Below are 144,179 nucleotides of genomic sequence, written 5' to 3' on the forward strand. Positions count from 1 at the left end.
CAATGCCACTGTAGTGGCATACATCAATCATCAGGGAGGAACCAGAAGTCTCCCCGCAGCAAGTGAGCTATAATGGATCTGTCCTGAACAGAATTTAACGCTTCAACCTTGTCCGCGTGGAACAACCCAGGTGTGGACAATTGACAGGCTGACTTCCTTAGTCAGCAACATCTGGACCCAGGGAAGTATTTCTTATACCTGAATATGTTCCAGAACGTGTGTCAAAGATGGGGGATGATGTATGTGCACCTCTTGGCCTCCAGCTTGAACAAACTGGACAGGTCTGTCTGCCAGCACAGGGATCCTCTAACAGAAGCAATTGATGATCTGTTGACTCTGTGGGATCAGTACATCCCAATTTATTCATTTCCTTCCCTGAAAATACTTAATATGCTTTGCCCACTGTAGAGGTGGATGATATATGCTGACCTGGTAAGACTGGTGGTGGATGCTCCGTGAGCTCTGCCACCTTGTCTGGATCACCCCCAACCTTGTTGGTGCAGACGTCAAACCGAAAAAGAAAATCCTGTTAGATCTGCTTTACGGTATTTAGAGGTTTTTAAGGTGTGAAGTACATCATCATCCATCTATCCCATACCACAAAAAAAATACTATAGTCCAATGTGTAGAAAGGTGATCAGCAGTGCTTCTGTGTGGAAAAAGCCTGCAAAAACAATTTTCTGTCTTCCTTCATAACTGCACTGAAACAATATATTTTGATTACGGTTTTGTGTGCAGATCAAATGAGTGTTCATTGATTTCACACTTGCCATCAATTCCAGCAGTCACATTTAGCTGTATTAACCCTATAAGTCGTAATCTACTCCTTCCTCTCCTCCCCTTAGATATTTTTTTTCCTTTTGACTTACCATTCATATTGATATATAAACTTTTTTTTAGTTTTTGTTCATATTGCTTGATTCATTTTGTAGTGTTACATTAAAAAACCCACAAAATTAATAAAAGTCTTTATTTCATTTGCAAATAACTTCGCAATTCTTTGTATCAAGTCATTTTAATGTCATTATAGATGGGACAAATTAAAGAATAAAATTTAATTTTTTTATCTACAGTAATATAACACTAGTTATTTTAAAACTAACACTGGTCAAACTAGAAAAAACATCAATTTCTGTCACTTTTTGGAAATTATAATATATAGAAAATATTTTTTTTCAAGTCGGTAATGTCAAAAGAGCCCTTTTTGTTTTCAACAAATGATATATGTATTACTTCGGTATCAAAAGTTACTGACAAATCAATAAGCCTATAGCGGTTAATTAAAAATTGCTCAGGTCCATAGTGGAGTGGGTATATAGGTGCAGGAACCAAAGCAGTTAAAAAATGTAAGACAAGGGTCTGTCTAACAAGGACAGCAATACAAAATCAAGAAGCCAATAAACGAGGCGGTGCCTGCCAAGTATAGAGGGCTCAGTGTCATTTATTCTTCTAGTTTTGTATTTTATTCACTTAAGACTACATAAAGGACTTCTACCAAGCATTAGAAATTTAAAATATTTTGGGGTTCAACGATTAAATGCAACCTCTCCAATATGCTTTTGGTCACAAACAGTTCTTGTCTAGAGAAAGACAAAATCCCCCATGCTTTTCCGAAATATCTACGCCCTGTGTATGGCTCTCTAGTAGAGGCTACCACACCCAGAAGAAAATTAAAAACATTAAGGGTCAGGTTCAGAAAATACAATTCGTTTAGAAAGGAATAGCTGCTTTTAGGTTATTTGTTTTAAAATTAATTTCTGATATTCATAGATCAGAGAAAATAATTAAGAAAGAAAATCTGATCAGACCCGCTATACAGTACTTAGAAGTTTCTACTGACTGAAGAAACACTTCCCCCCTCTATCCCATACCAAAAGAAAAATATTATAGTTCAGATTGTTAGAAAGGTGATTCGTCTGGTTTAGCATAATCAAAATAAATACTTTTTCCTAGGGGCCGGTGTCTATGGCTTTCGTTTGCCAAGCTTCTGAAATCATGCAGAATTTATCATTCATGGTTACTCTATGGTCTGAACAGAGATAGAGTGGGAGTAATAGGGAGCCCTGATATCAAATGACTTGAGTGCATTTGACCACTCTTTGTTACACCTGATGGGGTATTAATGTTTAAGAGTGACAAAAGTCAAGCCACTATAGCTGTAGAGATCAAGCAAATGGGCACAGATTACAGAGAACTTTGATTTAGTATAATACTGAAGTCTAGTGGAGCTCACAACAGTTTAAAACTCTCTCAGAAAGCTCTTCTAGCAAATATAATAAAGGCATGACTGACAGTCTGATACTTACCCCTCAGAAGACACTGACTTACCTATAGATGTAAACAGGATGTACAAAGTAGTAAACTGACTCTGTGCAGGAGCACCAGTAGTGACCTATCTGTATCCAGTCATCTCACAGTTTTGTATTTAAAGTGTTACTAAAATCTATTTTTTTTAAATTAAAATAACAAACATGATATACTCACCTGCTCTGTGCAATGATATTGCACAAAGCAGCCTCCATCCTCTTCTCGGGTCCCCCGCTGACGATCTTGGCTCCTCCTCTTCTTTATGTGTCCCCATAGCAAGCCGTTTGCTATGGGGCACGCGGTGTCTGCTTGCTCCTGTACTCAGCGTTTATGGAGCTGCACGTCATAGACACACACAACAGGACTTAGCCCCGCCCCCCACTTCCTCCTCACTGCATATGACCGTAGCAGGAGCCACCCGTGGTGGAAGAAAAAAAAGATTGTATATTCTATGGTTTACCTAACTCTAATCCAGGAGAGAGCAGAACTCAGTCAGTTAGGATTTATTGTATTGCGCAACTCTCTGTATCTAACAAGTACAGCCTGCTAACTGGATGACAGCATAGAGATAACTTTATCAGTAACCTGCTCTTTCTTCTCTACCCTATCACAGTCTTGAGCAAGCCACTCTCTAAAGACTCACACAGCAAAGCTTAGCCCCAACTCACACTTCCTCCTCACTGCATTTGATTGACAACAGCAGTAGCGAATGACTCCTGCTGCTGCACGAGTGCTGTGTGAAGAGGAAGAGAGGGAAGAAGAGATGCATCCAGACACAGCACTGGATCTATTCTCCCCTCTCTTCCCTTTCACACAGAGAAGGAGGGAGGCAGAGAAATTGAGAGAATTGAAAACGTTGTTAACCTTAATGCCAGTGCATTAAGGTAAACATTTTTAGCTTTAGTACCACTTTAAAGGGTAAGTTCACCTTTTCAGACAAAAATAATAAAATGCACATTTTTTTGCAGGTACAAAAATGTGCATTTATTATTTTTGTCCAAAGGAGCCTGGAAAGCATTGCACCAGTGATCCATAGATCGCTGATGCCATGCAAGTCTCCTGCAGACCTGTCAGAATATCTGCTTGCCGTGCAGGATGTACTGATAGGAATCTTCAATGAACTACCACGGCGCTCCACAGCACCGTGGTAATTTATTGAAAACTACAAGCCCACGGCCGCTAAGACTGTCGGAACTAGTAGGGACTCATTCACAGAACTCTGTGAATGAGTGATGCGGCCATGTGGGCGGAGCCCCGTACATCTGTCAGCGTAAAGGGGGGTGGGGGCCGGCAGGTGAGGCTGCAGCTATGGGAACGTGTCACATGGTCCACCCTAAACACAGGTGGAATATGTAACATGTTCCAAAGGTGAACTTATCCTTTAAGAAATTTTACAAGTATTTAGCAGTTTGCCTACACTTACAACTTTGAAGTCTTAGGTACAAACTTGCAAAAAAAAACCCCGAACCATTAAATATTCATTGTATATTAATTCAGCCTGGCCCATGCTAACCTTTTTAGTTTAGAGAGAGCCCTTGTATGCATTATACGAAACACATAATAAATGAAAAGCCTTTCTACAAACTGCTTTAACATTTTATCAGCTTTTTGCTTTAAAATAAATATAAAGAACTATAAAGTGTACACACAGTATGGAAGTTTTGCACAAAAGTTAAAATTACAGCTAATGGATTCAAGATATGAGTTAGAATTATCAGTGTGACAATGATATAATTTAGGGTCCATTCACATCTGGCAATTTTGCATCACAGCAATTCTGCATATGATTCCAAATCGTTCTGCTAAAATGATAAAATCGCACAATGCGTTTTCAGGTGCCATTCGTTTTCAATGGCAGCTAAAACGCAGTGTGGTTCTGCCATGATAAATTGCGCAAAGCTTGTTGTCCAAAAACGAGCATGAGCTTATTTTGGGGTTGCAATCTTCAAGCGATGCGGCTTGCGTGACTGCAGTGCGTTTTAACGTGCGATTCCATTTTGCATCGCTGCGATTCTGCCCATGATGCTAAACGACCAGATGTGAAAGGTGATTAAACATTATTCTGAATGGCATTGATTGTTGGCATTCGTTTCAATAGCTGCTTTATATGTAGCATAATTCAGACTTTGACAATAATGTCCTCAAAGTCCACTATAGTTGATAGACAGGCAAAATGAAGTGTACAGCCAAAAACCACCTGTCAGCAATAGTGTAATCCTAATATTAAGTATTCTATGCAACAAATATTTCTGTATATTACTATGAGGCTTGCTTCTCTTCATACCAACTGCAAAATGCATTAATCGCATATAATTGGTTTTGCCTATAATCTGCTCATACAGTTCCTTGCCTTTATATTAATAACTGGCTGTTCATTATGTAGTGCTTTTCTTATCACCCATCATATGAAAAGTGCTTTAGACATTACAAAAATATGTGAAAATTAAACAAATCAGCCTACTGTGCAGTAATACCTCAAGGTCTGGAAACCGTACTGGTAGCATCCTAAGGAATGGAATTGGAAAACATTGGATTAATGGTGCGCAAAGTCTGTGTAATTGGATCCGAATTTATTAATACATATACTGGCGACCCTTTCATTTTACCCATATACAAGACGTAAAAGTGGATTTTTCGGTAACCTAACAAAGCATCAAATTCAAAGCTTTTGCGGCCAAAAGTTCATTGTGCCTCATTTATTCTACTATGTACAGCGCTGTGTGCACTGCCAGTGCTATATAAGATAAGAAAAGTATTGTATGGATTAATCAAGGAGAAGAACAACCAAGAGGCCATCTAAAAGTGTAAAGTCTTCATCCCCCAAGATTGTGAAATATAAAGGACAAGTTCACAGGACTGGAGAAGAATCTCAGAAACTTGGAATCTGTAGGTTGGGAAGTCAACAATGTGTGAAATGCCCCAGAAAATGGGGACGTATTCCTTGAAAGGTGACTTTACAAAAAGTTGATGAGGCAGTCCATTGTATGACCATTTAGTGAGAGATGACCCCCATTCATGGTCAGAACTTTCCCTGCTTCAATTTGTCTATGTGGTGAGACAGCTTTAGAGCAGGACCCAACTTCAGTCCCATGTACTTCATCATGACATCACTTCTCAGAAGGAGCAAGGCTTTTCCATCTATTTCCTGAATAGGGGAGACAAAAAAAAAGCTAGTGAGAGAAGTGATGGATATGAAAAATACATAATCAAGATAGATTTATAAGAAAATGAAGCTAAAGTAGCACCAAAACAATTCCATGTTTGTGAATGTCTGATCCTGGGCTCTTGTTAGACATGCCTCCCTGTATGTCACCACTCTGTCCTGTAATGATGTAGGCACTGGCAGATGAAAGCAAAGAATGCTGAGAGGGATCAGACATCCAACACTTCTGGAAGCATCAGATGCAAACATTGTTCAGCAAGCTTAGATCTTAAACAGTGAAGATCAGTAGCATGGGCAGCAGGAAAGGTAAATAAGTTCTTTCTTTACGGGAACCTTTCTTTTAGGTTGTTACTTTAGTGAAAAACGATGAAAACTCTTGTGAAAAAAAACTGCTGCAGAAATACAGTGCAGGAACGTACTTTCAGCAGCCTTGAATACCCTGTTTTTAACCAGTTGCTGACCGCAAAGAGCCGAATGACGGCTGCACTGCGGCCGGCCAGTTCTGGGAGGGCGTCATATGACGTCCTCCCAGAACGCGCTCTCCTGCGCGCCCCCTGGGGCGCGCACCCGGTGATCTCCGTGATCGCTGTGTCCTACGGACACAGCTGATCACGTGATGTGGTAAAAGGCCAGTCACAGCGGCTTTTTACCAATGATACGCTGATCACAGGGAAATGCAATTGCCGGTTCTCGGCTGCACTTTCCTCACGCTGTCAGAATGTGGGGAAAGTACTGCCGAGAACCGGCAGTTGTCAGAGCAGGGATCGACACTGATCATCAGGGCACTGGTGATCAGTGCCCTGATGATCAGTGCCCAGCAGTGCCACCCACCAGTGCCACCCACCTGTGCCCAGCAGTGCCACCCACCTGTGCCCATCAGTGCCACCCACCTGTGTCACCCAACTCTGCCCATCAGTGCCACCCACCTCTGCCCATCAGTGCCACCCAACTCTGCCCATCAGTGCAGCCCAGCAGTGCTGCCAGTCAATGCCCAGCAGTTGTGCCAGTCAGTGCCTAGCAGTGCCGCCAGTCAGTGCTATCAGTACCTATCATCAGTGCCGCCTATCAGTTTCACCTATCACTGCCGCCTATCCGTGCCCATCAGTGCTGCCTATCAGTGCAGCCTCATCAACGCACATCAGTAAAGGAGAGAAATTACCTGTTTGCAAAATTTTATAATAGAAACAAAGAACCCTTTTTTTTCAAATTTTTTGCTTTTTTTGTTTATAGCGCAAAAAATAAAACCCCCAGTGGCAAGTAAATATCACCAAAAGAAAGCTCTATTTGTGAGAAAAAAATGATAAAAATGTAATATGGGTACAATGTTGCATGCCCACGCAATTGTCATTCAAAGTGCGACAGCACTGAAAGCTGAAAATTGCCCTGGTAAGGAAGGGGGTATAAGTGCCCTGTAGGCAAGTGGTTAATTCCTTGTAAATTTATCAGATTTTTCTTCCATGTCATCAATCTCTTAACGCTTTCAAATGAATTTACAAAGTATTATAGTTAGATAAATATGTGTGAGAAACTTGCAAGAAAACAAACTAAATTACTATAAACAAGGCTCTGACTATTTGTGCAATTTATTACTGGATTTTGATATACAATTGTGTAATATATGTTATATGTATCTTTTATGAGATGTTCTACTTTGATTGTTATGAGTACTTCTTGACTTTTTCTCCTGAAGAAGCGGATTAATTCCGCGAAACATGTAGAGGAGTCAACATTACCCGCCACAGTACATTGTTTCTAGGGGGTGGAGTTGTAATAATTATCACCTTTGTGATTTATGAGATCATGCTGTTAAATTTATATGGTTTTAGAACAAATTTATGTACATGTTCGATCAAAATATTTTCTGTGTACCAATAAAAACATGCTATTTTTACGATTTTGCTTTTGGGTGCCAAGATAGTCCATTCTTGTTTTGGGGGCTCCCCCTTCAACTTTTTTATAGTAATTTAGGATGATGGCACCCTCATTTTGTAATTGATTATAATATATCTGCCTGTTATATAATAAGGCTCTGACTAAAAAAGTATCTTTCAGAGGAACGATTTACATCTAAACTGTGTAACAATCACATTACAGTCAGCAAGAAGCCCCTTTTGTGCAAAAACGTCCCCAAAATTTGTATGGTGTCCTCATGGCTCTAATAGTCATTCACAACTAGAAGAATTGAAAAAAAAAAAAAATAAAAATAAGACCTGTGTGAGCAAGCACTCCACCTCATGAAATCACTAGTTTTCATTTCTTTACCACATGCCCTCCTTAGGATTTACCCCCCTTCCTGACCAGGCCATTTTTTGCGATACAGAGCTGAGTTACTTTAACTGACAATTGCGCTGTCATGCAACCCTGCACCCAAATTAAATTTAAGTATTTTTTTCCCACAAATGGAAATTTTTTTCAGTGGTATTTGATCGCCTGTGCAGTTTTTATTTTTTGCGCTATTAACAAAAAAAGCCTGACAATTTTGAGAAAAAAAAACTATATTTTTGACTTTTTGCTATTAAACATGTCTAATAAAAAAGTGTTAAAAATCAAATTTTGACATAAATTTAGGCTACATGTCTTTGCTAAAATAAAATCCCAATACATGTAAATGAATTGGTTTGTGTGAAAGTTGTAGCGTTTACAAATGGCGGTATATATACTGGAATTTTTTTTTTTACTACTAATGGCGGCGATCAACGATTTATAGGGGGACTGTGGTGGGCATTCTGACACTGGGGAAAACTGACTTGGTGTCACTGACATAACCAATACAGTGATCAGTGCTAATAAAAAGCACTAACACTGTACTAATGCCACTGGGCAGGAAGGGCTTAACATGTGGGGCAATCAAAGGGTTAACTGTGTGCTGTTTCACTATGTGCTTTCCACTGTAAGCACACAGCTTTGTATGGCTCTGCTATGTCGGGCCATATAAAGCAGAGTGCAGGAGTGGACAGGGGAGAGATCTATGTTGCTTATACACCAGTCGGAAATTCTCGGAGATCCCTGGGTGCCAGTGGGGAATCACCAGCCAGGACCCAATGGTTGACAGCCAAGGCCGTGAATGGTGGCGCGGGTAGGGCGCATACGTGCCCCCTACCCAGAACTGCAAAATCACATCTATATACGTGATTTTGCGCACCCGTGCTGCCCTGTAGCAGTATTTCTGATATAGGGTGGCGCGAAAGCGGTTAATAATACAAAGTTCTGTTACCATAAACCAATAAGAGCTTGCCACCTCCTGCTTCAGTCAACCTGATGCAGCTCTGGTGGTATGCACAGACAAAGCATGACTCCTCAAGGACTCTTGGTGCTCTTTAACCACTCTGAGACAGGAGAATTGTTTTAAATTTTGCACAAACCGTTTAAAATCAGAATTTTGGCCACAAAATTACTTAAAACCCTCAAACAAATACATTTTTTTTTCTAAAAGCAGAAACCCTGTAGACCTATAGAAAAAAATAGTAATTCAATTTTTTGTTGCACAATATTTGCACAAATGTTTATCAAACTGTAATTTTTAGGAACAAATACACTAAAATGCATTTTAGTGCACTCAAAAAAAATATACCCATTATTTTCATGAAATTCAAGAGATGTAGTTGTGTGGACTAAATAGATACCAGAGATGTCAAGCCTTAATTGCAGTTTTTTGTGAAATGGCAAAAAACTACCTAAAATTGGTACCTAAAATTGTCCATAGGTAAAGCAATAAAAGCCTTTACAGAGGGCGTATGTGCGGTGGTCCAAAATGGTGGCCGCCTAATCCCAGAGCTCCACCGACCCTCTGACTTACCGAACCTCCTGCACTGCTTCTGCTGCAGCTAGAGCCCCAGGAGCGCCTTCTCCCAGGTCGCTGTACACCTCTGCATCCCCATGGGAAAGATCGGGTGCTGGAAGCCGCCCACGCTGCCTTCTCCAGACCCTCAGCCCTCAGAGCTGAGGGTCTGGGTCACTAGGCCCGCATCCCCGGCCTCGAGTAGCAGCGGCAGCCGTGGTGAGCCCTCCAGGAGACCTGCTGAGATGGATGGGATGGACAGAGACCCCCCAACAGCTTCACAACCCACGCCACCTCTGATGGTGGACACCCTAGAAGGCAAACTGCGAGTATTTCTGCCACTATCTCTGCTAAAGTTGGGAAATTGGCATAGGAGCTTAGGGGGAGATTACTCAGATAGGAGACTGCACAGACCACCTTGAGACCAAATTTGACAAACTGGTACAATATGTCCATGTTGGAGGAGGATAACGCCAACCTGAAACACTCTGTGTCCCAATTACAGCTTCAACAGGAGGATTTGGAAAATAGGGCACGCCGCCAGAACATTCGTATTCGTGGCATAGCTGAATCGGTCTCTGATTCTCAACTCCAACACCACCTGTTGTCCTTATTCACCACTTTAGCTCCCAGAGGTTGATTGGCGGTTGGATCGGGGGCCCATAGGTTGCTAGGTCCGAAACCCTCCGAGGGCACCAGGCCTAGGGACGTTATTGTATGCTTTCATTACTTTGTAGAGAAGCCCTGCTCTCCTCTACTCGTAATAAACCCTCTTTGGAATTCAAGGGAGACAGACTCCAAATCTTCAATGACTTATCTCCCATCACCCTGGCCAAAAGTCGAGTCCTGAAGCTGGTCACTCTTCATCTCCAACATCATCATGTTCCCTACCGGTGGGGGTTCCCCTTTGAGCTCGTGGTCTTTAAGGATAACCAACCAATTCACACTCCCTGGCCTGCATGAAGTGGGCTCTTTCTTCAAACAGTTGGGGCTCCCTCCCGTGCCGGACAAGACACCTCCGCTACCTCCAACCCCATCCAGATCCTCCACCACTCCACATAAGATCTGGACATCAGCTATACCTAGAAGGAAGCGTTTCCCTCGCACTCCTCAACGCCCAAGACTTCCTGGTTTGATGAGCTCTGCCACCTGATGGTCTTGTTTAGAGGGTCTCCTGTTTTTTTTATTTTGTTACTTAGGCTCCCTCTTTCCTATGGGTGCACTACCAATATTTAGCTATGTCGTGATCATAACCATTTTGCATTTTACTGAGGTAGGCATCTGCCACGATGGGTCAATTGCCATGTCGCCCTCTGGAACGTCAGGCCTTTGGCCTTGACAACTCGGGATATATTTGCCTCTTCGATGATAATTTTCTTGCATACTCCAGTTATGCAGCTGATATGCTTAATGTTGTTTTATGATGACTTTAAGGCTGTTATTACTATTATACAGTATTTATAAAGCGCCAATAGTTCGCTCAGCGCTGTACATTACAAAGGGGGACATAACATGTGACAGAACAACAACAATACAATGCAAAACATGAGGGGATCGAGGGCCCTGATCTTTCGAGCTTACAATCTAGGAGGGAGGGGATGGTGGCACAGGAGGATAAAGCTGTGGGGGATGGGGTGGTAGGAAGAGTGGAGGAGGTTGGCAAGTTAGCAGGGGGTGGGGTAGGCTTCCCTGAAGAGGTGGGTTTTCAGGGTGCGCCTAAAGGAGAGGAGAGTAGGTGATAATCTGATGGGTTGGGGCAGGGAGTTCCAGAGGATGGGTGACACCCTGGAGAAGTCCTGGAGGCGGGCATGGGAGGAGGAGACCAGGGAACTAGAGAGAAGGAGGTCTTGTGAGGAGTGGAGTGTGCGTGCTGGGTGGTACTTTGATATTAGGTCAGTGATGTAGTTTGGGGCAGTATGGTGGACGGCTTTGTACATCAGTGTTAGGATTTTAGGGCGGGTTTGATGGTGGCGTTGTTGGATGTGATGGAGAAGTCAATGGGGGGGGGGGTGTCCGGGCTGGGGGGAAGACAAGAAACTCGGTTTTGGAGAGGTTCAGTTTAAGGAAGTGGAGCGACATCCAGTCTGATATGTCGCTCAGTAGGTGTGTGATTCGGGCGGAGACTGAGGTGGTGAGGTGGGGGGTTGAGAGATAGATTTGTGTATCGTCAGCATATAGGTGGTAGTTGAAGCCGTGAGAGTGTATGAGTTGGCCAAGGGAGGAGGTGTAGATAGAGAAGAGAAGGGGCCCGAGGACGGAGTCTTGAGGGACCCCAACAGAGAGGGGGAGGTGGTAGCATTATAGGTAATGCTGAAAGAGCGTTGTGACAGGTAGGATGAGAGCCAGGAGAGAGCAGAATCTCTGAGGCCAAGGAAGTGTAGTTTTTTGAGGAGGAGGGGGTGGTCGACTGTGTCGAAGGCCGCAGAGAGGTCAAGGAGTAGGAGCACTGAATAGTGGCCATTAGCTTTGGCGGTTAGCAGGTCGTTGGAGAGTTTAAGTAAGGCAGTTTCGGTGGAGTGTAGGGGACGGAAGCCGGACTGTAGGGGATCGAGGAGGTTGTTGTCGTTGAGGTGAGAGCTTAGGCGGGTGTAGAGTAGGCGCTCGAGGAGTTTGGATGTAAATGGGAGCAGGGAGATGGGTCTGAGGTTGTTCGGGTCATTGGGGTCCAGGGAGGGCTTTTTAGGTATGGGGGTGATGTGTGCATGTTTCAGAGGGGAGGGGAAAGTGCCGGAGGAGAGGGAGAGAATAAAGATGTGGGTGAGGGAGTGTAGGATGGAGGATGGCTGTTGTCATATAATGTCAAAGGTTTTAAAATGGTGGATGGCTCTGAAGTGGTTCAGATCCTCAGGAGCAGATATCATATTTGTTCAGGAAACTCATTTCAAACAGGATGGCTTTTTCCGCTTTCCTCAGTCCTATTCAGCTTGTGACCCCTTCAGGAAAGCCGGAGTGGCTATATTGATTTGGAAAAACTGCTCACTGCGGATCTTCTCCTCCAGCGTTGACCCAATGGGTCGCTATATTTTATTGGAATGTATGTATGAGGGTTCCCCACTTGTTCTTTTGAACCAATATGCACCCAATTCTGGTCAGCTGACATTTCTCTCTCAAACACTAGATAAACTATGTTCGCTATCCACCCCATGCATGATTGTTGGAGGTGATTTTAATTTGATTATGTCTCCCCACAAGGATAGGAAGGTTCTTATTGCATCTACTCCCTCGAAAAGACAATGGTCCTCTTCGAAAACTTTTCCGTAAACTGATACGGGAGCATCGCCTTTTTGACGCTTGGTGGGTTAGGCATCCCCTTAATAGACAGGTCACATTTTACTCTACTCCACATCGCGTCTTTTCGCGCTTGGATCATTTTTTTGTTACCGCCCCCCTGCTCCCCTTTGTGGTTTCTTCCGAGATCAACCCTATAACTTGGTCAGAACATGCCTAAGGCTTAATCTTCTGTTCCCTACCTCTCCCCTAAAGTCTGTCACTGGTGCCTTAATGAGAGTTTTCTGCAATTTGAAAACCTTTGAGAGGAACTCTCTCAGGGGCTGGATGCACATTTCCAATGTAATGTTGGTTCAGTTGCTTCCTCTTCAACCCTATGGGAAGTTCACAAGGCTGTTTTCAGCCTTGCCCATTTGAAGAAGGCCTCGGTAGGCACCAATCTTTTTTAAGACAATTCTCCCTAGCTGAAGGTCGGCTTCTAGACAAACCGTCTATTGCTCGGCTTCAGAGAGTGACCCATCAAAACTCTCGACCTCCGCAAAACTGCCCAGTCCCTTGCCTGGGCTAAGCAAAAATTCTATGAATTCTCTTGTAAATAGACTCAAACCGCATATGTCCCCCTCGCTGCCGGGTCTCCTGCTCCACTCGAATGGCAGACCCACATATGACCCGCACGAAATGGCTACTGTTTTTGGAGATTATCAGAAGCTCTATAATTGCCTAGCCCCTGATGTTCACCAAAAGGCAGCTTTTGATACTTTCTTCGACCCCATGCAACTTCTAAGTTTGTCTCCTTCTGATGTCTTGGCTCTAAATGTGGACATCTCTGAGGAATTACTAGAGGTTGTCAAACACCTCCCTATGGACAAATCTCCAGGACCAGATGGTCTTCCTTACTCATACACTATAAGACTTTTATAGACACCCTGGCCCCTACCTTACCTTTTGTCCTTGTTCCAAGATCTTTGAAAAGGCTTGCCTCCACAAGATGATTTTACACGTGCATAAATTTCGGTGATTCCTAAGCCAGACAAGGCCAACTCCCTCCCAGATAACGGACGCCCTATAGCCCTATTAAACTCTGACTACAAGATATTCACGAAAATATTGGCTAATTGGTTGGCTAGATGTGTATCCAAGCTTATACACCGAGACCAGGTGGGTTCTGTACCGCCAGGACATGCCACGGATAACACTAGGAGGACTATCGACTTGATCGATGTTGCTAATAAGTCCTCGACTCCTGCTCTCTTGTAGAGCTTGGACGCCCAAAAAGCATTTGACTGACTTAGCTGGCCTTATATGTTTCTGGTCCTGGAGAGATTTGGGTTTAGTGGCCCATTTATGGCAGCCTTGAAAGCTCTATATTCCACCCCCACTTCCCAGGTCAAACTGATGTCACTTTTGTCCCCCTTGTTTCGGATGTCAAATGGTACGTGCCAGGGATGTCCGCTTTCCCCTCTGCTTTTGTCTTTTTTTCAGCCAGACTAACTATATAACCTGACTTCCTCCTATCACTCTATTAATGTGGCTAACTTCCCTCCTCTGTTCCATGCAATCTCCCAGTCCTTGAAATCATGGGACCCTCTTCCCATTTCTTTCCTCAGACGTATCAACGTACCGAAAATGACTATATTCACGGCTTCAACTACCACCTCTACGCCGATGACACGCAAATCTAACTCTCTACCCCTTGCTTGCCTCACCCCTTCAGTCTCCGCCCGTATCACCTGCCTACTGAACGACATATCAAACTGGATGTCACTCCACTTCCTTAAATTAAACCTTTCCAAAACCGAGCTCCTAGTTTTCCCCCCAGCCCGCGCTCCCCCCCAACCTCTCCATCACGACCAATAACACCACCATCAGTCCCACCCTGCAAGCCAAAGTTTTAGGTGTCACTCTAGACTCCAATCTATCCTTCCAGCTCCATGTCCAATCTCTGGCAAATTCATGCAGGCTCCACCTCCGCAACATTTCCAAAATACGTTCGTTCCTAACCCCAGGGACACTACTAACAACTCATTCACTCCCTTATTATCTCATGACTCGAATACTGCAACTCCCTCCTCCCCGGCTTACCTCACCACAGACTAACCCGCTTAAGTCTATCCTGAACGCAGCGGCCAGACTCATCCACCTTACCAACCGTTCCATATCCGCCAACCCCTCTCTGTCATTCCCTCCACTGGCTTCCGATTGCCCAACGCATAAAATTCAAACTACTAACATTGACGTAAAGCTATTCATAATACTGCCCCGAACTACCTCACCGACCTGATATCCAAATATCACCCAACACGTACTCTTCGCTCCTCCCAAGACCTCCTACTCTCTAGTTCCCTGGTCTCCTCCTCCCATGCCCGACTCCAGGACTTCTCCAGGTCTTCCCCCATCCTCTGGAACTCACTACCCCAATCCATCAGACTGTCACCTACCCTCCTCACCTTTAGGCGCACCCTGAAAACCCATCTCTTCAGGGAAGCATAACCCGCCCTCACCTAACAGCCGATCTCCTCCACTCCTCCTACCACTCCATCCCCCACAGCCATTTCCTCCTGTACCACTATCCCCTCCCTCCTAAATTGTAAGCTCCAAGGAGCAGGGCCCTCGAACCCCTCGTGTATTGTATTGTTACTGTATTGTCTCATGTACTGTCTCCCACTATAATGTACAGCGCTGAGCAAACTTTTTGGCGCTATATAAATACTGTATAATAATAATATATTACCCAAGCTTCTGTACCTGTTTGAGACACTTCCTGTCCCTATAACACCCATGCCCAAATTGAGTTCTCTTCAGAAGTCTTTTCTCCACTTCATCTGGTGCAACAAATCACATAGTATTGCTCTTACCGCCCTTCTCTCTCCTCGATCCGGGCGTTCTGGGGGCCCCAGAAATTGTTTCATACTATTTAGCTACCCATCTCAGGACCTTTGTCTCATGGTCCTCCCAGCGCCCCTCTAATAAATGGACTGAGATTGAATCTCTACAACTCAGTCCGACGCACCCTTGCTCCATCCTTTGGTCCACGACCAACATTGACTTTTCCTCTTACAAACGTTTCCTATTGGGACCCATGCAGTTCATGTTGTCTATATGGAAGAGATGTAGGGTTAGATTCGCCCTAAGCTCCAAGTGTTCCCCCTTGACCAGTGTAATTTTTAATCCAAGCCTTCCGGACAGTTTGGCCATGGCTTGTGTGCACCCTTGGGCAAAGGCTAACCTATTTCAGTTGCGACATTTGGTCAATACAGTGACTAACAAGCTTAAATCCTTCCCTGACATTCAAAAAGCTGCTTGTATCCCACCCCATCAGTATTTTGTATATTTACAGATGTGTCATATTTTTTCCTCTAAGGCCTTGTTGCTGACTCTTGAGAAACCTCCCCCTTTTGAGCGTATCTGTATCCAAGGCCCATGCTGACGGGCATAACATCTGCTATGCATAAATTGCTTTTAGATGTCTGCCCTCTTTCTATTGATACTGACCTTTATATGCATAAATGGCCCCATTTCCTTCAATGTGATATTGGTTTGGATCAATGGAATAGGATTTGGGAAGCCGCCTCTAAATCTTCTATGTGTGTAGTATATAAAGAAAATACTTATAAGATCTTGATGTTTTGGTATAGGACTTCTGAGGTTCTCCATGCTCGCAACCCGAATGTTTCTTCTGTCTGCTGGCGTTGTGAGAAGGAAACTTGCACTCTTTTCCACATTTTTTGGGATTGCCGTTCCATTGCGCCCTCCTGGAGAGCGGTCCTTACCCTATTGCGGTTACTTTTGCAGGTTCCTGTTCCTTTTGAGCCCATTTACTTTTCTTTGGGTCTACTTTTTTTTGGGCCACTCTAAACATGCACAGAAACTTTCCACCCAGGAAAGCGGCCAAGAGAATCATTCCCATGCATGGGCTTTCTTCTATACCCCTCACGTTTCTGGAATTGACGAAGGTTATAGCAGAGATTAGAAAGACGTAGTACCTAACTGCTTTACACGCTGCTTCCATTCCTGCATTTGAGGCAGTTTGGGACCCATGGGACACTTATAATGCCGACTAGTCCGCTCGGATTGTCTGTGATTGATTGTCATTCCACTGTTCTATATTAACATTATGTATGCTTATGTAACCCTCGTCGATGAGCTTGTTTTTTGGCTTTCTATTCTTTTCTTCTTTTATGTCTACCTATGTGACTTGTTTATATGTGATATATTATATGTTTAAAAAGCAATAAAAAGTTAATTATAAAAAAAAGCTCATAACTTAGAGTTCACAGCAAATGATGGTTCTAGATTTTTTGCGCTCTCTGCAACATTTGCGACAATTTGTATTGTGAGTGTACACAGGGACTTTGCATTTTTTGTGTGTTTTTTTTTCCATTTATGTCACTTTCATTTTGTAACTTTTTATGATCATCTTTATATTACATAGGAGGCTAACAAGTTACAGGTCTTATTTATGGACACATCGGTCTATTGGACCCCTAATATCCCCTATGGACCCAATTGAAGCTGACTCAGCATAGACCATGCTTCACCAGCTTCTTCCCCAACCACAGCAGCCAGAGGAATGACAGTCGCAATCAGAAGTGACAAAACCCTTGTCCCCCAAAACCCCTCTAATTAAAAACTACACTGTGACACCTGCCATGCCGGTTGGTTGGTGGAGCCCAGGATACACGGCAATGGTGGCAAGCTCAGCCCCTACAAGTGAGTGGGCGGCTCTACAGCTATCTAGATCACTGGCACCTAAAAACCAAACGGCGGTTGGAAAAAAAACATTACACAAACCTGTTTTGTTTATAACCACTTATAATCTATGATGTACCAGTACATATATGGTCCTTAAGTGGTTAAAAAGATAAGTTCACCTTTGGGAACATGTTGCATGTTCCTCCTGTTTTAAGGGTGGAGCATGTAACATGTTCCCACCGCTGCAGCCACTGCCCGATTCAACCCCCCCCCCCCCACGTGAAAGAAGTACAGGGAGAAGGTCTCCGTATCAGCTGTAAGTTTTTGGAAACAGGGTGGTCCGCCACACAGCTTTGTCATTTATTCACAGAGTTTTGTGAATGAACTACAAGTCCCGGCAGCCTTTGCGCTGTCAGATTGTAGTTCTCAATGAACTACCACAGTGCTGTTGATTCTTCCTGTCAGACTGTCTCTGCTTGCCTGTACAGGATGTACGGGCAAATAAATACACTGACAGTTTGCAGGAGTCCAGCATGGCACCGGCGATCTTCTGATTGCTTGTGCAATGCTTTAAAAAAAAAAAAATTAGTAAATACACATTTTTTAACCTGCAAAATTATTATTTTTTTTTTTAAAGTGAACTTATCCTTTAAAAGGATATGTTCCTCTTTTGGACAAAAAAAAAAAATGCACAATTTTTTGCAGCTAATAAATGTGCATTTATTATTTTTGTCCAAAGGGGCCTGGAAAGCATTGCACCAGCGATCAGTAGATTGCTGATGCCATGCAGGTCTCCTGCAGACCTGTCAGAATATCTGCTTGCCATACGGTCAAGCACATATTCTGACAGGAGGCTTCAATGAACTACCACGCCGCTCCACAGCGCCGTGGTAGTTAATTGAAAACTACAAGGCTAAGGCTGTCAAGACTTGCAGTTAATTAATTCGCACAGTTCCCCGCAGCCTTGCTGTTTTAAAATTAGATAGTAGGGGGGCGGCGGCGAGACCAGCTGCAGCTATGGGAACATGTTACATGTTCCACCCTAAAAACGGGTGTAACGTTCCCAAAGGTGAACTTATCCTTTAAGCAGTGCATGCGCAAAACAACACATACTTTTAGGTGTCTGTTTTAGAAGATCAGCTCATTTGCCTATTAGTGGCCCTCACAGCTTCAGACACCAAAGCAAAAGCTAAATTTAGAGACCCAAGCAATTTATTAGAAATGATTGGAAAGATGTTTGCTTATACTAGAGTTTATTTAATGTCATCATCCTGAATGCCCATCCCTATAAGAAATACCTATATTTTAAATCACTGTCCACTGAAAGTGAAATTGTAAAAAAAAAAAAAAAAGTATTTCAGCCTTATGAATGCAGAGCCTATAACCACTACTAGCTGATCCAGAGACAAGTCATATTTTCCTTTAGATGCTAAACTGCTAAAATGAAGCTGAGTCCAAAGCCTGATTACAACAAATATGACTTACGTGTTTACGGAAAAGCTCAGCATGGGATCCCAGTTGTGGGTCAGCTTCTCTGATAAACTGCATTACGTCTTCCATGTTCCACTGTGAAGGGTCACGTGGCCCTTGTCGGCTGCTTGTGTATCTCTCCGACTCTAGAGGAAATAAAAAGATGCTTTATATCACCATTCTGCCTTGCTTGGGATAGGTACACAAAGGCAAAATTATGTAGATCTCAATGCATTGGATTGCAGCTGAACCAGAGATTGGTTAAGGTGTGTTACTGTTAACATACTGTATATTTTATCTTTATGACTAAACCGTTCTACTGCTTAATTTGTGAAAATATCCAAATAAAGCATGTTCATAGCAAGAAAAGGACTGGCCAACAGCTAAGAACTGAGGTGAAATGACTACGTTGCCACTGATCTTCATTCTATAGGAAAGCTAGAATACAGGCAGATACATATTCATCATGCCATACCATCAAGGAGTGTGATCGGCCACCAAATTTATTCTGCTGCAGAACAATGACCCCAAACATACAGCCAATGTCAAGAACAATCTTCAGTGAAAAGAAGAACAAGGAGTCCTGACAGTGATGGTTTGTCCCCCACAGAGCCCTAATCTCAGCATCATCGAGTCTGTCTGGGATTACATGAAAAGACAAAAGGATTTGAGGCAGATACATCCACAGAACACTGTGGATGCGTAAACTGGTGGTCAGTTTAAGATGTATGGAACAACCTACCTGCCGAGTTCCTTCAAAAACTGTGTGCAAGTGTACCTAGGAGAACGGATGCTGTTTTGAAGGCAAAAGGGTAGTCACACCAAATATTGTTTTTAGTTGGATTTCTTTTCTGTTTACTTTTGCATAGTACTGTATGTCACATGGGTAGGAATGCCAGCTCATACATTTGACCACTCCAGTGTAAAACATCACTTCAGCTTCTTTTAACAGCTGTAACACAGCAAATAAAAGGAGGCAGGGCCTCGCATCACCACCACAAACACACCAATGAAATGGTACCCACCTTTTGTGCTCAAGAGGTCATACCTGATTCATGGATTGATAATTGCAGCAGCCCTGTGTATTGAAATTCCAGGTTGGAAGACCCGGTCATTTCATACATGAGGCAGAGTGATAGCAGGATAGCCTGCAAAGAGGCATGACACTATGAAAGCTGGAGCGTGAAAACAATTAACTCTGAATATCTCCATGTAAAAAATGTACAACAAATAATATCCATCTAGATACTATTAATTCCAAACCAGCACTTTAGCTGCATATTTTTCAACTGCATAAATATTATAAACATAGGATATTATTAATATGTGCAAGATTTTACAGTTTAGTCTATAGAAATCTCATTAGTACTCACCACCTGAACTGAGCCTACGCACACTTCCCTGTGAGAGACTGCTAGGTTGGTGGTGGCTTCTGTATGCCAGAGATCGGTATTCCCTGGAGATTCTACATGTGTTTGGACTATTCGGAGAGTCTCCTGGACCCAGACGCTGTTCCACAGATCCCGGAAGACCAGCATCCTGAAGGAATGTTTCTCCTGTGGTGACATAAGATGTAAAGTAACAGAATGATATATTATAAAAATAGGATTTGTGTCCTCCCTGCAAAATCATCAGTTTTGTAGCAAATAAGTAGCAGTTTTGTAGCAAAGCATGGTTATAAATAAAAATGGGTGAGACCTGTGCCTCTCAATGGAATCTAAGAAAAGGATTACACTTTGAGGAAAAAAATGCTATTTTCTTTCTTGTTGACTGAGGAGTAGAAGAAGTCATTAATCTTAATGGCATCCAAAAGCAGTTAACTGACGACTGGGCAATGCGGCACACAGATGATTACATGCCCAATTTGAACAAATTAAAAACACTGCGGAGTAACCTGCAGCTCAGGAGCTGCCTGAAGGATCTCATGCCTCAAGCTAGCATCAGATGGGGATGCAACCTCCACCTGATTAAAATAAATAGAAGATCAGGTGGCAGCCTTGCATAAGGCCAACATTGCTTGATGCCAAAAAGATCAAGAAGCACTCAGTAAAGTATGTCTTGACAAGAAGAAGAGGAAACAGATCCTTAAAGTATATCTAAATTCTAACAATAAATATTCTCTTATTTGCACCCTATGGTCTGTTAAATATACCACTGAAAGAATTTTGTTACAGCTGTTCAAGAAGTGTTAAAAAATAGCTGTTCATTCAGTCAGAAATCTTGAGAGCTGATAACTTCCAGTGATATAGTCATAGGCCTCAATTTACCTGACCCCATTATATACCCAAAAAAGAAAAGGGGATTTGTTGCATGGAAAGACCGTCATGGTCAGCCGTTTACCACACAAAGGTAATGATTACAAGGAAAGAACCTCCCCTTGAAATAGAGAAATAACGCCTCTAAGAAGTGCCAACAGTGATCCCTGAAAGCTCAAAGAGAAACAAGTTTTGATCCCATAGGGTCTCAGGGGATACACAGGATACAAGCCTTAAGCAACAGGGGGAAGGTTAACTTTCTTAACCAAAATTAACAAGGAAAGAATCCATACTTGAGTGTGTGGAGAGCCAAACTCTAGCCTAACCTATCTGCAGTAAGGGAAGACATCCCTGTAGCAAGGCCACATGATAGACCTCACTGGAAAAAGTCTTCCCATCCTCAATCATTGTAAGAATCACAGCTTTCAAGATGTTCCAGTTTCGCTAAATCCAATTATCTGCTAATGTCTACAAAGCAAAAGTCAGGAGTGTCACCAGGTTGGCGATGTACATTCTCCTGGGTCAATCCAGCACAAAGAAAATCACATAAAAGCTCTCCACCTAAAATCTGTGAATCAAATGAGGAAGGATTATTAGAGGAGGAGAAGCCTCGATTCAGATATAAAGACCCCAAGAAATCACTAGACCATCCACTGTTACCACTAGAGGATTCTTACACCTAGAAGGGAACTGATTCATCATGCAAATGAGCCACAATATCGGGGGTCTACATTTGGCATCCTCCACCCTAGAATGCACTTAGATACGTAGAATGCTCCCCTGGGTTTCCAGGTTAAAGAAGTCTGCCTGCACTTAAAAAGAACATGGCGAACAATTTCAATTCTATATTTAGTGGAATGCGTCAAAATACAAAAGCTTGACTTGACATACATATTGGGTACAGACAGACCTTTGGAAGCATTCTCTGTGAAAAGGACAACTTAAAACAACGACCTTCCCCTGACCAGCACACAATAAATGGTACAGTATTACATAGAAGGCTCACACAGTAAGAATAACTGCTAGCAGGATGTATGGTAGGGACTAAGAGCCTTAAAAGGTACACAAATAAATAGATTGGTAGCTCAACGAGCTGAGGAGAAAGAAAGCATAGAAAGTGTCAAATGTGCATGTATCATATGCAATACAATGTGCATGAATAGTGTAATGTTGATAAATGTAAGGTTATGCCCTTTGGGGCTAAGAATATGCATGCATCATACATACTAGGGGGAGTACAACTGGGGGAATCAATGGTGGAGAAGGATCTGGGAGTTCTGGTAGATCACAAGCTTAATAATGGCATGCAATGCCAAGCTGGGGTTTCTAAAGCGAGCAACATCCTCTCTTGTATTAAAAGAGGTATAGACTCCAGAGAGAGAGATACACATTACCCCTGTACAAATCATTAGTAAGACCTCATCTGGAATATGCGGTTTAGTTTTGGGCACCAATTCACAAAAAGAACATTGGGGTACTGGAGAAAGTGCAGAGAAGGGCAACCAAACTGATAAGAGGCATGGAGGAGCTCAGTTATGAGGAAAGATTAGAGGAACTGAATTTATTCTCTCTTGAGAAGAGGAGATTAAGGGGGGATATGATCAACCTGTATAAATACATCAGTGGTTCATATAATGAACTCGGTGTACAGTTATTCACCCTGAGGTCATCACAGAGGACAAGGGGGGACTCTCTACGTCTGGAGGAAAAGAAATTTAATCTCCAAACACGGAAAGGTTTCTTCACAGTGAGAGCTGTGAAAATGTGGAAAAGACACCCTCAAGAGTTGGTTCTGGCCAGCTCAGTGGATTTCTTCAAAAAAGGCCTGGATTCTTTCTTAGATACACAGAATATAACTGGATACTAACATTTATAGGTAATGTTGATCCAAGGAATATCCGATTACCTCTCGGGGGATCAGGAAGGAATTTTTTTTCTCAGCAGGAGCAAATTGGATCATGCTTTGCTGGGTGTTTTTTTTTTTGCTTTCCTCTGGATCAGCTGTGGGTATAGGATTATAAATTTTGTTTTCTATGGTTGAACTGGATGGACTTTTGTCTTTTTTCAGCGAGACTAACTATGTAACTATGCATCCAATCGGTCATACCCGGGTAGTAAACGCAAACCTACAGCACTTTTAACTTCTTTGGGATGGAAAAAGTGGCACCCTAAGGCATCTACACAGGGAAGGGAAACAAAATAAAAAAAAGGGGGGTGGGATAGAGAGGCAAGGGGTGGAAGGAAAGGGAGGGGGGACCATGGCATGGGCAATGGTGCAGAAAGGCTGTTAGGAGACTAATCAGAAGTATTAGAGGTATTCCAAAGTACCTTTCTTGCTGCAGCAGGACCATGCCACCACTGTGGTGTTGTCCAGCTGGATCCAGATCAGATGACCTTCCAAGAAAAACGATCCAGTGATGTAAAAAAAAAAAAAAAAAAAAAAAAAACACATCTCCTGTAACTCCAGGATGTAGACCAGGAAACAAGAAGTCTTTAATGATCAAGACCACTTCATAGAGAGGGTGTCCATGATTCATCCCCAGTCCAATGGGCTGCCATCTGATGACAGGATCTTCCAGAAAGTGGAAGAGAAGGACTAACCTAAATCAAGAGCTGGTAAATCGATCCACCAGACTAGGAACTGCCTGATACTCAGGAGCAGACAGATCAGCTATATATATCACACTGATTCCATTTAGGCTCTATTTTTATTGGGCTTAAAGTGGAATTTTAGATCCAAAAATAAAAAAGGGCAAACAGGCAGGAATTTTAATGCAGAAGAGACATGCACAGTCTCTTCTGAATTAAAGTTACTTACCTGCCTGTCTGCTCCTGTATAATGAGCAGCGCATCAGCAACTCACTGTACAAATTCGGCAATGCCATATTTGACTGAACTCCTGCGCAGGAGTGATTTCATCCCTGTCCAGCCAGTGATAAAGACCCCAAAAGGTGCCTGCCTGAAATCTCAGCGTCTGGGCGGGGAGCTCTGGGAAGCCACAACGCTGGAGTTTAGGTGAGTATTGTTCCTCTTTAAAGAGTAACTGACAAGGATGCATAAAAGTGTCACGGTCTCCTTGATGAAAACAACAGGACACTTCTGCCAAAGAGAAGCTTTCAAAAAAGTAGAAAAAAAGCATGGTACATACTTACCTTCTGATGCATGGCAGTCATTCTTTGGTATTTTGGGACAAAGTGGGGCATTGTATGGAGGAGTCTCATGAGAGTATCTCTTTGCTCCTCTTCCTGGTCCATGAATACTGCCCTCAGAGTTGCACCTTTCTGCAGAGAAGGAAAAAGAAACAGGGAGTCACTGCAGATATACTAAAGCATAAAAATCAATTCCCATAAGATAAGACCAATGGAGCTTTACCTGGCAGATATCGCTCATTCTCATATTGCACCGACTGTTGTGAAGGATTCTGGGTAAAGGGCTGGTTACCAAATAGGTTGTCACTATGTAGATTCCGACAAAGTTTCTCCAGAAAACGAAGGACATAACCAATACTGTTTACTGCTGGAAGGTTCAGTGTATGTTGCTCCCTCTCAAATACCGCTAAAATGATAAGATACTAGTTAAAAACTAAAAATATAAGTTCCCGCATGGTTTCATTACATTTAATAAGAAGGCAATACTCATCACCATGGATGGCCAAATATACCTACAACAGTAGGTCTTAAAGTGCTATGAACGGGAGACCAGTTTAAAACAAGTTACAGAGACCAATAACTACTATCCAATTCTTATTCTCATCACTAATAGCAACTGCACAATTGAGACCCACTCAGTGTTTAGGAGTCAGTTAGACCAATCTCTCAATCCTAAGAAAACTAAAACCCAGGTGTAGCCATTGCACTGGTTACCAAACCAAAGGGATGTGTCCAGGTAAAAATAATAAACAATATAAAGAAGAGTGTCCGAGGGACACAGCGGATCACCAATCTGCAGAAAGAGGAGAAGATGCCGGCTCGGTCATGCGATCAGCTGTGTCCAATCACAGCTGATCGCATGTAAACAGGGAAATGCCGGTTATTGGCATTTCTCTCCTCACAAGTTATCATGCTGACAGCTCGTGAGGAGAGGAGAGCCGGTAATCGGCATTCCTCGGAGGGGACATGTGCACTGATCATCAGGGCACTGATGATCAGTGTGCCCTGATGATCAGTGTAGCCCCAGCAGTGCCACCTGTCAGTGTCCATCAATGCCAGCTCTCATCCATGCCACCTGCCAGTGCCCATCAGTGCCACATCAATGCCACATATCAGTGCCTACCAGTGCACATCAATGCCACATATCAGTGCCCATCTGAGCTGCCTTTCAGTGTCACCCATCAGTTCCAGTCAAAGCCACCTATCAATGCCAGTCAGTGCCACCTATCAGTGCTGCCAATCAGTGCCAGTCAGTGCCGCCTATCAGTGTGCATCAGTGCCCGTCAGAGCTGCCTATTAGTGCCGCCTAACAGTGCCAGTCAGTGCCACCTAACAGTGCCGCCTATCAGTGCTGCCTTTCAGTGCCCATCAGTGATGCCTGTCAGTGCCACCTACCAGTGCCTCCTCATCAGTGTCCATCAGTGCAGCCTATCAGTGCCCATCACTGCAGCCTCATTAGCGCACATCAGTGAAGGAGAAAAATCACTTATTTACAAAAAATAAGAAAAAAAAAAGTTTTTTTTAATTTTCAGTGGTTTTTGGTTTGTTTAAGAAAAAATAAGAAACCCAGAGGTGATTAAATACTACCAAAATAAAGCTCTATTTGTCACGTAAAAATGATAAAAACTTCATATGGGTACAGTGTTGCATGACCGAGCAATTGTTATTCAAATTGTGATAGCACTGAAAGCTGGAAATTGGCCAGGGCAGGAAGGGGGTATAAGTGCCCTGTAGGCAAGTGGTTAATAAATCACACTATATTTATATACTACACTATGGTAAGCGTTTCTGTTTACATATGCAGAGGATATGTGGGATAAAGAGGAGACGAGACCGTTTGCAGCAGAGTGAGGAGGAAAGTGGAGTCATCTACACAGTATACCTACCCGGGTTAAAAGGGAAAGATGGTATTTGACCTATGCAATTTGGATCATAAAAGGAGGTGAGAGTATATATTTATGTCTCTGGTGGAGGAGCACCTATAGGAATACATGTGGATAAAAGCAATAAAGAGCACCTGTTCGGGAACAAATTATAAAGGCACGGCTCAAATCACACATTATGGACTTTTAAGTTGTATTCATTGTATTCACCGTTGTTGCATAATCACATGGTCTGGATGTTTAATTCATATATAAAGTTACAGAGATATATACGAGGCACTATTATATGACATATCTTTTGTGTGTGGAAATGCATGGAAGTGTCAGCAGCACTGGTATACACAGGAGATTGAGGAGTTATTTGTTGCGCTGAAGTTTTATTTGCACACAGGAGCTGGAGCTTGTTACATGTTCCACCCTAAATACGGATGGAATAGGTAACATGTTCCAAAAGTGACGTCATCCTTTAAGCTGCTCCGATTTAATTTCACTTTCTTACTGATGTCTCACTTTCCTTGATTCATTGCTAAGTCTTGTCAATCGGCATCCCCCAAGTACAATACAGGCCACTGAGACAGTGTCATTAAACAGGGGGAAGGCAGTTGTCGGGTCATAGTGATAAAATCAGGGTAAGTAAGGCACCAGTTAGAAAGTGAAACTAAATCAGGGACGGGCACAGCTGAATGTTTTCTTCAAAAAGAGACAGTGCCCCCTCCTCCCTTAGGCTGAATGTACCTCTTAAAATCAGGCCTAAGTCAACAGACTTATAATGTGGCATTGGCTGAACTAGGAGTTCAGGTTCACATTAAGAGTCATTTTTACCATAATCTTTATTTTTTCACAATATTCTATTCAATCCATAAATATTACATTGGTATTCATTACAGTTATTTTACTATAGCAAGCCTTTACCTCTCATGACCTAGTAATTTACAAAGGCATTTATTTTGGAATCAAGTAATTTGCAATGCTCTTTCATCACATTAGGGTTTTGTGGAAACAATAAACATTTCTCACCAGATATAACCTCCCCACCATGACCCTGCTTGAGGAAGCTAAAGACCGTTTTCTGGTGGTATGCACAGTCTATGCAGGCCTGCACAGCTTGCTGAAGAACAACAGACGCCCGGGCAGGTCCAAAGTGATCTGGAAGGTGCTGAACTTTCTTTCGGTCAAGGTGAGGGCCAGAATCTCCATTTTTGTTTAGGTAAATGCAAACTAAGGGCAAGAAAACACAAATTAAGCATATCTATGGTCAAGATTTAAAATCATATACTCATTTCCACATTGTTTTTCAATTATTTCTAGCCTACTCCTTTTATCCTCACACATTTACTTCCTTGAATTCTGTGAGATGTACTCATTATGCACTGCATGTAGGCTCTCCTTTGTGTCATAAAAGTCACAGAGCCTGCTTTCTGAACTACAGAGGTAATGGCAGGATGGGTTTAAGGAGGCAGTCCAGGAATCACTGCTTGTAGGCAGCAAAGTACCATGAAATATGTAGTCCTTAGAAAATAACCAGCAGAGAAGAATATGCAAGGCATGCAAGGAATTCAGGAAGTTGTGGGAAAAGATGGTCAGCAGAGAGGCAGAACTCACAACATGAAGAGATTTATCAAGCAGGCTTATATTTAATTGTCAATGAGATTTACAAAGCTCTGGCAGACTGTATTGCCAGTCTAGGTAGCCCGACTTTTCTCTGCTGTAGTTAAAGTAGACCTAAAGCCTTGAATAAGGAAAGAATAGGTGCTGTAGCACTACATCAGCAGTTTTCTCTCAACCCTCTCTGCAAAGTCCCCCAAGTACCTGTTGATCCTGTCACTGAAGTACACCTAATGTAGCTTCCTGTGGCACCATGCTGCACTGCTCTTCAATTCAGAGCAGAGTTACCACAGCAAGCTACATTAGGTGTACTTCAGTGGCAGGATTTACTGTACTTTAGAGAACACTAAAGGATTAGCAGGATCCCTGATTGGATCATAGCACTTGCCTGTCCCTCTCTCAGAGGGTAGGGAGTCATACGCAAAAATGCAATTTTTTCAATTTTGTTTTAAAGCAAGTCTAAGCCCAACATTGAATGTATTGCAGCCTACCAATTCTTAGGCAAGGTGGTTGCTGTAGCTTTATTTTGTAGCCCCTTTCCCCTTTATGTTCACCTGGTGATTTTGTCTGAAACACACTTTGTATTCTAGGGTGACAACAGTTACTCACTATACTGCTTCGCTTTGAAGTGAACCCATAGTGACAAAAAGATGGAGGCTGCCATTGCTTGACATCCCTCTAAAAATGTTTGTTGCCTGACTTTTTCTGGCATCAGTAAATTCTGAGGCACTGCATGTAAGTCAGGAAACCTGATTAAAGTCAAAGCCCCCAATCTGCACACTTGTTCTAGGTCAGTGACTCAGAATATATCCAATGGGTAAGCATGGCAGCAAGGGAACTAGTATCTATACAAGCGAAGGTTATCAATTGCAACTTCCATACTTCCTTATTACAGGAATACTTGAAGTGATAAAGGTGCACAATTAAAGGGGTATTGAAGGTTTTTGCACACAGCAGCCCCGATCCTCTTCTTCTTGGGTCCCCTGCCGGCGCTCTTGGCTCCTCCACCTTGACCAGTGCTCCCAATAGCAAGCCGTTTGCTACTGGGGCACTGGTGCGCACTTGTTCCCGAGCATCACTCTATGCATCCATATGGCCCTCGCTCTCTTCTAACTCTGACTGTAATTGACAGCTGCGTATCAGGCAACGAGGAGACCTGAAACGATCAAGGCTCCTGTGCACATCGCTGGATTGAGAGGGGGCTCAGGTGAGTATTAGGGGAGGGCTGTGGGGGGAGCAGCACACAGCAGGTTTTTTTTTACCTTCATTCACAGAATGCGTGAAGGTAAAAAACCTTCAGCCTTAACATCCAATTTTTTTTTTAACTTGTTTTTATTGAGTATGTGCAAATAAATGTACATTCACAGAGAAATATTCTGTATATGTAACCTGCAGCATCTGTGGAAAAAGTAAACAGCAGCAGAGGGAGATGAACTAGCAGCAAAATTATTTTGCCTTGAATACAGGTATGTTTTAGGTACAGTTTTTTTTAACACTTTAAAAGGGTAGAAGAAATGATTTTCATCTTCAGCATAGATTAATAATTCTCTATTTACCTGTAGGGGCCTGCATGGCAGCACATGGAATGGTGGCAGCATCCTGTGGTACAGTGCTGGTGTCTGGTTCTGGTGTACTGTTTGTCGGGGAAGTAGGAATCTGGTTCAGCAAAACCCGAGGCTTTCTCTAAGAAGCAATATGCATGTTTAATCATTAGTATGGACATTTTTATATGTTGTCCCATCATTTCAAATATAATACCCATGTTTTTGTTTTTTTTAGAAACATTGAGGGCCAATTCACATTATAGTGATCAATTGCAGTGCGTCAACAAGAGCTATGGCATGCTTTAAAATGTTCTGTGTTAAGAAATCCCACTCATTATGAATGGCCTGCCAGCGTGCTAGGACCGATGAAAAAAAAAACATGCATGACCCTTTTTTAAACAATGCATGGTATATGTGCTTGGGTGCATTGCAGTGCATTGGGCTCTGCTGTACAATCGGATGAGGTGTCATTCACAATGAATGGCATATCAAAACACCGCATATACACCAGGTGCATTGCCATGTGTTGTAGCAATGCGTGTTGGCATGCCATTTATTAATAAGTCTTTTTTATTAAAGTTTGATAAGATAGCCCATGTGTTTTTGTGTGAGTTTCCACAGTGAAGTGTAAATGGGCTTTAAGAATGAGACAACTAATTGGGTGAATTATTAGAAATGGGATTGTTCCTCAGATATATGCAAAAAATTATGTTATAAATTGATGGGAAAAAAAGCTTCCCAGGCAGTATGTTTTAGGAAGTATTAATTTCTTATGGCCAAATTAAGTAAAGCCTCCAATATCCCATATACCAAATCCAATGTACTGCTTGCAATGCTAAATAAAACTTAAGTATAAGATTTTTCCCAGCCATTGTGACAAAGAGGGCTCTACTAACAACGGATCTTTGAGTTGAATTCAGGTGAATGTAAGCATATTATGCATATTAACCTCCATGCCCCCAGTGAAGAACCTCAGCTGCAAAGTGGCATTTATGGCACACATTGGGCAATTTGGGCACACCGATTTTCAGAATCCATAAGGAAATCTCCAATTTCCATGTCTAGACACCTGATTATTTGTACAAGCGAATTGCAAAGTGGGAAGAACGAAAAGGAAATGTGCCAGACCAACACTTTGCAGTGGAGTATTTGTGAACTAAAAGAACAGAGGTAAATGTAGATGCACTAAAGTCACCTCAACTCCGTCCAGAGATCAGTGATTAGTGGAAATCTGTTCTTAACATAAATGTTCAATCCCTGGACTTTTCATAGGTTAGATCTATACACTTTAAGCATACAGAAAAATAAATACCTTGCTTCCTGGTTTGGGACCCCTTTTCTTAGGAAAACGGAAAGGTTCGCTAAGGTTGGGTGGTTGGCCTGTCAACTGATGGGTGAGAGCCTTTGGCACCTGCCCCTTCTTCCTTCCTGGCTTTCGACGCCTTCGACCAGGCACTCCTGAAACTAAGTTTCTGGGACCTCTCAGAATACCGGAGGCCAAACCTGCAGCTGGTGCTGGGCTTTTTGGAATAGCCACTAAGTAGAAGGAGAGACACAAAAATCCTTTGATATGCTTCTAGGTATAAAAAAATATGAAGAAAGGTTGAATAAAAATGTATTAACAAGTAGGCCCAGAAAGGGCAGAAAAAGAGAAGACAACATAAAAAGTATAAGAAAGCAGGTATGAACAAAAAGGAGTACTGGACACTACAGAAAAGTAAAATATACTGACACCACATGGTTTGTGTTGGCACACACAATAGCCCCCTTGCACAAAAAAGTGGCACCCAAAGATGCTTGCGCTTATTTGGTAATCCAGACATGTATTTGGTTGAGGTTTTCTTAGATGTTTACACTGATATAGCATAAATTACGTATGTGGACATTTCTCACAATTAGTTCTGACCATTTCATATTACAGAAAATGTCCATTTTTAACACATCATATCTCCTATTGTATAAACAAGTTAGGAAGGTCCTGTGCTTTTTTTATGCCCCCCTGAGAGATTTACTGGGATCTTAAAGTGTCATTGGTGACACAGCCAGTTAAAATTTCCTTCTCCCTCTTTTCGGACACAGGATTCTGCATACTTAATTGTAACTGCAAAAAGGCACCTCCTAAATTTCTACAGATACACATGCTCCCTAGGCTAGGTCAGCGCTTTTTGCAGGGAAGAGAAATGAGCAAGCATATCCGCATATCCAAAAAGCGGCCAATGATTTCATCCTTAACATGACACAACAGCCGTGTTTATCCTTCCAGTGGTACGCCTCCCCCCCCCCCCCCCCCCCCCCAGACACTTCACTAAAGAACTAAGCTGTAAAAATATAATACTGGTACTAAAACAGCCAATTACTTGAGAATCAACATAAAAACAAAAAACTGGCCCATTTATAAAGTAACTGAATGAATGACCTTGCTGAAGGTATAGCATATGTTCCACCTTAGAGCTTGGTAAAACCAGTGCGCTGAGTTTATCTACATTGATCAACATAGGCTCCAAGCAAGGGTTGGTGTGCATTGTGTAAAATTGCAGTATAACTGCATTTTTATGCATTGCAAAATATACAATGTAATGTACTGCATTTTTACACAGCACATGTCAACGGATGACAGCACATTGTAGCACGTTGCAGTACAAAAAGTCCAACAAAGTATTTTTAAATGGTTTATTTTGTCATTTTATATGAAAAGTTTAAAGCAGTAAACAGTGTGATGCATTGTAACACCACATTGCACTGCCCCTACAAAACACACATCACACGTACATTAAATGAGCATAAGTGTGAGGGCTGATGTCAACAATCCCTTAGGCTACATGACTGTACGAATCTATACAGCTGAAAAAAGTGTATAACTCCTACAAAAAAATTGACTTTTCAAAAATATTTTTCTTTTTGATTTATAGATTAAAAAATAAAAATAAGCAGACTACAGACCCTAAAATACTGGCACCCCAGGCCTATGCCATGCTTTCACAAATCCAGATGTGTGTAAACTACATATGGCCTCAGATATGTGTACTGTGCTATTATGTCACTAAATAATACCCTTCTAGCCTGTAAACTGTTCATCCTCAGTACTCCTCTTGTACTATTGTTTCTGTTAAAAAAAAGATATTCCCATCTGCAAAAAAAAAAATATCTTTGTGTAGCACAGTATTTATATACAACTTTAGACTAAAGCAGAATTATCAGATAGGCTTGGCCACTTATTTTCTCATTGAAGATTCCGTACCTTTAGTTCCTGGAGGCTGCAAGTTGTCCCCAGTCAAAGAACACCATCCTACAGGAAAGATGTCCCGGGAGTCATAACGACACCAGTAATCAAATGCTCCTCTCCAGCCATCGAAAGTCACAAGAATTTCACTGCCCCTTACCTCCCCAATGGTAGCTGGGCAAATAAAATGTGGATTTTTCCTGTCCACGGCCTCCAGTTTCATTCCTACCTCAAAATGGTTCTGGGCCGGTGAAGGAGGCTCCTGTAAAATCAAACATTCAAATAAATGGTTTAAAACAAGAATTAGCAGAGGTCGGTTTCCTACAATGTAATCAGCAAGAAAAAAAGACTGAAGGACAAAGAAATTCTTTAATCTTTGGGCTAATTTGCCACCTAAAGGAGGATTGCATACTGACAAACTAAAAAAAACTGAATGACAGGCCAGGATATAACTCCTCCTACCTGCATGCCTCAGTTTTGTAGCAACGTAGCACCAAGAACAGGAATTCTTTTTCGACCACTGAGGGACACAGGAAGTCTTAAAGTGCTTCTAAAGGTAGAAGATTTTTATATCTTAATGCATTGCCATAGTACAAGCAGCCACCTAGGCCAATCTAGAGCAATGAAGATCACTTAAAGCCCTCAATCTTTACCCTGCAGGGCAGATGAGGAGTAAGTTACAGGGGAGGAAGGCATAGATCTGGGTGTAATGGTCCCACAGAGCATCCACTGCTCCAGCCAGAAAATTCCTCGACCTGGATGCAAACTTGAATAATTTGCTGTTAACCACTTGTCGCCCAGCCACCGCATATAAACGGTGGCAGGGTGGCACTCGTAGGCAAAAGCACGTTTTAAAACGGCTGCCTTCAAAACAGGTAGGGGGCGCGCGCGAGGCGCCCCCTACCTGTTTAAGTCGCAGGTTGCCGCCATATGTCGCTGATTGCCGCCAAAAGTCGCTGATCGCCGCCATTATTAGTATAAATAAAAATGTAAAATTCCAGTATCTTTCCCGCCATTTGTAAACGCTATAACTTTCACGTAAACCAATTAATTTACACGTATTGGGATTTTTTTTAGCAAAGACATGTCGCAAAATGCATTTTGGCAGAAATTTATGACTAAATTTGATTTTTGCATTTTTTTTTTTACTGGACATGTGTTATAGCAAAAAGTCCAAAATATTGTTTTTTTTTCCTCAAAATTGTCAGCCTTTTTTTTTATAGCGCAAAAAATAAAAACCGCACAGGCGATCAAATACCACCGAAAGAAAGCTCAATTTGTGGGGAAAAAAAAAGGATGTAAATTTCATTTATGTACCGTATTGCATGATACGTTGCAATTGTCCATTAAACTAGTGCAGCGCTGTATAGCAGAAAAATTGCGTAAATTGCAGTATTTATACCATAGTTTGTAGACGCTATAACTTTCACACAAAGCAATCAATATACACTTATTGGGATTTTTTTTACCAAAAACATGGAGCAGAATACATTTTGGCCTAAATTTATAACTAACTTTGAGTTTACTATATATTTTTTATAGCTGAAAGTAAAAAATATTGTTTTTCTTCAAAGTTTTTGGCCTTTTTTTTGTTCATAGCGTGAAAAATAAAAAGCGCACAGGTGATCAAATTACACCGAAAGAAAGCTCTATTTGTGTGAAAAAAAGGACGTAAATTTTGTTTGGGTGCAGCATTGCATGACCGCGCAATTATCAGTTGAATTAGTGCAGCGCCGAGTAGCAAAAAGAGGCCTGGTCATTAAGGGGGGTAAATCCTCAGGAGCTCAAGTGGTTAAATCTGGAGGCTAGAAGGTCCACATCTGGTGTCAAGTTGACCACCTCTGATCTAGCTTTAGGGTGGTACGCACTGCATCAATACAAGCTGAAACCATCTCCTTAAACTTGGGACTGATAGCAGTAGACTGTGACTCCTCAAGTGAAAGCTTCTCAGTCAGAGACTCGAGCAACTTGACTTGAATCAGGAAGAGTCTCAGTGGCCAAAGGCTCATAAGCTGCCACAGATGCAGGCCTACAGCCGCTTAAGATGTTGACCTACAGTTTTTTGTGTGCCAGTGTCCAATACTGCTGTAGACAGCAGTATAACTAGGTGGATTAATATTAGTCTGTGTACCCTAATGGATGACAAAAAGTGCTTTAGGGTTCATTTCACACCAGATGCACTGGCATACATTTATCAATGCATGTCAGAACATTGTAAAATCAATCACACCAAAACAAAAAATTAAAGTAATGCAACGCATTTTAAAATACAACACATGTGCATACATATCAGCACATGTGCATTTATGTGTGCTTACCGTACACTTTGTGGTGTGAACAGGCCCTTGTTTACAAAGTGGAAAGGTAATGCTTTATATATCATTTCAAGCGATATCAAATATTAAATGAGTGCCAATGAAAATGTATAGTGTCTGCATTTCTGTCATTTTAACCAACCCCCCCCCCCCCCCCCCAGATAATTCTTATAGCTAAAGGTAGCACAGAAACTGATCAGCAGAACTCCTAAAAAAATTAAAAAAAAATTCCAATAACTATGTTTTACCTTGTGGAATGTTTTAGCAGGTGCCATCTCAGCCCCATTTAAAGTCTTCAGGAGAAACATTGGCCATGAGGAGGCATTAAGCCTAAAACCTAAAAAAAACAAGAAAAACAAAAAGACCATGGCACTGATTACCTATGATATCACTTATTATATATGTTTATTTTACAACACATATTGCAGCACTTTACGGAGGACACTGAATACATTCTTTATTGCAGTTGCCTTCAACTGCACTTTGCCCTTGCAGAACACAGAGCGATGAGAGAGAGCAGACTGCGCATATGTGGATAGGAAACAGGGAAACGCATTCAGTGCTCAGTACGTTACCATTTGCGGGGAAAGGGGACAGGGTGCAATAGAATACACAGCTTCAAATGTAAACATTCTTTTACTAAACGGATCACTGTATATTAATGTACTGAGTATGCTGTAATACATAAGAATGTTGTTGGCAAAAGTCGTTAAAGGTTAATTAACCCTTTAAAACGAAACTCCAAATAGATATAAAAACACAAACTGAATTTAGTTATGGTTATACACTGCTCAAAAGAATTAAAGGAACACTTTGAAAACACATCAGATCTCAATGGGGAAAAATATCATGCTGGATACCTATACTGATATGGACTGGGTAATGTGTTAGGAACGTAAGGATGACCCATCGTTTGATGGAAATGAAAATTATCAACCTACAAAAGGACTGAATTCAAAGATACCCTGAAAATCAAAGTGAAAAAATTATGCTATAGGCTAGTCCATTTTGCTGAAATTTCATTGCAGCAACTCAGAATGGTACTCAGTAGTTTGTATGGTCCCCACGTGCTTGTATGCATTCCTGACAACATTGGGGCATGCTCATAAGACGTTGGATGGTGTCCTGGGGTATTTCCTCCCAGATCTGGAACAGGGCATCACTGAACTCCTGGACAGAGATACAACCTGGCGGCGTCCGATGGACCGAAACATGATATCCCAGAGATGTTCTATTGGATTTAGATCAGGCGAGCGTGGGGGACATTCAATGGTATCAATTCCTTCATCCTACAGGAACTGCCTGCATACTCTTGCCACAGGAGACCGCACATTGTCATGTACCAGGAGGAACCCAGGACCCACTGCACCAGCGTAGGGTTTGACAATGGGTCCAAGGATTTCATCCCGATACCTACTGGCAATCTGGGTGCCATTGTCTAGCCTGTAGAGGTCTGTGCGTTCCTCCATGGATATGCCTCCCCAGACCATCACTGATCACCACCAAACAGTCATGCTGAACGATGTTACAGGCAACATAACGTTCTCCGCGGCTTCTCCAGACCCTTTCACGTTTGTCCCATGTGCTCAGGGTGAACCTGCTCTCACCTGTAAAAAGCACAGGGCGCCAGTGGCAGACCTACCAATTCTGGTGTTCAATGGCAAATGCCAATCAAGCTCAGGGCCCACTAGAGGACGTCAGGCCCTCAGGCCACTCTCATGCAGTGCTCATCCTGTTCCTCCTTGCACAAAGGAGCAGTTACAGGTCCTGCTGATGGGTAAAGGACCTGTCCAGCTCTCCTAGAGTAACTGCTTGTCTTCTGGAATCTGCTCCATATTCTTGAGACTCTGCTGGGAGACACAGCAAACCTTCTGGCAATGGCACGTATTGATGTACCATCCTGGAGAAGTTGGTCTGCCTGTGCAAACTCTGTAGGGTCCAGGTATCGCCTCATGCTACCAGTAGTGACACTGTAGTAGGGCAAAAAATTTCAGTGGCCTCCACCTGTAAAACCATTCCTGTTTTGGGGGTCGTCTCATTGTTGCCCATTTAGTGCATCTGTTGTTAATTCCATTAACACCAAAGTATTTAAAACTGATTAACAACCCCCTCTGCTATTTAACTGACCAGATCAATATCCCAGGAGTTTAATTAACTGGATGCTATACTCTGAATAAAAAGAGTTCCTTATATACAGGTGAAACTCGAAAAATTAGAATATCGTGCAAAAGTTCATTTATTTCAGTAATGCAACTTAAAAGGTGAAACTAACATATGAGATAGACTCATTACATGCAAAACAAGATAGTTCAAGTTCCTGATTTGTCATAATTGTGATGATTATGGCTTACAGCTCATGAAAACCCCAAATCCACAATCTCAGAAAATTAGAATATTGTGAAAAGGTGCAATATTCTAGGCTCAAAGTGTCCCACTCTAATCAGCTAATTAAGCCATAACACCTGCAAAGGGTTCCTGAGCCTTTAAATGGTCTCTCAGTCTGGTTCAGTAGGAATCACAATCATGGGAAAGACTGCTGACCTGACAGTTGTGCAGAAAACCATCAATGACACCCTCCATAAGGAGGGAAAGCCTCAAAAGGTAATTGCAAAAGAAGTTGGATGTTCCCAAAGTGCTGTATCAAAGCACATTAATAGAAAGTTATGTGGAAGGGAACAGTGTGGAAGAAAAACGTGCACAAGCAGCAGGGATGACCGCAGCCTGGAGAGGATTGTCAGGAAAAGGCCATTCAAAAGTGTTGGGGACTTTCACAAGGAGTGGACTGAGGCTGGAGTCAGTGCAATAGCTAAAGGCCGCTATTGAAGCATACTGGTCTTCTATAACACCTCAGCAGTGCCACAGGCTGACAGCTTCCATGCACGCCACATTGAGGCAGCAATTGCTGCAAAAGGGGCCCAAACCAAGTACTGAGTACATATGCATGCTTATACTTTTCAGAGGTTCGATATTGTTCTATGTACAATCCTTGTTTTATTGATTGCATGCAATATTCAAATTTTCTGAGATTGTGGATTTGGGGTTTTCATGAGCTGTAAGCCATAATCAGCACAATTAGGACAAATCACAGCTTGAACTACTTTGCTTTGCATGTAATGAGTGTATCTCATATATTAGTTTCACCTTTTAAGTTTCGTTACTGAAATAAATGAACTTTTGCACAATATTCTAATTTTTCTAGTTTCACCTGTGTGTATGTGTATATATATATATATACAGTCAAACTAAAATAATGAAGTGCAGCGCTAAGAAGAATAAAAAGTCAATAGAGTGATAATCTGGTATCACAATGATAAACTGTAGAGGTACGGAATCCCACGGCTTCCACTTTATCAGAGTAACAGAAATGCGCACTCACCGGAAACGCATGGGTTATGCGCATGTGTGATTATGCATCACGGGCAATGGGAACATCAGAATCCAGGCAGCCAGGCGTCTCCCTCACGGTGGGTCATCACAGACTCCTGTAACAGGTCCGGGGGATCCCCTTAAGGTAAGCCAGGTGTTCCCTTCTCCAGGAAAAAACCTCCTTTCAGGATGGCAAAAGTGCTTTCTCTATGGGAGTGAAAGCTCCAGATAGGAGCCCCAGAAAACAAATGCCCAAAATAGTGTAGTATGTTCAAAATCTCGGCGTTTTACACCACTGGGGGTCAGTACTGCATCTGTTTACTCTATGCACTTCACATATCATGATGTACCATATGCTTACTGTCCTGCTGCTATTTTGATGAATAAACCTGAGATTTTGAACACACTACACTATTTTGGGCATTTGTTTTCTGGGGCTCCTATCTGGAGCTTTCACTCCCATAGAGAAAGCACTTTTGCCATCCTGAGAGGAGGTTTTTTCCTGGAGAAGGGAACACCTGGCTTACCTTAAGGGGATCCCCCGGACCTGTTACAGGAGTCTGTGATGACCCACCGTGAGGGAGACGCCTGGCTGCCTGGATTCTGATGTTCCCATTGCCCGTGATGCATAATCACACATGCGCATAACCCATGCGTTTCCGGTGAGTGCGCATTTCTGTTACTCTGATAAAGTGGAAGCCGTGGGATTCCGTACCTCTACAGTTTATCATTGTGATACCAGATTATCACTCTATTGACTTTTTATTCTTCTTAGCGCTGCACTTCATTATTTTAGTTTGACTGTTTATATTTAAGGCATTATGGTTGCCTAATGTGTTCTAGCTGCTGACATCTATTAGAGCGCTCACTACCTATTTTATATATATATATATATATATAGATATATATAAAAAATTATTTATTTGCTGATCTTGTTCCTGCTCCTGTGTATCTTCTCCCCCTTTTTTGCGTATCCCTTTCTCCACAGCATGGGAGCTGATTAACACATATGCGGTGTGGATTGAAGCTCATGTTTCACAGCTAATTGATACAGTAGCTGCTCAGTGGTTCAGGTCAAGTTTACATCGGGTTCAGGACAGGTTTAGATCAGCTAATTACCTTTAATTTTTTTTGAACACTGTATATTCATTAGAAACATAATTCAATGTTTATTTACACAGAACTAGCATAAGTACTTGACTCTGACGTCATACCAGCCTGCTGCAATCCCCTGTACAACAGCAAGCATTGGGAGGAAGCGGACAGTGGGTCTCTTCTGCATCGCATAATGCTATCAGTCCAATACTGGAAATATGCTTAGAGAAGGAAGAGTACAGAGATGACGTGCTGATGCTTTTTCCATTTTCTAAGCACAGGCTCAAGCAGATTTTAAAGCAGTTTTATTGGTTGACTGCAGAGGGCCTAGGTTTTAAGTCTGGTAGGATTACAACTTTTTTGTTTTAGTTATACATTTAATGAAAGTATGAAATACTCACCTAACGGTGGCTGTAACATCCCCCCACTCTTTTCACAAGTGCCAATGGGCTGAATCTCTGATGAATCCACCAGTCTCCAAAAGTCATTTTTGTTATCACTTCCATCAAGGCGCAGTCTGAGCCGAGCTCCTGTGAGGCCCACCACAGAGGCAATGCAAGTGGAGGTTGTGTTCCTAGGGTCCTGAGCCTCCAGCTTCATTCCAATCTTGTAATCATTGGAGGGCGGAGAACCAGACTGGTAAAAGGAAAATATTTTAGGTCAATAATGTTTTTAGGCAAAAAACCACTCTAGCTACTTAACACCCAGAGGCTGAGGCCCTTTTGTAATTGTTGGCCGGTCAATATTGGGCCTAAGATTCTTCTGGGAGTGGAAATACTGATTGCCAAGATGTAATAGCAGTCAAATCTACTATCCTCATGTAACATCCAATACTTCATTATATTTTGAAGCATTTCTCTAGTTTCCATCAATACCTGTCAAATGTTCACAGTCACTGACCATTATTTCCTTTAGTATGTCTACAGTCTCTGACAGTCTCTTCTAGCATTACATATAGTGAACATTATGGGAAGTCGCACATGCAGAGACCGCAGTTTAGGCCCAATATATATCACTGATAAAGCTGAGTCTCTCGCTAGCCTGTAAAAAGAATATGGAGACTGCTGTTGCTGATCTCTCCTGAAAATGCTGTTTGCCACGCCATTATGCTGGTCAAGTGGCTCCAAGACACTGACCTTGAGTAAGTATGCAGATTAAGAGGACTGGTTCTGGGACAGAGCAATACAAAAATCTTTGAAAGCAGAGACAGGCAGACAACTAGCAATGTAGATAGATATAAGCCGGCAGCTTATGCTATGAGTAAGGCCACAGTGGCAGAAACACGTTAGCATTGTTTTACTGGATGTACTTGCGTAGCCAATAAAGATTTTCAACGTTTGAGTTTACCAAGTTGCCAGCTTATATCTATCAACTATACAGAGTATAACTGGATACTAACATTTATAGGTAAAGTTGATCCAGGGAATATCTGATTGCCTCTCGGGGGATCAGGAAGGAATTATTTTTCCTGCAGGTGCAAATTGGATCATGCTTTGCTGGGTTTTTTTTTGCCTTCCTCTGGATCAACTGTGCGTATAGGATTATAGGACTTTTTTTTATGGTTGAACTGGATGGACTTTTTTTTTTTTCAGCCTAACTATATACCCCCCTCCTGCTTTCTCACCTCCTTTTCATTTCATGTCACTTCTCTCTACAAACGTGGGTATAGGAAAACTTTTTTTTCTTTAATGGTTGAACTGAATGGACCTTTGTCTTTTTTCAGCCAGACTAACTATGTACCTGTATGTAACTATGTAACTATCTACATTTAAGTATTGAGGGACTGCGCATCCCAGCCACGTGTACCGTTTTTCAGCCTTGGATAGTATCACCAGCAGTACAGCTTGATTATTGTATTCAGTGAGACAACCAGCAATCTTGGAAGCCAGCAATGGCACCCCCATATTTCTATCACTGCAGATAACCTGAAACACCTGCTGGCATTACTTCAGCATAGGGTTATGAAACAGTGCTTTAATATGTTTGCACTGTACATTAGCAGTAACGGCTTTTAAAATTATTTTTTTAGATCCTCTCTTTTTTCATTTAAACCAGTAATAAATCAAATTTTCAGGGTATTTTTCTACCATGCCCCTGTAGCCATCCAAGCAGCTTTACTTTTCAAACAACTCACCTGTCTGAAGCAGTGTGTTGGGGCCGGCTGAGATCCCGTCTCCTTCAGATATTTTTCCCAGCTGAAGTGCCCTAAAAAGAAACATTTTATAGTTAATACTAACAGTATTCCACACCAAAAGATCAAAGCACCTTATTCTCTTTATATCCCCACTCAATATAAGACATTATCTTGTAAAGTCCCACAGTGCATTTCAGGTATACTTTACAAACAGACACACAATCAGGCTTAGGCTACTTTCACACTGATCTGCCGCAAAAACACACCAAACATGCCCCAAAGATGCTGCAAGCAGGAGTTTTTACACTGCACCGCAAGCACTACACCTCAGTGTGAAAACATACATAGATATGGGGCAGCACAGTGGCTAAATGGTTAGCACTTCTAGCTGGCAGTACTAGGGTCGTTGGTTCGAATCCCAACCACGGCACCACCTGCCTGGAGTTTGCATGTTCTCCCTGTGCCTGTGTGGGTTTACTCCGGTTTCCTCCCACACTCCAAAGACATGCTGGTAGGTGAATCGGATCCTGTCTAAATTGGCCCTAGTATGTGTATGTATGAATGTGAGTTAGGGACCTCAGATTGTACGCCCCTTGAGGGTTAGGGACTGATGTGAATGTACAATATATATGTAAAGCGCTGCGTAAATTGATGGCGCTATATAAGTACCTGAAGTAAAATAAATAAATATACATTCACATACATAGGGAAGCTTGCTTTTCGGGCACTTCTTTTTAACGTAAAAACGCTTCAAAAACTCCTCAGTGTGAAAGTAGCCTAAGAAGTTAGTTATGGTATATGCACATGGATGCCTTTTCTGTGTCACATATGTGAGGTGGTCAGCAAAGGAACAGTATTACTGATACTGCTGTCCCATCATTGCTGGGGGGTAAAGTGGGAAAAAGCTGTGTGTTCTTTTCACTGACACTTTTGTGCTCTCCATAAAGTAAACAGTGATGGGGACAGAACAGCTGTTTTTCCATAGACCTTGTTTATACCTGCATTGCCCTCTGAAAAGCGATATACGGCTTTTCACAGGGTGTTAGGCAGGCAGCTGGGAGGCGCTACGTCACCTACTCACTGCCTGTTTAAACGCTGTAAAGGCTGCTCTGCAGCACCAAAACCACTGCACTGGTTGCAGGCCAGTTGTGCTGAGGCCCAATTCACTTAAACATATGCGACAGGGGGTATCATTTGTGACAGTGCACATACTGTGTTAGATTAAGGGGGGCAATTGGGGTGGTAAAAACGCCAGCTCACAGCCTATTTTTCTTGCCCAAATTCCCGCCTGACCCCAACAACATATGTAAATGAGGCCAGAGCTGCTGCTTATTATGCAGATATTGCTATGCTATGGGGTTGATTTACTAAAGGCAAATATTCTTTGCTCTTTAAGGGCAGTTTCTTTAGATCTAAGGGGAAGCTCTGGAATGAAGGGAAACTGCTGATTGCCATCATCCAATTATATGCAAGTACAAATGCTGTGTTTTAATTTTCCTTGCATGTGATTGGGTATTCATTGTAAACTGAGGCTTTACCTCATTTAGTAAGCTATGGAGCAACTACACTTGCAGTGCACAATATACACTCTGTGCACAATTATTAGGCAAGTGAGTATATTGACCAAATCATCATTTTTATGCATACTGTTTAACTCCAAGCTGTATAAACTTGAATACTTATTGGATTTAGGCATATCAGGGTGTATTTATGTAATGGGAGGGTGTGGCCTAAGGAGATCAACACCCTATATCAAGTTGTGCACAATTATTAGGCAGCTTATTTTCCTCAGGCAAAATGGGTCAAAAAAAGATATTTGATTGAAAAGTCAAAAATTGTAAAAAAAAAAAATCAGAGGAATACAGCACTCATGATCACAGAACCATCAAACATTTGTTGCAAATAGTCAACAGGGTCGCAAGAAACATGTTGAGAAAAAAAAACAAAATGCAATTTAACTTTCAAAGATTTGAGAAGAATCGAACATGAAGTTAACAGGAACCCATTATCCTCCAGTGCTGTCATTCCAGAACTGCAACCTACCTGGAGTGCCCAAAAGTGCAAGGTGTTCAGAGAAATGGCCAAAGTAAGGAGGGCTGAAACCCAACCACCACAAGACACATAAGTTGAAACATCAAGACTGCGCCAAGAAATATCTGAAGATAGATTTTTCAAAGGTTTTATGGACTGATAGGAGGAGAGTGACTCTTGGCAGACCAGATGGATGTGCCCGTGGCTGGATCAGTAACGGGCGCATAGCTTCACTTCGACTCAGATGCCAGCAAGGTAAAGGTGGGGTGCTGGTATTATTGAAGATGAGCTAGTTGGACCTTTTTGGGTTGAAGATGGACTCAAAATCAACTCCCAAACCTACTGCCAGTTTTTAAAAGACACTTTCTTCAAGCACGGATAAAGGAAAAAGTCTGGATTTTTCAAGACCATGATATTTATGCAGGACAATGCTCAATCACAGGCATCGAAGTACTCCACTGCATGGCTAGCCAGTAAAGCCTTAAAGATGAAAGAATAATGGCATGGCCCCCTTCCTCCCCTGACCCAAACCCTATTGAGAATTTATTAGCCCTTTTTAAACCAGAGATTTATGGTGGAGGAAAACAGTACACCTCTCTGAACAGTGTCTGGGAGGTTGTGGTTGCTGCTGCACAAAAAGTTGACCGTCAACAGATCAAGAAACTTACAGACTCCATATATGGAAGGCTTATGACAGTTATTGAAAAGAAGGGTGGCTATATTGTTCACCAATTTTTTGCAGTGTCAAAAATTTTTGTAAATTTTGAGTTGCTTGTTTATTACTCTCACTTTGAGGCTCAGTTCACACTACCACAACTTGGGATCAGACTTGTGAGACTCCAAGTCACATGACATGTGAAATCCCATGTTAGTCAATGAAACTGTCTTCATTAGTACTACTGAAGTTTCTCCAACTTTAGAAAAGGTTCCTGTACTACTTCAAGGCGACTTTTATCCGACTTGTGCCCATAGACTTTAATGGAAGTTGCCTCCAAGTCGGATCCTCATCTATATTGTTGTGATTTGTATCCGACATTACAGGAAGTTTACCCAGGCCTTCCCTGAAAGTTGCTTCAAAGTAGTACTCAAGTCACCTGGCAAAGTCGCACTGTAAGTTGCGCAACTTTCAGGTCGCAGTAGTGTGAACAAGACTAACAGATGAAAGTGAGATGGAAAAATGTTCGTTTTTCATTTAGCTAAATAATAATTCTATACACTAATAGTTGCCGAATAATTGTGAAACACAGATATCCTCCTAAGAAAACAAAACCTCATGTTTTAGGTTTATTAACATTTTAGATTAACCGAGAGCACTGTAGTTCAGTAATGAAATGAATCCTCAAAAATACAACTTGCCTAATAATTGTACACATGGTGAATCAGATTTTAGTCTCCAAACTGCAGCCCCTTGCTTGTTTTTAGTCAGCCCTTGGGGCATTATTCCTCTCACTGTTACCATCAATGTGGCATACTTCCTGTCACTGACAATGAGACACTATTCCTCCCACTGACACCAATGATGGAGCACGATTACTGATACTAATGATAGGTCACTATGACTCCCACCGATACCAATGATGGGGCACTATTCCTCCCATTGATACTAACGATGGGGCACTATTCCTCCCATTGATACTAACGATGGGGCACTATTACTCTCACTGATAACAATGATGGAGCACTATTCCTCCCATTGATTCTAATAATAGGACACTATGACTCCCACTGACAGCAATGATGGGGAACTATTCCTCCCATCAATACCAATGATGGGGCACTATTCTTCCCATTAACACCAATGATGGGGCTATAATCCTCCCACTGATACCAATGATGGGGCACTAATCCTCCCATCAATACCAATGATGGGGCACTATTCTTCCCATTAACACCAATGATGGGGCACTAATCCTCCCACTGATACCAACGATGGGGCATTGTTTACTCCCACTGACTCCAGGACATTTTCTTCTAACACTGGCCACAGTCTGCCCCCCTAAAGTTTGAAGAATAGTAAACTGGCCTTTTGTTTAGAAAGTTTGGAGAACCCCGGCCTTTGTCCTCTCCCCTATTGTCTTTGTCCTCTCTTTTTCTTTTATATTTGTAAACATATGACAGAGAAGATGAGGATCAATGAAGAAATGGAGATCTGCAAATATCCTTACGTAACTATATGCCTTTCCCTTCACGACCAACTTTTCAGATATGGTGAAAGGCACATTGTGAACTGAAAACCTAAAAAAGACCCATAAACCATATAGAGAGACCTATAGAATATAAAGTTGGTAAGCCTAATTGCTTGCTTGGCCAGGTTCACATCTATCCGTGTTGTCCGTTTTGTTTTGTTTTTTTGCATGCTCGGTGCAATGTGTTTTTACATTTGGCCAATGAGGATTTATTTTCTACAGTTACATAATCGTTGTGGACAAATTATTAGATTGTAAGCTCTTATGAGCAGAGCCCTACTAACCCTCTTGTATTGTAACTGTACTGCCTCCCTCTTATATTGTAAAGCACTGCACAAACTGTTGGTGCTATATAAATCCTGTATAATAATAATAATTAAAAAAACACACAATACATGCATTTTTATGCATTGCCAATGCACAGAAAATGCACAGAACTCAGACATGCCACTTTTTTGAAAAGGCAGTGGAAAGATGTGAACGGCTTCATTCGGTAACATGCTGCTATAACAATCCTTAGTCTTGCATTCTAACGTGGTCTCTAAAATGCAGAGGTATGAACTGGACCTTTGAGAAACACGGTATCCGTTCAAATGTTCATGAAATCATTTTCAATAAACATACCCTACAAAGAATTTTACTGAACATAAACACAATATCATCTCCAAATGTTCTATTACACATAAAGATTATTTCAAGAACTGCATAAACACATAGAAAAAAAAAATTACAAGTTAGTCAGTTTGGAGTTAATTTTGATGGCCCTAAACATATTCCTCCTACTTTTCGTGTGCGCGGGATACCAAATATGTATTGCCCAATAGGTATTTACATATGCATGTGCATCCTGATTTATGTGCAGGGGGGGCTCTTTTAGAATTTAGTTTTTTAATTTTACTGTATTTACAGATCTGCTGTTTACCGAGCCATTGCAGTAGGGATTTGACAGCTCTGAATCTGGAATTGCTCTGAGAAGAGATCACATCCAAATTCAAACAAAGCAGAAGAGATTAGCGATCATCCCCCATGTTTGAGTCCTCAAAAAAAAAAAAAAATTCCTATAGGCCTGTAGTCCTAGTAGACATACTGTAATCAAATAACCACAAGCAAAATAACTACTATTAATGGACTACTAGGGACTACATTCAAAATCTTTGACATAACCATTTAGTAATATACAAAAAATACGTAAAACATCAAACAAACCGTTTGTCTTCCATCAGTGTGATTTCACATCCATTCTGCAAAGGAACAGCTGACCTATAATTATTTGCCATACTGACTGTCCATGTCATGCATACTCACGTTTGTGACTTTAATGGTACAATTTGGGCTATGAACTGCTGTATTTTGCAATATTTATTTAACCTCCCTAGCGTATGATTATTTCAGATTTTTGGTGCTGAAAGTGGTACCATTTTTTTGCATGGAAATATGTTTTTTTTTTGTTATTGTAGGCCTGTAATTTAGGAATAACTCACTGAAATCTGTCCGAACAAGAGTCTAGTAAACATTCTGGATATGATAAAACTTGAAACACAAAATCATAAATTATAATTTAATAAATAATCACAAAAAATAATATAATAATAAATGTAATTAAATAATATAATCAAACCAAAAACACTGAAATTTGAAATATAGCGCCAAGTTCGCACATCGCTGAGCAAAGTCGCAAAATCGTTTTCAGTGTCTGATGCCGAATTTCCCCACAAATCATTATCACTCAATTCTGCAAGTGGTTCTGATTTACTATCGCTGTTTTCTAGCTGGTCTAAAACTGCTTTTGACATAAAGAGACGCTTTTTGGACGCCATGGACTTTTCTAAGTTTCCAGGCAGAAAGAACAGTCAAAATGCAGGCAGGGGACAGGACAAAGCAGTAAGGACAAAATATATGTGAAATGTTTTGAAACAGCAATGTTTTACTATGTAATAATCATTTTAAAAAAAATGAAATTTTTAAAAAAAATGTCAAATTTGCCGCCGCCCGTACATCCCGACGTCACAGGGACCGGAACACGGAAGCCGGCATCGGCCGGAGGAGATGGCCGGGGACGCTGCAGGGGACACATCGCGGGAGCGAAGAACAAGGTAAGCGCTGCAGGGACTCCCTATGCAACGCTGCATGGTAAGCCCGAGTGTAGCTTGGGGTTACCGCTTTTGGTACTGAAACTTTACCCCGAGCTACACTCGGGAATACCGCCAGGGAGGTTAATATACTTTGGATTGCTTTGTATAACATTAGTACTCTCACTCTTAGGTGTGAGTCAAGTCTTGTTTGACAGATTCTAGTCTGCTGTATACAGTCATTTGGGGTACATTTTGAGGACTTTTCGGGATAGGGGAGGAGTTAAGGGGGGGGTTGTTGGTTTTACGGGAATTAGGTATACCTATGCAGTTTTTATACCGTGTTGTAAAAAAAGGCTCACTGAGGGTGCATGGCTATTGTCTGGCTTGTTTTATTTTTTACTTATTTTTGGTATATTACTAAATGGTCATTTAACATTGAATGTATTCTGTAGTAGTCCATTAACAGTAGTTTTTTTACTTTGCTTGTGGCTTTGAGATTAGAGAACAGAAGTTGACTGCTCTCTTCCTGCTCTCCATCCTAAGGGCCCCTCTAGAGGTCCCATGCTCATAAAGAAGAAGTGGAAGTAGGGAGGGGAAAATGTCCTAGAGTATGGGACCACTACTTGTTAGCATGTGGAAGTGATCGGGCGCATTTACAGTCACCTGAATCACTTCTATAATAAAGTAAAAAACTCATTTTTGTCATTTAGTCATACAGTGTTTCTCACCCTTGCCAAGGGACCACAAATTGAATTCCCTTAAGGTGTGTACACAGCTAAATGCAACAATTTTGTAAGTTGCAATATGCCTAAAGTAAAACTATAGATAAAATTTGTTTTTCCCATCTTGGATAAAGGGAGGGTTAAACCCTTCAGTTTTTTTTTTTTTGGCCATCTGTGTCCCATTGGGGAAATTTACCTTCACTTCTTGTCCCACAGCCAAAACAGGAAGAGAAAGGAAAAGTACTAGTGTCCCCATTGGAAGATCTCCCCTTTATTACTTTTCTAGGGACAACCCAAAATGTGGGAATTTCTTTTCAAGGATAATAGTAACAGGACAAATTGAGAGGATGAATATCTCTAACGGGGACACAGACAGAATTAAAAACGGACAGGTGTCAATCCCTCTCTACTCCATATAAAACTTAAATAAAAAAAAAAAAAAGTTTTGCCTTTAGTTATACTTTAATTCACAAACAAAAACAGCAGGAAAAGGTTCATTATTTAAAAGTGACAGTTGTGTTCAGTGGAATCAAATGAGGTTTGAAAACTACATTCCCATGGCTAAAATGAAAGATTCTTATCCTTGTGCATGACAAAAAGACGGTGGCAAATAGAATAGAATCAAATTTATCAGCAGTAGATCATGTTCACAGTAATTGAAGAATGATGCAATGTTGTCCAACAGGACTACATAGCAGACTGTAGACGTCATATCAGTGAGTCAAAGATCCAGAATTAATATACATCAGAGTACTGTTGAAACAGCTTACCAGTATACCTATTCCAGGTTGCAGAATCACTAAGTATACCATAGCAAGGATAAATCAGCTGCTTACTATTCAAAAACAAATGAATTACTATAAGGGGATGGTGTAACTAGCAACTTAGCCCTTTAAAACTATGGAAAGTGTGGTGCCCAGATTTGGGCTTTAAAGTGTTACTAAACCCAGGACCCTGCATTCACTATATCTGATCTCCCACCGTACACAGAACATTGAAGTGCAATTATTTTAGTAAATATAAACTGCCAATTACCTTTTCTCATTAGCAGTTAGATCAGTCTTGTGAATTTATCAGTGTCTCTCTCTCTTCAGGAAAAAAAAACAACCTCTCTAGCAGTACACACCAGACTGACCATGTGCAGAGTGACTCCACACAATATGTCTTATCAGGAGATAAGAGGGGGACACTGGAAGAAGGGGGGGATCAGAGAAGTCAGGATCAACCATCCTTTTTACACAATGCAGAGGATTAACCCCTTAGGTTCCACAGTGAGTATAACAAGCATGATGTACTGCATATACAGACTCATTTTATTGTTGTGGGTTTAGTAACACTTTAAGCAGCTGATAACAGTATATTTTCAGTTATCACATATGTTATGACAGGGGTAACAAATTACTTCCTATGTGACTTTCATATTTTTACAATTTTTTTTTGCCATTTTCCTAAATTTAGGGAATTGTAGATTAGCCACTAGCCAAGGGCAGACTAGCTACTATAATAATGTCAATACAATAGGAATGCTGGGCTATACACTTACAGCATTCATAGCTATTATAATTATTGTGCCTAAAAACTGTTAAACTAACATATAGGCTACACAGGGAGTGCAGGGTTTTCCATTATTCAGCGGACACATAGTTGTGCAGTTAGAAGAAGCAGTAAAGGACACCCATTGTGTAGCATTGCAAAAGGTAGAACCTGTTTACGTAATGAGCATACCTACACCATGTACATATAAAATTACAACTTATACACAGAAACAATGTTTTGTAAAAAAAAAAAACACAACGAAAAAAAACAAAACACACATATTACTTGAGCGGATCTCTTTTACATGTGTATCTAAAAGACTATACATTCCACTTAAATATTAATTTTTGTCCATTATGTATCTAGGAACTGACAGGCAAGTACATTTCTGCTGAGAACTGAGAGTCTGTATCAAGAAAAATTACTGGAACCATGTGATGACCTAACAGAAATTTTAAGCTAGAGGTTTTGGCTATACGGGGGTTTTCGGCTAGAGGTTTTGGCTATACGGGGGTTTTCGGCTAGAGGTTTTGGCTATACGGGGGTTTTCGGCTAGAGGTTTTGGCTATACGGGGGTTTTCGGCTAGAGGTTTTGGCTATACGGGGGTTTTAGGCTAGAGGTTTTGGCTATACGGGGGTTTTAGGCTAGAGGTTTTGGCTATACGGGGGTTTTAGGCTAGAGGGTTTGGCTATACGGGGGTTTTAGGCTAGAGGTTTTGGCTATACGGGGGTTTTAGGCTAGAGGTTTTAGCTATGCGGGGGTTTTAGGCTAGAGGTTTTGGCTATACGGGGGTTTTAGGCTAGAGGTTTTGGCTATACGGGGGTTTTAGGCTAGAGGGTTTGGCTATACGGGGGTTTTAGGCTAGAGGTTTTGGCTATACGGGGGTTTTAGGCTAGAGGTTTTGGCTGTTTTGGCTATAAATATATTTTAATGTATGCCAATATGAATACAGACAGATCAGCTGTACCTTGAGGAGTATGCGTATCAGCAGGTCTGCCATGTCTCCTCCCATCTTTCCAGTCTGCCGCTAAAAAATGATATACACTGATGAGATACATACACAGTATGTTATTTGGAGTATATATAGGTGAGCAGTTTTAAGGTTGTGTAAAACTGACATTCAGAGCTGGAAGGTTTACATGAATGAGATAAAATAAAGGTCGGTTTAAAGTTTTAAAGATACTCACATGCACAGTTCAAAACCAAACTATATAAAAAAAAAAAACTGTGAAACTTGTGAAAAAAGAATGTGTAACCTGCAGGGCCATGCTACCCATAACAGGGAATCTACTGGCTAGAGCAATGGGCAGAATAATTGTGTCAGCACAAACTGGATGATCACTGGAGGCTCATAAGTCATGCAATGAAGAGTGTATACGCATGTCAGCCATTAGTATGTATAAGTGCAGTTGGGGAGACCGGATCAGTATCACACAACTAGAAATAGTGGGGAAAATGGCAATTTGATTAGTGATACACAGAATAAACACCAAAGCATAGCTATTATTCACGTAAAGGTACGAAATAAGCAACACAGTGAAATAATCTACCTATTATCTTACCTAGGTCAAACTGTATCTCACAATGTAAGATTTTATTTTAAAGCTGAACTGCAGACAGATATAAACACGTCGGTTATTGCAGCTCTTTATTCATTAACTCGTTAAATATATTTTTTAAATCAGTGTAAATACATGAATTTAAAGCATAGTTCCACCCAAAAGTGGAAACTCCACTTGTTTGGCTCCCCCCCCCCCTCCACTGCCATATTTGGCACCTTTTGACAGGTTTTGACAGGTACCCGCTCACACTTCTGGCTCAGTTTGCCGCGGCGAAGTGAGCCGGATGTTTGGCCCCCTCCTTCTTCCTGCAGTCTCCAGGGAACTTTCACAGGTCCCAGAAGACTGCCGGACCAATCAGGAGGTGCAGCACACCTTGCGCATGCGCAGTTGGCACCAGGCTGTGAAGCCGCAAGCTGTCACAGCCTGGTGCCCACAGTTGAGATGCCGGCACCGTGGAGGAGAGGAGGGACGGCAGGGGTGAGTACATCACTGGACCCTGGGACAGGCAAATGTGTGTTTATTAAAAGTCAGCAGCTACAGTTTTTGTAGCTGCTGACAGTTAATAAACACAAATACGGCTGGAACTCCGCTTTAACATGGCATCAGCCTCTTGCAATACCCCAAACAACAAAGCTCAGAGAGGTGGAGATGAGACCTATACAACCCTCAGCCATAACATTATGACCACCCACCTAATATTAAGTAGGTTCCTCTTATGCTGTCAAAACAGCCCTGACCCGCATAGGCACTGACTTCACTATCCCTCTGAAGGTACGCTGTGATATCTGGCATCAAGCCGTCAGTAGCTAATCCTTTAAAGTGTTACGAAACCCAGGACCTTGCATTCACTATATCTAGTCTCCCACAGTGCACAGAACATGGAAATGCAATTATTTTAGTAAATATAAACTGCTAAATACCTTTTCTCATCAGTAGTATATAGCAGTCTTGTGACTTCTATCAGTGTCCAGCAGAGCACTGGTTAAAGCTTGTAGGAGGAGATTTCATTCTAATCTGACTGTCCTATGAGGCTGCATAATCCCTGTCCTTTTGTCTGGACAGTGCTGATTAGCCCTGCGCTGATCACATGCACCCTCCCAAGAAAACACAAAATTCTCTAACAATACACACCAAACTGAGCATGTCAGCTTGTCCCCAAGACTCTGGTCTATCAACAAATGGATTGGGGACAGTAGAAGAAGGGGAGGATCAGAGAAGACAGGATCAAACAGCCTTTTTACAAAATGCAGAGGGTTAATCCCTTAGGTTCCACAATGAGCATAATAAGTATGCTTTACTGCATATACAGACCGCTTTTACTGTTGTGGGCTTAGTAACACTTTAAGTCCTGTAGGTAGAGTGGTGGGGCCTCCATGGATCCAACTTCCCATAGTGCATCCAGGGGACATCTCTTCCCCAGGAAAGCAATGCAAACGCACTCAGCCACCCACATGATGAAAAGGAAAATGTGATTGATCAGAGCAGGCCACCTTCTTCTATTGCTCCGTTGTCCAGATCTAATGTTCACATGGCCATTGTAGGTGCTTTGGCTGTGGACACAGGTCAGCATGGACGCTCTGACTGGTCTACAGTTACGAATCCCTACATGCAACAAAAAGTGATGCACTGTGTGTTCAAACACCTCTCTATTGGAAACAGCATGAACTATTTCAGCAATTTCAATAACAGTAGCTCTACTATTTGATTGATGAAGGTGGGGAACGAAGGCCTGGCCCATGTAGTCCACTGAGTCTGGGCTGCCCATGACCCTGTCTCTGGTTCATCGGTTTTCCTTCCTAGGACCATTTTTGGTAGATCATGACTTCTGCAGACTGGGAACATCCCACAACAGCTGCAGTTTTGGAGCTGCTCTGACCTGACCATCTAGCCCAGGGGCGGACTGACCATTTGGAAACTCGTGCACTGCCCGAGGGACCGGGGTCAGTAGGGGGCACCATGAGATGCCCCTGGTACCTTTTTCATAGGCTTTTTTGAGTTTGGGCAAGGACACAGGGGCCCCATGATCCTCTATTGCCCAGGGGCCCCATGAGTTGTCAGTCCACCCCTGATCTAGCCATTACAATTTGGCCCTCATAGTCACGCCCACCCCATTTTTTCTGATTTCAATACATCAACTTCAGGGATAACATGCTCACTTGCTGCCCAGTATATCCAACCCACCTTCAGGTGCCATTGTAATGAGATAATCAATGTTATACACCGTACCGATCAGTAGTCATAATATTATAGCTGATCTGAGTGTTATTGAATTGCAATAGAGGAAAAAAAAAAACACTGCTCTTGCCCTGCCAGCTCAGGGCTGTGTGGTATAGTGGAGATTTGTAAATTTCAGAACAGGATGGACAGAAGTACAAATCCTTTGGCAGGAAAAACTGCATATTTACTCTGTTTGCCTGGAGTTCAGCTTTAAACCAATGGCACAATGATGCAAATAAATATTCCAAGCAAAATGCTGAACATCCAACCCTGTTACCCTGAGAGGCATATTACTGGGCCAAGGACAACAAGTACATAAAACTAAATTAAAACTAAATTAAAACAAAAGAAAAGAAACCTCTTTTTTTAAAGCCATGTAAAAAGTCATCTCATTAAAATCATTACCCCTTAAGTGACCAGGTTTTCTCATGATTCCAGAAGCCAAGCAATGATGCACAGGTTCCTAAGGTGACAGGCGGCAAAGGTGAACTCTTCAAAATAACTCCAACACACCGCCTTAGGAGGGTATGACAGTGAATGCTGGCAGCTGAGCAGGTGTTTCCTGTTACACTTTCAAATGACCCATTTGTATATACGATTCTTGAGTCTGGCACGTTCTGTCTCCCAAGCTGGCCATTGGACTGTATCTGGTGAAAACACAATGTAAAAGTTACAAACGTGTATACAGGATTAGTGTCAGAACAAAGAGATTTTCACAGTAATGGTGTCTGTTACCAATACATTCATAGGAAACGAAAGTGAAAAGTGTGGTACTTCTGAACATATTTTCTTTATTATGTTTGAAGCTACAAAACAGAAATGTTAAAATTGGTTTGGACAAAACTCACTCAGAACTAGGAATCAGATTTGGGCTTTAACACAAGGAGATCCAATCTCCTTCTGGTAGCCAGGAAGCCTTAAAAAAACTATTCACTGAACCAGGGACACACTAGGTAAGTATTAAAGTGATTGTAGACTCTTACATATACCCAGTGAAGTGACTACCCACAGAGATTAAACAAATCCTCCTACATAAGTTGTACCTGTTTATCTGCAGTATCTTCTCTACGTCTGTTCAAAGTCCAGAAGTTATACAGAAGTTGGGCAGCACAGTGGATAAATGGTTAGCACTTCCACCTGGCAGTACTAGGCTCATTGGTTGGAATCCCAGCCATGGCACCTCCTGCCTGGAGTTTGCATGTTCTCCCTGTGCCTACGTGGGTTTCCTCCAGGTACTCCGGTTTCCTCCCACACTCCAAAGACATGCTGGTAGGTTAACTGGATCCTGTCTAAATTGGCCCTAGTATGTGTATGTACGAATGTGAGTTAGGGACCTTAGATTGTACGCCCCTTGAGAGTTAGGGACTGATGTGAATGTACAATATATATGTAGAGTGCTGTGTAAATTGACGGCGCTATATAAGTACCTGGAATAAATAAATAATAAATAAATATACAGCTTGTCTGAGCCGTTAGAAAAAAGGGGGCAAAGAGATGAAGTTATACACTGCACAGCTCAGGGAGGAGACCTCTGAGAGCGGATTGCAGGGAAGGGACACATCCACCTTCACACAGCACACAGGAACAGAGCTGAGGCTGTCAATCACAAGTGCTGTGCTGACGCTGCCTCCCATCACCTTTTTTCTCTTGGTGGCAGGAAAACTTGTCATAAGTGACTCTATGCTGATAGCAGAGGAACGAGACAGCAAATAAAAATGAAGATTTACTAAAACTGGTGCAGACCGGACATGGTGCAGCTGTGCATAGTAACCAATCAGCTTCTAGGTTTTATCGTCAGAGCTTCATAGAACAAGCTGAAGTTAGAAGCTGATTGGTTACTATGCACAGCTGCACCAGGTTTTGTGTGCACCACTTATAGTAAATCTCCCCTTTAGTGCTCTGGATAGAGACAAGTACACACTATAGATAGATATGCTTTGTTCGTATTTTATGTCTGAGGTTTACAGCCACTTTAAATGTAAAATTAAAAGGGAACGCAGAGTAAGGAGTATATAAAATTAGATGAGCATTCTACAGGTTCCACAGTCATGCTTAAAAAGGAGAAGTATAGGCAAAGCTTTTTTTGGCTGTACATTTTCTTTGGATCATAGGAGTGCAGTTTTTTGTTCAATAGAAGGCCTAGTCTAGGGATACACCGATACCACTTTTTAAGACCGTATACCGATACCTTTTTTTTTTTTTTTAAAATACTCGCTCATTGCAATTACTGATACCAATCACCTAGGAAAATTAGACAGAGGGGTGGTTTGAGAAGTGAGGGGTGGGAGTTGGGTGAGGCTGGGGTGAGAGAGGGAGGGGGGGGGTGAGTGAAGGCTGGGTAGTTGAGGGTGGCGTGGGTTAGGGGTGGGATGGAAAGGCTGTGATTGCTGGGTGGGTCACTGGGAGATTTCTGGATGGCCAGAAGGGACCTCTGTAGTGTTAAATTGGGGTGCTAGAGGATAGGGCATGAGGGCTTGACTATGTTTTGATGGATGTGGACATATTAAAGGAATGCAAGGTCAACCAGGTATTAATTTGCTGCAGTGGGTAACAGTGGGAGGATTTAGGAGTTGAGGACAACATTGAGAGGGATGGATGCTGGTGTAGGTTAGGAGTGGTGGGGGTGGAGGAGGGAGCTGGAAAGACATGGGGCAAAGCCCCAATGCAAGAAACCATGAAGGACCCCCTCCAGTCAAAACAGCATGGCAAAATGTGAGCATGACTAAAAATATGAAAAACCTAGAGCACCCTGGGAAATGTGCTCCGCAGCTAACAGTGGGCATGGGCAGTGGAAGGGTCTTAAACAGAATCTGTGCCCGAAGTATACACTGCACACCTATATTACAGTTCTTGTGCTCATATTACGAAGGGGCACGTTGGAGGATGTAAGGGGCCACTCTGGGGGTACTAAATACCTCCAGAGTCCCCCTTTACATCCTCCTCCTGAGTGCCCCCTTATCTCCTGTACCTCCAGCATACTGCCTAAGTTAAAGCCCCCTTATGGCCTCTCTTCTCTTCCGAGAATGCCTCCCAAACTTAGTACCCCTTAAGTCCTGCTCCTCCAGAGTGCTCCCTTAAGTCCGTGCTCCCTTATGCCGTCCTGGCTCCTCCTCCGTAGCAAGTGCCCCCATGGAAAGTCGCTTTCCATGGGGGCACCCGTGCATGCTCGCTCCTGAGCCACCCTGCCTGCCTCTATTGACACAGAGTGGGAGGCTTGGCCCTGCCCCCCCTCACTTGGCAATGGCCCCTGCTGCTATCAATCTGCACATGGAGGAAGGAGACAGCAGCAAGAGCACATTGCTGGATCATACTGGGCTCAGATGAATATAAGGGGGGCTGAGGGGGACTTTGCAGCACAGAAGATTTTTCACCTTAATGCATAGAACGTATTAAGGTGAAAAACCTTAAAGCAGAACTCCAGGCATAAACTTCTCTACATGTCCTTGTTGCTGATTTCCTACCTTCACTGAATATGCCATCCATCTTCAGGTTCACTCAGTAGTTGCTCTGAAATGGCCTATTCATTTTCAAATCAAACTGTTTCTTTGGTTTGATTGATGGGAACTGCAGTTTCCTTTTACTGCAGAGAGGCAGGAGAGGATATGATGTAATCCCTGCTGTTACACCCCCTCCATGGCAGAGCAGATGCTGTTTAACTTTTGAATTACAGAGAAGACTTCCTGAAAATTCAGTTAGTTAGACTTTTCTCTTCAATGGTAACGAAATGTCACAAACGTATTAGCGGTTTGTTTTGTGTAGGGGGTTGTCTAATGGGTGATTTTTTTTAACCTATCCTGGAGTTCTTCTTTAAGGCTTTAGAACCACTCTAAATAATCAGGAGGCATGGTGCCAGATACCACACAGTGCAGTTTGTTGTGTATTTATTTCATTTATATAGCGTTGTCAATTTACGCAGTGCTTTACATATATATATATATTGTACATTCACATCAGTCTCTAACCCTCAAGGGGCGTACAATCTAAGGTCCCTAACTCACATTCATACATACACATACTAGTGCCAATTCAGACAAGATCCAATTAACCTATCAGCATGTCTTTGGAGTGTGGGAGGAAACCAGAGTAACCGGAGGAAACCCACACAGGCACAGGGAGAACATGCAAACTCCAGGCAGGTGGTGCCATGGCTGGGATGAGGCTTTGTAGCATCAGAATGGGCAGGATGTCCACACTGACCCATGTCAACAGCCAAACGCTCCCACAATCGGCATGTGAGCATCAGAACTAGATCATGGAGGAATAGAAGGAGGGCCTGGTCTGACGAATTACATTTTCTTTTACATCATGTGGATGGTGGGATGCATGTGCATCACTTTCCTGGGGAAGAGATGGCATAAGGATGCACTATGGAAGAAGACAAACCAGTGGAGGCAATATGAAGCTTTGGGCAAAGTTCTGCTGGAAACCTTTGATCCTGCAATTCACATGGGTGTTACTTTGGTGTCGTGCCTTGATGGGTCGGGGCTGTTTTGTTGGCAAAAGGAGAACCTACTGTTATGGTGGGTAGTCACAACATTCTGGCTGATCAGTGTATGATGTCATTGCAATATGTCATTGATGATGTCATCAGCCTTAGCTACTGTTCCCTCTACTCCAGGGGTCTCCAAAGGTCCAGTTTAATGTCCTTCAGAAGGGCCGGATTGTGGCCAGTGGGGGTAGAAAATGTCCCGGGCCCAACATCAGTGAGAATAAATATTGCCACAGGGTTGGTAGTCAGTTACATAGCGCCTGTGGTCAGTAGGAGGAACAGTGGCCCATCATTGGTATTACTGAGAGGAACAGTACCCAATAATTGGTATCAGTGGAAGAAATAGCAAATTATTGTTGGTGTCAGTGGGAGGAATAGTGTCCCATCATTGGTGTCATTGGGAGGAATAGTGGCCCATCACTGGTGTCAGTGGGAGGAATACTGGCCCATCACTGGTGTCAGTGGGCGGAATAGTGGCCCATCACTGGTGTCAGTGGGCGGAATAGTGGCCCATCACTGGTGTCAGTGGGCGGAATAGTGGCCCATCACTGGTGTCAGTGGGCGGAACAGTGGCCCATCACTGGTGTCAGTGGGCGGAACAGTGGCCCATCACTGGTGTCAGTGGGCGGAACAGTGGCCCATCACTGGTGTCAGTGGGCGGAACAGTGGCCCATCACTGGTGTCAGCGGGCGGAACAGTGGCCCATCACTGGTGTCAGCGGGCGGAACAGTGGCCCATCACTGGTGTCAGCGGGCGGAACAGTGGCCCATCACTGGTGTCAGCGGGCGGAATACTGCCCCATCACTGGTGTCAGCGGGAGGAATACTGCCCCATCACTGGTGTCAGCGGGAGGAATACTGCCCCATCACTGGTGTCAGCGGGAGGAATACTGCCCCATCACTGGTGTCAGCGGGAGGAATACTGCCCCATCACTGGTGTCAGCGGGAGGAATACTGCCCCATCACTGGTGTCAGCGGGAGGAATACTGCCCCATCACTGGTGTCAGCGGGAGGAATACTGCCCCATCACTGGTGTCAGCGGGAGGAATACTGCCCCATCACTGGTGTCAGCGGGAGGAATACTGCCCCATCACTGGTGTCAGCGGGAGGAATACTGCCCCATCACTGGTGTCAGCGGGAGGAATACTGCCCCATCACTGGTGTCAGCGGGAGGAATACTGCCCCATCACTGGTGTCAGCGGGAGGAATACTGCCCCATCACTGGTGTCAGCGGGAGGAATACTGCCCCATCACTGGTGTCAGCGGGAGGAATACTGCCCCATCACTGGTGTCAGCGGGAGGAATACTGCCCCATCACTGGTGTCAGCGGGAGGAATACTGCCCCATCACTGGTGTCAGGGGGAGGAATACTGCCCCATCACTGGTGTCAGCGGGAGGAATACTGCCCCATCACTGGTGTCAGCGGGAGGAATACTGCCCCATCACTGGTGTCAGCGGGAGGAATACTGCCCCATCACTGGTGTCAGCGGGAGGAATACTGCCCAATCACTGGTGTCAGTGGGAGGAATACTGCCCAATCATTGGTATACGTAGAAGGAATAGTGCCCCACCATTGGTATCAGTAGAAGGAAGAGTATCCCACCATTGGTATCAGTAGAAGGAAGAGTATACCACCATTGGTATCAGTAGAAGGAAGAGTATCCCACCATTGGTATCAGTAGAAGGAAGAGTATCCCACCATTGGTATCAGTAGAAGGAATAGTATCCCACCATTGGTATCAGTAGAAGGAAGTGTATCCCACCATTGGTATCATTAGAAGGAATAGTACCCCACCATTGGTATCATTAGAAGGAATAGTACCCCACCATTGGTATCAGTAGAAGGAATAGTACCCCACCATTGGTATCAGTAGAAGGAATAGTACCCCACCATTGGTATCAGTAGAAGGAATAGTACCCCACCATTGGTATCAGTAGAAGGAATAGTACCCCACCATTGGTATCAGTAGAAGGAATAGTATCCCACCATTGGTATCAGTAGAAGGAATAGTATCCCACCATTGGTATCAGTAGAAGGAATAGTATCCCACCATTGGTATCAGTAGAAGGAATAGTATCCCACCATTGGTATCAGTAGAAGGAATAGTACCCCACCATTGGTATCAGTAGAAGGAATAGTATCCCATCATTGGTATCAGTAGAAGGAATAGTATCCCACCATTGGTATCAGTAGAAGGAATAGTATCCCACCATTGGTATCAGTAGAAGGAATAGTATCCCACCATTGGTATCAGTAGAAGGAATAGTACCCCACCATTGGTATCAGTAGAAGGAATAGTATCCCATCATTGGCGTCAGTAGAAGGAATAGTATCCCATCATTGGTGTCAGTAGAAGGAATAGTATCCCACAATTGGTATCAGTAGAAGGAATAGTATCCCATCATTGGTATCAGTAGAAGGAATAGTATCCCACCATTGGTATCAGTAGAAGGAATAGTACCCCACCATTGGTATCAGTAGAAGGAATAGTATCCCATCATTGGTGTCAGTAGAAGGAATAGTATCCCACCATTGGTATCAGTAGAAGGAATAGTATCCCATCATTGGTATCAGTAGAAGGAATAGTATCCCACCATTGGTATCAGTAGAAGGAATAGTACCCCACCATTGGTATCAGTAGAAGGAATAGTATCCCATCATTGGTGTCAGCAGGAGGAATAGTATCCCATCATTGGTATCAGCAGGAGGAATAGTATCCCATCATTGGTATCAGCAGGAGGAATAGTATCCCATCATTGGTATCAGTAGAAGGAATAGTACCCCACCATTGGTATCAGTAGAAGGAATAGTATCCCACCATTGGTATCAGTAGAAGGAATAGTACCCCGCTGTTAAGTGTCAGGAATTATTTCCCACTGTTGGTGTCGGTGGAAGGAATAGTATCCCATCATTGGTGTCAGCAGGAGGAATAGTATCCCATCATTGGTATCAGCAGGAGGAATAGTATCCCATCATTGGTATCAGCAGGAGGAATAGTATCCCATCATTGGTATCAGTAGAAGGAATAGTGCCCCACCATTGGTATCAGTAGAAGGAATAGTGCCCCACCATTGGTATCAGTAGAAGGAATAGTATCCCATCATTGGTATCAGTAGAAGGAATAGTATCCCATTATTGGTATCAGTAGAAGGAATAGTATCCCATTATTGGTATCAGTAGAAGGAATAGTATCCCACCATTGGTATCAGTAGAAGGAATAGTACCCCACCATTGGTATCAGTAGAAGGAATAGTATCCCATTATTGGTATCAGTAGAAGGAATAGTATCCCATTATTGGTATCAGTAGAAGGAATAGTATCCCATCATTGGTATCAGTAGAAGGAATAGTATCCCATCATTGGTATCAGTAGAAGGAATAGTGCCCCACCATTGGTATCAGTAGAAGGAATAGTATCCCATCATTGGTATCAGTAGAAGGAATAGTATCCCACCATTGTTATCAGTAGAAGGAATAGTATCCCATCATTGGTATCAGTAGAAGGAATAGTATCCCATCATTGGTATCAGTAGAAGGAATAGTATCCCACCATTGGTATCAGTAGAAGGAATAGTACCCCACCATTGGTATCAGTAGAAGGAATAGTATCCCATTATTGGTATCAGTAGAAGGAATAGTATCCCATCATTGGTATCAGTAGAAGGAATAGTATCCCATCATTGGTATCAGTAGAAGGAATAGTGCCCCACCATTGGTATCAGTAGAAGGAATAGTATCCCATCATTGGTATCAGTAGAAGGAATAGTATCCCACCATTGGTATCAGTAGAAGGAATAGTATCCCACCATTGGTATCAGTAGAAGGAATAGTATCCCATCATTGGTATCAGTAGAAGGAATAGTGCCCCACCATTGGTATCAGTAGAAGGAATAGTATCCCATCATTGGTATCAGTAGAAGGAATAGTATCCCACCATTGGTATCAGTAGAAGGAATAGTATCCCATCATTGGTATCAGTAGAAGGAATAGTATCCCATCATTGGTATCAGTAGAAGGAATAGTATCCCACCATTGGTATCAGTAGAAGGAATAGTATCCCATCATTGGTATCAGTAGAAGGAATAGTATCCCATCATTGGTATCAGTAGAAGGAATAGTGCCCCACCATTGGTATCAGTAGAAGGAATAGTATCCCATCATTGGTATCAGTAGAAGGAATAGTATCCCACCATTGGTATCAGTAGAAGGAATAGTATCCCATCATTGGTATCAGTAGAAGGAATAGTATCCCACCATTGGTATCAGTAGAAGGAATAGTATCCCACCATTGGTATCAGTAGAAGGAATAGTATCCCACCATTGGTATCAGTAGAAGGAATAGTATCCCACCATTGGTATCAGTAGAAGGAATAGTATCCCACCATTGGTATCAGTAGAAGGAATAGTATCCCACCATTGGTATCAGTAGAAGGAATAGTATCCCACCATTGGTATCAGTAGAAGGAATAGTATCCCACCATTGGTATCAGTAGAAGGAATAGTATCCCACCATTGGTATCAGTAGAAGGAATAGTATCCCACCATTGGTATCAGTAGAAGGAATAGTGCCCCACCATTGGTATCAGTAGAAGGAATAGTACCCCACCATTGGTATCAGTAGAAGGAATAGTACCCCACCATTGGTATCAGTAGAAGGAATAGTACCCCGCTGTTAAGTGTCAGGAATTATTTCCCACTGTTGGTGTCGGTGGAAGGAATAGTGCCTCATATCAGTGAGAGGACTATTACCCCAAAGGCTGGATGAAGGCTACCAAAGGGCTCTACTCTATACATTTCCCATGATGCTTGTGTACTATCTGAAATCCACAAACATAAACAGGACAATTCCATGACAGGAGGTGTGCAGTGGGTGGACAATCCCAGCACTCAGAGATGGTCATACAGGGAAGTAGGATCCAAGCTGTCATTGAGGAAGGTGTAATAGACAGGATCAGGGTGAAGAGGACATACAAAGAGCAGGCAGTGTTTACAGTCCCCAGCTGTGTATTTACATGAGGGAAGCTGTCACACCGCCTCCCTCAGACAATGAGCTCCTATTCTAATGTGACACCTTCCTCTAATGGTCTTTATGGACGGAGCACTCCTCCCTCCCTCCTCTATAAACACCAGCAGCCAGACTCTCTCCTCGCTCCTACAGGGCCCACTGCTGGACCAGGCTGCCTGTCCTCACCGCACACTGCCGTAAAGTGAGGGGGTTGGAGGCAGGTGGCGCCCGCCTTTCCCGCCCGTTCCGCTCACAGCGGTCAGCTCCGGCGCTCACTTACCCTTTGGCTCACTGACTGTTTTCCCTCCCGGGCTTTAGTACAGGGAGCTCAGGCTGCAGCCGCCATGATCTTTCCTACGCAACCAGACGTAAAAACAGCCCCCCCTCCTCCTCCTCTCACTCCTCCTCCCTGTCCTTCCCTCCTCTCCATCTAGTGCTTGGTGTGGAGAAAGCAGGCTGGTACCAGGGAGCACAGGGATACCTCAGGCCTACACTGCAAGGGGAAGGAGGGACACAACCTTTCGTCAGAATCCATTGTAGAAGGAAGGTGTCATTCCTTCTCTAGCTGTCTTCTGTTGCCTTTTACCTTGGACTGTCCTCCACTGCCTTCCTTGCACTACCATAATCTCATCCTTTCACTGCCAGAGCCGTTTTTGCACACATAAATAAAAAAAATTTTAGCCCTGAAGATTGGATAAAACCCCAAAAGACACTCTAGAGTAGAAGTCAAACTGTGGGCTGGATGTGGCCCTTTGCTTGTTATAACTGGCCCTTAGGGTACTATTCCTTTCACTGACACAGAAGATGGAGCATTATCACAAACCCCCCCCCCATGATGCCAGAGATGGGAAACTAACTCTCCCACTGACACCAACAATGGGGAACTATTCCTCCCACCAAAATTAGCAGTGGGAAACCAATTCTCCCACTGACACCAACAATGGGGAACTATTCCTCCCACCAAAATCAGCAGTGGGAAACCAATTCTCCCACTGACAAAAGATGGAGCACTATTCCTCCCACTGACACCAACACTTGGGAACTCTTCCTCCCACCGAAATCAGAGATGGGGAACTAATTCTCCCACTGATAGAAAAGATGGAGCACTCTTCCTCCCACTGACACCAACACTGGAGAACTATTCCTACAAAAATCAGAGATGGGGAACTATATTCTGATGACACCAACGATGGGGCACTATTCCTGCCCCTGACACCAACACTGGGGAACTATTCCGCCTACCAAAATCAGAGATGGGGAACTAATTCTTCCACTGACACAAAAGATGGAGTACTATTCCTCCTCTGGCACCAACACTTGGGAACTATTCCTCCCACCAAAATCAGATGGGGAACTAATTCTCCCACTGATACAAAAGATGGAGCACTATTCCTCCCACTGACACTAACACTGGGGAACTATTCCTCCTACCAAAATCAGAGATGGGGAACTAATTCTGATGACACCAACGATGGGGCACTATTCCTGCCCCTGATACCAATACTTGGGAACTATTCCTCCCACCTAAATCCGAGATGGGGAACTAATTCTCCCACTGACACAAAAGATAGAGCACTATTCCTCCCACTGACACCAACACTTGGGAACTATTCCTCCCACCTAAATCCGAGATGGGGAACTAATTCTCCCACTGACACAAAAGATAGAGCACTATTCCTCCCACTGACACCAACACTGGGGAACTATTCCTCCCAGAAAATCAGAGATGGGGAACTAATTCTGCTGACACCAACGATGGGGCACTATTCCTCCCACTGACACCAACACTTGGGAACTATTCCACCTACCAAAATCAGAGATGGGGAACTAATTCTTCCACTGACACAAAAGATGGAGCACTATTCCTGCCCCTGACACCAACACTGGGGAACTATTCCTCCCACCAAAATCAGAGATGAGGAACTAATTCTTCCACTGACACAAAAGATGGAGCACAATGTCTCCCACTGACACCAATGGTGGGGCTCTATTCCTTCCATTGATACAAGGTACGGTTTCTTCCACTGACAGTCAGTGTCAGTGGAAGGAATAGTGGCCCATCATTGGTGTCAGTGGAAGGAATAGTGCCCCATCATTGGTGTCAGTGGGAGGAATAGTGCCCCATCATTGGTATCAGTGGGAGGAATAGTGCCCCATCATTGGTGTCAGTGGGAGGAAGAGTGCCCCATCATTGGTGTCAGTGGGAGGAAGAGTGCCCCATCATTGTTATCAGTGGGAGGAATAGTGGCCCATCATTGGTGTCAGTGGGAGGAATAGTGGCCCATCACTGATGTCAGTGGGAGGAATAGTGCCCCATCATTGGTATCAGTGGGAGGAATAGTGCCCCATCATTGGTATCGGTGGGAGGAATAGTGCCCCATCATTGGTATCGGTGGGAGGAAGAGTGCTCCATCATTGGTGTCGGTGGGAGGAATAGTGCCCCATCACCGGTATCGGTGGGAGGAATAGTGGCCCATCACTGATGTCAGTGGGAGAAATAGTGGCCCATCATTGATGTCAGTGGGAGGAATAGTGGCCCATCACTGGTATCAGTGGGTGGAATAGTGCCCCATCATTGGTATCAGTGGGAGGAATAGTTCCCCATCATTCGTATCAGTGGTAGGAATAGTGCCCCATCATTGGTATCAGTGGGAGGAATAGTGCCCCATCATTGGTGTCAGTGGGAGGAATAGTGCCCCATCATTGATGTCAGTGGGAGAAATAGTGGCCCATCATTGATGTCAGTGGGAGGAATAGTGCCCCATCATTGGTATCAGTGGGAGGAATAGTGCCCCATCATTGGTATCAGTGGGAGGAATAGTGCCCCATCATTGGTATCAGTGGGAGGAATAGTGCCCCATCATTGGTATCAGTGGGAGGAATAGTGCCCCATCATTGGTGTCAGTGGGAGGAATAGTGCCCCATCATTGATGTCAGTGGGAGAAATAGTGGCCCATCATTGATGTCAGTGGGAGGAATAGTGGCCCATCATTGGTATCAGTGGGAGGAATAGTGGTCCATCATTGAAATCAGTGGGAGGAATAGTGCCCCATCATTGGTGTCAGTGGGAGGAATAGTGACCCATCATTGATGTCAGTGGGAGGAATAGTGCCCCATCATTGGAGTCAGTGGGAGGAATAGTGCCTCATCATTGGTGTCAGTGGGAGGAATAGTGCCCCATCATTGGTGTCAGTGGGAGGAATAGTGCCCCATCATTGGTGTCAGTGGGAGGAATAGTGCCCCATCATTGGTATCAGTGGGAGGAATAGTTCCCCATCATTCGTATCAGTGGTAGGAATAGTGCCCCATCATTGGTATCAGTGGGAGGAATAGTGCCCCATCATTGGTGTCAGTGGGAGGAATAGTGCCCCATCATTGATGTCAGTGGGAGAAATAGTGGCCCATCATTGATGTCAGTGGGAGGAATAGTGCCCCATCATTGGTATCAGTGGGAGGAATAGTGCCCCATCATTGGTATCAGTGGGAGGAATAGTGCCCCATCATTGGTATCAGTGGGAGGAATAGTGCCCCATCATTGGTATCAGTGGGAGGAATAGTGCCCCATCATTGGTGTCAGTGGGAGGAATAGTGCCCCATCATTGATGTCAGTGGGAGAAATAGTGGCCCATCATTGATGTCAGTGGGAGGAATAGTGGCCCATCATTGGTATCAGTGGGAGGAATAGTGGTCCATCATTGAAATCAGTGGGAGGAATAGTGCCCCATCATTGGTGTCAGTGGGAGGAATAGTGACCCATCATTGATGTCAGTGGGAGGAATAGTGCCCCATCATTGGAGTCAGTGGGAGGAATAGTGCCTCATCATTGGTGTCAGTGGGAGGAATAGTGCCCCATCATTGGTGTCAGTGGGAGGAATAGTGCCCCATCATTGGTGTCAGTGGGAGGAATAGTGCCCCATCATTGGTGTCAGTGGGAGGAATAGTGCCTCATCATTGGTGTCAGTGGGAGGAATAGTGCCCCATCATTGGTATCAGTGGGAGGAATAGTGGTCCATCATTGGAATCAGAGGGAGGATTAGTACCCCACTGTTAGTGTCAGGAATTATTTCCCACTGTTGGTGTCAGTGGAAGGAATAGTGCCTCATATCAGTGAGAGGACTATTACCCCAAGGGCTGGATAAAGCCTAGCAAAGGGCTCTACTCTATACATTTCCCATGATGCTTGTGTACTACCTGAAATTCACAAACATAAATAGAACAATTCCATGACAGGAGGTGTGCAGTGGGTGGACAATCCCAGCACTCAGAGATGGTCATACAGGGAAGTAGAATCCAAGCTGTCATTGAGGAGGGTTTAATGACACTCACTGACCCCAAAGATGGAACATGATTCCTCTCACTGACACCAACAATGGGGAACTATTCCTCTCACCGACATCAGAGATTGGCAACTAATACGATATGTAGCCTGTATAGCAATTGATGTTTTAATGCGTAGTAGCCCTGATGCATGCGTTCATGGTTCATGTTCATACATGTGTGTATGTGAGGGGGCCTCAAAAATGTTTTGGTTGGAGATTTTTTGTGCATGGGTGTAACTTTCATTTTCTACAATTTTTATGTATTTATTTTTACTTAAAGTGGTTGTAAATGCAAATACAAAAAAAATTACTTTTCACAATTCACAAGCTAGGTGCTGTGAATAGAGCAGGACAATAATCAGCTTTCAGCAGACTTACCTAGATAACTACAGCATTACTGAAGTGATGCCGATCTATGTCACTGGTGCCGAGTTCTCGATCTTGTGAAGGCAGAGACCAGCAGGGAGAGGACAGCTGCTCCCCCACCCCTTTGCAGTGTATTACATGGAGGCTCCTGCTGGTCTCTTCTTCAGCACAGCCTGTCACTCTCAGGAGAAGGGGAGTGGCGACACCATTTTTCTGCTTATGTCAGATTTGTTCTGTTCAGAAGAGCAGGGGGGATTTCTGGAGAAGGGGATTGCTTCAAGATAGCAAACAAAGCTCAAATGCGTAGTAAAGGTAAAATCTGTTCAACTATAGGATTAGATTGATTTGTGTTTTTTAGGTTTACAACCACTTTAATGGGTTTTTTTTATGACAAAGGGGCAAAAGGTCCCTGTGATGATTTTTTGGTGACAGGTTCTCTTTAATGAGACAGCCATGGGTCTAAAAGACACCAGATGTCTCACCTCTTCTTCTGCACATCACACTGCATTATATTCTTCCCTGGCTATAAAGGCTGCAGAAACTAACACAGGGACCCGGAGGTAACGTTTTACATGTCGCTTCCAGGTTAGCAAAAAGACAGGGAGGAGAGTGGATGAATGTCCACTCAGCTCCCTCCCTTCTACCCAGGGCCCCCCCCATGCCTGTCCCAGGCACACTGGTGGGCATGCGGAGCCCAGGATGCATGGCATCCCCCCTGCTGCCAGGTCCATATAACATACAGTAAAAGGGTTCAAGCTGAACGAAAGCCACACATCTAGGACCTTGTTTACACTTATGTGCAGGTGAACCGCATTTATAAAGCTCCTCCATGTTGTTAAGACAGAGTGGAGAGGGAGTACATATGCCATGGCAGCAATGCTTTGCATCACAGCATGGCAAACATTTTCCCTGCTGTCATCTGAATAGTAATGCCCTGCAACTGTGTGCATACAGTTGTGGTGTACTAGTGTGGGGTTAAGGGGTTCAAGTAGGTGGCCTCTTCAGCAGGTGTCAAATGCCTTCTGAAGAGCAATCCCACCGTGATATATGCAAAAATGTCACAAAAAATGCTTCAAAATCAGCAGGAATATGCTCTGGTCAGGTGCGAATGCAGGCTTATGACACTCCCATTATAGTCTCTGGGCCCACAAACACCTGAATACACAAAAAACGCTCATGTACTGAATGTTTTGTGCATAGGATGTAGGGAACCTGAGTGTACAAGTTTGAAATGGGACAATTAGCAAGAATGAGATTCTGTGTCACATACCTGATGGGAGACTGAAATAACAAGGTCGGCCTCACTTGCGTCACTAGCCCTGACCCTGCTGGAGTTGGAACAGAGGGAGTCTAGGACCCAGGGGGACAAGAGCGCCAGTAGTTGTTGTTTGCAGCTCTTGCAGATGATGACCTTGGAAGGCTGATGATCCTCTGATTTTGGCACAGTAATAGTAGGCAGAGCAAGTTTTGTAGATTGCCAGGTGTGCACCAGAGCAAGGCAGGTAGTGAGGACAAGAGACAGGAGCAATGTCATGGAATAGCCAGGGTCATCAACAGTCGGGCAGCACGGTACAGAATCAGAAGGAAAAGCCAAGGTCAGGAGAAGAGCCGAAGTCAGGAACTAGTATCAGGAGAGCAATCAGAGTCAGTAGAGGAACAAACCGGGTCAGCAACAAAGGAATCACACAAGAACAAGCAGGACACGGGGGAGCTGAAGACCAGTCAGCACTGAACATGAGCAGAGGCACTGCTTAAGTAGGCCGCCTGGCGCCAATCTTCGCCGTGCGCGTGCGTTTGCGCGATCGCGCATTCCCGCGCGCATGTGCACAACCGGCAATTCTTCTGCGAGAATTCCTATGCGCATGAGCATTTCCAATCGCGATTCTTCTTGCCGGAAATCCCTTACATTCTGCATGTTAAGCCTAGTCAGGCGTAGGAATACAAGTGAAAAACACTTGCTTGGCTTGTTTACACTTGCTTCGACTTTAACACATATTAACACTACCCCCTTCAGTGTGCTTTTTTGATGTGTTTTTGATGCTTCTGTGATTCTTTTTTTAAATTTTAATGAAGCTTGGCAAATGCCCTATGTGTGTGTTGATTTTCTGTTTGTGCTAAAGGGACCTATTAGATCTCCAGCTCAGTAGTACCCTTGTTCAGCAGATCCCCAGCTCAGTAGTACCCTCGTTCAGCAGATCCCCAGCTCACTAGTACCGTTTTTCAGCAGATCCCCTGCTCAGAGTAGTAACCTTCAGCTCTGCTGATTCCCCACGCTGTAGTAACCCTCAGCTCTGCTGATTCCCCACTCTGCAGTAACCCTCAGCTCTGCTGATTCCCCACTCAGTAGTAGCTCCCAGCTCTGCTGATTCCCCACTCAGTAGTAGCTCCCAGCTCTGCTGATTTCCCACTCTGCTGATTCCCCACTCAGTAGTAGCTCCCAGCTCTGCTGATTCCCCACTCAGTAGTAGCTCCCAGCTCTGCTGATTCCCCACTCAGCAATAGCTCCCAGCTCTGCTGATTCCCCACTCAGTAGTAACCCCCAGCTCTGATGATCCTCCGGATTGCTCATCCTCTCTCTTTGGTCCCTGCTACCTTCTGCTATATTGTTCCCATGCTGTGCTCCACATTGCTACTTCCTCCTGCTCCGGTCTGCCAGTTCTGCTCTGCCACTCAGTCCTCTCTATCCGGTCCCATCTTCTGCTCACTATAGCATTGACATGTTGCACACCACATGTGCCATCTGTTAGTTGCTCCACTCCAGTCAGGACCCCACTCACCTTCTTGCTGATGCAAGCTGCACACCAGATGTAACATGTATACCAGACACTTCCAGAATATATACACATAGTTACATATAGTTACATAGTTAGTCCTGCTGAAAAAAGACAAAAGTCTATCCAGTTCAACCATAGAAAAAAAAAAAGTTATAATCCTATACCCACAGTTGATCCAGAGGAAGGCAAAAAGAAAACCCAGCAAAGCACGATCCAATTTGCACCTGCTGGAAAATAAAAATTCCTTCCTGATCCCCCGAGAGGCAATCGGATATTCCCTGGATCAACTTTACCTATAAATGTTAGTATCCAGTTATATTCTGTGTATCTAAGAAACAATCCAGGCCTTTTTTGAAGCAATCTACTGAGCTGGCCAGAACCAACTCTTGATAGAGTCTATTCCACATTTTCACAGCTCTCACTGTGAAGAAACCTTTCCGTGTTTGGAGATTAAATTTCTTTTCCTCCAGATGTAAAGAGTGCCCCCTTGTCCTCTGTGATGACCTCAGGGTGAATAGCTCTACACCGAGTTCACTATATGAACCACTGATGTATTTATACATGTTGATCATATCCCCCCTTAATCTCCTCTTCTCAAGAGAGAATAAATTCAGTTCCTCTAATCTTTCCTCATAGCTGAGCTCCTCCATGCCTCTTATCAGTTTAGTTGCCCTTCTCTGTACTTTCTCCAGTTCCCCAATGTTCTTTTTGTGAATTGGTGCCTAAAACTGAACTACATATTCCAGATGAAGTCTTACTAATGATTTGTACAGGGGTAATATGATATCTCTCTCTCTGGAGTCTATACCTCTTTTACTACAAGAGAGGATTTTGCTCGCTTTAGAAAGCGCAGCTTGGCATTGCATGCCATTATTAAGCTTGTGATCTACCAGAACTCCCAGATCCTTCTCCACCATTGATTCCCCCAGTTGTACCCCCCTAGTATGTATGATGCATGCATATTCTTGGCCTTTAAGTGCACAACCTCACATTTATCAACATTAAATCTCATTTGCCACATAGTTGGCCAGTTAACCATTTCCATACCGGGCACTTTTACCCCCTTCCCTCCCAGGCCATTCTTCAGGTTTCAGCGCTCTCTCACTTTGAATGACAATTGCGCGGTCATACAACATTGTACCCAAACTAAAATGTTATCATTTTCTTCACACAACTAGAGCTTTCTTTTGGTGGTATTAAATCACCACTGGGGTTTTTATTTTTTGCTAAATTAACAAAAAAAGACTGCACATTTTGAAAAAAAAACCATGATTTTCTTTGTTTCTGTTATAAAAGTTTGCAAATAAATAATTGTTCTTCATAAATTTAGGCCAAAATGTATTCGGCTACATGTCTACTGGTGAAAATAACCCAAATTAGGATATATTTTTTAGTTTGTAGGAAAGTTATAGAGTTCACAAACTATGATATAGATCTGAAAATTGATCAATCCTGAAGTACTGATGGGCAATCTAATTTCTTGAGGTCCAAGAATGTCAGAACAGTACAGATATCCCCCAAATGACCCCTTTTTGCAAAGTAGACAGTCCGACGTACTTCATAAGAGGCATGGCGAGTTTTTTGAAGTTGTATTTTTTTAGTCATAATTTTTCGGAAAATGAAAAAATTATTTTCACAATTGTTTTTTTTACATACTGTCACCAGTGCAGTACAGCATCATCATATAACTGGCATGGTGGTGCTCAGTGGTGCTCAGGATTTTTTTTTTAATTATTTTTAATTTTTTATTACATTTTTTTCTTTTTTTAAAGATTTTTTTTTCATATTTCACTTTGACCAAAGTAGTACAATGTTACCATAGTAACATTGTACTACTTTGGGGAAGTGATCAGTATTTTTTTTTACAAAATTTGCTTATAGCAAAGAATTGCTTTGCTATAAACAAGCATTTACCTGAATGACATCGATTCATTCAGGGTTTTTTTTTTTTGTGCTTAGCTGTGATTTGGCCACGGCTAATCACATAACACAGCTGGGCAGTGATTGGCCCAGCTTGTGCATGTGATCGCTGTGACCATTCACAGCTAAGCACAAAAAAAAAAAAAAAAAAGAATGAAGCCATCCATTGTATACAACTGTCATGTGACCTGCTGTGATTGGTCACAGCAGGTCACATGGTACCGGCAATGGGGCCGGTACTCAGATCTGTCATCGGCCGTGTCCGAGGTACGCGGCAGGTGACAGATCGCGCGGCTCTGCAGGCGCACAAACTGTGCATGTCCGGGAGGACGCCATGTGGCGTCCACCCAGAATGCTGAAGGATTTTGCCGGCCACCAAATGGTCATTGGCCGGGCGGCTAATAGTTAAACAGTGCATTGAGGTTGGCTTGTAAGTTGAAGACATCCTGTAAGGACATTATTCCACTGCACAGCTTGGTGTCATCTGCAAAGACTGAAATGGTTTTTTTTAATCTCAGACTCTATATCGTTTATAAATATATTAAAAAGTAAGGGTCCCAACACTGAACCTTGGGGTACACCACTGACAACCCTAGATGAGTATGAATCATTAACCACTACTCTCTGAATACAATCTTTTAGCCAGTTTTCCATCCATTTACATACAGATTTTTCCAAGGCCGCAGACTTTACCTTATAAGTGATATACAAGTATACCACATCCACCACCACCCCTCTGTCCAAGGTTTTGCTCGCCTCCTCATAAAAAGAAATCAGATTTGTTTGACAACTTCTGTCTTTCATGAATCCATGCTGTCTGTTGCTTAAAATATTTTTTCCAGCAAGAACTCATCTATGTGGTCTTTTATTAAACTCTCCAGTATCTTCCCAACTATAGAAGTTAAACTAACAGGTCTGTAATTACTTGGTAAAGAGTTTTACCCCTTTTTAAATATTGGCACCACATTGACCTTATGCCAATCCAGTGATACTATGCCAGTCATTAAAGAGTCCCTAAAAATTAGAAACAATGGTTTTGAAATGACAGAACTCAATTCTTTAAGGACCTGTGGGTGTATGCCATCCAGTCCAGGTGCTTTATTCACCTTTGTTCTGTCTAAATATTTTGTATCATATCAATTGTGAGCCAATGTGGATCATCTGGAGCTGTGTCAATACCTTGCTCATTATGGACAAGAGCCCCCCCATGCTCTTTTGTATATACAGAGCTGAAGAAGGTATTAAATAAATTTGCCTTCTCTTTGTCCGCAAGTCACCCACTCTAGATTATTTTGTGAAGGGCCTACATGCTCGGACCGGACCTTGAACAGGAAGTGCCTGCTCGTGACGTCTTTCCAGTTTGCTTGTTGGTTTCCCAATGCATCCTAGGATATCTCATACCTGCAATACCTCCAAAGCAAAGCTAACTAACTCTTAACCACTTGCCCTCCTGAGGATTTACCCCCCTTCCTGTCCAGGCCATTTGTTGCGTTACGGAGCTGAGTTACTTTGACTGGCAATTGCACGATCATGCAATGCTGCACCCAAATTAAATTTACGTCCTTTTTTCTCCACAAATTGAGCTTTCTTTCGGTGGTATTTGATCATCTGTGCGGTTTTTATTTTTTTTTATTTTTATAAGAAAAAAAGACCAACAATTTTGAGAAAAAAACTATTTTTGACTTTTTGCTATTAAACATGTCCAGTAAAAAAATTTATAAAGTCAAATTTTGTCATAAAATATAAGTCAAAATGTACATGTCTTTGCTAAAAATAAAATCCCAATACGTGTAAAATAATTGGTTTACGTGAAAGTTATAGAGTTTACAAATGGCAATATATATACTGGGCTTTTTTTTTTATATATATATCTTTTATAGTAATGGCGGTGATCAGTGACTTATTGCGGGACTGCAGCGGGCATTCTGACACTGGGGGAACTGACTTGGTGACACCAATACAGTGATCAGTGCTAAAAAAAAAGCACTGATACTGTACTAATGGCACTGGGCAGGAAGGGGTTAACATGAGGGGTGATCAAAGGGATAACTGTGTGCTGTTTCACTATGTCCTGTGTCCCTGTGCTTTACTGTAATCACAGCCATGCAGTGTGCACGAGCCGACAGGGAGGAGAACTGTTTTGTTTTCAAACAGTTCTCCTCCTCGGAGATCCTCGACAGTCACCGGGCGCTGGCATGTAATCACTGGCCAGGACCCGGTGATTATCAGCCATGCGCCCCCTACCTGGAAATGCAAATATATATACGTGATTTTGCACTCCCGTGCCGCCCTGTAGCAGTATTTCTGCTATAGGGCGGTCAGGAAGCAGTTAATAAAAGCCCTTCAAAAAGCTGCTGGTGCTGTAAGCAAGCTTTGTGGCTTTGGAGATGCTTTGAAGCAACATGGGGTATAATTTTTTAAGCAAATCAAAGCAGTTTCAACATGTGAACAGGACGGTAAGCTTACCAATTTATATGGTGGCAGGTGTTTGGATTGGCATTAAGAGTACTTTAACCACTTCAAGTCCGGACACTTTCACCCCCTTCCAGTCCAGGCCAATTTTCAGCTTTTAGTGCTATCACGCTTTGAATGACAATTGCGCGGTCATGCAACACTGTACCCATATGAATTTTTTAGCATTTTTTAGAGACAGATAAAACTAGTGGTATTTATTCACCAATGAGATTTACATTTTTTTTGCTATATATATTAAAAAGTCCAAAAATGTTTTTTTAAAAAAGTGTTTTTCTTATAAAATTTTGCAAATAAATAATCTTTCTTTATAAATCTTGGCCAAAATGTATTCATCTATCTTTTTAATTTAAAAAAAAAAACAAAAAAATAAATAAATTAGTTTATAACCAAAAATTATACTTTTTAAAAAAAATGTTTTACTTTTTTTTTTATTATTATTTATGTTTTTTTTTAGCATGAGATTATAACAGGAGTCTACTAACCTGTAAGTGGCAACTGATATTTCCTGTTAATATTGTAACTGGAATAATGTGTTCTAGCAGGGTCGAAGGTTTTATGCAGTGCACAGTGTGCCGCATGTATGTAACAATGGAGCAACAGCTCCATGAGGGATACCGCTGTGACAGATGTGAGTGGCTTGCCCTTCTGGAATCTCGCGTTAGAGATCTGGAGGAGCAAGTTGAAACACTGGGCAGAACCGACAACCTTGAAAGGGGTCTTCTGCTCTCTGAGCAGGTAGCTAATGGGATTGATGTGGAGGGCGGAGGGGCTAATTAGGATTATCAGATTGGTTACCGTAACGAGAGGGAGTGGTAGCGTCTCACAGAAATGGAAGGTCGGCCCTTGGTTTGTGCACCCAAACAGAGTTGGGTGAAGATGTGGGGGTGGCAGCCCTGGATGTCACTGCTGTCCCTAACAGCCGGGAGGGCAGACCATCTGGGAGGGGTGGTGAGGGTAGTGCAGGAAGGCCTAGACAGCTGATAGTAGTAGGCATTCTATAATCAGAAGGACCGATAGAATAATTTGTCGCCAGGATCGAGTTGATAAATTACTGGGAGGGGCTGGGCATCACCCAGCTGTCTTGGTTTATGTTGGAATCAATGACAGAATACATGGAAGGTAGAGGTTCCTTAAGAATCAATTTAAAGAACTAGGCTGCAAGTTGAAGGGAAGGACCTCCAAAGTGATATTTTCTGAAATATTACCTGTGCCATGTGCAACTCAGAAAGACAGGGGGAGATTAGAGAACTCAATGCATGGCTGAAGACCTGGTGTAAGAGGGAAGGATTTGGGTTTCTAGAGCACTGGGCTTACTTTTCATTGGAGTGCAACCTATATGCTAGAGATGGTTTGCACCTAAATGGAAGGGGGTCTGCTGTGCTAGGGGAGAGGTTTATGGGAAGGCTGGAGGAGTATTTAAACTAGGATTGAGGGGGGATGGAGAATTAGACAATAACGGGGTAGACAGATCAGACAGGGGTCAGTACTTTTTGGTGGGTGGAATGGGCAAAGATGGGGGGAAGGCTATGGCAGATGATAGGAAGGTTCCCATGTTAAAAACAACCAGTGGAATTGGTACCATTTGTATGAAAATAAAAAATATGCAAAAGATGTGTGAACAAGATGTCAACGAATTAAAGTGTTTGTTCACCAATGCCAGAAGTCTGCCAAGCAAAATAGGTGAGTTGGAAGCTTTGGTGCATGAAGAGAACTATGATTAAATTGGTATTGCTGAATGTTGGCTTCATTCTTCACATGAATTGGCCATTAATATTCCTGGCTATGTTCTCTTTCGGAGAGATAACATGATTTCAAAAGATAGCAGGACCAACGCCAAAATTTTTTTCAAATATATTAATAGTAAAAAGGTTCGGTCTGAGTATGTAGGCTCTTTACAAAATAATCTAGAGTGAGTGACTGGGGACAAAGAGAAGACACATTTATTAAATACCTTCTGCAGCTCTGTGTATACAAAGGAGCATGGGGGAGCTCTTGTCCATAATGGGCATGGCATTGACACAGCTCCAGATGATCCACATTGGCTCACAATTGATATGATCCAAAAATATTTAGATCGTATAAAGGTGAATAAAGCACCTGGACTGGATGGAATACACCCACGGGTCCTTAAAGAATTGAGCTCTGTCATTTCAAAGCCATTGTTTCTAATTTGTAGGGACTATTTAATGACTGGCATAGTACCACTGGATTGGCGTAAGGCCAATGTGGTGCCAATATTTAAAAAGGGGTCAAAATCTTTACCAAGTAATTATAGACTTGTTAGTTTAACTTCTATAGTTGGGAAGATATTGGAGAGTTTTATAAAAGACCAATGGTAAAACGTATCAAACGAGTGCTAGGTAAAAGTAACGAGCAGCTAGCATGAAGGTAAAACCTCAAAATCCTTCTCATAGACCAATAAATATAAAAATGCAGCGCTGTATATAATATGGCTAAATCGATCTAGTAAACTGTATGTATGGTATAGTTATCATAAATATGCACTGTGGAGCGCTATAACCAATAATGTGAATAATGTCTTGGTATTGACGTTTAAAGTGCACAAGTGATACAAAGGTAATATATTGATTCCAAGTTCAGTAATATATCATCAGGTGAATTTCTGTGATTCCAGTGGCTGTAAATGAATGTATATTGCACTAAACAGAAAGTGCAATATCATGCGCATTTGAGTAAATCAGACCACTCCTGGTCATCTGGATCTGGAAAGATAACTCTTCATCATCTGGCAAACCTCAGCAAGACAAGTAATACACAGCATCACTCTCCAGGCTCCAGGAATGAGCATCCATCCAGCAGGTGGAACCACTCATGAGTGTAGGTCAGAAGTAACAGGAATCCACCTTGGGGGGAGCTCGTAACAAACGAGCCAGAGAAGAAACCTCTAATTGTGCAGTATTTTTATTAAAGGTATGGGTAAATACATATAATATGAATGCACTCACATCTGGCATAAACTGACAGAATCCAAGATGGCCGCTGGCCTTCCACGTGGCCTGAGCGGAGTGACGTCACCAGCTGGGCTCCTCCCCCTAATGCGTTTCGTGCCCGAGCATGTTATCAAAGGGAGCGTGCCTCAGCATAGCGGTTACTTAAATTCGGTATCGGTATGGTTATAGCACTTCATAGCCCATATTTATGATAACTATACCATACATACAGTTTACTAGATTTCTAAAGCGAGCAACATCCTCTCTTGTATTAAAAGAGGTATAGACTCCAGAGAGAGCTATATCATATTACCCCTGTACAAATCATTAGTAATACCTCATCTGGAATATGCAGTTTAGTTTTGGGCAACAATTCACAAAAAGAACATTGGGGAACAGGAGAAAGTACAGAGAAGGGCAACCAAACTGATATGAGGCACGGAGGAGCTCAGCTATGAGGAAAGATTAGAGGAACTGAATTTATTCTCTCTTGAGAAGAGGAGATTAAGGGGGGATATGATCAACATGTATAAATACATCAGTGGTTCATATAGTGAGCTCGGTGTGGAGTTATTCACCCTGAGGTCATCACAGAGGAGAAGGGGGCACTCTATACGTCTGGAGGAAAAGAAATTTAATCTCCAAATACGGAAAGATTTCTTCACAGTGAGAGCTGTGAAAATGTGGAATAGACTCCTTCAAGAGTTGGTTCTGGCCAGCTCAGTGGATTGCTTTAAAAAAGGCCTGGATTATTTCTTAGATACACAGAATATAATTGGATACTAACATTTATAGGTAAACTTGATCCAGGGAATATCCGATTGCCTCTCGTGGGATCAGGAAGGAATTTTTTTCCTTGCAGAAGCAAATTGGATCATACTTTGCTGCGTTTTTTGCCTTCCTCTGGATCAACTGTGGGTATAGGATTATAACTTTTTTTTTATGGTTGAACTGAATGGAGTTTTGTCTTTTTTCAGCCAGACTAACTATGTAACTATGTAACATACTGTCACCATAGTGACACTGTACTACTTGTGGGGTGTGGTGAAGATTTGTTTTGTTTTTTTTCCACTGATTGCTTTTACACCCATAAAGGCTATAAAAGCAATAATTTTTCCTTCTCTCTAGCTGTATTCCTGCAGCCATTGAGAAATACTGTGAGAGCTGTGATTGGTCACAGCTTGTCACATGGTACAAGGCTGTTGTGAATAGCATTATGCCATGTGACCTCTGATCATTCACAGGTTTCACAAGTAGTAAGCAATGTTGTCAGGAAGTGATCTCTTGTTTACTACTATTCATGTGATCACTGATTGGCAAATCAGTGATCACATGAATTGGGACCTCACACAGAATTTATCTACATGGGCCAGACAGGAAGTGGTTAAAAAAGCATGCTCAATGCCACATTTTGAAGAAAGTGTAAATGATCCTGTAGGCCCCTTGCACACAGGAGTGGCTGAAGTAGCAATTTTTGGAAAATCAGGAAAACTCCAGACACGGACTTCTGAAGGAAACAACCGATTTATTAAAAACAGCGCTGTTTTGACTCAACAGATGGCTCGTGCTCTCATCTGCTAAGTGAGTTATAGAAAACGTCTTACAAGCGTATATATAAACGATTGCGTTGCAAGGCATACATTCCTTTCCTACTTTCTATACACTCAAAAGGCTTCCTAAACTCTGCAGAATAACCTTGGACAGCAGCTGCAGATAAGAAATACCAGCTACAAACCAATACACAGGAAATAAGGGAGGTGGAGATGAGCCAAAAACCTTGCTTCTACAAACACAGGCTGCTAGAAGTGTTAGAGTTTAAAGGGGAACTCTACAACATCTGGGTGCTAACACATCACCCCCTTTGATGCTATCGTAGCGAACGTTTGAGTGAGATAAAGCATCACCAATTAACCACTAACCACCCAAATCATAAGGAACTAAGGGCAGTCTAGCTGATCTTGGACAACTAGGGGTTGATATTTCCACTTGACCATTACATGGGTTGCAGCCTTCCTAGCTTCCCTGAGCAAATATACTTATCATTTTCCAGGTACTCCCTTTCCCATTCTAACCCCCCCACAACCTTTCCTGGGGGAATAGTTTAGGTTAATAGCAGAGCATACATAAAAAAATCAGGCTCACTGCAGCATTGGGATTAACTATTAGGGTACGGTTTATCAGCTTGCTTGTGGAGCCGTAGCTCCAGATGGTAAACCAGGTTTTAGTGGGCCCATAGGTGGGGTCATAACAGGTTACCTGGTTCCCTACAGTGCACATTGAATAAGTTGTTTCATTATGTACACGTGTCAGTGACTGTGCCTTCACATTGAGAATGAGAATGCCATAGTAACATTCTAGTGGTTACAGATTCTACTCTAATAATATTACATGGTACATGATATCACATGATCTGCCCTCCCTCCCTATCATTCTAGTCAGGGTTACTATTATGGCTACCAGCAATTTTCTTAAAATATTTTTATCAGGCATCATATCGGTGTATATTCCCATCTTCCGTGTTGACCAGTCAGCTTCCTGGTGTGACTGGAGTAGAGCTGGAGTTCTTCCTTCTGGTCAGATGTATCCTTTTCTTCCGCCATGCGTAGACCTAACAGCTTCCAGGTATGTTGTGAGAGAAGGGCTGGAGTCCTTCCTTCTGATATCTCTGGTCAGCTTTAGCTTTAAGGGGTCTTGAGAGTCTGCTTTACTCAGCCCGGAATCTGTGTGATCAGCAGCTCACTTTGCCCTGGAGTGGTATATCCAGGGGGTCGCCTTGGCCACCCTAATGACTGTGGGAGTAGATAGCAGAACAGTGTAAGGACCTCTCCAACTGGGCCCTAAAGGGGTCACGCTCTATTCCTTTACCTAACAGTTTATTTACCTAACAGTTCACAGTTCACCACCCTACCTATCTGGTGTAAGTCTCCCTTGATATCTCTAATGATGGGTGGGGGTCTACCATATACAGGTGAAACTTGAAAAATTAGAATATCGTGCAAAAGCTCATTTATTTCAGTAATGCAACTTAAAAGGTGAAACTAATATATGAGATAGACTCAATACATGCAAAGCAAGATAGTTCAAGCCATGATTTGTCATAATTGTGATGATTATGGTTTACAGCTAATGAAAACCCCAAATCCACAATCTCAGAAAATTAGAATATTACATACAATCAATAAAACAAGGATTGTACATAGAACAATATCGGACCTCTGAAAAGTATAATCATGCATACAGTTGAAAGAAAAAGTATGTGAACCCCTTGGGATTACGTGGAGTTTTGCATGAATTGGGCATAAAATGTGCTCTGAACATCATCTAAGTCACAACAATAGAAGAACACAGTCTGCTGAACATAATACTACACAAACATTAGATGTTGCCATGGTTTAATTGCACATAACATGTAAACATTCACAGTGCAGGGAGGAAAAAGTATGTGAGGCCCTAGCTTAATGACTTCTCCCAGAGCTAATAGGAGCCAGGAGTGAGCCAACCTTGACTCCAATCAGTGTGATGATATTGGATGTGTTGCTGACAGCTGTCCTGTCCTTAAAAAACACACACCTGTTTTGGGTTTACTGGTTTCAAGAAGCAATGTCTGATGTGAACCATGCCTCACAGAAAAGAGCTCTCAGAAGACCTACGATCAAGAATTGTTGACTTGCATGAAGCTGGAAAGGGTTACAAAAGTATCTCCAAAAGCCTTGGTGTTCATGTGTCCACGGTAAGACAGACTGTCTACAAATGGAGAAAGTTTAGCACTGTTGCTACTCTCCCTAGGCGTGGTCGTCCTGTAAAAATGACTGCAGGAGCACAGCGCAGAATGCTGCATGAGGTAAAGAAGAATCCCAGAGTGTCAGCTAAAGACCTACAGTAATCTCTGGGACATGCTAACATTTTTGTTATCTACAATAAGGAAAACATTAAACAAGAATGGAGTACATGGGAGGACACCACGGAGGGAGCCATTGCTGTCCAAAAAGAATATTGCAGCACGTTTGAAGTTTGCAAAAGAGCACCTGGATGTTCCACAGCACTACTGGCAAAATATACTGTGGACATATGAAACCAGTATTGAGTTGTTTGGGAAGAACACACAACACTATGTGTGGAGAAAAAAAGGCACAGCACACCAACATCAAAACCTCATCCCCACTGTAAAACATGGCGGAGGGAGCATCATGGTTTGGGGCTGCTTTGCCTGATTGTTGTCATTGATGGAAAAATGAATTCCAGAGTTTATCAAGACATTTTGCAGGAAAATGTACGATCATCTGTCCACCAACTGAAGCTCCACAGAGGATGGGTGATGCAACAGGACAATGACCCAAAGCATACAAGTAATTCAACAAAACAATGGCTGTAACAGCACAGAATACGCCTTCTGGAGTGGCCCAGTCAGAGTCCTGACCTCAACCCGATTGAAATGCTGTTGCATGACCTTAAGAGAGCGATTCACACCAGACATCCCAAGAATATTGCTACACTGAAACAGTTTTGTGAAGAGGAGTGGTCCAAAATTACTCCAGATCGTTGTGCAGGTCTGATCTGCAACTACAGGAAACGTTTGGTTGAGGTTATTGCTGCCAAAGGAGGGTCAACCAGTTATTAAGTCCAAAGGTTCACATACTTTTTCCTCCCTGCACTGTGAATGTTTACATGTTATGTGCATTTAAACCATGGCAACATCTAATGTTTGTGTAGTATTATATTCAGCAGACTGTGTTCTTCTATTGTTGTGACTTAGATGACGTTCAGAGTACATTTTATGCCCAATTCATGCTAAACTCCACATAATCCCAAGGGGTTCACATATTTTTTCTTTCAACTGTATGTATTTTATACCTTTTTGTAAGAAAATTTTGTTGCTGTTCGCAAGATTTTATCTAATAAAATATTTCCAGCTATCCTACAAGCTAGAATCCTGTTGTTAATCACTCTTCCACTGTCCACACACCCTCACACCAGACACACCACAAACGGTAGCTTGCCACCACCCAACAGTTTTATCTGCAGCCTGGTCTGCTGGGCCACCACACACACACAGATCTCCGTCTGGCAGATCTGTTACCTTTACAATCTGCATACAGATTGGCAATGAACTTGACCGAGCATATAAAGACACTGCAATACAATACAATCTCTGTGGAGATATGAGCCCGAGCTTAAGTACCCAGAAGTCACTTATTAATTTTATGATTTAATATCTCGAAAGTGGGCAGTGCATAAAATATGTACAAAGTATAAAGAGTTACAAATAATACAGAAAATACAAGAAGACACACAATTGGCTATTGACTATAAAATAAAAGGGAATAAAAACAGAAATAAAACTTTTACCAAGAGTTATCTTTCGACTGAAGCAAGTCAGAGAAAGTCCGCGATCCGCCAGTCAGTACGACCGTCTCCGTACGAATCACACCGTCCATATACCAGGTCCTCAATTTATGGGAATATGGACATAGGCTGGACATTAGCCCTTGGCCAATCGACTCTGGGGGGTGTTCTTGTACCAGCCCACAGGACGCTCTGGGTACTGAAATGCCCAAAGTCGATTGGACCAGGAACGGTTTGAATCACCAAGTCAGGGATTAAATTTCCGACACCAGAGCATCAGTCCGATCGCGACAGTACCAATCACTGTTCAACTGTCGCAATCAGGCATCATATAACCATTTTCTGCATTTCTCTGGGATTCTACAGAGGCTACAAATACAGTTTTACATGCAGGTGTAGCCTACAGTGTGTCCAATCAGAAGGAAGTATTTTCATCTCTCTGCAACTAATATTTTAGCTTTTATGAGAGATGAAATATATTCTTTTGATCTTTGGATATACCTCAGCGCTTGACAGACACATCGGAACCACCTCTGGTCTCCCGTTGTGTCATGAAGCCGAACTGTCTAGAGCCTTTTCCTTCCAGATTTCCCGAAGGTGACAAATCTTATTGACATCCAGGTGTCACCTCCAGTCTAGAGGAAGCTCTGTCCCTTCAGATGCTAATTGGTGACCATATGTCTCTGACTTAATTCTGAACACATCTTATATTAACATAGAATGAGCTAAATCTACAGTCATATTTCTACAGATCACATCTCAGCTATCAAATATTACATGTACGTTACACCCCACTCCAAACTTAAAAAAAAATGGCGTGGGGTTCCCCCCTAAATCTATACCAGACCCTTATCCGAGCATGCAGCCTGGCAGGTCAGAAAAGGGGGGGGGCGAGCGCCCCCCCGAACCATAGCAGGCTAAATGCCCTCAACATGTTGTGGGGATCTGCGGATGGGGGGCTTATCGGAATCTGGAAGCCCCCTGTAGCAAGGGGGCCCCCTGATCCCGCCCCCCCCCCCACGGGAATGAGTATAGGGTACATGGTACCGCTATTCATTCACAAAAAAAAGCTGTGGTGTGAAAAAAGACAGGAGTCATTCTTTGACAAGTCCTTTAATAAAAGAATGTCCCCCTAAGTAAATCCAACCTCAATCATGATGTCACGATGTCCGCTGCCACTGCCGCCGCTCCGAAGAAAAAAAAAGGCTCCGCTACCGACACTTGCCCCCCGGCCGTTTGCTCAGAAGCTGGTTTGACAGTTCTTAAATATGTAAGGGGGACAAGGTGCTTTGGGGGGGAGCTCCCCCTACCCCAAAGCACCCCTTCATGTTGAGGGCATGTGGCCTGGTATGGTGCAAGGGGGGCTGCTCGCGCTCGCTTGCCCCACCCCTTTCCTGACCTGCCGGGCTGCATGCTCGGATAAGGGCCTGGTATGGATTTTGAGGAGGAACCCCACACCTTTTTTTTTGGCGTGGGGCTTCCGCTCAAAATCCATACCAGACCTGAAGGTATGGATTTGAAGGCACTTACAGTGGGCCGGAGCAGAGGGGGCCTGCTGATAGGTATCCTCATTATTATTATTATAATACAGGATTTATATAGCGCCAACAGTTTGCTCAGCGCTTTACAATATAAAGGGAGACAATACAGCAATGATACAGTTCAATACAAGAGGGTTAGGAGGGGCCTGCTCCTTAGAGCTTACAATCTAAGAGGGAGGGGCTGGTAGTACAAAAGGCAATAACTGTGGGGGATGAACTGATAAGAGGAATAGAAGATTTTGTTATTAGCTGAAGGCGGGATAGGCTTCCCTGAAGAAATAGGTTTTCAGAAATCACCTAAAAGTGGGCAGAGTAGGCGATACTCGGATAGATTGGGGTACAGAGTTCCAGAGGATGGGGGAAGCTCTGGAGAAGTCCTGGAGATAAGCATGGGAGGAAGAGACAAGAGAGCTAAAGAGCAGGAGGTTGTGGGAGGAGCGGAGAGGAGGGTTTGGGTGATATTTGGAGACAAGGTGGGTGATGTACAGTAATTTGGGGCAGAGTTATTAATGGCTTTATATGTCATTATTAATGTATTCGTTGGGCAATGGGAAGCCAGTGAAGGGATTGGCAGAGAGGGATGGCAGATATAGAATGGTTAGTAAGGTGGATGAGTCTGGCAGCAGCATTCATGATAGACTGAAGAGGGGATAGCCTGCGATTAGGTAGGCCAATGAGGAGAGAGTTACAATAGTCAAGGAGAGAGAGAGTCAAGGGAGTGAATAAGTTGCTTAGTTGTTTCATAGGTTAAGAACAGGCGTATCTTGGAGATGTTGTGGAGATGAAGTCTACAAGATTTGGACAGTGATTGGATTTGGGGCTGAAAGGACAGATGGGAGTTTAGTACCCTGACATAAGGGTAGGGACTGATGGTTGTATTATTGATCTTGATGGAGAAGTCAGGGGTGGGGGCACGGGCTGGAGGGAATAGTATGTGTTCCGTTTTGGAAAGATTTAGTTTGAAGAAGTGGATTGACATCCATGCTGATACAGTGAGGAACAGAACTATTTGAACACCCTGCAATTTTGCAAGTTCTCCCACTTAAAAATCATGGATGGGTCTGAAATTCACATTGTAGGTACATTCCCACTCTGAGAGACAGAATTTAAAAACAAAATTCAGGAAATCACATTGTATGATTTGTAAAGAATTTATTTGTCTTGCCCTGCTGAACATACTCCTCCACACAGATCTCCTCTAGATTTGTCAGGTTTTGGGGCTGTCGCTGAGCAACATGGAGTTTCAGCTCCCTCCAAAGATGTTCTATTGGATTTAGGTCTGGAGACTGGTTAGGCCACTCCAGATCCTTGATATGCTTCTTACGGAGCCACTCCTTGGTTATCCTGGCTGTGTGCTTCGGGTCGTTGTCATGTTGGAAGACCCAGCCACGACCCATCTTCAATGCTCTGACTGAGGGAAGGAGGTTGTTGCTCAAAATCTCACAAAAAAATGGCCCCATTCATCCTCTCCTTAATACAGTGCAGTCGTCCTGTCCCCTTCGCAGAAAATCACGCCCAAAGCACGATGTTACCACCCCCATGCTTCACAGTAGGGATGGTGTTCTTGGGATGCAACTCATCCTTCTTTTTCCTCCAAACACGACGAGTGAAGTTTAGACCAAAAGTTCTACTTTGGTCTCATCTGACCACATGACTTTCTCCCATTCCTCCTCTGTATCATCCAGATGGTTATTGGCAAACTTCAGACGGGCCTGGACATGTGATGACTTGAGCAGGGGAACCTTCCGTGCAATGCATGATTTGAAACCATGACGGCGTAGTGTTCTACCGACAGTGACCTTTGAAACTGTGGTCCCAGCTCTCTTCATGTCATTGACAAGCTCCTCCCTTGTAGTTCTGGGCTGCTTCCTCACCTTTCTTATCATCGGTGATACCCCACGAGGTGAGATCTTGCATGGAGCCCCAGTTCGAGGGAAACTGACAGCCGTCTTTAGCCTCTTCCATCTTCTAACAATTGCTCCAACAGTTGATCTATTTTCACCAAGCTGTTTGGCAATTGCCCCATAGCCCTTTCCAGCCTTGTGGAGGTCCACAACTTTGTCTCTGGTGTATTTTGACAGCTCTTTAGTCTTGCCCATGGTAGTAGTTGGCGTCTGACTGACTGTGGGGTGGACAGGTGTCTTTAAAGAGCTCAGACAGGTGCTACTAAGTTAGATTAATGAGTGGAGTAGAGGTGGACTTTTTAAAGGCACAGTAACAGGTCTTTGAGAGCCAGAATTCTTGCTGTTTCTTAGGTGTTCAAATACTTATGTTCAGCAGTGCAAGACAAATAAATTCTTTAAAAATCATACAATGTGATTTCCTGATTTTTTTTTTTTAATTCTGTCTCTCAAAGTGGGAATGCACCTGAATTTCAGACCCCTGCATGATTTCTAAGTGGGAGAACTTGCAAAATCACAGGGTGTTCAAATACTTCTGTTCCTCACTGTATGTCACTTAGTAGGTTAGTAATGCGAGAGGAGACTGAAGGGGTGAGGTGAGGAGTAGAAAGATAGATTTGTGTGCCATCAGCATGAAGATGGTACTTAAAGCCATGGGAGTTTATCAAGTTACCAAGGGAGGAGGTGTAGATGGAGAAGAGAAGGGGTCCAAGGACAGAACCTCGAGGGACCCCTACAGAAAGAGGAAGTGGAGTGGAGGAGACAGAGTTATAGGTAACGCTGAAGGAGCGCTGCGATAGGTAGGAGGAGAACCAGGAGAGAGCAGAGTCTCGGAGGCCAGAAGAGTGGAGTTTTTTGAGGAGGAGGGGATGGTCAACAGTATCAAAAGCCGCAGTGAAGCCAAGTAGTAAGAGTATGGAGTAGTGGCCAATGGTTTTAGCAGTTAGTAGATCATTAGTGAGTTTTAGTAGGGCAGGTTCAGTGGAGTGGAGTGAGCGAAAGCCAGACTGTAAAGGGTCAAGAAGGTTGTTGTCAGTGAGGTAGGAGCTCAGGCAATTGTGGCCTAAGCGTTCTAAGAGTTTAGAGGTAAACGGGAGCAGGGAGATGGGTCTTACATTGTTCAGGTTGGTGGGGTCCAGCGAGGGCTTTTTAAGTATGGGAGTGATGTGTGCATGCTTTAGAGAGGTGGGGAAGGCACCATTGGAGAGGAAGAGATTGAAGATGTGAGTGAGGGAACAAAGGACAGAAGAGGGTTACCATAGTTGTTGAGAGGCGACAGGATCCAGGGGTCACGTGGTGAGACCTCTTCAGTATTAGCAAGTTTAAAAGAGGAAAGTGTTGAGAGAGGTTTAATATAAGGTATGCTAAGTGGGATAAATCTCTGTGTAGCGGAGATACCCCCACGAATTTCATTAATCTTGTTTTTGAAATGATTTGCAATCTCATAAGCAGTGAGTGAGTTACTGGGTGGAGGTGGAGGTGGAGAAAGTAGAGCGTTAAAAGTAGAGAAGAGACAACGAGGACTGGATTACAGGTATTAATAAGAGTGACAAAGTAGGCTTGTTTGGCAGCATGGAGGGAGGAATTGTATGTTAAGAAAGCAGATTTATATAGGGTGAAATCTTGCTGAGATTTGGTTTTACACCACAATCGCTCCAGTGCCCTGTAGCAATCGTGCACACAAATATGGACGTGGACGTCTATGTTGCTAAAGATCCTCTATCTTGTGTCATTCTCACTGCAAAATCAGCCCCCCTCCCTTTCTGTTGAGTGGCAGGTGGTCTGGTGTGGCTGAGTTCAGGAGTGCACAGGGCACAGCTGGATTCCCTTGATGGTTGTAAACCCAATTAGCTGATGCCAGGGTGCCTGTCCCACTCTTGCTCTGAATGCTCTGAAGCTGATCGTAAAACTATAAACCCGTCAGTCACTGGACTTCAAAAGCATTCCGGGATAGCAGTAAAACATATATCCCATGTGAAAACATTTTTTCATACAATTTTATAATTTCTCATAGGTAATACATACAATGAAACAAGACATATATTCAGAGAGGTCATTTTTAGAGATGAGCGAATCGAACTCGGCGAAGTGGAATTCGTTTAGAATATTAGGAAAATTTTACTAAAATGGCGGCGACATGTGCGGCGACGGAGCGGGGATGTCTGGGAAGGCGCGCTGACCCATAATGCATTCATTCATGACATGTGATCGCATTAGCCAATCAGCAGCCAGCCAGCCAGCACTGTGTAATGGTCGAGCTATAAATGGCGGCCATTTTAGAATTCGAGCTGTCTGTATTGAGGGAGAGAGTTAGGGACACAGAAACGTTACTTAGGGCCAGAGAAACGTTACTTAGGGCCAGAGAAACGTTACTTAGGGACACAGAAACGTTACTTAGGGCCAGAGAAACGTTACTTAGGGCCACAGAAACGTTACTTAGGGCCACAGAAACGTTACTTAGGGCCACAGAATCGTTACTTAGGGACACAGAAACGTTACTTAGGGACACAGAAACGTTACTTAGGGCCACAGAATCGTTACTTAGGGCCACAGAAACAGTACTTAGGGCCACAGAAACGTTACTTAGGGCCACAGAATCGTTACTTAGGGCCACAGAAACGTTACTTAGGGCCACAGAAACGTTACTTAGGGCCACAGAATCGTTACTTAGGGTCACAGAATCGTTACTTAGGGCCACAGAAACGTTACTTAGGGCCACAGAAACGTTACTTAGGGCCACAGAATCGTTACTTAGGGCCACAGAAACGTTACTTAGGGCCACAGAATCGTTACTTAGGGCCACAGAATCGTTACTTAGGGCCACAGAAACGTTACTGAGGGCCACAGAATCGTTATTTAGGGACACAGAACCGTTACTTAGGGCCACAGAAACGTTACTTAGGGACACAGAATTGTTACTCAGGGACAGACACAGAATTGTTACTGAGGGACACAGAATTGTTACTGAGGGACACAGAATTGTTACTCAGGGACAGACACAGAATTGTTACTCAGGGACAGACACAGAATTGTTACTGAGGGACAGAGAATTGTTACTGAGGGACACAGAATTGTTACTGAGGGACACAGAATTGTTACTCAGGGACAGACACAGAATTGTTACTGAGGGACACAGAATTGTTACTCAGGGACAGACACAGAATTGTTACTGAGGGACACAGAATTGTTACTGAGGGACACAGAATTGTTACTGAGGGACAGACACAGAATTGTTACTAAGGGACAGACACAGAATTGTTACTCAGGGACAGACACAGAATTGTTACTGAGGGACACAGAATTGTTACTGAGGGACACAGAATTGTTACTCAGGGACAGACACAGAATTGTTACTCAGGGACAGACACAGAATTGTTACTGAGGGACACAGAATTGTTACTGAGGGACACAGAATCGTTACTTAGGGTCACAGAATCGTTACTTAGGGCCACAGAAACGTTACTTAGGGCCACAGAAACGTTACTTAGGGCCACAGAATCGTTACTTAGGGCCACAGAAACGTTACTTAGGGCCACAGAAACGTTACTTAGGGCCACAGAATCGTTACTTAGGGCCACAGAAATGTTACTTAGGGCCACAGAAACGTTACTTAGGGCCACAGAAACGTTACTTAGGGCCACAGAATCGTTACTTAGGGACACAGAACCGTTGCTTAGGGCCACAGAAACGTTACTTAGGGACACAGAATTGATACTCAGGGACAGACACAGAATTGTTACTGAGGGACACAGAATTGTTACTGAGGGACACAGAATTGTTACTCAGGGACACAGAATTGTTACTCAGGGACAGACACAGAATTGTTACTCAGGGACACAGAATTGTTACTGCGGGACACAGAATTGTTACTGAGGGACACAGAATTGTTACTCAGGGACAGACACAGAATTGTTACTCAGGGACAGACACAGAATTGTTACTGAGGGACACAGAATTGTTACTGAGGGACACAGAATTGTTACTGAGGGACACAGAATTGTTACTCAGGGACAGACACAGAATTGTTACTGAGGGACACAGAATTGTTACTGAGGGACACAGAATTGTTACTGAGGGACACAGAATTGTTACTCAGGGACAGACACAGAATTGTTACTCAGGGACAGACACAGAATTGTTACTGAGGGACAGACACAGAATTGTTACTCAGGGACAGACACAGAATTGTTACTCAGGGACAGACACAGAATTGTTACTAAGGGACACAGAATTGTTACTGAGGGACACAGAATTGTTACTCAGGGACAGACACAGAATTGTTACTCAGGGACAGACACAGAATTGTTACTGAGGGACACAGAATTGTTACTGAGGGACACAGAATGTTTTAGGAGCGAGCAGACGTGGCAGCAGAGGAAGGGGTCGAGGCAGCACTAGTCGCAGCCAGAGGCCATTGCTCCCGGTGTCATCCAGCGGTCGTGTCTCCACCGACAACCCTGCCGTCATCGATTGGTTGGCTCGGTTGTCTTCCTCTTCCCAGGTCACCTCTGACACCTACAGCCAACGGTCGGTGGGTACGTCAGACACAACCGTTAGTTGGCATGGCCTGGGAGCAAGCCCACTGAAATCACGTGTCCTCTACCTGCCCCTGTCCTTTGGTGTTCCCTCACCAAGCGAAGTATCGCATGCTGTGGGCTCAGCCCCACTGTACAGTGAGGAAGAGCTAACAGAGGGCGGTCAGGAACGGGGGGAGACATCCGCCTCTTCAGCAGCCAGGCGAAGAAGTAGTGGCGAGGAGAGTGGCTCGGTAGCCGGTCTAGAGACAGGTCTGTCTCCTGACCCACACGCAGCCGAGGGGGCTAGTAGTGTGGCGGAGACCCTAACTGATGATGATGAGGCTGATCGCACTTGGCAGCCTCGTCGTCATCAGGCTATTGCTTCCGCATCATCAGGAGAAGAGGGTGGCAGCTTGGCAGCGAGCAAAACAGTCGGTGGGTTGCCCAGGAGGCAGCAGGGTCGCAGCAGTGTCAGTGGAGGCAAACGGCCACGGAGTAGAGCACCAGCTCCACTGCAGCCTACCACCACGGCCAGTAGTGGTGCCGGTGTGCACGGAGGAAGTAGCAGTTAGCCAGTGAGGAGTATCGGGAGCAAAGTTTCCTACTCGGCGGTGTGGCAATTTTTCGTCAAGCCGCCCGAGGAAGTAAACGTAGCCGTATGTCGACTATGTGGCCAGAAAGTCAAGCGTGGCCAGGGGGCCCTTGTTGGGACTACAGCGTTGCGGCAGCATATGCAGCGTCGCCATTTGGTGGCCTGGGAAAACCGTGATAAAGATACGGCGGTTCTGCCTGCCCCAGCCCCCGCTCCATCACCCGCTCCGTTACTTGCTCCGTCACCCGACGTCAATCGCCCTCTATCAGCCAGTCAAGGCTCCAACACCTCTGCTGAGGGGAGTTGTCGCTCGTTGGCATCTTCCGCTCGTTCAGATGCTCCTTCTCCTGCTACTCCTCTTCACGGATTCCGTCAGCAGTCTTTCTTGGAATCCGTTTCCAAGAGACAACAGTTTGCGAGCACGCACCCGACGGTGCAAAAGCTGAACGTCCTCCTGTCCAAGTTGCTGGTGCTGCAGTCCCTCCCTTTCCAAGTGGTGGACTCAGCACCTTTCCGAGAAATGATGGCTTGTGCCGCGCCGCGGTGGAGAGTGCCAAGCCGTCATTTCTTCGCCAAAAAGGCAGTGCCAGCCCTGCATTCACATGTAGAAGAGATGGTGGGCCAGTCTTTGAGCATGTCGGTCTCTGCCAAAGTGCACGGCAGCGCCGACGTGTGGAGCTGTAACTACGGTCAGGGACAGTACATGTCATTTACGGCCCACTGGGTGAACGTGGTGCCGGCACAGCCGCACCAGCAACTTGGACAGGTCACGCCGCTTTTGCCTCCACGTTTGCACGTCCTTGGTCCACAAAAGATGTCCGCCTCTACCACCTCTTCTTCCGCCGTGTCCTCAGCCGCCACCCCCGTGCCAAGTCCCATTACCCGACCGGCATATCACATGTGCAGGGCGCAACGGTGTCACGCTGTGCTGCACCTGGTATGCCTTGGCGAACGTAGTCACACAGGGGAGGAACTTCTGAGTGTAATGAACAGAGAAATCGACAGATGGCTGTCTCCGTGCAAACTGAAAATCGGAACCATGTTGACCGACAACGGAAAGAACATGGTGTCTGCTCTGCGTCAAGGAAGGTTGTGCCATGCGCCATGCATGGCTCACGTGTTCAATCTGGTTGTCAAGCGGTTCCTAAAATCCACCATCCCACTGCAAGACATCCTTAAAATGTCACGTAAACTTTGCATGCATTTCAGCCATTCCTACACCGCAAAGCACACCCTCCTTGAGCTGCAGCGGCAGAACGGAATTCCACATCATCGCCTGATCTGCGACGTTGCAACAAGGTGGAATTCAACCCTACACATGTTAGACCGCCTTTACGAGCAGCGAAAGGCCATCACAGATTTCCTGATGTTACAAGCGGATAAAGGTACTCCCCTGTGTAACTTCGATGTCAGCCATTGGCAGCTCATGCGTGACACCTGCCGCTTGCTCAGGCCCTTTGAGGAGGCCACGCTATTCGTGAGTCGGCAGGACTATGGGATGAACGACGTCATTCCTCTGTTGCACGTCCTTGAACAAATGCTGTTAACAATGGCTGGTCAGGGTGCGGTAGACGTGGCGCACAGATCTCAACACCACATGACCCCTGTGGGGGCAGGACAGGAAGAAGAGGAGGAGGTAGAGGAGGACATTTGTGCTCAGGAATTATTGAGTGAAATGGGTGGTTTTTCCACTCAGCGGACAGGAGTGGAGGAGCAGGAGCATCTGGTAGAGGAGGAGGAGGAGGAGACAGAGGACCCAGACGCACCGTGGCAGTATGCTGTGGAGATGGAGGCAGGGAGTCCCTCGCATTCCTTGGCACAAATGGCCCATAGCATGCTCGGTTGCTTGCGTAGCGACAGCCGAATAATAACCATCAGACAGAGGGATGACTTTTGGCTGTCCACCTTGTTGGACCCTCGCTACCGTTCAAAAATGGTGGCCTTTTTCACACCTGCTGAGAGGGAGGCCAAAATAACGTACTATAAAAACCACCTATGTAGTCAGTTGGTCTCTGCCTTTCTGCGCCAACGTCCATCCTCAGACACTGTGGGCCCTGTGTGCTCGCGTTCCACTGCCATGGCAGAAGGGGAGGGGTGGGGTGGTAGGAGCAGTGGCAGCTCCACCAGCAGCGGCTGCCTCAGTCTGCAGTCGATGATGAGTAGCTTTCTTCACCAGCGCAGTGAGGAAACTACTAACCAGCCGCAGCAGCAGCATCAGGTGGACCTGGAGCAGGACCTCAAACAACAGGCTTGGGCCTACTTGGACAGCACCCTGCCAACCGAGGTAGACAATCCCCTTGACTACTGGGCAACGAAACTTGACCTTTGGCCCCAACTAGCTGAATTTGCCCTTGAAAGGCTGTCATGCCCGGCCAGTAGCGTGGCATCGGAGCGCGTGTTTAGTGCGGCAGGAGGTATTGTAACTCCGCGGAGGACACGACTGTCCACCCAAAGTGTGGAAAGACTCACGTTTGTGAAAATGAATCAGGCGTGGATTAGTCTGGATTTCAAACCACCAGTTCCTGACACAACTGACTAAATCCGCCATGAATCATGCCCCAAACATGTGCCACTTTCAGGTCTCCTCACACTGCTGGTGTGTTCCATTTTTTGTCATAGGGTGCTGGCAGATTACGGGCCTCCCATTGCTGCTGCCAGGCCCATAATCTGCCATGGGCCCCTGTACCGCCTCCTCATGCTGCTGCCAGGTCCAGAGTCTCTCATGGGTCCCTGTACGGCCTCCCATTGCTGCTGTCTCCATCGCCACACTCTGCCATGTGCCACTTTCAGGTCTCCTCTCACTGCTGGTGTGTTCCATTTTTTGTCATAGGGTGCTGGCAGATTACGGCCTCTCATTGCTGCTGCCAGGCCTGTAATCTGCCATGGGCCCCTGTACCGCCTCCTCATGCTGCTGCCAGGTCCAGAGTCTCTCATGGGTCCCTGTACGGCCTCCCATTGCTGCTGTCTCCATCGCCACACTCTGCCATGTGCCACTTTCAGGTCTCCTCACACTGCTGGTGTGTTCCATTTTTTGTCATAGGGTGCTGGCAGATTACGGGCCTCCCATTGCTGCTTCCAGGCCCGTAATCTGCCATGGGCCCCTGTACCGCCTCCTCATGCTGCTGCCAGGTCCACAGTGTCTCATGGGTCCCTGTACGGCCTCCCATTGCTGCTGTCTCTATCGCCACACACTGCCATGTGCCACTTTCAGGTCTCCTCACACTGCTGGTGGGTTCCATTTTTTGTCATAGGGTGCTGGCAGATTACGGGCCTCTCATTGCTGCTGCCAGGCCTGTAATCTGCCATGGGCCCCTGTACCACCTCCTCATGCTGCTGCCAGGTCCAGAGTCTCTCATGGGTCCCTGTACGGCCTCCCATTGCTGCTGTCTCCATCGCCACACTCTGCCATGTGCCACTTTCAGGTCTCCTCACACTGCTGGTGTGTTCCATTTTTTGTCATAGGGTGCTGGCAGATTACGGGCCTCTCATTGCTGCTGCCAGGCCTGTAATCTGCCATGGGCCCCTGTACCGCCTCCTCATGCTGCTGCCAGGTCCAGAGTCTCTCATGGGTCCCTGTACGGCCTCCCATTGCTGCTGTCTCCATCGCCACACTCTGCCATGTGCCACTTTCAGGTCTCCTCACACTGCTGGTGTGTTCCATTTTTTGTCATAGGGTGCTGGCAGATTACGGGCCTCTCATTGCTGCTGCCAGGCCTGTAATCTGCCATGGGCCCCTGTACCGCCTCCTCATGCTGCTGCCAGGTCCAGAGTCTCTCATGGGTCCCTGTAGGGCCTCCCATTGCTGCTGTCTCCATCGCCACACTCTGCCATGTGCCACTTTCAGGTCTCCTCACACTGCTGGTGTGTTCCATTTTTTGTCATAGGGTGCTGGCAGATTACGGGCCTCCCATTGCTGCTGCCAGGCCCGTAATCTGCCATGGGCCCCTGTACCACCTCCTCATGCTGCTGCCAGGTCCAGAGTCTCTCATGGGTCCCTGTACGGCCTCCCATTGCTGCTGTCTCCATCGCCACACTCTGCCATGTGCCACTTTCAGGTCTCCTCACACTGCTGGTGTGTTCCATTTTTTGTCATAGGGTGCTGGCAGATTACGGGCCTCCCATTGCTGCTGCCAGGCCCGTAATCTGCCATGGGCCCCTGTACCGCCTCCTCATGCTGCTGCCAGGTCCAGAGTCTCTCATGGGTCCCTGTACGGCCTCCCATTGCTGCTCTCTCCATCGCCACACTCTGCCATGTGCCACTTTCAGGTCTCCTCACACTGCTGGTGTGTTCCATTTTTTGTCATAGGGTGCTGGCAGATTACGGGCCTCCCATTGCTGCTGCCAGGCCCGTAATCTGCCATGGGCCCCCGTACCGCCTCCTCATGCTGCTGCCAGGTCCAGAGTCTCTCATGGGTCCCTGTACGGCCTCCCATTGCTGCTGTCTCCATCGCCACACTCTGCCATGTGCCACTTTCAGGTCTCCTCACACTGCTGGTGTGTTCCATTTTTTGTCATAGGGTGCTGGCAGATTACGGGCCTCCCATTGCTGCTGCCAGGCCCGTAATCTGCCATGGGCCCCCGTACCGCCTCCTCATGCTGCTGCCAGGTCCAGAGTCTCTCATGGGTCCCTGTACGGCCTCCCATTGCTGCTGTCTCCATCGCCACACTCTGCCATGTGCCACTTTCAGGTCTCCTCACACTGCTGGTGGGTTCCATTTTTGTCATAGGGTGCTGTATGGCCTCCCACTGCTGCTGCCTCCACCGCCGCACTGTGGCTCCACACTCTGGTTTTGGCCCCGTGACTGCCCAAATGAGTGAAGTGTGCGGTGATTCTAAGATCGACGGCACTCATCTGCATGTCATACTGACTAACAGTATTATTTCTCTTCCCCAGCAGACTCCAAGGGCATTTAAATTAAAGGTACAGTGTTCTGCACTAATATGAAGGCTCTCTGAAGCCTAGAAACACCCTTTTATAAGTTAAAATCGCAGCGAATATATTCGCATCGAATCAAATTTATTCCTCGAATTTGCCGAATCAGCCGAATCGAATTTTTGAATACTTCGCTCATCTCTAGTCATTTTATTTTTTGTTTACAAACGATTTTATTGTACATAAGTAGACAGTAAAACAACAGCACAGTATGAAAGTGATATTGTCAACAAAAATATGGCACATTTGAAATGTACAATACAAAGTATATTAACATAAAAAAGAAGATAGAGGAAGAAAGAAAGTTATGAGTGCATGAGATACATAAATGATAAAATAGATTGAGTGATACATCTATCAACAATATATGTCAGCCATTCTCTACCGGGGATGTTGTCAATCATGCAATAAATGTCTACAATCCTTCCATGACTCCCATTTTTTATCGTATAAGTGCATCTTATCCAGTAGTGTATAATGAATGCGTTCCATAAGCATTACAGCGTCAATTCTGTGTAAAACGGAGTCCAAGGGTACAACATTAGACCGCCAATGCAGGGCAATGGACCATAAAGTGGCAATACATAATGTATGTAGCAATCTCAGAGTGGCATCAGGGACCCCTGGGATATGAACCCCCAATAAACAGGTCTGTATGGACAATTGCGTCGGGCTGCCCGATAGTGAGGTAGCCACCTCAGATATCCTACGCCAGATGAAAGATATGTTCGGGCAATCCCAAAACAGATGGACCAAAGTACCTGTGCGGCCACAGCCCCGGAAACATAAAGGGGATGTTTGTGGAAACATTGTATGTAGTCTGGACGGAGTATAATACCATCTGGTTAAAACTTTAAGGGCCGTCTCACGAACCGATAGAGATCTAGAGCTCTTGCATATATTATCCACCATGGAGTCCCAATCCTCATCCGAAAAAGTGACACCACAATCCTCCTCCCACCTCTGCCTGTACATAGGGGGAGCATGAAAAAGACAGAGCAAAAATTGGTGATAAAGATTTGAAATAAGACCCTTACCTCTAGGAGAGTCACGGCTGACACGCTCAAAAAAAGAGATCGGAGAAGACGGGGTAAGGCCAAAGTGCGCATTAAAAAAGTGCCTAATCTGTCTATAACGAAGGTACTCACGAAGAGGAACATCAAATAACACGCGCAGCATATCGAAGGTAATATAAGATCCTCCTCTTTGGAAATCAGATAATCTGATAAAGGATCGATCATACCACCAACGAAACATATGAGGGGAGGAAAAGGCTATAACAAAAGTAGGATCACCAAAAAATGAAACACCTGGGGGAATATGAGAGACTAAACTCAGCTTAGCCTTGTATTTGGACCAAAGTGTCAGCGAGTAGGTCACTATAGAGTTATGAAGAGTAAGCGATCGGGGGGAGATTTTAGACCATAAAATTCCCGGTAAATAAAAAGGACGTATCGACTGAGACTCAAACTTGATCCACGGGATTTGAGAGTTAATAGTAGCCCATTGTGATAATTGCGCAAAACGAGCCGAGAGGTAATATAGCCAAAAGTTAGGAAGACCAAGACCTCCCGTCCGTTGTGAACGATACAAAATGGATGAGGCAAAACGTGGATGCTTATTTCCCCAAATAAAATTGTTAATAATCCGCTGAAAATGATCCAAAAACGTTTTTGAAACCGGAACTGGAAGTGCTCTAAAAAGATAAAGTAGTTTGGGCAAGATATTCATTTTAACCGCCGTGACTCTACCCAGAAAGGAGATATGATAACCATGCCAAATCTTCAGTAGAGTAGAGAGACGTGACACACATGATGGATAATTAGCCGTAAACATATCCGAGTATCTGGGAGTAAGATTAATCCCCAAATAGGATATCCTGTCCTTGACCCAGCGAAATGGAAAAGAACTACGGAGAGATGCACTTAGGGAGTCAGGAACATTAACAGGCATAATTACCGATTTGGTAAAATTAACGGTGAGACCTGACACTTTAGCAAAATCATTCAATACTACACACAAATTAGGCAAAGAAGTCAACGGGTTAGTAATAAAAAGCATAACATCATCAGCATACATGCTCAGCTTAAAGTGTGAAACTAATAACGAATAGCCAGAAATATCCGAATGTGATTTGATCGCCAATGCCAAAGGTTCCAACACCAGCGCAAACAAAAGGGGCGAAAGAGGACAACCCTGACGGGTACCTCTACCCAATGTAAAAAAGTCAGAGTTACAGCCAGGAAGCCTTATTCTTGTTTTAGGAGAGTCGTATAGGGCATGTATGCCTGCCAAAAACCCATCACTGAAGCCCATTTTCTGTAGCAAAGAGAACAAGTAGGGCCAAAGAACACTGTCAAAGGCCTTGTTTATGTCTAAACTCATCAACAGAACCTCTTTGGAATGTAAATTGGCATCTTGAATAACGTTTAGAGTGAGACGGATGTTATCAGTTATAAATCTGTCGGGAATAAAACCCGACTGGTCTGGAGATACCAAAGAGGAGATAATAGGAGCCAACCTGTTCGCCAAAATGCGGCTAAATATCTTCAGATCGTTATTCATTACTGAGATTGGTCTATAGTTTTGCGGCAAACAGTGGTCTTTCTGTGGCTTGGGTATTAGAGACATGTTAGCTAACAACATCTCCTCGGGGAACTTACCCCCCTGTAAAACATCATTAAATAGTGTTATCAAGTATGGAGCCAATATAGAGGTAAAATGTTTATAATAGCCAGCAGTAAATCCATCAGGACCCGGTGCAGTAGAGCGTTTCAGCGTTCCTATTGCACATGTTATTTCCTCTAAAGTACATGGGGCATTAAGAGAGGCAATCTGAGAAGGTGTGAGAGCAGGAAGGGGTATAGAATCCAGCCATGAATCTGATAGAGAAACAGAATCCGACTGTGGAGAAGCCAGTAGTTTAGAATAAAAATTTTCAAAAATACCCAAAACTTCCTGAGGTAAAGATGAGATAGCACCTGAATTAGTACGCAATTTATACACATGTGGGGGGCGCAAAGAATGGTTCAATTTCCTTGCAAACATGGTAGATGCTGAGTTGCTATGTAATAGGAACGAGGCCCTCGACCAACGGAGGGCCTTTTCAGTTCTTTGGGAAAGTAGGGCATTCAGTTCCAAGCGTTTTTGGGACAATAGCTGTTTATTGAGCAAAGATGGATCAGCTACATGGCTTCTATAGTGTGCTTCTAATTCTCGGGTTAAAAGTAGTATCTGCTGCCAACGTTTTTTATTTCTGGCCGAAGCCATAGAGATAAGTCGGCCCCGTAGGACCGCCTTGTGGGCTACCCAGAGTGTGGCTGGGGAAATATCAGGGGTCGAATTAGATTGAAAGTATTCCTTAAGAGATGTAACCACCTCCTGCCGAGAGTCAGTATCAGCCAACATAGAATCATTAAGTCTCCATGAAAAGGGAGTAGGTGCCAATCCCACAAACGTGATAGATAAGGCCATAATACTGTGATCCGACCAGGTGCTCAAATGAATACTAGCTATCCTAGAATTAGCTAGCAAAATAGGGGTACAAAAGATATAGTCTAGTCTAGCATAAGAGTCACGTGGGTGGGAATAAAATGTGTAATCCCTGGCTCCCGTGTTGTGCGCTCTCCAAGCATCCACCAACTGGAGGGCATCTAGTTTCTTAGTAAGGGATTTTGGGAAAGCTTGGGAAGTGTGCGAGGCGGAGCTACGGTCCAAAAGAGGATTTGCCACCAGATTAAAATCCCCACCCACCAATAGATGGGGGGACAAAAATTTATCCAGAGCACCAAAAAAATTAAAAAAAAAGGTAGCCTGTGCCGAATTTGGTGCATAGACATTAGCAATTGTAAGTTCTCGACCTGAAAGGGTGCCCTTAAGAATAATAAACCTACTGTCTGGATCACGATACACATGTTGAACCTCAAAGGGAAATGAGTTATGTAGAAAAATGGCCACTCCCCTACTCTTGGAGGAATGTAGGGTATAATACCCCTGTCTATAGGATCTATGAAAAAAGGTTGGGTGTTTTGCGGCTGCAAAATGCGTTTCCTGTAATAAGATGATTTTTGCTCCTAATCTTTTATATTGAAGAAAGGCTGTTTTGCGCTTATTTGGCGAATTGAAACCCTGGACATTATGCGAAATACATTGAATTGCCATAATAAACAGAGCTTGCCACTATCATCATAAAAGTACACATTACAAAGATATCCCCTAAAGTTATTTGACTAGACATAAAAACCCGCAGGTCCGTATCAGACAGACATACAGGTGGCAGATCCAGCCTTGGGGACCTCCAGACCCCATCATAGGAGTCGTGATGTCCACAGACCGACCCAATACCATCCTCATACACTAAAGTTTTGAGAGAAGAGAAAACGGAAAACAATGGAGAAGAAGCTTTAATGTCTTCTATATTTGAAAGGGTAACTGAAGAACATGGATCAGGCAGAAAAATCGTCATACCTGATAAAACAAAAAGTTCAAACATTAAGGGGCCACATGGGCCCAAACCCTGTCTCCTTAGAACATGGAAAACAGAGCTGCCACCCCGCAATCGGGCGGCGACACCTCCGGCCATGTCAGGAGGCAGGGTGGGGTAACGTGTCAAAGAGTAGTACAACCATGAATTAATGGGCGCAATTAGGAGGGTCCAATGACCCTTGTTATACCTTAACTCGTCCAGTTATCAATGCAAGGTATACAAAATATTCAGTATTGCAAAAATATCACAGCAGCAACCACAGAAATATACAACCTGACAATGTAAGAAATAGAGAGCAAAATCCCTGTGTCCCAAATCTTAGTAAAGTCATAAAAAACAATAGACCAGACCAAAGACTATCAAGACAATGAGTATTAGGCAAGTGAGAATGGGCCTGTCAACCCGGTTCTTGTCTGACTCTCCTTCTATCCCTCCGTGGGGAAGGAGTATGCCAAATGGGAGAGATACGAGGGGTGGGGGGTGGGCGTTGAGGTGATGGGGCATCCGCCAAGCCTAATTTGGCCAAGATTGCTCTACCTTCGGGAGGGGATGTAGCGATATATGTGCTCCCATTGTGTGGAACTATCAGCTTAAAAGGGAAGCCCCACTTGTAGCGGATACGAGCAGAGAACAGGGCAGTTGTAACTTCTTTCATTTTTCTACGCCTCTCCAACGTGGCCGGAGAAACATCAGGATAGATTTGTAAAACCGAGCCTTCAAAGGAGATCGTTGGAGTGTTGCGAGCAGCTCTGAGTATTTCTTCCTTGGTCAGAAAATCCTTCATGCATAGGACAATATCCCTAGGCGGCTTGTCAGCAGGAGGTTTAGGGCGTAGGGCTCTGTGGATGCGGTCACAAGCAAAAGATCCAGGGTCACGATCTGGAAGGAGTGACTTGAATAACTTGATTATAATTAATGAAAGATCCGACATAGACTCCGGGATTCCCCTGATTCGCAGATTATTCCTGCGATTGCGATTATCAAGATCCTCAACCTGCGCCTGCAGTTGTGAAAAGGCCGTTTGTAAATGGTCATGCTCTCTGGAAAGTTCACCATAGGCCAGGCTAAGTTCATCGTGTTTGGTTTCCAAGCGGTCTGTCCTAGAGCCCAGCGTGGCTATTTCCTGAGAGAGAACATTAGTGCTTTTATGTAATTCTGATTGAAATTTGGCGGCTAGTTTGGCGTACATAGATTCCAAGCTGGACTCCAAGTCCCCTTTTGTGAGTTGTTGTGTATTTTCACTGATCAAGGCCGATAAGGGAACGGTGGTGTCCCGTGCTGGATCGGACAGGGATGCTTGCTCTGTATTGACTGGAGACATGCCGCAAATCTCGTGAGCCTTAAGGAGGTATGTCGTGAGGGACTTCTGAGCTTGTCCCTTTTTTTTCTTGGTGGACGGCATACAAAGAATCTCCCGGGGGTGATCAACTGAAAATTGGAAAGTGAATGGAGATTATAACCCCAGGGGACCTATAGCGCCCAATATAGGTTCAGGGTTGTAGTTACATGGATGCTGTCAAACCCATCTGCGATAACTTTATATTGTAAAAATATTCAGCAAGCCTTGAAAGGGTAGATAGAACATAAGTCACAGCAACCAGCAAAAATTTCACTCCGGGCAGGGTGATAGCACCAGATCCCAACTCAGGACACGAGAGGGATGGGTGGGAAGCAGAGGACCTCCGATTCTGAGCACAGGGCCCCGCAGGGAGACACCCCCTGGGGCAGTATCAAGGCCCCAGTAGGCCTCTGAGCCCAGCAAGGGCCACAGACAGAGAAGATGATGGACTCTGGGGCTATTAATGTGAGGCCCACTCCCCAAATCACTGTGGGGAGATCATAATATCAGGATGCCACCTGTACCCCCCACTCACTGTGACCAGGCAAAAGGAGGCCTCTGGCAGATGGTGTAGGCCGTAATCGTCGCCGCCGCCGCGGGGAGCAGCAACACTCAGCGACGTCCCTCTCTCAGCCTCTGTTATGCAGAGGACGCTGCAGACGTCCTCGGGTGATCCCCCACAGCCCGGATGGCAGCGGATGCGGATAGGAGGTGCCGGAGCCCCGGCCCATGCGGCCGTACCAGGCCGCGAACGTCCGCCGCCACGAAGGGCGGATATATCGCCCGGATTCTACCTCCCAGGTATCCGGGATGATACCAGGGCCCTCCGCTGCTCCACTGTGGTCCGCTGCTGTACGGATGGCAGCGGATTCCGGAATACGGTGCCGGAGCTCTGGATTATGCGGCCGCTCCGGTCGCCATCTTGGACACGCCCCCATCTCTAGTCATTTTAATACAAGTCACCTGATACCTTATACCCCTAGATTACGTCTACCCGAGAGCAGAAAGCGATATCTTCTTAACCGTCAGAGCCAGATATGTCATATATGATCTCTGGACGTTCAGAATATCGTTCTGCATATTATCCTGCCAGTGGATAGGATGCTACATGTACCTAGGGAAGGTTATTGACCATGACATAAACTGCGAGGGATTTGGTCATAACCTGAGTTCCCCACCTAAACACCTCTCCCCAAATGAGGCGATTGGTTCTCTGCTTTAAGGAGACAGCCTGCTGGGTTCCTAGAAAAAGGCTGTTATGCTTGGAGAAGTAAGATGAAGAGATCTCTCTTTTAATATCAGGAACCAATTTTGGGAGAAAAGGCACCCTTTTGTTCAGGACACTTGAACGCTGCTTAAACCAGGACTTCTGGCAAGTATTCTACCTCTCTAAACTTCTTTCTGTTATCTCTCTGCTGTGTTATTGCTCTCTGTATATATATGTGTATATATATATATATATATTGGCTACATCTTGTTCTGTAAATATTTTTATTGCACCATTTTGACCTTTTTGGAAATAAATCCTATTATCTGAAAAGTGTTGAACTGTTTCTAAAGCTCTTTAATGCAAACTAAGAATCCCTGTCTCTGAAGAGCGCTACTGTGTGTTTTTAAACTTCTGCATACATGTGCCTGTGGTGACAGTGTGTATACAGACACTTATTAAAACATCATAGTGTTATTGCTAAGATTGGCGAGTTTCTTCCTTCTCTGTACAAAAAGGCGGTGGTGTCAGCGTGAAGGGTTAATTGCGTAATTAACCTGACCCAGTAACAATCGCTCTCAGGCTGCGGCACATAGATTGTGGTCCAGTGAGCTGGAACATCTTTGTGCAGGGTGCAGCTGAGCATGGCATTGTTACGTATGTGACAGGGCAGTTTTAGATTGGCTGGTCCTTCGGACATGAGTTGGTGAGAAGGGCTAGGGTCTGACACCGCGCTCTTCACATGCCCGACTATGTCGCTTAAGATTTCTGGCGTTGCCAAACTGCCATGGTTGTAATGGTCGGGGCCTGATACTTCATGTAGCTAGAGGAGCAAGTGAGTCTAGTGTGGACGAAAACTGTTGAAGACAACAACGGCCAGGTCAGGGCAGGACAGATTTGTTCATAGAGGCAGTCAGTTGCAGAGTGAAAAATAGGAGAGTTTAAGTTGTGAAGGTTTCTGCGAGTAATTTTTTGCTGCTTGGAGGGATAAGTGTTTGAAGACGAGGACACTGTGAATATGATGAGATTGTGATCAGAGAGAGGAAAGGGGGGGTTTGTGAGGTTGTAGGGAGTGCAAAGATAGGAGAAAACAAGGTCTAATGTATTCTCATTAGAGTGAGTGGAGGACTGTATACATTGTGTTAAGGCAAAAGATGAGGTCAGGTTGAAGAGTTGGGATGTAGCCGGGTTGTTCACACTAATGGGGATGTTAAAATCTCCAAGAATGATAGTGGGTATTTCAGAGGAGAGAAAGTAGGCTAGCCAAGCAGAGAAGTCATTAAGAAAGCGTGACACCGGCCGGTAGACCACTGCAATCCTCAGAGAAATGGGAGAAAACAGCCGAATGCAGTGAGTCTCAAAAGAAGAGAAGGATAGAGAGGAAGGGTTAGGAAGGACTTGAAAGGTGCTCAGTGAGGAAAGAAGCAAACCACCTCCACCTCCTTTCTGACCACTGGGTCTGGATGAGTGAGTCCAGAGAAGGGCTCCATAGGAAAGTGCTGCGGTAGAAGCAGAATCTGATGCTCATCCTCCTCCTCCTCTGCAAACATGGCTGGCGCTGCACAAACAACAAGAAAGAACACACCAAACACCTTGAAGACATCTCAGTTCCAGAATGTACACAGATAACAGGCAATCACATTGAAGGCACTTACAGTGGCCCTGCTCTTCTTCTTCACTCTCTTCTGCAGAAACAAAACAGCAGAATTTTAAATATCCAAAAACAAAAGCATGGCAGAAGTTTACTCAATTCTAAACCAACCTGTTTGCAAAAGCTAATACCACATTGCTGAATGACCACACTACATTTCTTGTAGTCAGGCTACTCATACAGGCACAATTACATACATGTACATACAGTGGGGATCGAAAGTTTGGGCACCCCAGCTAAAAATTTGTATTAATGTGCATAAAGAAGCCAAGGAAAGATTGAAAAATCTCCAAAAGGCATCAAATTACAGATTAGACATTCTTATAATATGTCAACAAAAGTTAGATTTATTTCCATAATTTACACTTTCAAAATAACAGAAAACAAAAAAATGGCGTCTGCAAAAGTTTGGGCACCCTGCAGAGTTAATATCTTGTACTGCCCCCTTTGGCAAGTATCACAGCTTGTAAACGCTTTTTGTAGCCAGCCAAGAGTCTTTCAATTCTTGTTTGAGGTATCTTTGCCCATTCTTCCTTACAAAAGTCTTCCAGTTCTTTGAGATTTCTGGGCTGTCTGTCACGCACTGCTCTTTTAAGGTCTATCCATAGATTTTCAATTATGTTGAGGTCAGGTGATTGTGAAGGCCATGGCAAAACCTTCAGTTTACGCCTCTTGATGTAATCCCCCGTGGATTTCGAGGTGTGTTTAGGATCATTATCCATTTGTAGAAGCCATCCTCTCTTTAACTTCAGCTTTTTCACAGATGGCATCAAGTTACCATCCAAAATTTGCTGAAATTTTATTGAATCCATTTTTCCTTCTACTCGTGAGATGTTCCCTGTGCCACTGGCTGCAAAACAACCGCAAATCATGATTGATCCAACCCCATGCTTAACAGTTGGACAGAGGTTCTTTTCATTAAATTCTGTGCCCCTTCTTCTCCAATCATACCTTTGCTCATTCCGGCCAAAAAGTTCAATTTTAACCTCATCAGTCCACAGAATGTGTTTCAAAAATGCATCAGGCTTGTCTATATGTTCATTTGCAAAGTTCAAACGATGATTTTTGTGGTGAGGACGTAGAAGAGGTTTTCTTCTGATGACTCTTCCAAGAAGACCATATTTGTACAAGTATCTCTTTATAGTGGAATAGTGTACCACAACTCCAGTGTCTGCCAGATCTTTCTGGAGGGATCGTGCAGTCAAACGTGGGTTTTGAATTGTTTTTCTCACAATCCTGCGAGCTGTTCTGTCTGATATTTTTCTTGGTCTTCCAGATCTTGCTTTAACTTCCACTGTTCCTGATGACTGCCATTTCTTAATTACATTCCAAACAGAGGATATTGACATCTGAAAACGCTTTGCTATCTTCTTATAGCCTTCTCCAGCTTTGTGAGCGTCAACTATTTTCAGTTTCAGTTTTCTAGACAACTGCTTAGAAGAGCCCATGGTGCTGATTGTTGGGGCAAGGTCAGATGAGTCTGGGCATTTAAAACCTTTGAGCTTGACATCACCTGGTCTTCCCAGACGATGATTGAGAACAATCATGACACTGGCAGGTCTCAGCTTTGCAAAGGGGGCAGTGCATGCTATAAATTCTGCAGGGTGCCCAAACTTTTGCAGACGCCATTTTTTTGTTTTCTGTTATTTTGAAAGTGTAAATGATGGATATAAAATCTAACTTTTGTTGACATATTGTAAGAATGTCTAATCTGTAATTTGATGCCTTTTGGAGATTTTTCCATCTTTCCTTGGCTTCTTTATGCACATTAATACAAATTTTTAGCTGGGGTGCCCAAACTTTCGATCCCCACTGTAATTCTGCGTGTTTTCACTTTGGATAGTGCTGTGTGCCTGCTGTAGCACGCTGCATAATTTCCTACAGCAGATAGCAACTCATGGTAGCAGGCTGCTTCATTCAGCCTGGTGATCATGTATTTGCTATGCAATCTCATGATCACAATGTCCACAAATATATTATGTTTTTTTGTATTCCCTAAGAGCTTGGCTTCCTTTACCAGAGATCTGTGATTGGACCACACCTATCACATAGTACTTGGACCAAGCACAGCACATTGTAGAATGTGATTAGCTTTAGACAATCCCTGATCACAAATAAGGCCAGATGGCAGATTTGTAAACAATTCAGGACAATCTTCAACATTGCTGTTACAATGACCATCAATGTAAGGGCAAGCCAAGTTTAGGCAACCCAAAAAACCATTATAAAATAAAGCTGATTTCAACCCTCTAATATATTTTTAATATGTTAACACTGACGTACTATACATTGAGGAATATTTGTACTGTTCTTTAATTTTATGGGGTATCCATAGGTGAGATTGGGTGTCAGTACTTCATGGATTTGCATTTTTAACAGAAAGATCCCATAGTTTGTAGACTATGCAACTTTCACACAGACTACATAATATACACTGAGTGAAATTTTATTTGAGGAATACATAGCATGAATGAGATTTGGGGGGAGGCTCTGTTTTGTAGCATAAAGGCTCAAATTGTTTTTCTAAAATTTTAAGTCGCAAAGCAAATATTAAAAAAAAGGGTGACAAAAAGCCACAAAATACAGCTCTATTAGTGTGGTACAACTTAATTGCCCTAAAATGTGGCACGAATGAACAATTGAGAATTAAAATAGCTCAGTGGTGAGATGTAAACAATGCCAAAGTAATTTTTTTCTCATATTATACTGGTTTTGGATTGCACTATCAGCTTGTGGTGCGCTTAACAAAATGATGATATAGACACACATTACATCAACACTGTATTTACATGAGCATGTACAACTGCAAGACATTACTACCCTTGCCACCTCCTGGCCCTTTAACCACTGTCCACACGCGCTTGAGCCAAATGACGGCTACAACGCTGTTGTCCATTTCGAGGAAGGCATCATATGATGTCCTCTCAGAAGGCGCACCCAGTGGGAAAAGGGAAAAAGGGCAAACACAGTGGCCTTTATCCACGTGAACAGCTGTATCCAATGACACAGCAGATCACATAGTAAATACAGTTGCCGGTTATTGGCAGCACTTCGTCACACTGTCACAGTGTGAGGAAAGTCCTGCAATGAAAATCAGGGCACTTAATAGCATTGCCCCGCACTGCTGCCCAGAAGGGCCAGCCAGAAGTGCCACCCAGCAGCAGTGCCACTCACCAATGCCCAGCAGTTGCTCCCTCACTGACACTAGTCATTGGCACCAGTCAGTCCTATCCATCATTGCCACCTATCATCCTTGTTGCATATCAGTGTAGCCTCATCAGTGCCTCCTCATCAATGCCCATCAGTGCCACCTCACCACAGCAGCCTATCTGTGCCCATCAGTGCTGGCTATCCATTCCACCTCAGAAGTGTCTATCAGTGCTGCCTATCAGTGCAGCCTAATCAATGCACATCAGTAAAGCCAAATAATTACCTGTGTTCACCATTTGATAATACAAATCAAATAGTTATTTAAACAAAATCATGTTTTTTGGGTGTATAGTGCCACTAAAATAAGAAAACAACATGTGGCGAGTAAATAGCAGGAAAAGAAACCTCTATGTGTGAGGAAATCTAAATGGTTTAAAATTAAATATGGGTAGAACGTGGCCTGAGTGCAGAATTGTTCTTCAAAGTGCAACAGCACTGAAAGATGAACATTGGCCTGGGAGGGAATAGGGTAAAAGTTCCCAGTAGGCAAGTGGTTAAGGAGTTTCTGATGATGGGAGACAGGCTTTAAAGTCATGTGACTGCTGTGATTGGCTGTCACAACAGTCACGTGATCATAAAGCACTGAATTGTTAGTAAGGATTAAGAGATTTACATGAGGCCCTGACAAATGTGCCAGGAGCACCAAGAAAATGCATTTGTCCATTATAGACACCTGTATGAAATATCCCAACATGAAGGGCCAGGTGCCGGGATGCTGAATAATTATGAACCAGCAAAAACACATAGCTAATGTGTATATATACATGAAGTAACGTGTATGCACATGTGCTAAAATGAAGTGCTGCTATTCAGCCAAGATTGCACACAATTATAGGCACGCATGCACTAGCAACCTATCACATCACCCCCACACATCATCCATATTTGCATAATGCCACACTTACCTTACAAATGAGGATCAGCTCTATTTAAAAAAGCGACAGCGTCATCTTGCCAGCTCTCATACGCACGAGCACTTCCGGGTGCATGCAAACATCCTTCCACAAATGCAATGACATATTTCCGCTTCAGTCGCTGGTCCGTGACCTTGTGCGCGACAGTGTTTTCCCCACAATAGTGATTACAGATATGATATTTGCGAATAGCTTTCATAAGACTAGTTTTGCTGTCCTGTTATACAACAGGGAAATAGACACTATTGTTGTATATTGGGTCATTGTAAACAATTGGATGAGCAATGTACACATTTTTAGCTGCTCCGACTGTTTTAGAGGAGTTCTGGACAAAAACTGTACCTAGGCTATGTCAATAAAAGTCAACAATAGCTTGACCTTGTGACATATTTGACCTATGGCATGTATGATACTACAGTGCCATCTAAATCTGGAGTTAGAAAATGCTTTCATAGAAACATATGTAGAAAGGGAGCGGTAAAGGGATACTCCTATGTGAGAATGGCTCCCCAAACTTCTAAATAAAAGGCCAGCAACATAAGCTGAAAGGGGGACTCCATAAAACTAAAGAATATTGTGCCTGGGGGACTCCACAAGACCAAAGAAGATTATGCCAGAGGGGATTTCACCTGCAGATGACACTAAATCTACAGTATGAGAGAACTTAGTTTCCTGAAATTTCTTCAGTAGCCTAGGGTCCTGGTTGCAACAGAAATTGTGAATCCACTATAGCACAAGCTAAGTGAATTTTTAGTATATCTCTAAAGGATACAGACAATTGTAAATGCTTATTTTCTAGGAAGATTGGATAGCGTGTGCATGTGCTCACCGCCAAAGCTAATGGCCACTACTCAGTGCTCCTACTCCTCGACCTCTCCGCGGCTTTCGATACGGTTGACTACCCCCTCCTCCTCAAAAAAGGACACTCTCTTGGACTCCGAGACTCCGCTCTCTCCTTGCTCTCTTCCTATCTCTCAGAGCGCTCCTTCACGCTGCCACCTCCTCCTCACTCCCCCTCTCTGTTGTGGTCCCTCAAGGTTCTGTCCTCGGGCCCCTTCTCTTCTCCATCTACACCTCCTCCCTTGGCCAACTGATACACTCTCTCGGCTTCAACTACCATCTCTATGCCGACGACACGCAAATCTATCTCTCTACCCCTCACCTCACCCCTTCAGTCTCCGCCCGTATCACAAGCCTATTGAGCGACATATCGGATTGGATGTCACTCTACTTCCTCAAACTAAATCTTTCCAAAACTGAGCTCCTAGTGTTCCCCCCAGCCCGCACCCCCCCTGACTTCTCTGTCAAGACCAACACCACCAACATCAGTCCCTCCCCTCAAGCCAGAGTACTAGGTGTCATCCTAGACTCCAATCTGTCCTTCCAGCCCCAGGTCCATTCTCTGACAAACTCGTGTAGACTTCACCTCCGCAACATCTCCAATATACGTCTGTTCCTAACCCCTGAAACCGCTAAGCAACTCATTCAGTCCCTCATTATATCACGCCTTGACTACTGTAACTCTCTCCTCATCGGCTTACCCCACCGCAGGCTATCCCTGCTTCAGTCTATCTTGAATGCTGCGGCCAGACTCATCCACCTTACTAACCGCTCCGTATCCGCCACCTCCCTCTGCCAATCCCTCCATTGGCTCCCGATTGCCCAACGGATAAAATTCAGATTGCTAACATTGACTTATAAAGCTGTTCATAATACTGCCCTAAAGTACATCACTGATCTGGTATCCAAATACCACCCAAAACGTACTCTCCGCTCCCCACAAGACCTCCTACTCTCTAGTTCCTGGGTCTCCTCCTCCCATGCCTATCTCCAGGACTTCTCCAGGGCTTCCCCCATCCTCTGGAACTCCCTACCCCAAATCCATCAGACTATCACTAGAGATGAGCGAAGTATTGAAAAATTCTATTCGGCTGATTCGGCGAATTCCAGTATGAAATTCGATTCAATGCGAATTTCTTCGCTACGAAGATGGCTTATAAAAAGGGTTTCTAGGCTTCAGAGAGCCTTTAAATTAGTGCAGAACACTGTACCTTTAATTTAAATGCCCTTGGAGATCAGGAAGGAGAAGGAGAAGGAGAAGGATGAGAAGAAGGAGAAGGAGAAGGATGAGAAGAAGGAGAAGGAGGAGGAGAAGGATGAGAAGAAGGAGAAGGAGAAGGATGAGAAGATGGAGAAGGAGAAGGATGAGAAGAAGGAGAAGGAGAAGGATGAGAAGAAGGAGAAGGAGAAGGATGAGAAGAAGGAGAAGGAGAAGGATGAGAAGAAGGAGAAGGAGAAGGATGAGGAGAAGGAGAAGGATGAGAAGAAGGAGAAGGATGAGAAGAAGGAGAAGGATGAGAAGATGGAGAAGGAGAAGGATGAGAAGAAGGAGAAGGAGAAGGATGAGAAGAAGGAGAAGGAGAAGGATGAGAAGAAGGAGAAGGAGAAGGATGAGGAGAAGGAGAAGGATGAGAAGAAGGACAAGGATGAGAAGAAGGAGAAGGATGAGAAGATGGAGAAGGAGAAGGATGAGAAGAAGGAGAAGGATGAGAAGAAGGAGAAGGATGAGGAGAAGGAGAAGGATGAGAAGAAGGAGAAGGATGAGAAGAAGGAGAAGGAGAAGGATGAGAAGAAGGAGAAGGATGAGAAGAAGGAGAAGGATGAGAAGAAGGAGAAGGAGAAGGAGAAGCAGAAGGAGAAGGATGAGAAGAAGGAGAAGGATGAGAAGATGGAGAAGGAGAAGGATGAGAAGAAGGAGAAGGAGAAGGATGAGAAGAAGGAGAAGGATGAGAAGAAGGAGAAGGATGAGGAGAAGGAGAAGGATGAGAAGAAGGAGAAGGAAGAGAAGAAGGAGAAGGAGAAGGATGAGAAGAAGGAGAAGGATGAGAAGAAGGAGAAGGATGAGAAGAAAGAGAAGGAGAAGGATGAGAAGAAGGAGAAGGATGAGAAGAAGGAGAAGGATGAGAAGAAGGAGAAGGAGAAGCAGAAGGAGAAGGATGAGAAGAAGGAAAAGGAGAAGGATGAGAAGATGGAGAAGGAGAAGGATGAGAAGAAGGAGAAGGAGAAGGATGAGAAGAAGGAGAAGGATGAGAAGAAGGAGAAGGAGAAGGAGAAGGATGAGAAGAAGGAGAAGGAGAAGGATGAGAAGATGGAGAAGGAGAAGGATGAGAAAAAGGAGAAGGAGAATGATGAGAAGAAGGAGAAGGAGAAGGATGAGAAGAAGGAGAAGGAGAAGGATGAGAAGAAGGAGAAGGAGAAGGATGAGGAGAAGGAGAAGGATGAGAAGAAGGAGAAGGATGAGAAGGAGGAGAAGGAGAAGGATGAGAAGATGGAGAAGGAGAAGGATGAGAAGAAGGAGAAGGAGAAGGATGAGAAGAAGGAGAAGGAGAAGGATGAGAAGAAGGAGAAGGATGAGGAGAAGGAGAAGGATGAGAAGAAGGAGAAGGATGAGAAGAAGGAGAAGGATGAGAAGATGGAGAAGGAGAAGGATGAGAAGAAGGAGAAGGATGAGAAGAAGGAGAAGGAGAAGGATGAGGAGAAGGAGAAGGATGAGAAGAAGGAGAAGGATGAGAAGAAGGAGAAGGAGAAGGATGAGAAGAAGGAGAAGGATGAGAAGAAGGAGAAGGATGAGAAGAAGGAGAAGGATGAGAAGAAGGAGAAGGATGAGAAGAAGGAGAAGGATGAGAAGTAGGAGAAGGAGAAGCAGAAGGAGAAGGATGAGAAGAAGGAGAAGGATGAGAAGATGGAGAAGGATGAGAAGAAGGAGAAGGATGAGAAGAAGGAGAAGGATGAGGAGAAGGAGAAGGATGAGAAGAAGGAGAAGGATGAGAAGAAGGAGAAGGAGAAGGATCAGAAGAAGGAGAAGGATGAGAAGAAGGAGAAGGATAGGAAGAAAGAGAAGGAGAAGGATGAGAAGAAGGAAAAGGATGAGAAGAAGGAGAAGGATGAGAAGAAAGAGAAGGATGAGAAGAAGGAGAAGGAGAAGCAGAAGGAGAAGGATGAGAAGAAGGAAAAGGAGAAGGATGAGAAGATGGAGAAGGAGAAGGATGAGAAGAAGGAGAAGGATGAGAAGAAGGAGAAGGAGAAGGATGAGAAGAAGGAGAAGGATGAGAAGAAGGATGAGAAGAAGGATGAGAAGAAGGAGAAGGATGAGAAGAAGGAGAAGGATGAGAAGAAGGAGAAGGATGAGAAGAAGGACAGTTCTGTGACAGTTTCTGTCTATTTCTGACAGTTCTGGGACATTCACTCCATACAGCGGTTTCAACCGCTGTATGGAGGGAATGTCCCAGAACTGTCAGAAATAGACTATTTCTGACAGTTCTGGGACATTCACTCCATACAGCGGTTTCAACCGCTGTATGGAGGGAATGTCCCAGAACTGTCAGAAATAGACTATTTCTGACAGTTCTGGGACATTCACTCCATACAGCGGTTTCAACCGCTGTATGGAGGGAATGTCATAGAACTGTCAGAAATAGACTATTTCTAACAGTTCTGGGACATTCCTTCCATACAGCGGTTGAAACATTGTATCTATTTGTTTCCATAAATGGATTCATTTATGGAAACAAATAGATACAATGTTTCAACCGCTGTATGGAAGGAATGTCCCAGAACTGTCATAAATAGTCTATTTCTGACAGTTCTATGACATTCCCTCCATACAGCGGTTTCAACCGCTGTATGGAGTGAATGTCCCATAACTGTCAGAAATAGACTATTTCTGACAGTTCTGGGACATTCACTCCATACAGCGGTTGAAACCGCTGTATGGAGGGAATGTCATAGAACTGTCAGAAATAGACTATTTCTAACAGTTCTGGGACATTCCTTCCATACAGCGGTTGAAACATTGTATCTATTTGTTTCCATAAATGGATCCATTTATGGAAACAAATAGATACAATGTTTCAACCGCTGTATGGAAGGAATGTCCCAGAACTGTCATAAATAGTCTATTTCTGACAGTTCTGGGACATTCCCTCCATACAGCGGTTGAAACCGCTGTATGGAGTGAATGTCCCAGAACTGTCAGAAATAGTCTATTTCTGACAGTTATGGGACATTCACTCCATACAGCGGTTGAAACATTGTATCTATTTTTTTCCATAAATGACATTCTGCAAATACACTTAGAGGAGCGCTGCAGATACACATTTTGCCGGCTTGGAATTAATCTTATTTTCATCCTACTTCTTCTTCTTCTTCTTCTTCTTCATCCTCATCCTTATAAGAAGAAGAAGAGGATGAGGATGAAGAAGAAGAAGAAGAAGTAGGCAAAAAGTGTATCTGCAGCGCTCCTCTAAGTGTATCTGCAGAATGTCATTTATGGAAAAAAATAGATACAATGTTTCAACCGCTGTATGGAGTGAATGTCCCATAACTGTCAGAAATAGACTATTTCTGACAGTTCTGGGACATTCACTCCATACAGCGGTTTCAACCGCTGTATGGAGGGAATGTCATAGAACTGTCAGAAATAGACTATTTCTAACAGTTCTGGGACATTCCTTCCATACAGCGGTTGAAACATTGTATCTATTTGTTTCCATAAATGGATCCATTTATGGAAACAAATAGATACAATGTTTCAACCGCTGTATGGAAGGAATGTCATAGAACTGTCAGAAATAGACTATTTCTAACAGTTCTGGGACATTCCTTCCATACAGCGGTTGAAACATTGTATCTATTTGTTTCCATAAATGGATCCATTTATGGAAACAAATAGATACAATGTTTCAACCGCTGTATGGAAGGAATGTCCCAGAACTTTCATAAATAGTCTATTTCTGACAGTTCTATGACATTCCCTCCATACAGCGGTTGAAACCGCTGTATGGAGTGAATGTCCCAGAACTGTCATAAATAGTCTATTTCTGACAGTTCTGGGACATTCACTCCATACAGCGGTTGAAACATTGTATCTATTCTTTTCCATAAATTACATTCTGCAGATACACTTAGAGGAGCGCTGCAGATACACTTTTTGCCGGCTTGGAATTATTCTTATTTTCATCCTACTTCTTCTTCTTCTTCTTATGAGGATGAGGATGAAGAAGAAGTAGGATGAAAATAAGATTTATGTCATTTATGGAAAAAAATAGATACAATGTTTCAACCGCTGTATGGAGTGAATGTCCCAGAACTGTCATAAATAGTCTATTTCTGACAGTTCTATGACATTCCCTCCATACAGCGGTTGAAACCGCTGTATGGAGTGAATGTCCCAGAACTGTCAGAAATAGTCTATTTCTGACAGTTATGGGACATTCCCTCCATACAGCGGTTTCCGGCAAAAAGTGTATGTGCAGAGTTCCTCTATTCTGCAGATACACTTAGAGGAGCTCTGCAGATACACTTAGAGGAGCTCTGCACATACACTTTTTGCCGGCTTGGAATTATTCTTATTTTCATCCTACTTCTTCTTCTTCTTCATCCTCATCCTCTTCTTCTTCTGAGGATGAGGATGAGGATGAAGAAGAAGAAGAAGAAGTAGGATGAAAATAAGATTAATTCCAAGCCGGCAAAAAGTGTATGTGCAGAGTTCCTCTAAGTGTATGTGCAGAGCTCCTCTAAGTGTATCTGCAGAATAAAGGAACTCTGCACATACACTTTTTGCCGGCTTGGAATTATTCTTCTTTTCATCCTACTTCTTCTTCTTCTTCTTCTTCTTCTTCATCCTCATCCTCAGAAGAAGAGGATGAGGATGAGGATGAAGAAGAAGAAGAAGTAGGATGAAAAGAAGAATAATTCCAAGCCGGCAAAAAGTGTATGTGCAGAGTTCCTCTATTTCTGACAGTTCTCTGACAGCTTCTTCACATGTACAGCGGTTGAAACATCTGTATCCTAAATGGAAACTAATAGATACAATGTTTCAACCGCTAAACATGTGTTCCTTCTGTCAGAGAACTGTCAGAAATAGCGGAGCTCACTGCAGGGACACTTTTGCCGGCTGATCGGGAAATGTTCGATTCGCGCACCCAAAGTAGGCAAAATTTCGGATTCGACGCGAATCGAATATTTCCTGAAATTCGACTCGAATTCCGGTTCGCCTGGTTCGATTCGCTCATCTCTAACTATCACCTACTCTCCTCACCTTTAGGTGCACTCTGAAAACCTATCTCTTCAGAGAATCATCATTTCTACATTCCTGATCTCCGGGAATATGCGGCTTCTCTCTGCTGGAGCTCCATTCATAAGAGACAAAGGTGGTGCGCTGCAGCAAATTGATTATGAATTACAACATTACTGTTCAAGCAACTCAATGAAAGGCTGGTGAGCTATTGTCCCTTAGAGACATCTGGTCTGATCAGGGGCAACAGGAGCCCCATAAGGAGATCCACTGGAGGAAGAAGGTTGCTGGTCCATATAATTTAAGGATCCAGGGTGATCCTGCAAGCGTGTTGGCCCCTAGGGGTCACAGGGAGGAGGTGAGGAGGCAATTCAGCCGGAAACAGAAGAAGTGTGTTGGCACAATCACAGAATTGTTAAACACCATTGCACATTGCATGACTTTATCCATCACTTATATACTGTTTGTGGACATTTTTTTGATCATTTGAGTATCATTTTTGAAGTGTGGACACTTTATTGCACTGTAGCAATTTTTGTTTAGCCCCTTGTTTTGATTTGAGGGGTTGTTGATATATTATTTAATGTATTTTATTAAGTGTGTGTACACGTTTTTTTAAGTGAGAGGCACTGTTATAGATACTGTATTTATTTGGTGTGTGTGCACGTTTTTAAGCGAGGGGCACAGATATTGTTATTCATTTGGGTTTGACACTATACATGTTTAGCACTATTGTAGTGATGAGTTACACTATATGAATTTTTATTTTATTTTCTATTTTTTATTTATTATTTGTTATGAGCGCTACACTATTTATACTAATGAGTAACACTGTTTGGGTATCAGTTTTTTGAGTGTTGGCAGCTTTAGGTTAGGCACACTTCCTTTATAGCGCAGGAGGACTTTGATCCTTTGTTATCTCTTCAGAGAAGCCTACCCTCAGCTAATTACTGAACTCCTCCACTCTTCCTACCACTCCATCCCCCAAAGCTATTTCCTCCTGTACCACTATCCCCTCCCTCCTAGATTGTTAGCTCCAAGGAGCAGGGCCCTCGAACCCCTCGTGTATTGAATCGTATTGTTACTGTACTGTCTCGTGTACTGTCTCCCATTAGAATGTGTGTTGTATAATTATTTAACCGGCTCCCGCCCGGCCTATGGCCAAATGGTGGCCGGCAAAAACCCTCACCATTCCCGGTGGGTGCCATATGGCGTCCTTTCGGGCATGCGCCATTTGCGCGCCTGCAGAGCAGCGCAGCGGCGCGATCTGAGTACCGGCCCTATTGCCGGTACCATGTGACCTGCTGTGACCAATCACAGCAGGTCACATGACAGTTGTATACAATGGATGGCTTCATTCATGCCATCCATTGTATACTAGTATGCCTAGCTGTGAATGGTCACAGCGATCACATGCACAAGCTGGGCCAATCACAGCCCAGCTGTGTCATGTGATTAGCCATGGCCAAATCACAGCTAAGCACAAAAAAACTAAAATAAAAACCCCTGAATGAATCAATGTCATTCCGGTAAATGCTTGCTTATAGCAAAGTAATTATTTGCTATAAGCAAATTGTGTATAAAAAAAGAAAGAAAAAATACTGATCACTTCCCCAAAGTAGTACAATGTTACTATGGTAACATTGTACTACTTTGGTCATAGTGAAATATGAAAAAAAATCTTAAAAAAAAGAAAAGAATGTAATAAAAAATTAAAAGTAATAAAAAAAAAATATATATTTTTTTTTTCATACTGTCACCAGTGTCCCTGATCACCGCCATGCCAGTTATATGATGATGCTGTACTGCATTGGTAACAGTATGTAAAAAATAGTGAAAATAATTTTTTAAATTTTTTCATTTTCCGAAAAAGTATGACAAAAAAATACAACTTAAAAAAACTTGCCATGCCTCTTATGAAGTACGTCAGACTGTCTACTTAGCAAAAAGGGGTCATTTGGGGGATATCTGTACTGTTCTGACATTCTTGGACCTCAAGAAATTAGATTGGCTATCAGTACTTCAGGATTGATCAATATTCAGATATATCCCATTTCCTACAAACTAAAAAATACATCCTAATTTGGGTTATTTTCACCAAAGACATGTAGCAGAATACATCTTGGCCTAAATTTATGAAGAACAATTATTTATGTGCAAACTTTTATAACAGAAACAAAGAAAAACGTGTTTTTTTTCAAAATTTTCTGATTTTTTTTGTTAATTTAGCAAAAAATAAAAACCCCAGTGTTGATTAAATATCACCAAAAGAAAGCTCTAGTTGTGTGAAGAAAATGATAAAATTTTAGTTTGGGTACAATGTTGTATAACCGCGCAATTGTCATTCAAAGTGTGAGAGCTTCAAAACCTGAAAAATGACCTGGGCATGAAGGGGGTAAAAGTGCCCCGTATGGAAACGGTTAAAGTACCTTTTATGTCTTGTATTGTTTTGCTACAATTGTAAGTAGTTTATATATGCAGAATTCTGGCTTAGTAATAGCACATTTATATACTACAGGGTTTTGTGTCCCTAGCTTTACAGCAAAGTAGCCAAAAAGATACAGTAATCAGTAAATATGAGTCAGTGAGCGCATTCAAAAAGCGACCAATGCACTAAAAGGAACCACAAGGCCTTTCTACTAAGATCATAAAACAGGGAGTGCAGCGCTAAATCAAATGTAAACCTTTAACATAACAGAATATGTGACTGATACAAGTCCACTTATACTCTTAATAAGAGTTATATAGTCCACCATATAATATCAATCACTGTGAGTGTGATCCAGTCTTCTATTGCAGAGGTATGGATAAATTGCCTACTCACCGGAAGCACAATATAATTGCGCATATCTGGATCATATACATCCTAGGGTCCTGGGTGAAAACAGCCTGGTGCCAAGATCCTCTGGTGGTCCCTCAGTGATATATGAGAAGGTTACAGGTCTGATCACAGGTGTTTAATCCTCAGGTTTGCCGCAGTGCCTGAAATACTGGTGCTGAGGTATAAAGGCTCTGTGCCAGGTATGGGGAATAAAGGTGCTCATAGTGTAGTATTGTAAATGATAAATGTATTGCATCAAATAAAACCAATGACGTACATTGCAACTGGAGAGGTTACAAAAGACTGCTATGGGCAGTCATAAGAAGCACCTAAACAAGCACTGACCAGTGTGAATCATGTGTGGGCCACTGGAACTCCTGACGTCAAGGTGTGTGAGGGCTCCTCCTAGACGCGTTTCGTGTAAACACACGTCTGCAGTAGGGGTGATGGCATCACGCGTCTAGGAGGAGCCCTCGCACACCTTGACGTCACGCCGCCGGGTCAGGAGGTCCGATGGCCCACACATGATTCACACTGGTCAGTGCTTGTTTAGGTGCTTCTTATGACTGCCCATAGCAGTCTTTTGTAACCTCTCCAGTTGCAATGTACGTCATTGGTTTTATTTGATGCAATAAATTTATCATTTACAATACTACACTATGAGCACCTTTATTCCCCATACCTGGCACTGAGCCTTTATACCTCAGCACCTGGGAACTGCAGGGCATAGATACTGAACAGGAAGGCCCTGCTGTAGTGATGAGAACGGCTGTCTTCAGGTCAGAGAAACCTTGCAAGAGAAATGTCAGAGAAATTTTGCATGAGAAGGATAGAAGCAACCCCATTTTGACATTCTAATGAACTATTAGAAGTGGCCATAGTGTGTCAGCAGCAGGAACATACAGGCTCCTATGACTCTATGGCCATCATAGGTGGGAAATTGGTAGACTCTTTTGCACTCAAACAGATGGCTCTGTGGGCATCCAAGAAACTAATAGTAGGGATTGCTCAGCTCCAGACAGAATTACCGAAGTTTAAGCAGGAATACTCCATCGTGGAACAAGCAGAGACTGCCCCCTCATTGAGAAGGAGAATGCAGTAGAGTGGCAATAGTGCATGATTCTCTACCAGGAACCAAAGATGTAGATGATAAAGCTGAAAAATAGAAATCCCTGACTTGACTGGAGGAATGCCTAAGAATAGGCCTCGGGTGAACCTCATCCATATACTAAAAGTGTATAACTGGGCAGAGGCACAGAGACAGGATCCAGTGGTTGCTCCCCTGATCCAGTGATGGCATACTGTTCCCCCATGACTCATCAGTGATCTGCCAGGTCATACTTTCAAGGGCGTAGGCCCTCTCTTTGGTAGAGAGAATCCACGTAGGAGTAAGATACTGGGCTGTCCACAACATGTCCACTTGAGTGGCTTGCTATGGGTGCAGATGCTGCAGGCTCACTCCCGAGCCAGGCGGTGTGTATCTCTTAGACACACATAGCGTGGCTTTGCCCCACCCCCTGCTTACTGTATTTGACTGAGAGCAGCAGGAGCCAATGGCTCCTGCTGCTACCTCCATGTCCAGTGAGGGGCGGGTTTAGAGGAGAGTACCACTGCTCTCAGGCATAGCGCTGTTGTCAGGAACGTGTAACGCTCCTGTTCAATGGCAGTGGCTAGTCTAATTCCAGCATCCTGGTTTTAGCTGAACTGTACTCTCCCTGTCTGACTGTCCACCTGTAGAGTTATTGATGTAGACACAGCCTCTGGATGGAGTCCAAACCTGTTTTAGACCTGTCAAGCCCTTATTGTCGTGCTTGTGATAGTGTTTTCAACACGTGTGTTAAGTTCCTGTTTACCTTGTTCCTGTGCCTTGACATTTACCTTCGTCCGATCCCTACCCTGCCAGCTAGTTTGGATTTATAAATATCAATCTCAGATTTGACTTTGGACTACTCTCCGAACCCAGCCTGCCTTTTGATCATGGATTTGACCCTGACTATTCTCTGAACATTGCCTGCCCTGAACCCTGACTGCCATTGGACCACTCTGCCTGTCTGCCAACTGCAAGTACCTGTTTGCTGTGCTTAGCTCGCACCTGTACCGGGGTGGTAGCCAGGCACTATTGCATTGTGTATAAGAACTGGGGCAACCGAGTACCAGTAGGGTTGCTTGCCTTATAGGAAAGGGGGCTGCTATAGGCGAAGAACACAAAGTCAACTATAGTGCCTGACCACCAACGCCAGGGGTAGGCATGACAACTGGATGCAGGCACAGGCTCATTAATGCCTTTTCCCACAACTCCTTGGGATCCTGGACACATCCATAGAATAAAAGATTCTTTGCCTACATCCCTCAGCTGTTTAGAGAGGCCATATCTGATGATGCACAGGTAATGGTGCAAGTGATCTGCAATCCGGCAAAAGGACCTTCTGTGACAGACCCAACCAGGATAGGATATTTTGGAGGAGACTGGCAGGCTACCCTCTTGCCTACTATGGGCCATTTGAAGGGGCTCTATTCTTTGGGAGTTGTGTGCATGGTGGATATTTTGGAGTAGTTTTACTTTGGATTCAAATCCATGTCTCCCCAAAACACACAGACTCTGAGAACTGGAGGACCAAGATACAGATTTGGAGTCACTATGCCGAAACCAGCATTGACTGCTTCAGCCTCGCTCCTAGACTCAGAGCAGATGTTAATATAATCAGCTCAAAACAACCCGATGCTGAGGTATTTTGCTGTAATCTGTTTACTAAGGAGTGATGTGTTTATCGTTGTGTATTTGTTCCATTGGTAATTGAGTTAATTGAGTCACCTATTGTTTCTGTCTGGTGGCTAGTCCTCCTTAAGGTTCCTACATGATGGAATTAGTCTTGTGTCAACTTGACTTCGTTATCTAGTCAGTGTTTATCCTAATGTGTAATATTTGTTTTTATTGTTCATGTGGGGACTGCCCCTATTTCTGAAGTGTATAAAAACCTGCATTTCTCTTCAATAAAGTAGTTCCAGTTGCACCTTAGCTAGTGTGACCTAGTCTTTGGTGCGATGCCCAGCTATAATACCTTGGTCCTGTGTCCCAGCAGTGAGTAAACAGTTCTCTGATGGAATCACCCAGTCAGGGTGACAGGCGGACTGTCACACCTTCACTGCCAATACTGGCTTGCAGGCAGGCATGCCAGTGTCTAATAGCACACAGATTCTCTAAAAGACAAATCTACTGTGAGGAGCCCCTCCCCTATTGCTATCTGAATGTCTCAGTACCAGTAGAGTGACGCTTCATAATTGGGTTTTGGATTTCTCCAGTTCTTTTTACAAATAAATATCTGAAAAGTGTGGCATGCATTTGTATTCAGCCCCCTTAACTATGATAAAAATCTGCAAAAGACCTAAAACTGGGGCAGAGGTTCACCTTCCCGCAGGACAACGACCCTAAACATACAGCCAGAGCTATAATGGAATGGTTTAGATCAAAGCATATCCATGTGTTAGAATGGCTCAGTCCAGACCTAAATCCAATTGAGAATCTGTGGCAAGACTTAAAAATTGCTGTTCACAGATGCTCTCCATGCAATTTGACAGAGCTTGAGCTATTTTGCAAAGAAGAATGGGCAAAAATGTCACTCTCTAGATGTGCAAAGTTGACTGAAACATACCTCAAAAGACTTGCAGCTGTAATTTCAGCGAAAGGTGGTTCTACAAAGTATTGACTCAGGGGGGCTCAATACAAACGCACGCCACACTTTTCACATATTTATTTTTAAAAACATTTTGAGAACCATTTATCATTTTCCTTCCACTTCACAATCGTGCCACTTTGTGTTGGTCTATCACATAAAATCCCAACAAAATAAATTTAAATTTTTGGTTGTAACATGACAAAATTTGGAAAATTTCAAGGGGTATGAATACTTTTTTGAGACACTGTAAGTTAGAGGAACTTACTTACCGCAGCTAAATCCAGACAATGCATCCCTATTGCTCCATCCACACACTGTATTTAGCAATGTTTTCATAACATAACATAACATTTATTTAGGAAAAATAAAGTTGACAGCATCCAGGAGCGATGCACTGCAGCTATCTGTACATAAATGCAGTTAATTGCAGTACAAAGAAAAAATAAATAAACAGTCGTTATAGAAAACGCAAGAGTTTACTACCACAGCTAAATGCAGCTGCATGTAAATGCACGTAATTGTAGATAAACGCAATGTACATATGTCAGTGATCTCTGTGCCAGGAGTGTTAGAATTTCAAAATAAAAAAAAAACCAAGACTTTACAAGTGACAGAACAAGTGAAAGAGGTCTTATACAGTGGGGAAAATTATTATTTGATCTCCTGAAGATTTTGTAAGTTTGCCCACTTACAAAGAAATTAAGGGTCTATAATTTTTTATCATAGGTGTATTTTAAATGATAAAGACAGAATATCAATCAAAAATCCAGAAAAAACACAATACAAATGTTATAAATTGAGTTGCAGTTCAGTGAGTAAAATAAGTATTTGATCCCCAAACAAAACATGACTTAGTACTTGGTGGAGAAACCCTTGCTGGAAAGCACACAGGTGTGCTTGTAGTTGGTTACCAGGTTTGCACACATCTCAGGAGGGATTTTGGTCCACTCTTCTTTATAGCTCTTCTCTAAATCACTAAAGCAAAGCTCCACCCAAAAGGGGGAAGTTCTGTTTTAATGCTTTGTCCCCCACTGCCCATGAAGGATTGGCACCTTTGGGGAGCAGGATTGGGCGGGTACCCAAATTTGACAACGCAGCGCTACTCATGCATGTGCAGTGAGCACCCGGCTGTGAAGCCGCTAGCTGTCACATTTGTGCCCACACTGAAGCTGCCAGTGCCGGGAGAGAAGACGACTGATAAAACCAGCCATGGTGAGGACACCTCTGGATCGTGGGATAGGTACAGTGGAGATCGAAAGTTTGGGCACCCCAGCTAAAAATTTGTATTAATGTGCATAAAGAAGCCAAGGAAAGATGGAAAAATCTCCAAAAGGCATCAAATTACAGATTAGACATTCTTATAATATGTCAACAAAAGTTAGATTTTATTTCCATCATTTACACTTTCAAAATAACAGAAAACAAAAAAATGGCATCTGCAAAAGTTTGGGCACCCTGCAGAGTTAATATCTTGTACTGCCCCCTTTGGCAAGTATCACAGCTTGTAAACGCTTTTTGTAGCCAGCCAAGAGTCTTTCAATTCTTGTTTGAGGTATCGTTGCCCATTCTTCCTTACAAAAGTCTTCCAGTTCTTTGAGATTTCTGGGCTGTCTGTCACGCACTGCTCTTTTAAGGTCTATCCATAGATTTTCAATTATGTTGAGGTCAGGAGATTGTGAAGGCCATGGCAAAACCTCCAGTTTACGCCTCTTGATGTAATCCCCCGTGGATTTCGAGGTGTGTTTAGGATCATTATCCATTTGTAGAAGCCATCCTCTCTTTAACTTCAGCTTTTTCACAGATGGCATCAAGTTACCATCCAAAATTTGCTGACATTTTATTGAATCCATTTTTCCTTCTACTCGTGAGATGTTCCCTGTGCCACTGGCTGCAACACAACCCCAAAGCATGATTGATCCAACCCCATGCTTAACAGTTGGACAGAGGTTCTTTTCATTAAATTCTGTGCCCCTTCTTCTCCAAACGTACCTTTGCTCATTCCGGCCAAAAACTTCAATTTTAACCTCATCGGTCCACAGAACTTGTTTCCAAAATGCATCAGGCTTGTCTATATGTTCATTTGCAAAGTTCAAACGATGAATTTTGTGGTGAGGACGTAGAAGAGGTTTTCTTCTGATGACTCTTCCATGAAGACCATATTTGTACAAGTATCTCTTTATAGTGGAATAGTGTACCACAACTCCAGTGTCTGCCAGAACTTTCTGAAGGGATCGTGCAGTCAAACGTGGGTTTTGAATTGTTTTTCTCACAATCCTGCGAGCTGTTCTGTCTGATATTTTTCTTGGTCTGCCAGATGTTGCTTTAACTTCCACTTTTCCTGATGACTGCCATTTCTTAATTACATTCTGAACAGAGGATATTGACATCTGAAAACGCTTTGCTATCTTCTTATAGCCTTCTCCAGCTTTGTGAGCGTCAACTATTTTCAGTTTCAGTTTTCTAGACAACTGCTTAGAAGAACCCATGGTGCTGATTGTTGGGGCAAGGTCAGATGAGTCTGGGCATTTAAAACCTTTGAAATTGACATCACCTGGTCTTCCCAGATGATGATTGAGAACAATCGATGACACTGGCAGGTCTCAGCTTTGCAAAGGGGGCAGTGCATGCTATAAATTCTGCAGGGTGCCCAAACTTTTGCAGACGCCATTTTTTTGTTTTCTGTTATTTTGAAAGTGTAAATGATAGAAATAAAATTTAACTTTTGTTGACATATTATAAGAATGTCAGTTTGTGGTTGTGGGGGTCTGAGGGCAGGGGGCTTATCGGAATCTGGGGCCCCCAGATCCTGCCCCCCATGTGAATGAGTATGGGGTACAAGGTACTGAAGAAAGACAAGAGACAGTCTTTGACAAGTCCTTTATTAAAAGAAGGAAAATAAAAGAATATCCCCCGAAGTAGATCCAATGTCAATCCTGATGCCCGCCATCGCCCCAATAAAGGGAAAAAAAACAAAGGCTGTGCTCCCGACGCTGGCTCCCGTTGACAGTTCTTAAATATGTAAGGGGCGAGGCCACCGGTGACATCACCCATCTGACCCCACCCCCATGTGACATCATCAACCGGGGCATGCTGGGTCATTGATGTCACAAATACAAAGGTTCAAGAATGTTTCCTGGGTGACATTCAGGTCATTCAGGAGGTCAGGAGTGGGAGCGTAAATAAGAGAGGGAAAGGATGGATAGAGGAAGACTTATGAGAGGTAAAGTCACAGTGAGGGACATACTGTAAAGACCCAAATTACTTTAATGAGTGCTCACTAAGAATGACTTGTTCCACCAAGTGAAAGTGCACATCAGTATCTAGGTATACTGGTTCAACCTAGGACCTTGAAGTCATCAATGTTCAATATCAGTCCTCATGCACACTGGACGTTTTTACAGCTACTGTTTTTGGCTTTTGATGGGTTTTTTTTTACAGCTAGTAAACCCCCCAGCAAGTTATAGTATGTGTCCATGCACACATAGTCAGTAATCAACATTTTTTGGCAGGGAAGTTTTTTGGCTGAAAAAAAAAAACCAGGACTAGTGGGTTTCTAGAGGAGTTTTTTAGCTGTAAAAGCGTTCTAACGATGCAAAACATGGCAAAACACAGTAAAACGCGGTAAAACTTTGGACTTTTTTTGACAAAAAAAATTTTTTTTTCCTGGTAAAAAAACACTAAAACACTCAAACGCGAGAAAACGCTGCTAAACGCTAATGCAAAAATGCTAAAAAAAGCTTTTAACGTGACTTTACACAGCTAACATTACCAGTGTTATCGTCCCGTGTGCATGAGGACTAATTGTTATATTCTTAGATGTTTTTAAAATTCTTTTATGATTTTGTGTAAATTCCTGTTACTAGGCGTTGCCATATACTTACATATATTGTTCTTTTATATAGTCAATATAGGTCACTGTAATGGGCAAAGTTCTTTAACGATAATGTCTACATGCAATTCACCAAATTGCAAGTGATCCTGGTATGTTTTTTTATGGAAAGAAGAGGTAGGCCTCCAAATATTGTATTTCATACAGCCAGGTATGTGATGTATTATGCTTTCTGTTACTGGTCACTGTACTGCAGAAAATAGTCATTACCAGAACTCTACTGCCTGTAAAGAATGCTGCCACATTGTCCTGAGACTAGAGATGAGCGAATTTTTCAAAAATTCGATTCGGCTGATTCGGCGAATTCCAGGAAGAAATTCGATTCGATGCGAATTAATTCGCTACGAAGTTAACTTATAAAAAGGGTTTCTAGGCTTCAGAGAGCCTTTAAATTAGTGCAGAACACTGTACCTTTAATTTAAATGCCCTTGGAGATGAGGAAGGAGAAGGAGAAGGATGAGAAGAAGGAGAAGGAGAAGGATGAGAAGAAGGAGAAGGAGATGGATGAGAAGAAGGAGAAGGAGAAGGATGAGAAGAAGGAGAAGGATGAGAAGAAGGAGAAGGAGAAGGATGAGAAGAAGGAGAAGGATGAGAAGAAGGAGAAGGAGAAGGAGGAGAAGGAGAAGGATGAGAAGAAGGAGAAGGATGAGAAGAAGGATGAGAAGAAGGATGAGAAGAAGGAGAAGGATGAGAAGAAGGACAGTTCTGTGACAGTTTCTGTCTATTTCTGACAGTTCTGGGACATTCACTCCATACAGCGGTTGAAATATTGTATCTATTTGTTTCCATAAATGACATTCTGCAGATACACTTAGAGGAGCTCTGCAGATACACTTTTTGCCGGCTTGGAATTATTCTTATTTTCATCCTACTTCTTCTTCTTCTTCTTCTTCTTCATCCTCATCCTCTTCTTCTTCTTCTGAGGATGAGGATGAGGATGAAGAAGAAATAGAAGAAGTAGGATGAAAATAAGATTAATTCCAAGCCGGCAAAAAGTGTATCAGCAGAGCTCCTCTAAGTGTATCTGCAGAATAGAGGAACTCTGCACATACACTTTTTGCCGGCTTGGAATTATTCTTATTTTCATCCTACTTCTTCTTCATCCTCATCCTCTTCTTCTTCTTCTGAGGATGAGGATGAAGAAGAAGAAGAAGAAGAAGTAGGATGAAAATAAGATTAATTCCAAGCCGGCAAAAAGTGTATCTGCAGAGCTCCTCTAAGTGTATCAGCAGAGCTCCTCTAAGTGTATCTGCAGAATAGAGGAACTCTGCACATACACTTTTTGCCGGCTTGGAATTATTCTTATTTTCATCCTACTTCTTCTTCTTCTTCTTCATCCTCATCCTCATCCTCTTCTTCTGAGGATGAGGATGAAGAAGAAGAAGAAGTAGGATGAAAATAAGATTAATTCCAAGCCGGCAAAAAGTGTATCTGCAGAGCTCCTCTAAGTGTATCAGCAGAGCTCCTCTAAGTGTATCTGCAGAATAGAGGAGCTCTGCAGATACACTTTTTGCCGGCTTGGAATTATTCTTATTTTCATCCTACTTCTTCTTCTTCTTCTTCTTCTTCATCCTCATCCTCATCCTCTTCTTCTTCTTCTGAGGATGAGGATGAGGATGAAGAAGAAGAAGAAGTAGGATAAAAATAAGATTAATTCCAAGCCGGCAAAAAGTGTATCTGCAGAGCTCCTCTAAGTGTATCAGCAGAGCTCCTCTAAGTGTATCTGCAGAATAGAGGAACTCTGCACATACACTTTTTGCCGACTTGGAATTATTCTTATTTTCATCCTACTTCTTCTTCTTCTTCATCCTCATCCTCATCCTCTTCTTCTTCTTCTGAGGATGAGGATGAGGATGAAGAAGAAGAAGAAGTAGGATGAAAATAAGATTAATTCCAAGCCGGCAAAAAGTGTATCTGCAGAGCTCCTGTAAGTGTATCAGCAGAGCTCCTCTAAGTGTATCTGCAGAATAGAGGAACTCTGCACATACACTTTTTGCCGGCTTGGAATTATTCTTATTTTCATCCTACTTCTTCTTCTTCTTCATCCTCATCCTCATCCTCTTCTTCTTCTTCTGAGGATGAGGATGAGGATGAAGAAGAAGAAGAAGAAGAAGAAGTAGGATGAAAATAAGAATTCCAAACCGGCAAAAAGTGTATGTGCAGAGTTCCTCTATTTCTGACAGTTCTCTGACAGCTTCTTCACATGTACAGCGGTTGAAACATCTGTATCCTAAATGGAAACTAATAGATACAATGTTTCAACCGCTGTACATGTGTTTCTTCTGTCAGAGAACTGTCAGAAATAGCGGAGCTCTCTGCAGGGACACTTTTGCCGGCTGATCGGGAAAAATCCGATTCGCGCACCCGAAGTAGGCAAATATTCGGATTCGCCGCGAATCAAATTTTTCCTGAAATTCGTATCGAATTCCGGTTCGCCTGGTTCGATTCGCTCATCTCTAGTTATGATGTTAATTGTTGTTCTGTGGATGGATGATTTGCTATTACAGATTGAACCGCTCAGCCCCCCTTGTTTTTCCACCAAGGACCGCCTATTACAGAGCGAATATTTCGATCCCAAGTTCATGCTTATTCATTGTACCCATTGGAAATTGCTACCTTCAAATAACATGGCAACTGTTGCTCAAATCCTGCCCCTGACACTGATGATCATGCTTTCAAAGTCTATTAGTTCATGATTTAGGTGCATTTTGTGTAATTATTCCACACGTGAAGCAAGTGTAGAAACTGAATCAGTGTTTTAAAATTCCAAGTGAGACAGAGCAGTGAAAAAGCATTTTAATGATAGTTCTTCTTTAACTGCTTTCCTGCCGCCCTATAGTACTACTAGTATAGAACTACTGCTACAGGGTGTCAGGGCTGTACAAAATCACATATATAAATATATGTGATTTTCATTTACGCTACGCGTGTCGCCATTGACGGCTAGGGATGTTGATTGTTGGGCAAAGCTGACAGGAGAGACCTGTGTGTAAACAACACAGGTCTCTCTCCTGCCAGCAAAGACATGCTGCTGTGTATTGCTCTGCACAGCAGCATGTCTTCCTAGTAAAACACACAGCACACCATGTAAAACAGCACACTGTTAACCTTTTGATCGCCCCAGATGTTAACCCCTTCCTGCTCAGTGTCATTAGTACAGTGTCAGTGCTCTTTATTAGCACTGATCACTGTATTAGTGTCATTGGGATGTCAGTGGCAATTAGTTCCCACCCAGTGTTATAACGCCTGCTGCAGTCCTGCAGTTCCCTTATAAGTCGCTGATCGCCGTCATTACTAGTATTAAAAAAAAAAATTCCAGTATATATTCCGCCATTTGTAGATGCTACTTTCACGTAAACCAATTAATTTACACGTATTGGGATTTGTTTTAGCAAAGACATGTAGCAGAATACATTTTGGCATAGATTCATGAAGACATTAGATTTTTTTTTTACTCTATATATATATATATATATATATATATATATATATATAAAAATAAATATATATATATATTTATATGCTACATCTGTTTATGTAAATATTGTTATTGCACCCTTTTGACCTTTTTAGTAATAAATCCTATTATCTGAAAAGTGTTGAACTGTTTCTAAAGCTCTTTAATGCAAACTAAGAATCCCTGTCTCTGAAGAGCGCTACTGTGTGTTTAAAACCTCTATATATCTCTGCCTGCGGTGACAGTGGTATACAGATGATTATTCAAACATCATAGTGTTATTGCTAATATTGGCGAGTTTCCTCCTACTCTGTACAAAAAGATGGTGGTGGCAGTGTGAAGAGTTAATTGCGTAATTAACCTGACCCAGTAACAATCGCTCTCAGGCTGCGGCACATAGGTTGTGGTCCATTAGCTGGAAAATCTTTGTGCAGGGTGCAGCTAAGCATGGTATTGTTACGCACATGACAGCATGGGTTTAGATTGGCTAGTCCTTCGGTAACGAGTTGGTGAGAAGGGCTGGGGGTCTTACGCCGTGATCATCACAGTAAGGGCATTAAATTGTAAGTTCTACAAGGGCAGTTATCAGAAGTATTGGCATAATTAAAACCCGGTGCTGGAACCCTTACAAAAAAATTGTGTGTCACTTTCCTAAAACCTATTACAAATGTTGCCATGGAACACATTCATACCAGGAGTGTACTCAGTCCTTTTTTAGGAAAACAGCTTTAGGTTAAAAACCAGTTGAAATGTTGCAAACCATACTTAGGTCCCTGATCTTTAGACTAATATCAGTTATGAAATATTCGCTATTTAGCACTATGAAATACTGTATGTTGGCATTATTGAACTGAAGGTAGCAAAAATGATACATTTAAAAAACAAAATAAAAAAATAGCAAATTAGCAAAATATTTGATAAAATTAAAGTACAAAATCATTGCATATAAGAAATATAGGTAAACACGTGTAGCCGAAAGCATTTTTTCTTTCTTATTAACCACTTGCCCTCCAAAAGATTTACCCCCCTTCCCCATGACCAGGTCATTTTTTTTTTTACGATACAGCACTGCGTTACTTTAACTGAAAATTGTGCAGTCATGCAACGCTGTACCCAAATAAAATGTATGCCATTTTTTTTCCCACAAAGAGAGATTTTTTTGATGATATTTGATCACCACTGGGTTTTTTTCATTTTTTGCACTATAAACAAAAAAAAACAGACAATTTAAACAAAAACTTTTTAGAATTTCTGCTATAAAACATATCCAATAAAAACATATAAAAAAGATCAAATTTCTTCATATATTTAGGCCAATTTGTATTCTGATACATATTTTTGGTTAAAAAAAATACCAATAAGCTTGTATTGATTGGTTTGCGCAAAAGTTATAGCATCTACAAGTGGCAGTATACAGTGGGGCAAAAAAGTATTTAGTCAGCCACCAATTATGCAAGTTCTCCCACTTAAAAAGATGAGAGAGGCCTGTAATTGGCATCATAGGTAGACCTCAACTATGAGAGACAAATTGAGAAAAAAAATCTAGACAATCACATTGGCTGATTTGGAAAGAATTTATTTGCAAATTATGGTGGAAAATAAGTATTTGGTCACCTACAAACAAGCACGATTTCTGGCTCTCACAGACCTGTACCTTCTTCTTTAAGAGGCTCCTCTGTCCTGCACTCATTACCTGTATCAATGGCACCTGTTTGTACTTGTTATCAGTATAAAAGACACCTGTCCACAACCTCAAACAGTCACACTCCAAACTCCACTATGGTGAAGACCAAAGAGCTGTCGAAGGACACCAGAAACAAAATTGTAGACCTGCACCAGGCTGGGAAGACTGAATCTGCAATAGGCAAGCAGCTTGTTGTGAACAAATCAACTGTGGGAGCAATAATTAGAAAATGGAAGACATACAAGACCACTGATAATCTCCCTCGATCTGGGGCTCCACGCAAGATCTCACCCCGTTGGGTCAAAATGATCACAAGAACAGTGAGCAAAAATCTCAGGACCACACAGGGGGACCTAATGAATGACCTGCAGAGAGCTGGGACCAACGTAACAAAGGCTACCATCAGTAACACACTACGCCGCCAGGGACTCAGATCCTGCAGTGCCAGATGTGTCCCTCTGCTTAAGCCAGTACATGTCCGGGCCCGTCTGAAGTTTGCTAGAGAGCATTTGGATGATCCAGAAGAGGATTGGGAGAATGTCATATGGTCAGATGAAACCAAAATAGAACTGTTTGGTAGAAACACAACTCGTCGTGTTTGGAGGAGAGAGAATGCTGAGTTGCATCCAAAGAACACCATACCTACTGTGAAGCATGGGGGTGGCAACATCATGCTTTGGGGCTGTTTCTCCGCAAAGGGACCAGGACGACTGATCCATGTACAGGACAGAATGAATGGGGCCATGTATCATGAGATTTTGAGTGCAAACCTCCTTCCATCAGCAAGGGCATTGAAGATGAAATTTGGCTGGGTCTCCAAACATACCGCCCGGGCAACGAAGGAGTGGCTTCGTAAGAAGCATTTCAAGGTCCTGGAGTGGCCTAGCCAGTCTCCAGATCTCAACCCCATAGAAAACCTTTGGAGGGAGTTGAAAGTCCGTGTTGCCCAGCGACAGCCCCAAAACATCACTGCTCTAGAGGAGATCTGCATGGAGGAATGGGCCAACATACCAGCAACAGTGTGTGCCAATCTTGTGAAGACTTACAGGAAACGTCTGACCTCTGTCATTGCCAACAAAGGATATATAACAAAGTATTGAGATGAACTTTTGATATTGACCAAATACTTATTTTCCACCATAATTTGCAAATAAATTCTTTCCAAATCAGCCAATGTGATTGTCTGGATTTTTTTTTCTCATTTTGTCTCTCATAGTTGAGGTCTACCTATGATGCCAATTACAGGCCTCTCTCATCTTTTTAAGTGGGAGAACTTGCACAGTTGGTGGCTGACTAAATACTTTTTTGCCCCACTGTATATACTGAATTATTTATTTATTTTTTAAACTAGTAATAGCGGAAATCAGCGACTTATAGCAGGACTGCAGTATTACGGCAGACAATCGAATACTAACTGATACTTTGGGGGAACCAGTGACACTAATACAGTGATCAGTGCTAAAAATATTCACTGACACTGTACTAATAATACTGGTTAGGAAGGGGTTAAACATCCAGGGCAATCAAAGGATTTACTGTATGCTTTGTGTAAACTGTGTGCTGCTTTTACTAAGGGAAGTGATGGATCTTATTCCCTGACACAAGATCCATGATTTCTCCCCTGTCAGAATGGAGTTCTGCCTTGTTTACATAGGCAGAGCTCAGTTTTGTGTCTCTCCCTGACGAGTGGAGGGTGCCCGGTGGACATCCACTGCCTGGCACCTGCAGATCGGTTTTTGCAGTGAATACTCACAGCCGAAACGGCCCACTGGCGGCATGCATGTGCACCTCTAAGACAAAGTGCAGGATCACGTTTATATACATGATTTTGCTCAGAAGGGCCGCCTGTACAGTATATCTGCTATGGAGTTGGTCCCAAAGTGATTAATAAGGCTACTTTTTTTCTGTAGCAAAAGGAGTACAAACAACATAATGTTCTACTAGATGAATTCAAGCCATATTAGGCCCACATGCCACTCTATTCTTTTGATAACCTTTCCTTTAGTATTGTTTGTTTGTCAAAAGAAAACAAGCCAAATAAAGGAATATAATGAAAATACCTACTTGTTGAAGCCCTAGAGGCTCAAAAAGAATGAAGACATAAAAGTAGATTTGAAAAGGGCTGAAAGAGCAACTCTTGACGTCCTGACACAGTCATTCTCGAAGCCCCCTCCTGCCAGTCTACATCATTGAAAAGGACTTCTTTCAATTTCCATGATGGAGAGACCACTCTGTTTAAGTTGAATGATGTACACAATAGTCCATATGGAAGAATACTTGGCATTCCATGTGGATTAAAAGAAAAGTGTTCCCTATAAGTGTCTTTTGATGAGGTGACACATTTCTCAACTAATATTACAAGGATGTACTAGGTTTCATTAAAACCCAAATCCATCCAAATCTTTTTTATTTGTTTTGGAAACCAGCTTCATTAACTTTTTGTGATGGCATTCGGGAAATGTGCCCTTACTTGCTGACTATTTGACAGAACAGGTGTGACGATCGCGCGTCAGACCCCTGGCCTTCTCACCAAACTCGTGACCGAAGGACTAGCCAATCTGAAACTGCGATGTCATGTGCGTAACAATGCCATGCCCAGCTGCACCCTGCACAACGATTTTCCAGCTAATGGACCACAAATCGATGTACCGGCAGCCTGAATGCGATTGTTACTTGGTCAGGTTAATTACGCAATTAACCCTTCACACTGCCACCACCTCCTTTTTGTACAGAGAAAGAAGAAACTTGGCAATATCAGCAATAACACTAGGATGGTTGAGATAATTGTCTGTATAGCACTGTCACCGCAGACAGGTTATACAGAGGGTTAAACAAACACAGTAGCGCTCTTTTAGAGGCAGGCATTCGTAAGTTGCATTAACGAGCTATAGAAACAGTTCAACACTTTCAGAAAGAAAGATTTATTACTAAAAGATCAAAAGGGTGCAATAAAAATATTTACAGAAAAAAGATGTAACCAATATATATATAAATATACAGAGAACAACAGCACAGCAAAGAGGTAACAGAAAGGAGGTTAAAGGGTTAAAGTACTTGCCAATCAGCCTTGGGTTAAGCAGATCAAGTTTCAGGGCAAAAGGGCATGTCTCCCACATTGGTTCTGTTAAACGGGAGAATTCTTCAACTTCTTCTCTTAGGCCTGACAGCCTATTTTTTTTTAGGCCTTGACAGCCTATATTTATATATAAATATACAGAGAACAACAGCACAGCAAAGAGGTAACAGAAAGGAGGTTAAAGGGTTAAAGTACTTGCCAATCAGCCTTGGGTTAAGCAGATCAAGTTTCAGGGCAAAAGGGCATGTCTCCCACATTGGTTCTGTTAAACGGGAGAATTCTTCAACTTCTTCTCTTAGGCCTGACAGCCTATTTTGTAGTCCCCCAGCAGGGGGTGTCTTTGAAGCCAAGGACCAATGCCTCATTTGGGGAGGGATTGTCTGGGCGGAGACCCAAGCTAGAACCAAAATCTCTCCTAACTCATATTTTGGCTCATAACTTTTCCTAGGCACAAGTACCATTCCACCCGTGGGTAGATTAGTATGCATACGCATCTGAGGAACAGTTACATATGAAATATGAAATACATACTTAAAGGGTTCAAGAGATGTAATTTTCTGCTTTCCTAGGTATTCCAGTCAGGGAGTGTGACCTATCAAACAATTTGTCTGGTCGTGGGCAATCTGAAGATAGGCCTGGTTTTTATGTAAGTCTCTCATATTCAAAGATATGAGACATAGGGAAAAAATGGATTTTAAAAGTGTTATCTAGTTCCTTACTCCTCTGGAATGTCTTTGAACTCAGGGGAAAGCTTGGGTTATGTTTTTAGGAGGTGCCAGATTGCTCAGCTTCCCAGCCCACCCGGCACCCAGCTCAGAGATGGTTTATAGCTTGGAGCTCCCTGCTGTGCCCTGGTCAGCCTGTGACACTTCCAACACACACACATCGACCATATGTCACTGTGACTCTCAGAGAGGGAGAGGGAGAATGAGGGGAGATATGTTTGTACAAGATGGATGATCCTTTGCCAAGATGGAGGTTGGAGCCAAAATGGTTGAACTGCGTCCATCTCTGTGGCATGATTACTACAACAGGACATGAGAGTAAATCACCCCACTTATATTTTATTTGATGGATGCGTGGAAGAACAGAAAAGAGAAATGGTAGAGATTCTGTATATAGCCCTACAGAACAGAGAGTGCACAGTCCACAAGTGTTTATCTGCTGCTTGTCTTTCAGAGAAAAGACATTTTATCATATTAGTTTATCATAGACGTAGCTAAAAACGTTTAAACACTGCCATTTACTGGTTGAAGGTTATATCTCTACCGGGGCGGACTGACAATTCACGGGGCCCCTGGGCAATAGGGGATCATGGGGCCCCTGTGTCCTTGCCCACACTCAAAGCACACCCAAAAAAGCCTATAAAAAGGTACTAGGGGCATTTCATGGGACCCCCTACTGAACCCGGGCCCTCGGGCAGTGCTCAAATGGTCAGTCCGCCCCTGATCTCTACTGAACACTGATGTACAGTAATTTTTGCACAAAGAAAACATGAACAATGAACATGAACAACACCCCATTCAACAACTACTCCTTATGTTAGTCCCATTACAGATCTATAAATCTGTTTCTTGCAAGAGATTTTGTCAATGCATCTGATTGACTCTTGTTTCTCATGGGTTGGAAGTCTTTGCATCTCATCCCATGAATCTAGTTCTGGTTTTAATGCTACGCTGGCAACACAGAACAGACATTTGGCTGGGATGCCTTTACTGCTTCTGGTGGATTTCCTGATTGAAGTCTGTTTTGGCTGGTTTCTTATTTTATATTATTTGGATTGTCTATGTTAATTTCTATTTCTGTATCACTTTGTTGCTTATTATATATATGTGACACTGATATGGAATGTCCTTCAGTTTGAAGTGTTTGTGTTAGTTCATGAAATTTTGAACACACTGAAGTTTTATGGACAATTACACTTCCACTAATGGTTAAATTATTTGTATCTTGGTGTAGAATTCTGTATCCCTTTTGAGATTCATTGTACCCCACAAGTACAGCATCCTTTAAGTGAGCATCCCATTTTGTACATTTTTCTTTTGGGATGTGCACTTAGGCTTTGCTTCCAAACATTTTTACATATTGCATTTTCTCAGTTGATTTTCCTGGTAGTCAGTTATGGAGATAGCATGCGGTCATAATTGCCTCCCCCCAGTATGTGGCTGGTGTATCTGCATCAAACAGCATGGTTCTTCCACTCTCACATAAAGTATTATTATTATTATACAGTATTTATAAGCGCCAACAGTTCGCTCAGCACTGTATATTACAATGGGAGACAGAAGATGCGACAGTACAATAACAATACAATGCGATACACAAGGGGTTCGAGGGCCCTACTCCTTGGAGCTTACAATCTAGGAGGGAGGGGATAGTGATACAGGAGGAAATAGCTGTGGGGGATGGAGTGGTAGGAGGAGTGGAGGAGTGGAAGTACGGTTCATTCTTTCTTCAACTCCGTTTTGTTCTGAGTTGTATGGTACAGTAGTTTGAAATATTATGCCATGCTTTCTGAGAATGGCCTGTGTGTTATCACCTGTATATTCAGACTGTTGTCTGTGTGCAATACACTTGGCATTTTGCCAAATTTGTTGCTTATTTGAGCCAAATACTGTTCATGTTTCTCAGGTACTTAACTTTTGTTGTGTAACAGATAAGGTGTAGTATAGCTGGAGTAATCATCTATAAAAGTGAGAACATACCTCTTCTTTCCTGGAGTCAATTTTTCCATTGGACAGCAAAGATCTGAATGAATTAAAGTGGTTCTAAAGGCTCAAGGGATTTACCTTTATGCATTGTATGCATAAAGGTAAAAAGCCTTCTGTGTGTAGCAGCCCTCCCAGCCCCCCTCTAACACTTACGTGAGCCATCTCGATCCAGCGATGTCCACAAGAGCCTCAGTTCTCTGGGGACTCTTACTCCTGATTGGCTAAGGCAGCATCAGGAGCCATTGGCTCCCGCTGTTGTCAATCACAGCCAGTAAGCCAATCAGGAGGGGATCTCTGTGTGTGACTGTTTGTGTGGGCAACTCACAAAAATCATGGTACTCATGCACATGGAAAGTAGTAAGGCTTCTCTGCTGGGTGCTTGTTCAGACCACTACAGGTGGTGTACTCCAAAATCGCTTGATCCCTTCTCAAGCCACAGAGCAGCCATGTCTGAAATGGTAACTTTATACAATAGAGAAGTGGGCGGACTACAGAGGCCAGTAGACTGGCAAAGGACAGCGGACCGGCAATATGATAAAAAGACAACTCAGAAACATGCTACAACTCACTGTAAAAACAATACATATAATAAAGTTTACCAAAATGAAACATGTATTTAGAAAAAAGCTTGCATACTTACAAAAGATGAATAACAATAAATACCAGAAGGATGCTGATAGATGTAATAAAATAAGAAATGACAATAGGTAAAAGATGGACACTATCATCACACAAAAAAAGATATCAGTATAATTATGTCCCTAAGAGAAATATGAGAATAAATATAAAAAATAATAATATGTATATATTTTATGTATTATATCTATTTTATGTATATATCATTCTGAACGCTACTGGATGTGTATGCATTTCTGTATAACTGATGAGAGGGAAGGTGTACTAGTCAATCTTGTCTATATATGACAAATGGGATATGCATACCCAATTTTGGTATACAAAGGATATCCTTTTTAGTCAGTAGTCTGTGGAAATAACAAAAGGACACTGCAGATAACTGATAGAAATAGTGTCCCATCATTTGTGTCAGTAGAAGGAGCAATGCCCCATTGCTGGTGTTAGTAGGAGAAATAGTGTCCTGTCTACATCCTGGATCACGGCCAGAACTATACAGATACTGGCAAGCAGTAGAACTCAGCCTAACAGTGCCTTTCCAGCCCAGCACTAGCTTCCACATGCAATGGCTCATTCCAGTGTGTAGTGAAAAGGCCCAGTATGCAGAGCCATGGTAAACTTTGTAAGTTTTAGTTCATATCTACTATGTAGAAGACAGCCAGCACTTGGAGACAACTTGTTAAACTTCTTTTTTTTTTCTTGCAGATACTTTTTGTATTTGCATAAAAAGTAGAAACAATACAAACACAGGTATAGTTGGTACATTGAAGTTGGGACATGTTAAAATAATACAGCACATATTCATCAGCATATACATTTGAGGGCATAGATATCTCTTTGGTACAATAGATAGATCTGTGACGGTCACAATTCAACTGCCGAACAATGAGAGAAGGAGGGGGAGGGGGGTTGGAGAAGGAAGGGGAGGAGGCAACTGAAAGTAAAGCAAGAGGGGGAACCCTATGTTGGTAAATAGAAACCCTAATCCGAGTTCAGCCCTTAACCACCTCAATACCGGGCACTTTTACCCCCTTCCTGCCCAGGCCATTTTTCAGGTTTCAGCGCTCTCACACTTTGAATGACAATTGCGCGGTCATACAACATTGTACCCAAACTAAAATTTTATCATTTTCTTCACACAACTAGAGCTTTCTTTTGGTGGTATTTAGTCACCACTGACTTTTTTATTTTTTGCTAGATTAACAAAAAAAGACTGAAAATTTAAAAAAAAAACACGTTTTTCTTTGTTTCTGTTATAGAAGTTTGCAAATAAATAATTGTTCTTCATAAATTTAGGCCGAGATGTATTCTGCTACATGTCTTTGGTGAATATAACCCAAATTAGGATGTATTATTTAGTTTGTAGGAAAGTTATAGAGTTCACAAACTATGGTATAGATCTGAATATTGATCAATCCTGAAGTACTGACGGCCAATCTAATTTCTTGAGCTCCAAGAATGTCAGAACAGTACAGATATCCCCCAAATGTCAGGACAGTACAGATATCCCCCAAATGTCAGAACAGTACAGATATCCCCCAAATGTCAGGACGGTACAGATATCCCCCAAATGTCAGGACAGTACAGATATCCCCCAAATGTCAGAACAGTACAGATATCCCACAAATGTCAGAACAGTACAGATATCACTCAAATGACCCCTTTTTGCAAAGTAGACAGTCCGACGTACTTCAAAAGAGGCATGGCGAGTTTTTTTAAGTATTTTTTTTGTTTTAATTTTTTGGAAAATTAAAAAATTTAAAATATTATTTTCACTATTTTTTTTACATACTGTCATCAGTGCAGTTCAGCATCATCATATAACTGGCATGGCGGTGATCAGAGACACTGACTGGTGACAGTATGAAAAAAATATATATATAATTTTTTAAAATTATTTTTAATTTTTTATTACATTTTTTTCTTTTTTTAAAGATTTTTTTTTCATATTTCACTATGACTAAAGTAGTACAATGTTACCATAGTAACATTGTACTACTTTGGGGAAGTGATCTTTTTTTTTTTTTTTACACAATTTGCTTATAGCAAAGAATTACTTTGCTATAAGCAAGCATTTACCTGAATGACATCGATTCATTCAGGGTTTATTTTTTATTTGTGCTTAGCTGTGTGTTGGCCATGGCTAATCACATGATACAGCTGGGCTGTGATTGGCCCAGCTTGTGCATGTAATCACTGTGACCATTCACAGCTAAACACACTATTATACAAGGGATGGCATGAATGAAGCCATCCATTGTAAACAACTGTCATGTGACCTGCTGTGATTGGTCACAGCAGGTCACATGGTACCGGCAACAGGGCCGGTACTTAGATCTGTCATCGGCCGTGTCCGAGGTACACGGCCGGTGACAGATCGCGCCGCTGCACGGCTCTGCAGGTGCGCAAACTGCACATGCCCGGCAGGACGCCATATGGCGTCCACCCGGAACTCTGAGGGATTTTGCTGGCCGCCAAACGGCCATTGGCCGGGCGGCAAGAGGTTAAAGGAGAGCACCTCTCAGTTCTAGATGTACTGGACATGTGCACTCGTTAAACTTAGTAGGATACAGTTCATATACACAATTAAAACATAGATCCAGACAAAATGTAGTATTATCTAAAGCCCATCTTTAATACCAGTATACTAAAACTAGACAAAAAACACATATTATCCAGATGAAACTTACATAAAACTTTTAATAATAGCACATTGTGCTATTGTTGAAAGCATCTGTAGGAAACAAATGAATAAGCAACGTATTTTGCAGTTTTAATGTGCTTCTAAGGCCCCATTCACACCTGACTGTTTTGTAGTGCGAAAATTCGAAGCTCCAAATCACTCAGGGAGAAAAAAAATCAATATTACTCTATGAAGATGGTTCACATCTCCACTCCAAGTTGCCTGAAGCTGAACGCCTGAAGCTCTATTCAGGCAGATTGATGAGTTTTAGAAATACACGGAAACGCTCAAATCGTACGATTTCATGCACTTTAGCGCAGTTTGTTGTGCGACCAAGAGCATTTTTCTGGCATGGCAAAACATGGCAACAATTGATATCATAGATGAAATTTTTCTCTATTGGCTATTACAAAAAACGCCAGAACTCATACGCCTAAACAAATCACACACAAACGTGCACAAAAACGCTACACTCTGGCATGAATGGGGCCTAAAAGAGGTAGAATTTAAACCAATGAGGACTTTGAGTACCATTTCCTTGCTGCATGGCATCACAGTCTATCACAGTCTAGTCCGTCTGCTGAGCATTGCTTCACTGATTGGTGCAAAGAGGGATTGATCAGTTGCTAATTTATCAACAACTGCAGTTAACTGCTCAAACCTGTGCTCCCAGTGCTATCATCTCTTGTATCTTTTTTTCTTATCATTCTGAATTACATACCAAATGTTTTACTTATTTTAAGCCTTCTGATTTAACAGCTACAGTCATGGCCAAAAATGTTGGCACCCTTGCATTTCTGTCAGATAATGCACCACTGCAACCAGATAATTGTTGCAATTACAAATGTGTAGGCATTCTCATGTTTATTTCTTTTGTCTATATTGGTATGACACCAAAAATGGGAGAAACAAAAAGCCATATCTGACACAGTCCACCCAAAACCCCAAAAATGGACTGTTGTAAGACCCATGACCTCTGACGGAGACCCAACTTTCTGATAATAGGCCCTACATTGCACCCCAGAATTCTTTGGTAGTATTCAAATTTCATAATGCCATGCACATAGTTAATATATCCAGTGCCTGAAGCAGCAAAGCAACCCCAAAACATCAGTGAACCTTCACCATGTTTGACTGTAGGGACTGTATTCTTTTCTTTAACCACCTGCCTACTGGGCACTTTCACCCCCTTCCTGCCCAGGCCAATTTTCAGCTTTCAGTGCTGTCGCACTTTGAATGACAATTGCGCGGTCATGCAACACTGTACCCATATGAAATTTGTATCTTTTTTGTGACAGATACAGCTTTCTTTTGGCGGTATTCAATCACCACTGGGTTTTTTATTTTTTGATAAACAAACCAAAAACAACTGAGAAACTAAGAAAAAAAACTTTTTTTTCAAAATTTTGTAATAAAATGTTGTAAATGAGTAATTTTTCTCCTTCACTGGTGTGCTAATGAGGCTGCAGTGATGGGCACTGATGGGCACTGATAGGTGGCACTGATGAGGAGGCACTGGTAGGTGGAACTGATGGGCATTGACAGGCATCACTGGTGGGCATTAACAGACATCACTGATGGGCACTGAAAGGCAGTACTGATAGACAGCACTGACCGGCACTGTTAGGTGGCACTGATGGGCACTGATAGGCAGTACTGATGGGCACTGATAGGCAGCACTGTCTTGCACTGATAGGCGGCACTGACTGGCACTTCCAACACAGCAAAACACTTTTCTCCTGCGCTGAGAATGGACTCGGTGGAACCAGTATGGATGTTCTGAAACATGCACTGCTTGCTGCCCTCAACAGACCGGGGTGGTCCAACTTCACTGAATGCAAATAGAAAAACAAAAAGGGTGCAACAACCTAGTACATTATCGTTTAAAATATTTGTTGGAAAAACAAGGTGAGTATTATACTCACAAAAACACAGGCATATCACACCGGACAAGATATTATATCCAAGCAGCATCTGAGTCCATATGATGGAACCATGGATGACCAACTGGCTAACGCGTTTCAAGGCCACAACCTCTTCCTCAGAGCCAACATGTCAAGAGTCTACACTCCTCTTAAAAAACTTGTCCGATGTGATATGCCTGTGTTTTTATGTTCATTGTGAGTATAATACTTACCTTGTTTTTCCAATAAATATTTTAAACGATAATGCACTAGGTCGGTGCGCCCTTTTTGTTTTTCTATTTGCATTCACTGACTGGCATTGGTAGGTGGCACTGATTGGCAGCACTCATAGGCGGCACTGACAGCTGGCACTGAAAGGCAGCTCAGATGAGCATTAATATGTGGCATTGATGTGCACTGGTAGGCACTGATATGTTGCATTGATGTGCACTGATGGGCACTGACAGGTGGCATTGATGGGCAATGACAGGTGGCACTGATGCGGCTACACTGATCATCAGGGCACTGATCATCAGTGCTCTGATGATCAGCATAGATGTCCCCTCTGAGGAATGCCGTATACCAGCTCTCTTCTCCTCACGAGCTGTCAGCGTGACAGCTCATGAGGAGAGAAATGCCGATAACCGGCATTTCCTTATTTACATGCGATCTGCTGTGATTGAACACAGCTGATCACATTACAGAGCTGAAGTCATCGGCTCTTTCCACTGATCGGTGATGCGCTGTGTCCCAGGGGTGTCAGATTTGGCTTTTTGTTTCTCCATTTTTGTGTGTCATAACAATACAAACAAAAGAAATAAACATAAGAATGCCTAAAAATTTGTACAGTTGCAAGAAAAAGTATGTGAGCCCTTGGGATTACGTGGAGTTTTGCATGAATTGGGCATAAAATGTGCTCTGAACGTCATCTAAGTCACAACAATAGAAGAACACAGTCTGCTGAACATAATACTACACAAACATTAGATGTTGCCATGGTTTAATTGCACATAACATGTAAACATTCACAGTGCAGGGAGGAAAAAGTATGTGAGGCCCTAGCTTAATGACTTCTCCCAGAGCTAATTGGAGCCAGGAGTGAGCCAACC

At 43.1% G+C, this 144,179-nt stretch overlaps 1 protein-coding gene across 2 annotated transcripts; it reads right to left on the bottom strand.

The window, feature by feature from the left end:
- Positions 1 to 4,862: 4,862 nt before the first annotated feature.
- On the bottom strand, positions 4,863 to 63,407 carry SCMH1 (Scm polycomb group protein homolog 1). Of its 2 annotated transcripts, XM_089686289.1 has the most exons (15): positions 63,305 to 63,407; positions 53,937 to 54,178; positions 50,720 to 50,779; positions 41,205 to 41,275; positions 39,472 to 39,706; positions 34,858 to 34,946; positions 32,313 to 32,556; positions 30,387 to 30,610; positions 29,087 to 29,213; positions 26,943 to 27,143; positions 24,266 to 24,448; positions 24,046 to 24,174; positions 20,012 to 20,194; positions 18,654 to 18,784; positions 4,863 to 5,452 (listed from the first exon to the last, which is right to left on the bottom strand). In XM_089686289.1, exons 2-15 carry the CDS (start codon positions 53,959 to 53,961, stop codon positions 5,327 to 5,329), a joined length of 2,028 nt encoding a protein of 675 aa, XP_089542415.1. In that variant the 5' UTR covers positions 53,962 to 54,178; positions 63,305 to 63,407; the 3' UTR covers positions 4,863 to 5,326. The 2 variants fall into 2 exon arrangements, with proteins under 2 accessions (XP_089542415.1, XP_089542416.1); XM_089686290.1 differs by lacking the exon at positions 50,720 to 50,779.
- Between the last annotated feature and the right edge of the window lie 80,772 nt (positions 63,408 to 144,179).

The sequence above is a fragment of the Staurois parvus genome, unplaced genomic scaffold (assembly GCF_062004578.1).
Source record: "Staurois parvus isolate SC_StPar_1 unplaced genomic scaffold, SC_StPar_1.0 ptg000394l, whole genome shotgun sequence".
Classification (NCBI taxonomy): Eukaryota; Metazoa; Chordata; class Amphibia; order Anura; family Ranidae; genus Staurois; species Staurois parvus.

What these genes read in the sequence shown, in the direction of transcription:
- SCMH1 (XM_089686289.1), bottom strand. Translation starts at nt 53,961, where the DNA reads ATGAGAAAACCTGGTCACTTAAGGG. An exon ending in GAATGAGCGATATCTGCCAG is followed by an intron (nt 24,175 to 24,265) that starts GTAAAGCTCCAT and finishes CCTTCTCTGCAG; the next exon opens with AAAGGTGCAACTCTGAGGGC. An exon ending in GCGTAGGCTCAGTTCAGGTG is followed by an intron (nt 18,785 to 20,011) that starts GTGAGTACTAAT and finishes TATTTCCTCTAG; the next exon opens with AGTCGGAGAGATACACAAGC.